We start from the raw sequence: 141,619 nt of genomic DNA, 5'->3' as shown, positions 1-141,619 counted from the left end.
CGCTCTACTCGGAGCACCGGCACGGCAAGAGAGCCCCAGGTGGGCAGAGGAAGCGCTTCAAGGATGCCCTCAAAGCCTCCTTGAAAGAGTGCAACATCCCATTCGACACCTGCGAATCCCTGGCCCATGACTGCTCAAAGTGGAGGAGTAGCATCCGGGAAGGTGCCGAACTCCGCGAGTCTCTTCGCCAGGAGCAAGTTGAAGCCAAGCACAAACAGCAGAACGAGCGCACGTCAACACAAGCACCGCACCCACCCGCCCATTCAACTACCATGTGATCCAGCCACCCGCCCCTTCAATCATCGTCTGCCCCTCCTGTGACAGAGACTGTAGGTCCCACCTTGGACTCATCAGTCACCTGAGAACTCACCTTTAGTGTGGAAGCAAGTCATCCACGGTTCTAAAGGACTGCCGAAGTAGAGAGGAGGCCTGCTGAGTTATTCCAGCGTTTTCTGTTGTTATTTCGGATTTCCAGCATCCGCAGTATTTTGCTATCATCTAATGTCTGCCTCTGTCTGGCTCTGTCAGTCTGGGTCTATTTATTTTGCTGCCTCTCTATCTCTGTCTGTCTCTGTCTTTCTATATATTTGTCTCTCTGTCCATGTCCGTCTGACTATCTCAGTCTGTCTGTCACTGCCTACCTGTTTCTGTCACTTTTTTGTCTCTGTCACTTTGTTTGCCTCTGTCTTTATCTAACTCTCTGCCTGCCTGTCTAAATCTGTCTCGCTGTCTGTTTCTGTCTGTGCCTCACCATCTATCGCTTTATATTTCTGTCTGTCTCTGTTTATCTGTCTCTGCCTGATTGTCTGTCTCATTCTACCTCAGTCTACGTCAGTCTCAGTCAGTCACTTCAACAGTCTTCTGCTTTCTGTCTCTGCTGTCTGTCTCAGTCTGCCTCAATCTGCCTCCGTCTGGCAGAGTCTGTCTGTTTCTCTTTGGCGGTCTCTTTCTGCGTGTGTGTTTCTATCTGTATGTCATCTGCACAGTCTATCTTTTTAAATGTCTTTCTCTGTCTGCCTGCCTCTGTCTGCCTGACTCAGTCTTTATTTCTGTCTCTCCATCTGTTACTGTGTTTCTGCGTGTGTGCATGTGTGCGTGTGTGTGTATGTAGGTGAGACAGACAGAGGCACGCAGACGGAGAAAGATGTGGAAACGGACAGCCTGTGCCAGTTAGACAGACAGAGACAGACACGCAGAAAGAGACCGACAGCTTTAAAAAGACAGCATGTGCCTGACAGAGGCAGACTGAGAGATTAAGTATTAAGGGGCTTAGCGGCTTTGACAGTGGATGAATCCCCAGAACCGGATGAAATATATCCCAGGCTATGAAGAGCAGCAAAAGGGGAAAGAGCAAAGGTTCTGACCATCATTTTCCCATCCTTTCTTGCTACATGTGTGGTGCCAGAGAATTGGAGGACTGCTAAAATTGTACATTTGTTTAAAAATGGAGAAAGGGATAGACTGAGAAATGGCTTCCTTCTGTGTTTAAATTTCTGATTCTATTTCTATGATTCTCTATATGTGTCTCCCTGTGTGTGTGTCTCTCTCGGAATTTATTGTTCAGTCTCTGTCTGTCTCTGTCAGTCTTTCACTATCTGCCTTTGCTCTGCCTGCCTGAGTCTCTCCATCTCAGGATATATGTCTGTCTCTGAATGTTTTTTTCCATCTGTCTACCTCTGTCTGTCTCTTCTCTCTCTCTCTCTCTCTCTGGCTCTGTTTGTCTATCTGTCTCCCTGTGTCTGTCCTTGTTGCTGTCACTGTCTCAGTCTGAATTTATCCCTGTCTGGCTGTGTCGCTGTCTGTCTGTTTGTCTGATCATATATTTAGGTCTGGCTGTGTGACGCTCTCTGTCCATCTGTGTCTCTTTCTCTGTCTAACTCTCTCATCCTGTCCATGTATCTGTGTCTCTGTCTGTCCCCCTCTCTGTCAGTTTCTGTTGCAAAATGTGTTGTGGTCCATCTGTGTCCCTCTCTCTCTTATTCAATCCGTCTGTATCTCTGTGTCTAGCTCTGTCTGGCTCTCTCTTTCGGAGTCTATTTCTCTTTTCACTCCTCTTTCTCTTACTTTCTGTGCCTCTGTCTGCGGGTCTCTCTGTATGTATCTGTCACTCTGTCTATATAGATCTGACTATGTCAGTCTGTCTGTCACTACCTGTCTGTCTCTGTCTCTTTGTTTGGCTCTGTCTGTCTCTAACCCTCTGCCTGTCTTATTTTAATTCGTTTATGGGATGTGAGCGTCGCTGGCAAGGCCAGCATTTAATGCCCATCCCTAATTACACTTGCGAATTTGGTGGTGAGCTGCATTTTTGAACCGCTTCAGTCCGTGTGGTGAAAGTACTCCCACAGTGCTGTTAGTTAGGCAGTTTCAGGATTTTGTGACTTGCAGGGGAGATTGGAGGTGGTGGTGTTCCAATGAGCCTGCTGCGCTTGACCTTCTAGGTGGAAGGGGTCGCAGGTTTGGGAGGTGCTGCCAAAGATGCTTTGGCGAGTTGCTGCAGTGCATCCTGTAGATGGTACCCACTGTAGCCACGGTACGCCAATGGTGGAGGGAGCAAATGTATGAAGTGGTGGATGGGGTGCCATTCAAGTGGGCTGCTTTGTCCTGGATGGGGTCGAGCTTCTTCAGTGTTGTTGCAGCTGCACTCATCCAGGCAAGTGGAGGCGATTCCAACACACTCCATACCTTTGCCTTGTCGATGGTGGAAATGCTTTGAGGAGTAAGGAGTTGAGACACTCGCTGCAGAATACCCAGCCTCTGACCTGCTCTTGTTGCCATAGCATTTATGTGGCTGGTCCAGTTAAATTTCTGGTCAATGGTGACACTCAGGATTTTGATGCTGGGGGATTCAGCGATGGTAATGCCATTGAATTTCAAGGGGCAGTGGGTATTGATGCAGAAGCTGAAAACGTTTGGCCCCTGGACACTGCTCTGAGGAAATCTTGAGGCGATGCCTTGTGCCTGAGATGACTGATGTCCATCAAGCGCAACCATCTTCCTTTTTGCTAGTTATGGCTACAGCCAGTGAAGTGTTTTCCCCCTGATTCCCATGAACTTCAGTTTTGCTGGGCTCCCTTGATACCACACTCGGTCAAATTATGTCAATCTCGCATCACCTCTGGCATTCAGCTCTTTCGTCTCTGTTTGGACCAAGGCTGTAATGAGCTCTGGAGCCAAATGGTCCTGCCATTACCTGAATTGATCTTTGGTGAGCAGCTTTTTGCTGAGTAAGTGCTGCTTGATAGCACTGTCGATGACAGCTACCATCACTTTGCTGATGATTGCGAGTAGACTGATGGACAGGTAGTTGGACGGATTGGATTTGTCCTGCTTTTAGTTGACGTGACATATCTGGGCTGGATTCCACATTGTCGGGTTGATGCAAGTTTTTTGTAGCTGTACTGGTGCAGCTAGGCTAGAGTCGTGGCTAGTTGTGGAGTACAAGCCTTCAGCACGACATTCGGAATGTTTTCAGGGCCCATAACCTTTGCTGTATCCAATGTGCTCAGCCGTTTCTTGAGATCACCTGGAGTAATTCGAATTGGCTGAAGACTGGCACTTGGCACTTCCGACTGGAAATCGTTGCAAACGCTTCAGACTTGTCCTTTGCACTCATTGAGGATGGGGATTTTACTGGACCCTTCACCTCCTGTTAGTTGTTTAATGGTCCACCAGCATTCAGGACTGGATGAGGCAGGACTGCAGAACTTTGTTCTGATCGGTTGATGGTGGGAGCGCTTTGCCCTGTCTATAGCATGCTGCTTCCGCTGTTTATCATGTTTGCTCCTCTCGATCTTTCGCACTAGTTAGTGGTCTATGAAATACAGCTATTCGTGTAATGTTACCTCTATTTTTTCTTAACTCTAACCAAATTGATTCTGTCCTTAACCCCTCCAGGACATCCTTTCTCTCCAGCACTGTAAAATTCCCCTTATTCTATACTGCCATCCCAACTCACTTATTTCCTTCCCTTTCCTTCCTGAGCACCTTATGCCCAGGAATATTTAGTACCCAATCCTGCCCTTTCTTGAGCCATGTCAACGTAATCACCACAACATCTTGTTTCCCTGTGGTTATTTGCGTCTGCAGCTCACAAAAATTATTTACCACACTTCATGCATTTATCCATATTGGAGTGTGAACCTGTCTTGTATTCTTTTAGTCTGACCCCACATAATACCTCATTATTTATTACTCTTGGCTATTCATCTCTCCAATCCTTTTTGCACCTTGTTTCATCTTTCTAGTGCTACAGCCTGGTGCCCAGCGCCTACCAATTTAGTATAAAACCTCCCCAACACTGCGAGCAACCCACCCCCTCCCCATCGAGGCCATTGGTTGCGGCCCTGTTGAGGTTTTTATAGGCCCCACCTCCCTGATAACCGGTCCCAATGTCCCAGGAATATAAAGCCCTCCCTCTTGCACCATCTCTCCAGCCAGGCATTCATCTGCTCTATCCTCCTATTTCTGTACTCAAAAGCACAGGCACCTGGAGTAATTCGAGTATTACTACCTTTGAAGTCCTGATTTTAAACTCTTTCCTAGCTCCCTAAAATCTGCCTGCAGGTCCTCATTCTTCTTCCTACATATGTCATTGCTATCGATATGGAACATGATCTCAGTTTGTTCACCCTACCCTCCGAAATTTCTTCTGCCGCGCAGACACATCCCTGACCCTGGCATCAGGGAGGCAAAGTACCATCCTGGATTGATGTCTGCGGCCGCAGATACGCTTGTCTATTCCACAAACTATTAAATCCCCTTCACTGTTGCTTTCCTGATCTATCTCCACTCATCTCCATCCCCCACTGTAAAGCTGAGCCACCCGAGGTGCGCCGGACTTGGCTCTGACTGTCCTCGCCAGATGAACAACAGCCCTCTCCAGTAATTAGAACTGAATACCGGTTAGAGAGTGAGATGCACTCAGGGGACTCCTAAACTACCGGCCATATCCTCATTTTATGTCTGGCGGTCATGCATTCCCTCTCTTCCTGCTCACTCTTAAGTTGAGGGGTGAACAACTCCTGAAACGTGCTATCCAAGTAGCGCTCAGCCTCACGGATCCACCGCAGTGAATCCAGTTGCTGCTCAATCTCTGTAACCCAGAATTCGAGCTCCTACAGCTGACGACACGTCCTGCACATTTGGTTGTCCAGGACAAGGGAAGTGTACTGGAGTTCCCACATAGCACAAGATGTTGATTACTCGGGAATGAGGTGCCCTGCCATGCCTGTATTTAATAAACCATTACTAACTTAACATAAATAAACTTAAGAATTTTAAATATATATTTAGAATTCGCATGTTTAAACTTTTCAAATAATCTGTACGATCAGTTCTTGTTAGCCTGGTAACGCCCTCATGTTGTCTGATAAGTGAGATCCCATGCACTGTGAGTTTGTGGGAACACGAGATTACTGGATTTTGGACCAGAGAGGTTGTGGGCGGGTCTGGCTACTAGTTTGAGGAGCTGTATTAGTTTGAGGTACTGTTCTAGTTTGAGGTACTGCATTAGTTTGAGGTACTCTATTAATTTGAGGGGCTGTACCTGTTTGAGGATCCATCGAGACAAATATGCCAATTTAATTGTTTAACTAAATGGCCACACTTAAGGCGGTCAGCCCCATCCGAGAGTGCAGTAGAGCAGCCCTGAGAGGACGCTCTAACATTTGGAATTTAATAAGTGAATGGCCACAGCAGAGTGAAGGACATCACCAAAACAATATGAGATCTAGAGATGGGCCTGGTGGTGTTTGAAACAACAACCGCATTGGTGGGAGAATACAGCTGGCAATTTCCATAAGTTATACCATGTGATCAGAAATGTCCGGTCTTTGAGGTGTTCAATTTCAATCTCAGCAGTAAATATATTCCATCACAACAAGGAATTAACTCCACTGTCGTCATCTGTTTGTTCAAATGTTTTTTGAAAAGAGTACTTTCAGCGCTGCTGCAAAATCAACGTCCCCGTGGGAATCCCAGAGGGTATAAATGAAAGGCTCTGGTACTGTACCACCCCAGAGTTTAATTCAGAGAGATTGCCTGCAGCACGAAGGGACACAGCGCTTCACACAGAAAATGAAAGACACATATCACTGTGTGGAGAAAATTATCTTCGTGATCATTCCCGTCATTGGAGTTCCTGGTCAGTAATTATAACTTTTGAAGTTGTGTAAATCTGTGTGTGTGAGCTGGTCTCTGGTTTTGATGTGTGACTGATAATGTTGCATCCTGATCTAGTCGTCACTGTTATTCAGACACCTGATCAATCATAACATTTCGGTTAATCAAATGTCCTGAATTACCTCTGATATTTTATTCCAACGCGTCAACTGAAATTAAAATTCTGTTTGTAACTCACGGGCTCGCTGTGTTATGAAGTTATTGCATTTAGCGTAATATTGTGTATTGTTCTCTCAATCATCAGTGTAAGCAACTCTCTGAGAGAAGGTATTCGTGTAATGGACTGTCACTGTAGAAATGTACTGAGTGTGGGTCACCAACTGGAGTGGAACACCTGAACACAGTGGTCATGTACTACTGGGAGTATCTGTCACTGTAGAACTGTACTGAGTGTGGGTCACTAACTGGAGTGGAACACCTGACTCCAGTGGCCATGCATTACTGGGAGTATCTGTCACTGTAGAACTGTACTGAGTGTGGGTCACTAACTGGAGTGGAACACCTGACTCCAGTGGCCATGCATTACTGGGAGTATCTGTCACTGTAAATTTGTACTGAGTGTGGGTCACTAACTGGAATGGAACAAGTCGGTTCCAATTTGAAATTATTGTTATAGATGACTGATCTCTCCCCTTCATGGTGCTGTATTCGTGTTTTCCGAATGTAATCAGTGGCAGAGGGGAAGATTATTGCTGTTGGTTGCAGAAGGTTGGTTATAAGCATATGCGGTGCAGCACAAAGGTTCACGAGATTGATTCCTGGAATGAGAGGGCAGTCATATGATGAGAGATTGTGTAGAATGTGCCTAAACCCTCTGCAATTCAGAAGAATGAGAGGTGATCTCATTGAAACCTATAAGATTCTGAAGGTTACTGGGATACTTGCCTTCATTAGCTGAGGAATAGAATATAAGAGCAGAGTGGTTATGATGGAGCTGTACAAAGCGCTAGTTCGGCCACAGCTGGAATACTGTGTGCAGTTCTGGTCGCCACACTACAGGAAGGATGTGATTGCTTTGGAGAGGGTGCAGAGGAGATTCACCAGGGTGTTACCTGGGCTGGAGCACTTCAGCTATGAAGAGACACTGGACAGGCTGGTGTTGTTTTCCTTAGAGTAGTGAAGTCTGAATGGGGACCCGATTGAGGTATACACAATTATGAGTGGCACAGATAGGGTAGATAGAAAGGAACCTTTCCCCTTACTGGAGGGGTCAATAACCAGGGGGCATAGTTTCAGGGTAAGGGGCAGGAGGTTAAGAGGGGATTTTAGGGAAAACTTTTTCATCCAGAGGCTGCTTGTAATCTGGAAATCACGGCCTGAAAGGCTGGTAGAGGCAGGAACAATCACAACATTCAAGAAGCATTTAGATGAGCACTTGGAACAGCATAGCATACAAGGCTACGGAAGAAGTACTGAAAAATGGAATTCGAATAGACAGGGCTTGATGGCCGGCGGGGACTCGATGGGCCGAATCACCTCTTTCTGTGCTGTATAACTCTACGACTGTATGAGTCTATTGCCAGGGTTAGATGCTGAGAGGTTGCTTCCCCTGGCTGGAGTGTCTGGAACTAGTGGACATAGTCTCAGGATAAGGGGCAGGCAATTTGAGACTGGGCTGAGAATGATATTCTTTACTCATAGGGTGGAGAATCTTTGGTATTCTGTGCCCCAGAGGCTTGTGAATGCTGAGTCTTTGAGTGTATTCAGGACTGAGGTAGATGGATTTTTGGACTCATGGAGGATCAAGGGATATGGAGATCGGGCAGGAAAGGGCTTTTGAGGTCGATGATCAGCCATGAACTTATTGAATGACGCAGCAGGCTCGAGGGGCTGTATGGCCTACTCCTGCTTTTACTTCTTATGTTCTTATGTTCATATATAAGGTGAAAGGTATTGATAATGCTTTGTTTCCTATTGGACTGCACCAAAAGCAACAGAGGTTATCTAATTACAGACAGGTGAACAGCTGGAGAGTAGTTTTACAGTATTCAAATTCTCTATATAATTATTTATTCTTTTTTTATGTATATGTATTGTAAACACTTTATTTGCTTTGGTTAATCCCGGGGATGAGGGGATGGACATATGAGGAGAGGTTGAGTAGATTGGGACTCTACTCATTGGAGTTCAGAAGAATGAGAGGCGATCTTATTGAAACAGATAAGATTGTGAAGGGGTTGGATCGGGTGGATGCAGTGAAGATGTTCCCGATGATGGGTGAAACTAGAACTAGGGGGCATAGTCTTAGAATAAGGGGCTGCTCTTTCAAAACTGAGATGAAGAGGAACGACTTCACTCAGAGGGTGTTAGGTCCATGGAATATGCTTCCCCAAAAAGCTGTAGAAGCTACATCATTACACAAATTTTAAACAGAAATAGACAGTTTCCTAGAAGTAAAGGGAATTAAGGGTTACGGGGAGCGGGCAGGAATTTGGACATGAGTCTAGGTTCGGATCGGTCATGGCCCTTTCTGTAGCGGAGCGGGCCCAGGGGCCGTGTAGCCTGATCCTGCTCCTATTTCGTGTGTCTAATTCTGTTAGATTCAGGAGATGGCTCTGTGATAGTGGATTGGCGGTTAGGATCAGATCAGCTATGATCTTATTGAATGGCGGAGCAGGCTCGAGGGGCAGATTGGCCTACTCCTGCTCCTATTTCTTATGTTCTTATGTTCTTATGTTCTGATTAGTCCCCTTCCCCTAACACAGTCCTTAGAATCTTTGGGTCATGACTGCTGAAATTCATTATGTTACCATCAAACGGGATGAATATTTGGCTGTGCTTACTGATTATTGCACTTCTGTAGCTGATTGTGGTTCGATGGACCAGTTCCTATCTCTGATTCAGAGACTTTACACAGGTAACCTGCACCGATCTGTGGCCTTAGCTCAGTGAGGTGAGTCCCTGCGAGGAGGGAGTGTAAGGAATAGCTGTTAGATTCATAGATGGGTTTTAATTCTTAGAACAGAGACTGACAACAGGCAAGCGGAAAAAGATAGCATGAATGCCAGCAAGGTCGATTATCAAGCATCAAAAGACAAGTAGAAGTGATAAGGGAATTGTAAAATGTAACGAAACAGTGAGAATAGCACCTGCTAGATATAAAGGAGCCACGAAGCCATAAAATGCCCTTGAAGAAACTTGACAAAACATTCCTCAGAAAGATAAGAGGGAGGCCTTGTCAGTCATACAGAAAGGGACGGCGAAGGTTGCCTTCCCGCTTCACAATTGGACAATAGGATGGGGATCAAATGATTGACACCAGGTGATTACCAGCCCACAAAAATAACTATAAATATAGATGACCGAGAGTGGAAATCAGGCAGTCAGGGTCGAAGGCTTCCCCAAAGTGGCTACGGCCTAACACCTTGGTCAAGTTTAAACTCTGAGGTGGCTGATGGCCTAACACCTCCAGCAGCTTGAGAGATGACACAACGGAAGTGACCACTGCAGCAGACTGCAGGAATCCACCCAATCCGAGACCACCCTACTGCCTTCCCGTCCGTCCGGTCGTGTCAGTCTGCTTCGGGGAGTCGTAGATCGCTTTCTACTGTCACGGGTTGTATGTCTATTATACTCAGCTTAAGGCATATGTCCTATCTGATTGTGCCTTAAAACTGTAGCTCTTTTGTAGTGTCCGTGTGTAGATAAAGACACTGAAGACAGGAGTTGGTTCATAGGTATTTACTAATCAAGTCTGGGGGGGGGTTCTAAAGGATATACACAATACACAGGCTTATATAGCCCAAGTGGCAATTACTGGCATTGTGCACACCTGGGGCTCTTAAAGGCATATACACCACAATTGCTCTTAAAGGCACCTACACCACAATTCCTCCCCTTCTATCTAACTAGTACATCATATTTTAAGTAATTATTGATTACATGTTATATGCAAAATAATATACATTGCTGTATTAATTAATTATAAGTTAGTCTCTCAGGAGGCTTCCTGACTCGGTCCGGATAAGGCATCGGGGGTGTAGTCGTTTCTGGTGGTGCAGTAGGTTCTTCTGGCACGGCTGATTCGGCTTGAAGGCCAGTGTCGAGTTCATTGGGTTCCAGTATCACCGGATCAGAGGTAGATATGGGTATCTCTACTTCATCGTTAGATGTATAGCGTGGTGGTGTAGGTTGTCCCTTTTCGGATGACTTAATGATTTGGTCAGCATGGCGCCTTATTATGCTTTCTCCGATGTCCACGGTATACATCAGTGGTCCTAGTCGAGTGCAGATAGTTCCAGGCTGCCATTTCTCGGTATGGTAGTCCCGGGCCAAAACCGATTGGCCTATCTGGAAGGCCCTAGTTGGCCTTTCATTCATGCCCTGAAACTGCCGGTTCTCCACGTCCCTTTGGATGTTGGGCTTGACCAAATCCAGCCGGCATCTTAGGTTTCTGTTGTAGAACATCATGGCGGGAGTCTGGTTTGTAACCATATGTGTTGCATTCCTATATGCAAATAAGAAGATATCCACCTTGTGCTGAAGTTTTATGTCTTCATTACCCATGGCCTTTATGGCCTTCTTAAAGGTCTGGACAAACCTTTCAGCCAATCCATTGGTGGCGGGATGGTATGGGGCGGACGTGTAGTGCTTTACCCCATTGTTCTTTAACAACTTTCTGAATTCTTCGGACACAAATTGCGGTCCATTATCAGAACATATCTGTTCCGGCAGCCCATTCCTGGCAAATATGGTCCTTAATGCTGTGATGGTTTTTTCCGTGGTGGTGGAGGACATCTTTATTACCTCCAGCCACTTGGAGTGTGAATCAACTGCGATTAAGAACATTGAGTCCATAAATTGACCAGCAAAGTCGATGTGCACCCTTTGCCAAGGAGATGAGGGCCACTCCCATGGATGTAGAGGGGCCTGTGGCGGAGCATTTTGGACCTTCTGGAATCCTAGGCAGCTCTTGGTCATGTCTTCGATGTCTCCATCGATACCTGGCCGCCATACAAACGCCCTAGCTAGGTTCTTCATTTTCACTCCACCCAGATGCCCCTCGTGTAGCTCCTTTAGCACTTTATCCTGGAGTTTGGGTGGAATCACCACTCTGGATCCGCACATCAAGGTTCCTCGGCACACTGACAGCTGTTCTCTTCTTTGCGAGAATGCTGGCAACAGTGGTTCGCCATGTGCTGGCCATCCCTTCATTGTTAAATCGTAGACCCGTGAGAGAGTAGGGTCATTTCTGGTCTCCCTTTCAATGGCAGAATTTGTCACCGGTAGACATTCCACTATGGTAGAGTGGAATATCTCTATTGGGTCTACTGTAGGTGCCTCTTCTACCGTTGGCAACGGCAGGTGCGATAAACCGTCAGCATTCCCATGCTGTTTTGACCCTTTGTATTCAATGTTGTATTGGTGTGCCCCTAGAAAAAGGGACCACCTCTGTAGTCTTTGTGCCGTCATAATGGGGACACCTTTCTTAGGGTTGAATATGGAGATGAGGGGTTGATGGTCAGTCAGCAAGGTAAATTTTGTCCGTGTAGGTAATGGTTGAATTTCTTCACTCCCCATACCAGGCTGAGTGCTTCCCTGTCTATCTGGGAATAGTTACGCTCAGCTGAGTTCAATGAGCATGACGCAAAAGCTATCGGCCGTTCCGAGCCATCAGGGAATCTATGGGACAATACTGCTCCTATGCCGTAAGGGGATGCATCGCACGCCAGTCTGATTGGTAGTGATGGGTTGTAATGAGCCAAAACTTTCTCGGATGTGATTAAGCCTTTTCATTTATGGAAGGCACGTTTACAGTCTTCGTTCCATTTCCAAATCACTCCTGTGTGTAGAAGATCATTAAGAGGGTGTAGAATAGTTGATAAGTTCGGTAAAAATTTATGATAGTAATTTATTAATCCCAGGAATGACCTTAATTGTGAAACATTTTCAGGTGCTGGGGCTTTTATAGCTGCTTCAATTTTTTCAGGTGACTTATGCAACCCTTCCTTATTAATTATGTGGCCACAATATGATATCTGATTTTGGAAAAATTCGCACTTGGGGCGAGTTGCTCGTAGGCCTCGTTCTTTCAGCCTAGTGAGCACCTGCTCCAAATTGGCAAGGTGCTCATTGTCGTTTTCTCCTGTTATAAGGATGTCGCCTAGGTAGCATTGAGTCCCCGGAATCCCTTGCAGGACTTGCTCCATAGCTCTTTGCCAGATAGCTGGAGCTGATGCTATTCCAAAATCCAGTCGATTGTACTGGTACAGGCCTTTGTGTGTGTTTATTGTGAGATATTTTTTAGAGGTCTCCTCAACCTCCATCTGTAGATATGCCTGTGCCAAGTCAATTTTTGTGAAACGTTTCCCTCCGGATAGTGAGGCGAAAATATCTTCTATCCTCGGAAGAGGATACTGTACCGTGTGAAGGACCGGGTTTACAGTCACCTTAAAGTCCCCACAGATGCGAATTTTTTTCTGTTCCTCAGAGTTATTTTTCAATGTTATTTTCATGACTGGAACGATGGGTGTTGCCCATTCGCTCCAATCTATTTTGGATAATACGCCTGCCTTTTCCAAATTCTTCAGATCTGCCTCGACTGCCGGTCGTATTGCGTATGGCACCGTCTTGCCTTAAAATTTTTTGGAATTGCTGCATCTTCCACTTTTATTGAGGCAGTGATGCCTTTCAAGGTTCCTAGTTTCTCTTGAAACACTTCTTTGGCGTTGGCCAAGATGTCTTTTAATCGTTCAGGTATGATGTCATCATTGTTTTTTTCCTTACTGGTTACCGGCAGTGCCTGAATGGAGTGCCAGTCTAAACGTATCTTCCTTATCCATTCACGTCCCAACAACGGTGGACCACCATCTTGTAGAATGTATAAATACAACTTTTGTATTTCTTTGCCGTTGTATACCACAGGCACCCTTATTTTTCCTTTGGGGTAGACTTTCTGCCCCGTATATGTTTTTAAGATAATGAATGTGTCTTTTAGAGGTATATGCGAAAATAGCCTCTTGTAATCACGTCGATTTATTACGGTTAGAGCGGATCCTGTATCTAGCTCCATTTTAACTGGGGACCCTGCTATTGTGAGGGTAACCCAAATGGTTTGGTAATCCTCTTTGGCAAGTACATTATGTAATTTGAGACAGCTTAGTCTCTTGTTTCCGGAGTTGCTATCGCTATTCTGGTCTTCGGAGCTATTGTGCGTCATCATTTGTACCTTCCTGTACTTTTCTTTATTGATTTTTTGTTTTCTGTCAGTGGATTTATTTTGTCCAGATTGGCATACCCGTGCAATGTGTCCAATCTTACCACATTGCCTGCAAGCTTTGCCCTTGAACCAGCAGTCCCTCTGGTTATGGGTGGATCTGCCGCAGCAATAACATCTTCCGAACACCTGTGTCATTTTATGGGTGCCGAAGTCCTGTGTCTCTTGTTGTATCTCTGCAGCTCCTTTTGCTGCTGCTTCGTATGATACAGCCATACTGAAAGCTTTGTCCAATGTTAAATCTTTTTCAGAAAGCACTCTTTTTTGTGTTCCTTCACTTAAGAGACCGCAAACAAATTTGTCTCGAAGATAATCCGATAGTCCTGCTCCGAATTGGCAGTACTTTGATAGCTTTCTTAATTCGGTTAGGTAATCAGCGTTACTTTCATTCTTGTGTTGATTTCTCTTGAAGAACTTGAATCGTTCCGCTATCAGCAGCGGTGTTGGGTTTAAATGCTCCTGCAGGGTATCAACAATTTCTTTAAAAGTCTTGTCCTTTGGTTTGGCTGGAGTGATTAAATTTCGTAACAGCCCGTATGCCTTCGCGCCCATTAAGTTCAGAAGTACTGAAGCTCTTTTTTCATCTGTTATTCCATTTGCAGTGCAATAAACCTCTACTCTTTCCACGTATGTGGTCCAATCTTCTATTTCGCCATCAAAAGCCTCAATATTACCAGATTTAGGCATTTCAGAAAAGATATGGCGCTTCCCGCGCTTATTTTCTTTTTTTTTCTTTTTTTTTCTCTCTCTGTAGCAACGATATGGTGCTTCCCGTGCTTTCCCGCCGCTGCTATCGATAACAACGCTGTTTTGCTGTGGTTTCCGTTTATTCACTGCTGGAGCCTCGTTCCCGACGGAGGTCTAAATGCTGACCTGCTTGCCGCGCCGGCCGTCTCTCGAGTGCACCCTCCCAGTCCGTTATTGCTTGCCTCCAATTTCGCTGCCTGTCTCAGCTGTAGAGCCCGCCGCTGGAGCTCCAGCCTGACGCCCAGGAAGGATTAGCGCAGTACCTGTCACCAGCTTGGCCAGCTGGTGAAATCACAGTTTCTCTTACTTCCTTGAATCTTCTGGACGCTGGAGGAATGGATGTCCTTGAGGTGCTGCCGAATTGCAGGTAAGTCCGTTTCCACTTCGTCACCACTGTAGTGGCCGTGTATAGATAAAGACACTGAAGACAGGAGTTGGTTCATAAGTATTTACTAAGCAAGTCTTGGGGGAGGGTGGGTTTCTAAAGGATATACACAATACACAGGCTTATATGGCCCAAGTGGCAATTACCGGCATTACGCACACCTGGGGCTCTTAAAGGCACATACACCATAATTGCTCTTAAAGGCACATACACCACAACACCCAATATAAAACAATACCTCACACTAATACAGCCCCTCAAACTAATACGTATCCTCAAACTAATGCAGTCCATCAAACTAATACAATCACTCAAACTAAAAAAGAACCGCAAACTAATACAGACCCTCAACATAATACAGTCCCGTAAACTAATGCAGCCCCTCAAAGTAATACAGCCTTTCAAACTAATAGCGACCCCCAATCTAATACAGCACCTCACAATAATACTGCCCCTAAAAGTAATACAGCCTGAAAACTAATACAGACACTCAAACTAATACAGCCGTGCAAACTAATACATCCCCTCAAACTAATAGATTCTCAAACTAATACAGTCCCTCAAACAAATACAGAGCTTTAATCTAAGACGTACTTCAAACTAATACAGACCGGCAAACTAATACAGTCCCTCAAACAAATACAGACCCTAAAACTAATACAGTCCCTCAAACTAATACAGCCCCTCAAACTAATACAGACCCACAAACAAATATACCCCTCAAACTAATACAGACCCTCAAACTAATACAGACCCCCAAAATAATACAGTCCCACAAACTACTACAGTCCCTCAAACCAATACAGACCCTCAAACTAATAAGAGTACCTCAAAATAATACAGCCCCTCAAACGATTACAGACCTACAAACTACTGAACCCTCTCAAACTAATACATTCCCTCAAACTAACTCATCAGCTCCAACTAATACAGACCCTCAAACTATTACAGTACCTCAAACTAATACAGCCACTCGAACTAATAGAACCACTCATAATAATACAGCTCCTCAAACTAATACGACCCCTCAAAGTAATACACCTCCTCAAACTAATGCAGTCCCTCAATCTAATGCACCAACTCAAAATAATACAGGCGCTCAAACTAATACAAACCCACAGATTAATACAGCCGATCAATCTAATAAAGCCCTTCAAAGTAATACATCCCCTCAAAATAATACAGCCCCTCAAACTCAAACAGTTTCTCAAACTAACAATGCTACTCAAACTGATACTGTCCCTCAGACAAATAAAGCCACACAATCTAATACAGTCTCTCAAACTAATACAACCCCTGAAACTAACAAAGCACCTCAAAATTCTACAGCCCCTCAATCTCATACAGTCCCTCAAATTAATACATCACCTAAATCTAATACAGTCCCTCAAACTAACACAGCTTCTATAATTAATGCAGTCAAAGCAAACTAATACAGCTCCTCAAAATAATAAAGCTCCTCAAATTAATACATGCCCTCAATCTAATACAGTTCCTCAAACTTTTATAGCCACTGAAATTAATACAGTATCTCAAGCAAATACCACCCATGAAACTGACACAGCACCACAAAATAATACAGGCCCTCAAACTCATACTGCGCCTCAAACTAATACACTACCTCAAACTAATAAAACACCTCAATCTAATACAGTGCCTCAAACTGATACAGCTCCACAAACTAATACAGCCCCTCAAACCAACACAACCCCTCAAACTAATTCAGACCCACAAACTAATACAGCCCCTCAAACTAATACAGCCCCTCAAACTATTACTCCACCTCAAACTAATACAGTACCTCAAAGCAATAAAGCACTTCAATCTAATATGGTCCATTATAATAATAGAGCACCTCAATATAATACAGTGCCTCAAACTAATACTGCCCCTCAAAATAAGACAGCCCTTCAAACTAACACATCCCATCAATATAATGCAGCCACTCAAACGAATACAGCCCCTCAAACTAATACAGCAACTCACAATAATAGAGCCGCTCAAACTAATGCAGACACTCAAACTAATACAGCCCCTCAAACTAATACAACGCCTAAAACTAATATAGCCCCCAAAGTTAATACAGCGCCTCAAACTAATGGGGCACCTCAATCTAACACAGTCCCGCACCTAAACAGCTCCTCAAACTAATACATATCATCACAATAAAACAACCTCTGAAACTAACACAGCCTCTCAAACTAATACAACATTAACACTAATACAGCCCGTTAAACTGATACAACCCCTCAAACTAAGACACCTTCTCAAACTAATACAGCCCCTCTTATTAATGCAGCCTCTCAAACTAATACATCCCATCAAACTAATAAAGCACCTCAATCTAATACAGTCCCTGAAACTAATGGAGCACCTCAAATAATACAGCGCCTCGAACTAATACAGCCCCTCAAAAGATACAGACCATCAAATTAATACAGCACCTCAATATAATGCCGTGCCTCAAACTAACACAGTCTCTGAAATTAATACAGGCAATCAAACTAATATATGCCCTCAATCTAATTCAGACCCTCAAACTATTACAGCCACTGAAGTTAATACATTATCTTAAACTAATATAGCTCATTAAATTCATACTACTCCTCAAATTAATACAGCCCCCAAACTAAGAGAGCCGCTCAAAGTCATACAGTACCTCAAACTAATCCAGCCCCTCATACTTAAAATGCACCTCAATGTAATGTATTTCCTCAAATTCATACAGCTCGTCAAACTAATACAGCCCCTCAAAGTAACACAGCCCCTCAAACTAATAGAGCCACCCAAACTCATTCTGCCCCTCAAACTAATAAAGCACATCAAACTAATAAATTATCTCAAACTTATAAAGCACCTCAATCTAATACAGTCCCTTAAACTAATGGAGCACCTCAATATTAGAGCGCCTCCAACTAAACTAGCCCCTGAAACGAACATAGCCCCTGAAATTAATACAGCCACTCAAATTAATACAGCACCTCAAATTAGTAGAGCGCTTCAATCTAACACAGTCCCTCACCTAATAAAGCCCCTCATACTAATAGAGACCGTCAAAATAATACAGCCTCTGGAACTGACACAGCCTCTCTAACTAAAACAACATTCAAACTATTACAGAACCTCAGATACATACAGCACCTCAAATTGATAGAGCCCCTCAATCTAATACAACTTCTCAAACTAACAAAGCCCTTCAAAAAAATACGGCCCTTCAACCGAAAATAACACCTCAAACTAATACACCTCCTCAAACTAATAGAGACCCCCTTAGTAATGCAGCCTCTCAAACTAATATCGCCACTCAAACTAATACAGCCCATCAATCTAATGCAGCGACTCAAACTAAAACAGCACCTCAAATAATACAGCCACTCAAACTAATACGGCCCCTCAAACTTATATAGCCCCACAAACTATTACAGCACATCAAACTAAAAGGTCACCTAAAATAACAGTCCCTCAGCTAATAAAGCCCAACATAATAATACAGACGGTCAAAATAATACAGCCTCTGAAACTAACACAGCCTCTAAAACTAATACAGTAATCAAATTTATACAGATGCTCAAACTGAAACAGCCTTTCAAACTAATACAGCACCTCAGCTTAATACAGCACCTCAAACGAATACAACCCCTCAATCTAATACAGTCCATCAAACTAATAGAGCTTCTAAAGTAATACAGCACATCAAACTAATACAGCTCCTCAAAATAATATAGTCCCTCAACTAGTACATGCCCTCAATCTAATACAGTCCTTCAAGATATTACAGCCACTGAAATTAACAAAGTATTTCAAACTAATACAGCTCCTCAAACTGATTCAGCTCCTAAAACTAATACAGCCCCTCAACCCAACACAACCCCTCAACCTAATATGGCTTCTAAAAGTAATGCAGATCATCAAACTAATACCGCTCCTCAAAGAAATAAAGCCCCTCAAATTAATACATGCCCTCAATCTAATACAGTCCCTCAAACTTTTACAGCCACTGAAATTAATACAGTATGTCAAACTAATACAACCCCTCAAACTGAAACAGCGCCACAAAATAATACAGACCCTCAAACTCATACTGCGCCTCAAACTAATTCAGTACCTCAAAATAATAAAACACCTCAATCTAATACAGCCCCTCAAACTGCTACAGCTCTTCAAAATAATACAGCCCCTCAACCAACACAACCCCTCAAACTAATACAGCCACACAAACTAATACAACCCCTCAAAATAAGACAGCCCTTCAAACTAACACATCCATTAAAAATAATACAGCCATTCAAACCAATACAGCCCCTCAAACTAATACAGCCCCTCAAACTAATACAATGCCTAAAACTAATAACGCCCCTCAAACTAATATAGCCCCCAAAGGCAACACAGCAACTCAAACTAATGGAGCACCTCAATCTAACACAGTCCCGTGCCTAATAGATCCCATCAAACGAATACAGCTCGTCGCAATAAAACAGCCTCTGAAACTAACAGGGGCTCTCAAACTAATACAACATTCAAGCTAATAAAGCCCGTTAAACTGATACAACCCCTCAAACTAAGACACCTACTCAAACTAATACAGCCACTCTTATTAATGCAGCCCCTCAAACTAATAGAGACCCCCTTAGTAATGCAGCCCCTCAAACTAATACTGCCCCTCGAACTAATACAGCCCATCATTCTAATACAGCACCTCAACTAAAACAGCACCTCAAATAATACAGACACTCAAAGTAATACGGCACCTCAAACTTATATAGCCCCTTAAACTAATACAGCACCTCAAACTAATAGATCACCTCAATCTAACACATTCCCTCACCTAATACAGCCCAACATGCCAATATAGACTGTCAAAATAATACAGCCTCTGAAATTAACACAGCCTCTCAAACTAATACAGTATTCAAACTTATACAGACCCTCAAACTGAAACAGTCTTTCAAACTAATACAGCACCTCAGATTAATACAGCACCTCAAACGAATACAGCCCCTCAATCTAATACAGTCCCTCAAACTAATACAGCATCTAAAATTACTACAGCCCATCAAACTAGTACAGCTCCTCAAAATAATATAGTCCCTCTAACTATTACATGCCCTCAATCTAATACAGTCCTTCAAACTATTAAAGCCACTGAAATTAACACAGCACCTCAAACTAATACAGCTCCTCAACTAATACAGCACCTCAAACTAATGCAGCCCCTCAAACCTATACAGCTGCTGAACTAATACAGCACCTCAAACTAATGCAGCCCCTCAAACTAATACAGCCCCTCAAACTAATACAGCCCCTCAAACTTTACAGACTCTCAATCTGATACATCACCTGAAACGAATACATCCCCTCAATCTAAAACAGCCCCTCAAATTAATACAGCACATCAAACTAATACAGCCCCTGAAACTGATACAGCCTCTCAAACTAATACAGAACCTGTAACTAATACAGCCTCTGAAAGTAACAGAGCCCCTCAAATTATAGAGTCCCTCAAACAAATACAGCCCCTAAATTTAATACAGCCACTCAAAGTAAGGCAGGCCCTGAAATTAATACAGCCCCTGAAACTATTACAGCCGAGGGAGCCCAGCGTGTGAGCGAGCGTGTGAATGTCCCCGACCACCGGCCCTGCGGGCGACCTGGAGAGAGCAGCTCACACAATATCAAGCCCAGGGAGGCCAGTGTAGGCAATGTGTGATTGTGTATGTTAATGTCGCTGATCACCGGATCCGCAGGCGGCATGGGGGAGAGCGGCTTACCTCAATATCAGGCCCAGAGAGCCCAGTGTAGAAAGTGTGTGAGCGAATGTTCCCGAGAGAATCATAGAATCATAGATCATAGAAAGTTACAGCATGGAAGGCGGTCATTTCGGCACATCGTCTCTGCGCTCGCCATCAAAGAGCTCTCCAGCCTAATCCCATTTCTCAGCTCTTGGTCCGTAGCCCTGCAGCTTACAGCATCCAAAGTGCATATCCAAGTACTTTTTAAATGTGGTTAGGTATTCTGCCTCTATCGCCCTGTCAGGCAGTGAGTTCCAGACCCCCACAATCCTCTGCGTGAAGAAATCTCCCCTCAAATCAGCTCTAAACCTTCCACAAATTACTTTAAATCTTTGCCCCTGGTTTTTCACCCATCCGCTAAGGGAAATAGGTCCTTTCAATCCACTTTATCTAGGCCCCTCATAATTTAATACACCTCAATAAGGTCTCGCCTCAGCCTCCTCTGTTCCAAGGAAAACAAACCCAGCCTATCCAGTCTCTCCTCGTAGCTAAGATTCTCTACTCCCGGCAACAGCCTTTTACGTATCCTCTGTACACTCTGTAGTGCAATCACAGCTTTTCTGTAATGTGGTGACCAGAACTGCAAGCAGTACAATAGCTGAGGCCTAACTAGTGTTTTATACAGTTGAAGCATAGCCTCCCTGCTCTTGTATTCTATGCCACGTCTAATAATGGCAAGCAGCCCGTTTACATTCTAAACCAGCTTATCTACCTGGCCTGCTACCTTCAGGGATCTGTGGACATGCACTCCAAGGCCCCTTTGTACCTCTACACTACTCAGTGTACTACCATTTAATGTGTATTCCATTTCCTTGTTAGCCCTGCACAAAAGCAATACACCACACTTCTCCGGATTGAATTCTATTTGCCAATGTTCTGACCACCTGACCAATTTATAGATATCTTCCTGCAGTATACAGCTTCCTTCTTCCGTTTCAACCACACAGCCGATTTTAGTATAATCTGAAAACTTCTTAGGCATACCCATTATATTCAAGTCAAGATCATTGACATATACCACAAAGAGCAAGTGAGCTGCAGAACCCCACTGGGTACAGCCTTCCAATCACAGAAATAACAATCGACCATTACCCTCTGCTTCCTGTCTCCGAGCCAGTATTGAATCCAACTTCACACTTTGCCGTGGATGCCATGGTCTTTTAACTTCGTGGTCGGTCTGCCATGTGGAACCTCATCAAGAGCCTTCCAAAATGCATGTAGACTACAACAAATGAACTATCCTCATCGACCCTCCTTGTTACCGCCCAAAATTATTCAATGAAGTTTGTCAGACACGACTTCCCCTTAACAAATAGGCGCTGACGATCCTTGATCAATCAGCATCTTTCTAAATGAACATAAGAACTTAAGAACATAAGAAATAGGAGCAGGAGTAGGCCAATCGGCCCCTCGAGCCTGCTCTGCCATTCTATAAGATCATGGCTGATCTGACCCTAACCGCCAATCCACTATCACAGAACAATCTATGGAATCTAACAGAATTAGACACACGAAATAGGAGCAGGATCAGGCTAGACGGCCGCTGGGCCCGCTCCGCTACCCACAGGGCCATGACCGATCCGAACCTAGACTCATGTCCACATTCCTGCCCGCTCCCCGTAACCCTTAATTCCCTTTAATTCAAGGAAACTGTCTATTTCTGTTTTAAATTTATGTAATGATGTAGCTTCTACAGCTTTTTGGGGCAGCATATTCCATGGACCTACCACCCTCTGAGTGAAGTAGTTCATCCTCATCTCAGTTTTGAAAGAGCAGCCCCTTATTCTAAGACTATGCCCCCTAGTTCTAGTTTCACCCATCATCAGGAACATCTTCCCCGCATCCACCCGATCCAACCCCTTCACAATCTTATATGTTTCAATAAGATCGCCTCTCATTTTTCTGAACTCCAATGAGTAGAGTCCCAATCTACTCAACCTCTCCTCATATGTCCACCCCCTCATCCCCGGGATTAACCGAGTGAACCTTCTTTGTACTAACTCGAGAGAAAGTATGTCCTTTCTTAAGTATGGACACCAAAACTGTACGCAGTATTCCAGGTGCGGTCTCACCAATACCTTGTACAACAGAAGCAATGCCTCCCTATTTTTATATTCTATCCCCCTAGCAATGAAAGCCAATATTCCATTGGCCTTCCTAATCACTTGCTGCACCTGCATACTAACCTTTGAGTTTCGTGCACCAGGACCCCCAGATCCCTTTGTACTTCAGTACTTTCCAGTTTCTTGCATTAAGATAATAACTTGACCTACGATTTTTCCTGCCAAAGTGCATAACCTCACACTTTCCAGTATTGTATTCCATCTGCCAAATGTCTGCCCACTTCTGGTCTATGTCCCCTTGCAGGTTTTTTATGTCCTCCTCACTCACTACTTTCCCTCCCATCTTAGTAGCATCTGCAAACTTTGATATGTTACACTCATTCCCCTCCTCCAAATCGTTAATATAGATTGTAAAGAGTTGGGGACCCAGCACTGACCCCTGCTGAACACCACTAGTTACTGATTGCCAGTCTGAGAATGAACCATTTATCCCAACTCTCTGCCTTCTGTTAGATAGCCAATACTCTCTCCATGCCAGAATATTACCCCCAACCCGTGATTTTTTATCTTAAGCAATAATCTTTTGTGTGGCACCTTGACATATGCCTTTTGGAAGTGTAAATACACTACCTCCACTGGTTGCCCTTTACCCACTCTATACGTTACTTCCTCAAAGAACTCCAGCAAATTTGTCAAACATGACTTCCCCTTCATAAAACCATGCTGACTTTGTCCTATTAAATTATGATTATCCAAATGTCCTGTTACTGTCTCCTTAATAATGGACTCCAAAATTTTACCTACCACAGATGTTAGGCTAACCGGTTTATAGTTTCCAGCCTTCTGTCTACTGCCCTTTTTAAATAAGGGTGTTACATTAGCAGTTTTCCAGTCTGACGGGACCTTTGCCGAGTCCAGGGAGTTTTGGAAAATTATTACCAATGCATCCACAATCCCTACCGCCACTTCCCTCAAGACCCTAGGATGTAAGCCAACAGGTCCAGGTGATTTATCCGCCTTGAGTCCCATTATTTTACCGAGTACCACTTCCTTAGTGATTTTGATCGTGTTTAACTCCTCCCCCCTTTAGCCCCCTGTTTGTCCAGTGTTGGGGTATTCTTAGTGTCTTCTACTGTAAAGACTGATGTAAAATATTCATTCAGTGTTTTTGCCATCTCCATATTTCCCACCATTAATTTCCCGGTCTCATCATCTAATGGACCAACATTTACTTTAGCCACCCTTTTTCTTTTTATATAACTATAAAAACTCTTATATCTGTTTTTATATTTTTTGCTAATTTACTTTCATAATCTATCTTCCCTTTCTTAATCAATCTTTTTGTTATTTTTTGCTGTCTTTTAAAGTTTTCCCAATCCTCTATCATCCCACTAGATTTGGCGACCTTATATGCCCTTGTTTTTAGTCGAATACAATCCTTAATTTATTTACTTAGCCACGGATGGCTGTCTTTTCTTTTACACCCTTTACTTTTCAGCGGAATATTTTTTTTTTTGGAAGTTGTAAAATAACTCCTTAAATGTACACCACTGATCATGTATCGTCTTACCCTTTAATCTATTTTCCCAATCCACTCTACTCAATTCCGCTCTCATAACTTCATAGTCTCCTTTATTCAAGCTTAGCACGCTTGTTTGAGATCCCACCTTCTCACCCTCTAATTGAATATGGAATTCAACCATGTTATGGTCACTCATTCCAAGGGGATCCTTTACTAGGACATTTTTAATTAATCCTGTCTCGTTACACAGGACCAGATCTAAGGTTGCTTGCCCCCTGGTCGGTTCAGTTACATACTGCTCAAGAAACCCATCCCTAATGCACTCAATGAACTTATCCTCAAGGCAGCCCTGCCCAATTTGATTTGTCCAATTAATATGATTGTTAAAATCCCCCATAATTATAGATGTTCCCTTATTACAAGCCTCAACTATTTCCTGATTGATACTCCATCCAACAGTGTTGCCATTGTTTGGAGGCCTATAGACTACGCCCACTAGTGTTTTTTCCCCTTATTATTCCTTACCTCCACCCAAACTGTTTCATTATCCTGATGTTTTGACACAATATCATTTCTCTGTATTACAGTGATTCCTTCCTTTATTAACATAGCCACCCCACCTCCCCTTCCTTCCTGCCTGTCCTTCCTGATCGTTAAATGACCTGGTATGTTTAATTCCCGGGCATTGTCACCCTGCAGCCATGTTTCTGTAATGGCCACAAGATCATACCCATATGTAGTTATTTGTGTCATTAACTCGTCTATTTTGTTGTGAATGCTACGTGCATTCAGAGCGAATGCTACGTGCATTCAGATAGAGAACTTTCAAATATGTTTTGTGACACTTAGTTCCTGCTTTTGCACTTTTTATTACTTTACCTTTTACTCCATACCTTCTGCCCCTTCCTGACACGCTCTGGTTTTTAATTTACCCACTGCTACCTAAGTCTATCACCTTCTTTGTTGTCATTTTTATTATTTGCTCTCTTGGAACCTCCCCCCCACTAGTTAGTTTAAAGCCCTCTCTACAGCCCTAGTTATATGATCCGCCAGGACTCTAGCCCCAACACTGGCCAAGTGAAGCCCGTCCGAACGGAACAGCTACCTCCTGCCCCAGTACTGGTGCCAGTGTCCCAGGAAGCAAAACCCATTTCTCCCACACCAGTCTTTGAGCCACGCATTTAACTCTCTAATTTTATTTGTCCTAGCCAAATTCGCTCGTGGCTCAGGTAATAATCCAGAGATTATTACCCTTGTGGTTCTGCTTTTTAATTTGGCCCCTAGCTGCTCAAACTCCCTCAGCAGAACCTCCTTCCTTGTCCTATCTATGTCGTTGGTACCAACATGGACCACGACAACTGGATCCTCCCCCTCCCACTCAAAGTTCCTCTCCAGTCCAGAGAAGATGTCCTTAACCCTGGCACCGGGCAGGCAACACAGCCTTCGGGACTCTCGCTCTCGGCTGAAAAGAACTCTATCTATCCCCTTAACGATACTATCCCCTACCACTACAAGATTTCTTTTAAGTCCCCCACTTGAATGGCCCCCTGCTCCACGGTGCTGTGGCCAGGTTGCTCATCCTCCCCTCAGTCCCTGTTCCCATCCTCACAGGGAGTAAGAGCCTCAAACCTGTTGGACAAGAGCAAGCGCTGCGGCTCCTCCAACACTACCTCCTGGATCCCCGTACCTGCCTCACTTCTAGTCACACCTTCCTGACCCTGGCCACGGACTACATCTGAATTAATTAATCTAATTGGTGTGAATACCTCGTGATACACAGAGTCCAGGTAACTCTCCCCCTCCCTGATGTGTCTCAGTGTTTGAAGCTCAGACTCCAGCTCTTCAACACGGAGCCGGTGTTTTCTCGAGCAGCCAACAATTACTGCAAATGTGATCACCGTGAGCATCAATGGTGGTCACCAGCTCCCACATATTGCAGCAGCAACACATCACCTGATCTCCCATTCTATGTAATTAATTAAATTTATTAATATTATTCTTAAATACCCTCTGCCCCGATTCTGGATGTTGAATATCACACCTTAGAAATTATAAACCAAAGAGATTTAAGCTTAAAAAGGGAGAAACACTTACCAACCAATCATTAACCGCTTTCTGGTGACGTCACACTTGGATTACTTTTTACCTCTCTCCTTCCCTCCGAGTTTCCAGACTGGAGATTGGTAAACCTTACCTGGTCTGTGGGACTTTTATAGCCCCGCTCTGCCGCTCAGGATTCCCGCCGATGCTGTGAGGCCTTACCTGGTCTCTGGGACTTTTATAGCCCCGCTCTGCCGCTCGAGAATCCCGCCGACGCTTTCCTTCAGAATTCTATCCAATATTTTTCCCACCACCATGGTTAGGTTGACTGGCCTGTAATTACTCTGTCTAACCTTAGCTCACTTTTTAAACCAGGGTACCACATTAGCAGTCCTCCATTACTCCGGCACCACACCTGAAGCCAGAGAAGATTGGAAGGTGATGGTCAGGGACTTTGCTATTTCCTCTTTCGCTTTGCTTAACAGCCTGGGATACATTTCATCCGAGCCTGGGGATTTAACCACTTTTAGAGCTGCGAATCCCCTTAGTACTTCCTCTCTCACTATGTTTATTTCATCTAAAACTTCACACTCATTCCCACTGATAGCAATGTCTGCATTGCCTGCTCCTTTGTGAAGACGGACGCAAAATATTCATTAAGAACGCTACTGATGTCTCCCGCCTCCACACACAGATAACCCTCATGATCTCTAATAGGCCCTACACTTTCTTTAGTTATACTCTTAAACTTAAAATATTCATTAATATCTTTCGTGTTTCCGGGATTTTACTTGCCAAGAATTGTTCATGTACTCACTTTGCTTTCTTAATTTCGTTTTTAATTGCAGTCCTGTACTTTCCGTACTCCTCTAAACATTCTGCAGTATTTAGCACTCGGTATCTCTCATCCACCTCCCTTTTATTCTTTCTACTAGCCTGTATGTCCACAGAAATCCAGGGGAATGTACATTTGTTAGTCCCAACGTTTATCTTTAAGGGCACCAGCCCCACGGGCATTCGGCCCGGGGGAGAGTGCCTCGACACAATATCAGTCCCAGTGAGCCCATTGCAGAAAGTGTGAGAGTGAGTGTGTGAATGACCCCGATCACCGGCCCCGCAGCCCGGGTGGGAGCAGCTCACCACAATTTCAGGCCCAGGGAGGCCAGTGTCGACAGTGCGTGAGTGAGTTTGTGAATGTCCCCGAACACCGGACCCTCGGGCGGCCTGGAAGAAAGCGACTCGCCACAATATCAGGCCCAAGGAGCCCAGTGTAGACAGTGTGTAACAGAAAGCAGAGAGTTGGGATAAATGGTTCATTCTCAGACTGGCAACCAGTAACTAGTGGCGTTCCGCAGGGGTCAGTGCTGGGTCCCCAACTCTTTACAATCTATATTAACGATTTGGAGGAGGGGACCGAGTGTAAAATAACAAAGTTTGCAGATGATGCAAAGATTGGAAGGAAAATAGTGAATGAGGGGGACATAAAAAACCTGCAATGGGACATAGACAGGCTAAGTAAGTGGGCAGAGATTCGGCAGATGGAATACAATACTGGAAAGTGTGAGGGTATGCACTTTGATGGGAAAAATCATAGAGCATGTTATTATCTGAATGACAAGAAACTGGAAAGTACTGTAGTAGAAAGGGATTGGGGGTCCTGGTGCACGAAACTCAAAAAGTAAGTATGCAGGTGCAGCAAGTGATCAAGATGGCCAAGGGAATGTTGGCTTTTATTGCTAGGGGGAGAGAATATAAAAACAGGGAGGTATTGTTGCAATTGTACAAGGTATTGGTGAGACCGTACCTGGAATACTGCATACAGTTTTGGTGTCCTTACTTAAGAAAAGACATACTTGCTCTCGAGTCAGTACAAAGAAGGTGCACTCGGTTAATCCCGGGGATGAGGGGGTGGACATATGAGGAAATGTTGAGTAGATTGGGACTCTACTCATTGGAGGTCAGAAGAATGAGAGGCGATCTTATTGAAATATATAAGATATCAGATCGCTTTCACGCCAGGCAAACTTTTCGTACAAGATGACATCTTTTAGACGAGAACACAAAGGACATGTTCACTAAGCCACAGCATCAAGTGCGGGAAGGCGTCCATTTGCCATATATTTCCTTCTATGCTTTTCTCAGAGACAGAGGCATAAAGTCAGAGAAAAGCCGTCGGGGAAGTGAAAACTGAACATCATAATATCCACGACATTGTCGAGGAAATGGTTATGCAGTGCTTGAGACAAAGCAGCAAACACAAACAAAATACCCGTATGTGCTCTCTTTGTGTGGGTATGTCTCAGATATCCATCTCAGTGTCATGCATTCATGGAGGCTGGCAGCACGGTGGGAGGCCATTCGGCCAATCGTGCCTGTGCTGTCTCTTTGAAAGAGCAGTCGTGCTTCCTCCCGCTGTTATCTCATTTTCCCTCTCCCTCCTCAGTGCCCCACACAACAGGCAAACAGAAGGAGAACACTCTACTAACGAGGAACTGGTGCAGGGAGTTGTTATAAATTTCGTCATGTACATATTTTAAAATTATTTTCGTTCATTTTGTTCTATTCAACTTTTCCCAGGGTCTTTTTAAGGAGCTGCCCAAAGGTTTAAAATTGGGGATGTTAAAAATACTCCCCGTCGGGGAATTGAACCCCGGTCTCCCGCGCGACAGGCGGGGATACTCACCACTATACTAACGAGGAACTGAAAGGTGCCGAATCTGTCAGAGCAAAAATCGACCTGTGAACAGAGGGACAGAGGCAGAAGGGACAGAAATAAGAATAAGAACAGAAGGAATAGGAGCAGGAGTGGGCCATTCGGCCCCTCGAGCCTGCCCCGCCATTCAATAAGATCATGGCTGATCAGATCTTCTACTCAACGCCACTTTCCTGCCCGCTCCCCATAACCCTTGACTCCACTGCAGCTCAAATATATGTCTATCTCCACCTTGAATATATTTAGTGACTCCGCCTCCACAGCTCTCTGGGGTAGAGGATTCCAAAGATTCACGACATTCTGAGAGAAGAAATTCCTCCTCATCTCCGTTTTAAATGGGCGACCGGATATCCTGGAGCTTTGCCCCCTAGTTGTAGATTCCCCCAGGAGGGGAAACATCCTCCCTGCATCTATCCTGTCAAGCACCCTCAGAATCCTATACAGAGAGAGACAGGGACAAAGAGGGAGACAAAGATAGACAAACAGAGCGAGACACTCAGTTTGACGTCTTGCAGAGTGGTCCGAGGGATAAGGAACTTCAGTTATGTTGAGAGTTTGTGATTGTTTTCCTCAGACGGTTAAGAGGAAATTTAATAAGAGGCTTTCAAAATTACAAGGGGATTTGATTGAGGTAATAAGGAGAAACGCTTGCCAGTGGCAGGTATGACGGTAACCAGAGGAGACCAATTGAAGATAACAGAATCAGTATGGGGAGAATTGTATTACGCAGCAAGGGCTCAGGCCTACTGAATATCTTACTGCTTAGAAATGTTATCACGGCCCAACTCTCTCTCACTAAAGTCTTGCACACGTTGCTAACTTTCAAATGTTGCATTCTTCACACTGGCGTTGAGTTGATTGATAGCCGTGCTGTGATAAGCTAAGTTTGTTAGGGGGGTGCAGCCTGCAAGAAAATACATGGAAGTTTGATAATAACCGTGACTGTTCTGACACTGTCAGCTGCAGTTAAATGTGGGCATGTACACGTTTAAATTGTCTCGTTCCAAATGTAATTTCCTGCTGACTTTGAAACAGCAGGCATTTTACAGAAGGCAAGGAAGTGCATTGTGTACCTGTTGAGGCAGCAGCAGTGTTGAAATTGCAAAGGTTGATCAGGAGCAGGCATTGCTTCGCGCGGGTGCATTGATTGGAGGCATTTTTAACAGCCTCAAAACGCACTGTTCCCTAACCGGGAATCGAACCCGGGCCGCGACGGTGAAAGCGCCGAATCTTCACCACTAGACCACCAGGGAAGCTACAAGAAACTGCCTGCCAGCAAGCAGAGCAACGCAGGCTTTCCTCCTTGCTGCTTTGAAATTCAGATCACTTTCACGCCAGGCAAACTTTTCGTACAAGATGACATCTTTTAGACGAGAACACAAAGGACATGTTCACTAAGCCACAGCATCAAGTGCGGGAAGGCGTCCATTTGCCATATATTTCCTTCTATGCTTTTCTCAGAGGCATAAAGTCAGAGAGAAGCCGTCGGGGAAGTGAAAACTGAACATCATATTATCCACGACATTGTAGAGGAAATGGTTATGCAGTGCTTGAGACAAAGCAGCAAAAACACACAAAATACCCGTATGTGCTCTCTTTGTGTGGGTATCTCTCAGATATCCATCTCAGTGTCATGCATTCATGGAGGCTGGCAGCACGGTGGGAGGCCATTCGGCCAATCGTGCCTGTGCTGTCTCTTTGAAAGAGCAGTCGTGCTTTCTCCCGCTGTTATCTCATTTTCTCTCTCCCTCCTCAGTGCCCCACACAACAGGCAAACAGAAGGAGAACACTCTACTAACGAGGAACTGGTGCAGGGAGTTGTTATAAATTTCGTCATGTACATATTTTAAAATTATTTTCGTTCATTTGGTTCTATTCAACTTTTCCCAGGGTCTTTTTAAGGAGCTGCCCAAAGGTTTAAAATTGGGGATGTTAAAAATCCTCCCCGTCGGGGAATTGAACCCCGGTCTCCTGCGTGACAGGCAGGGATACTCACCACTATACTACCGAGGAACTGAAAGGTGCCGAATCTGTCAGAGCAAAAATCGACCTGTGAACAGAGGGACAGAGGCAGAAGGGACAGAAATAAGAATAAGAACAGAAGGAATAGGAGCAGGAGTGGGCCATTCGGCCCCTCGAGTCTGCCCCGCCATTCAATAAGATCATGGCTGATCAGATCTTCTACTCAACGCCACTTTCCTGCCCGCTCCCCATAACCCTTGACTCCACTGCAGCTCAAATATATGTCTATCTCCACCTTGAATATATTCAGTGACTCCGCCTCCACAGCTCTCTGGGGTAGAGGATTCCAAAGATTCACGACATTCTGAGAGAAGAAATTCCTCCTCATCTCCGTTTTAAATGGGCGACCGGATATCCTGGAGCTTTGCCCCCTAGTTGTAGATTCCCCAAGGAGGGGAAACATCCTCCCTGCATCTATCCTGTCAAGCACCCTCAGAATCCTATACAGAGAGAGACAGGGACAAAGAGGGAGACAAAGATAGACATACAGAGCGAGACACTCAGTTTGACGTCTTGCTGAGTGGTCCGAGGGATAAGGAACTTCAGTTATGTTGAGAGTTTGTGATAGTTTTCCTCAGACGGTTAAGAGGAAATTTAATAAGAGGCTTTCAAAATTACAAGGGGATTTGATTGAGGTAATAAGGAGAAACGCTTGCCAGTGGCAGGTATGACGGTAACCAGAGGAGATCAATTGAAGATAACAGAATCAGTATTGGGAGAATTGTATTACGCAGCAAGGGCTCAGGCCTACTGAATATCTTACTGCTTAGAAATGTTATCACGGCCCAACTCTCTCTCACTAAAGTCTTGCACACGTTGCTAACTTTCAAATGTTGCATTCTTCACACTGGCGTTGAGTTGATTGATAGCCGTGCTGTGATATGCTAAGTTTGTTAGGGGGGTGCAGCCTGCAAGAAAATACATGGAAGTTTGATAATAACCGTGACTGTTCTGACACTGTCAGCTGCAGTTAAATGTGGGCATGTACACGTTTAAATTGTCTCGTTCCAAATGTAATTTCCTGCTGACTTTGAAACAGCAGGCATGGAAGTGCATTGTGTACCTGTTGAGGCAGCAGCAGTGTTGAAATTGCAAAGGTTGATCAGGAGCAGGCATTGCTTCGCGCGGGTGCATTGATTGGAGGCATTTCTAACAGCCCAAAACGCACTGTTCCCTAACCGGGAATCGAACCCGGGCCGCGGCGGTGAAAGCGCCGAATCTTAACCACTAGACCACCAGGGAAGCTACAAGAAGCTGCCTGCCAGCAAGCAGAGCAACGCAGACTTTCCTCCTTGCTGCTTTGAAATTCAGATCACTTTCACGCCAGGCAAACTTTTCGTACAAGATGACATATTTTAGACGAGAACACAAAGGACATGTTCACTAAGCCACAGCATCAAGTGCGGGAAGGCGTCCATTTGCCATATATTTCCTTCTATGCTTTTCTCAGAGTCAGAGGCATAAAGTCAGAGAGAAGCCGTCGGGGAAGTGAAAACTGAACATCATATTATCCACGACATTGTAGAGGAAATGGTTATGCAGTGCTTGAGACTAAGCAGCAAAAACACACAAAATACCCGTATGTGCTCTCTTTGTGTGGGTATCTCTCAGATATCCATCTCAGTGTCATGCATTCATGGAGGCTGGCAGCACGGTGGGAGGCCATTCGGCCAATCGTGCCTGTGCTGTCTCTTTGAAAGAGCAGTCGTGCTTTCTCCCGCTGTTATCTCATTTTCTCTCTCCCTCCTCAGTGCCCCACACAACAGGCAAACAGAAGGAGAACACTCTACTAACGAGGAACTGGTGCAGGGAGTTGTTATAAATTTCGTCATGTACATATTTTAAAATTATTTTCGTTCATTTGGTTCTATTCAACTTTTCCCAGGGTCTTTTTAAGGAGCTGCCCAAAGGATTAAAATTGGGGATGTTAAAAATCCTCCCCGTCGGGAAATTGAACCCCGGTCTCCCGCGTGACAGGCGGGGATACTCACCACTATACTAACGAGGAACTGAAAGGTGCAGAATCTGTCAGAGCAAAAATCGACCTGTGAACAGAGGGACAGAAATAAGAATAAGAACAGAAGGAATAGGAGCAGGAGTGGGCCATTCGGCCCCTCGAGCCTGCCCCGCCATTCAATAAGATCATGGCTGATCTGATCTTCTACTCAACGCCACTTTCCTGCCCGCTCCCCATAACCCTTGACTCCACTGCAGCTCAAATATATGTCTATCTCCACCTTGAATATATTCAGTGACTCCGCCTCCACAGCTCTCTGGGGTAGAGGATTCCAAAGATTCACGACATTCTGAGAGAAGAAATTCCTCCTCATCTCCGTTTTAAATGGGCGACCGGATATCCTGGAGCTTTGTCCCCTAGTTGTAGATTTCCCCAGGAGGGGAAACATCCTCCCTGCATCTATCCTGTCAAGCACCCTCAGAATCCTATACAGAGAGAGACAGGGACAAAGAGGGAGACAAAGATAGACATACAGAGCGAGACACTCAGTTTGACGTCTTGCAGAGTGGTCCGAGGGATAAGGAACTTCAGTTATGTTGAGAGTTTGTGATAGTTTTCCTCAGACGGTTAAGAGGAAATTTAATAAGAGGCTTTCAAAATTACAAGGGGATTTGATTGAGGTAATAAGGAGAAACGCTTGCCAGTGGCAGGTATGACGGTAACCAGAGGAGACCAATTGAAGATAACAGAATCAGTATGGGGAGAATTGTATTACGCAGCAAGGGCTCAGGCCTACTGAATATCTTACTGCTTAGAAATGTTATCACGGCCCAACTCTCTCTCACTAAAGTCTTGCACACGTTGCTAACTTTCAAATGTTGCATTCTTCACACTGGCGTTGAGTTGATTGATAGCCGTGCTGTGATAAGCTAAGTTTGTTAGGGGGGTGCAGCCTGCAAGAAAATACATGGAAGTTTGATAATAACCGTGACTGTTCTGACACTGTCAGCTGCAGTTAAATGTGGGCATGTACACGTTTAAATTGTCTCGTTCCAAATGTAATTTCCTGCTGACTTTGAAACAGCAGGCATTTTACAGAAGGCAAGGAAGTGCATTGTGTACCTGTTGAGGCAGCAGCAGTGTTGAAATTGCAAAGGTTGATCAGGAGCAGGCATTGCTTCGCGCGGGTGCATTGATTGGAGGCATTTCTAACAGCCTCAAAACGCACTGTTCCCTAACCGGGAATCGAACCCGGGCCGCGACGGTGAAAGCGCCGAATCTTAACCACTAGACCACCAGGGAAGCTACAAGAAGCTGCCTGCCAGCAAGCAGAGCAACGCAGACTTTCCTCCTTGCTGCTTTGAAATTCAGATCACTTTCACGCCAGGCAAACTTTTCGTACAAGATGACATCTTTTACATAGATACATAGAAGATAGGAGCAGGAGTAGGCCATTCGGCCCTTCGTGCCTGCTCCGCCATTTAATGAGATCATGGCTGATCCTTTAATTCAGTATCCCGTCCCCGCCTTCTCTCCGTAACCCTTAACCCCTTTTGCCCGTAGAAATATATCTAATTCCCTCTTAAATATATTTAATGAGCTGGCATACACTGCCCTCTGTGGCAATGAGTTCCACAGGTTCACCACTCTCTGAGTGAAGAAATTCCCCCTCATCTCTGTCCTAAATGGTTTAGCCCTTATCCTTAAATTATGTCCTCTAGTTCTGTTCTCACCCGCCAAGGGAAACATTCCTTCTGCATCCAGTCTGTCTAGACCTGTCAGAATTTTATACACTTCTATGAGGTCCCCTCTCAATCTTCTAAACTCCAGTGTGTACATCCCTAAACTACATAGTCTCTCCTCATAGGTCATTCCCGCCATTCCTGGTATCAGCCTGGTGAATCGCCGCTGCACCCCCTCCATGGCAAGAACATCCTTCCTCAGATGAGGCGACCAAAACTGTACACAGTACTCGAGGTGTGGTCTCACCAGTGCCCTGTACAGCTGCAGCAAGGTATCCCTGTTCCTGTATTCTAACCCTTTTGCTATGAAGGCCAGCATACCGTTTGCCTTCTTGACCGCCTGTTGCACCTGCATGCTCGCCTTCAGTGACTGGTGTACAAGAACACCCAGGTCTCTCTGTACTTCCCCCTCTCCCAATCTATTGCCATTTAAATAATAATTTGCCCTCCCGTTCCTGCACCCAAGGTGGATAACTTCGCACTTGTCCACATTATAGTGCATCTGCCATTTATCCGCCCAATCGCCCAGTCTGTCCAAATCGCTCTGGAGCTTCCTGGTCTCTTCCTCTGAGCCCACCCCCCCTCCTAGTTTAGTGTCGTCTGCAAATTTGGAAATGCTGCATCCGACTCCCTGATCCAGGTCATTAATGTAAATTGTGAACAGCTGGGGGCCCAGGACAGATCCCTGTGGTACCCCACTTGTTACTGCCTGCCATTCAGAAAATGAGCCGTTTATTCCAACTCTCTGTTTTCTATCTGACAGCCAGTTCCCTATCCACGCCAAAACTTTCCCCTTTATCCCATGAGCCTCAATTTTCCATGCTAATCTTTTATGTGGGACCTTATCGAAGGCCTTTTGGAAGTCCAGGTACACCACATCTACTGGCTCTCCCCCATCTATTCTACCAGTTACTCCCTCAAAAAATTCCAATAGATTAGTCAAGCACGATTTACCCTTTGTAAATCCATGTTGACTCTGTCCTATCCTGTCCCCATTTGCTAAGTGCTCCGCTATTTCATCCTTAATGATGGACTCCAGCATTTTGCCCACAACTGATGTAAGGCTTACAGGTCTGTAATTACCTGCTTTTTCCCTACCCCCCTTTTTGAATAGTGGGGTAACGTTAGCTACCCTCCAATCCATCGGCACTGTTCCCGAGTCTAATGAATTCTGAAAAATCATCCTTAGTGCATCCGCTATCTCTAGGGCCACCTCCTTCAGTACCCTAGGATGCATGTTATCAGGCCCTGGGGATTTGTCCACCTTCAATCCCTTTAGCTTCCTTAACACCATATCCTTAGAGATATTGATTTGCGTCAGTTCCTCCTTTGCCAATGTCCCTATTTTTCCCGATATCCCAGGGAGGTTTTTTGTGTCTTCCTTCGTAAAGACTGACCCAAAGTATGCATTTAGTTGATCTGCCATTTCCTTATTTCCCATTATATATTCCCCCGTATCTGACTGCAATGGACCAACTTTGGTTTTCACCAGTCTTTTCCTTTTGATATACTTATAAAAGCTTTTGGAGTTAGTTTTTATATTTTCCGCCAGCTTGTTTTCGTAAGCTATTTTGCCCCTCTTGATTATGCCCTTTGCCCTCCTTTGCTCTATCTTAAACTGTTCCCAATCTTCCGCTCTGGCGCTTTTTTTGGCTATTTTATACGCCCTATCTTTGGATTTTATGCTGTCTCTTATTTCCCCTGTTATCCACGGTTGAGTCACCTTTTTAGATTTCCTTTTATGCCAGATTGGTATAAACAATTTTTGCAATTTTGTCATTCTATCTTTAAATGTTTGCCATTGTTTATCTACCTCCAGTCCTCCCAGGAACGTTGTCCAATCAGACCTACTCAGTTCCCGTCTCATGGCATCATAATTCCCCTTGTTTAAATTCAGGACCTTAGTCTCTGAGTCAATTTCTTCGCTCTCCATTTCGAGTGAGAAATCGATCATGTTATGATCGCTCTGACCCAAGGGTCCCCGTACAACAAGATTACTGATTAGTCCCTTCTCATTGCACAGTACCCAGTCCAATATAGCCTGTTCCCGAGTTGGTTCCTCGACATATTGATCCAGATAACCATCCCTCAAACACTCAAGGAATTCCTCCTCCTCATTATTTTTACTGATTAGGCTAGTCCAATCTATATGTAAGTTAAAGTCACCTATGATGACAGCTGTGCTCTTATTGCACGCTTCTCTAATTTCCCTCGTGATGCCCTCCCTAACCTCTATTTTACTATTTGGAGGCCTATATACCACTCCTATTAATGTTTTTCGCCCCTCGCTATTTCTTAGCTCCACCCATATAGATTCTGTATTAACTGAGTTAATATCCTTCCTTTCAATTGCATTTATCCCCTCTTTTACTAGCAATGCTACCCCTCCTCCCTTTCTTTTTTGTCGATCCTTCCTAAATACTGAATACCCCTGTATGTTAAGCTCCCAGCCCTGCTCAACCTGCAACCATGTTTCCGTAATCCCAATTAGATCATACATAGATACATAGATACATAGAAGATAGGAGCAGGAGTAGGCCATTCGGCCCTTCGTGCCTGCTCCGCCATTCGATGAGATCATGGCTGATCCTTTAATTCAGTATCCCGTCCCCGCCTTCTCTCCGTAACCCTTAACCCCTTTTGCCCGTAGAAATATATCTAATTCCCTCTTAAATATATTTAATGAGCTGGCGTACACTGCCCTCTGTGGCAATGAGTTCCACAGGTTCACCACTCTCTGAGTGAAGAAATTCCCCCTCATCTCTGTCCTAAATGGTTTAGCCCTTATCCTTAAATTATGTCCTCTAGTTCTGTTCTCACCCGCCAAGGGAAACATTCCTTCTGCATCCAGTCTGTCTAGACCTGTCAGAATTTTATACACTTCTATGAGGTCCCCTCTCAATCTTCTAAACTCCAGTGTGTACATCCCTAAACTACATAGTCTCTCCTCATAGGTCATTCCCGCCATTCCTGGTATCAGCCTGGTGAATCGCCGCTGCACCCCCTCCATGGCAAGAACATCCTTCCTCAGATGAGGCGACCAAAACTGTACACAGTACTCGAGGTGTGGTCTCACCAGTGCCCTGTACAGCTGCAGCAAGGTATCCCTGTTCCTGTATTCTAACCCTTTTGCTATGAAGGCCAGCATACCGTTTGCCTTCTTGACCGCCTGTTGCACCTGCATGCTCGCCTTCAGTGACTGGTGTACAAGAACACCCAGGTCTCTCTGTACTTCCCCCTCTCCCAATCTATTGCCATTTAAATAATAATTTGCCCTCCCGTTCCTGCACCCAAGGTGGATAACTTCGCACTTGTCCACATTATAGTGCATCTGCCATTTATCCGCCCAATCGCCCAGTCTGTCCAAATCGCTCTGGAGCTTCCTGGTCTCTTCCTCTGAGCCCACCCCCCCTCCTAGTTTAGTGTCGTCTGCAAATTTGGAAATGCTGCATCCGACTCCCTGATCCAGGTCATTAATGTAAATTGTGAACAGCTGGGGGCCCAGGACAGATCCCTGTGGTACCCCACTTGTTACTGCCTGCCATTCAGAAAATGAGCCGTTTATTCCAACTCTCTGTTTTCTATCTGACAGCCAGTTCCCTATCCACGCCAAAACTTTCCCCTTTATCCCATGAGCCTCAATTTTCCATGCTAATCTTTTATGTGGGACCTTATCGAAGGCCTTTTGGAAGTCCAGGTACACCACATCTACTGGCTCTCCCCCATCTATTCTACCAGTTACTCCCTCAAAAAATTCCAATAGATTAGTCAAGCACGATTTACCCTTTGTAAATCCATGTTGACTCTGTCCTATCCTGTCCCCATTTGCTAAGTGCTCCGCTATTTCATCCTTAATGATGGACTCCAGCATTTTGCCCACAACTGATGTAAGGCTTACAGGTCTGTAATTACCTGCTTTTTCCCTACCCCCCTTTTTGAATAGTGGGGTAACGTTAGCTACCCTCCAATCCATCGGCACTGTTCCCGAGTCTAATGAATTCTGAAAAATCATCCTTAGTGCATCCGCTATCTCTAGGGCCACCTCCTTCAGTACCCTAGGATGCATGTTATCGGGCCCTGGGGATTTGTCCACCTTCAATCCCTTTAGCTTCCTTAACACCATATCCTTAGAGATATTGATTTGCGTCAGTTCCTCCTTTGCCAATGTCCCTATTTTTCCCGATATCCCAGGGAGGTTTTTTGTGTCTTCCTTCGTAAAGACTGACCCAAAGTATGCATTTAGTTGATCTGCCATTTCCTTATTTCCCATTATATATTCCCCCGTATCTGACTGCAATGGACCAACTTTGGTTTTCACCAGTCTTTTCCTTTTGATATATTTATAAAAGCTTTTGGAGTTAGTTTTTATATTTTCCGCCAGCTTGTTTTCGTAAGCTATTTTGCCCCTCTTGATCATGCCCTTTGCCCTCCTTTGCTCTATCTTAAACTGTTCCCAATCTTCCGCTCTGGCGCTTTTTTTGGCTATTTTATACGCCCTATCTTTGGATTTTATGCTGTCTCTAATTTCCCCTGTTATCCACGGTTGAGTCACCTTTTTAGATTTCCTTTTATGCCAGATTGGTATAAACAATTTTTGCAATTTTGTCATTCTATCTTTAAATGTTTGCCATTGTTTATCTACCTCCAGTCCTCCCAGGAACGTTGTCCAATCAGACCTACTCAGTTCCCGTCTCATGGCATCATAATTCCCCTTGTTTAAATTCAGGACCTTAGTCTCTGAGTCAATTTCTTCGCTCTCCATTTCGAGTGAGAAATCGATCATGTTATGATCGCTCTGACCCAAGGGTCCCCGTACAACAAGATTACTGATTAGTCCCTTCTCATTGCACAGTACCCAGTCCAATATAGCCTGTTCCCGAGTTGGTTCCTCGACATATTGATCCAGATAACCATCCCTTAAACACTCAAGGAATTCCTCCTCCTCATTATTTTTACTGATTAGGCTAGTCCAATCTATATGTAAGTTAAAGTCACCTATGATGACAGCTGTGCTCTTATTGCACGCTTCTCTAATTATTAACCTCTATTTCCACAGCTAATTCATCTACCTTGTTCCTGATGCTTCTCGCATTAAGGTATAAAACCCTCAGGCTTTTTTTATGCTCACAATTTTTATGAATTAGTTTGGCCCTTCGTTTTTTGTTCCTCACCCTTTTACCATTTATTTCTGTCTGCCTTTCACTTTCCTCTATTTTAGACGAGAACACAAAGGACATGTTCACTAAGCCACAGCATCAAGTGCGGGAAGGCGTCCATTTGCCATATATTTCCTTCTATGCTTTTTTCAGAGGCATAAAGTCAGAGAGAAGCCGTCGGGGAAGTGAAAACTGAACATCATATTATCCACGACATTGTAGAGGAAATGGTTATGCAGTGCTTGAGACAAAGCAGCAAAAACACACAAAATACCCGTATGTGCTCTCTTTGTGTGGGTATGTCTCGGATATCCATCTCAGTGTCATGCATTCATGGAGGCTGGCAGCACGGTGGGAGGCCATTCGGCCAATCGTGCCTGTGCTGTCTCTTTGAAAGAGCAGTCGTGCTTTCTCCCGCTGTTATCTCATTTTCTCTCTCCCTCCTCAGTGCCCCACACAACAGGCAAACAGAAGGAGAACACTCTACTAACGAGGAACTGGTGCAGGGAGTTGTTATAAATTTCGTCATGTACATATTTTAAAATTATTTTCGTTCATTTGGTTCTATTCAACTTTTCCCAGGGTCTTTTAAGGAGCTGCCCAAAGGATTAAAATTGGGGATGTTAAAAATCCTCCCCGTCGGGGAATTGAACCCCGGTCTCCCGCGTGACAGGCGGGGATACTCACCACTATACTAACGAGGAACTGAAAGGTGCCGAATCTGTCAAAGCAAAAATCGACCTGTGAACAGAGGGACAGAGGCAGAAGGGACAGAAATAAGAATAAGAACAGAAGGAATAGGAGCAGGAGTGGGCCATTCGGCCCCTCGAGCCTGCCCCGCCATTCAATAAGATCATGGCTGATCAGATCTTCTACTCAACGCCACTTTCCTGCCCGCTCCCCATAACCCTTGACTCCACTGCAGCTCAAATATATGTCTACCTCCACCTTGAATATATTCAGTGACTCCGCCTCCACAGCTCTCTGGGGTAGAGGATTCCAAAGATTCACGACATTCTGAGAGAAGAAATTCCTCCTCATCTCCGTTTTAAATGGGCGACCGGATATCCTGGAGCTTTGCCCCCTAGTTGTAGATTCCCCCAGGAGGGGAAACATCCTCCCTGCATCTATCCTGTCAAGCACCCTCAGAATCCTATACAGAGAGAGACAGGGACAAAGAGGGAGACAAAGATAGACATACAGAGCGAGACACTCAGTTTGACGTCTTGCAGAGTGGTCCGAGGGATAAGGAACTTCAGTTATGTTGAGAGTTTGTGATAGTTTTCCTCAGACGGTTAAGAGGAAATTTAATAAGAGGCTTTCAAAATTACAAGGGGATTTGATTGAGGTAATAAGGAGAAACGCTTGCCAGTGGCAGGTATGACGGTAACCAGAGGAGACCAATTGAAGATAACAGAATCAGTATGGGGAGAATTGTATTACGCAGCAAGGGCTCAGGCCTACTGAATATCTTACTGCTTAGAAATGTTATCACGGCCCAATTCTCTCTCACTAAAGTCTTGCACACGTTGCTAACTTTCAAATGTTGCATTCTTCACACTGGCGTTGAGTTGATTGATAGCCGTGCTGTGATAAGCTAAGTTTGTTAGGGGGGTGCAGCCTGCAAGAAAATACATGGAAGTTTGATAATAACCGTGACTGTTCTGACACTGTCAGCTGCAGTTAAATGTGGGCATGTACACGTTTAAATTGTCTCGTTCCAAATGTAATTTCCTGCTGACTTTGAAACAGCAGGCATTTTACAGAAGGCAAGGAAGTGCATTGTGTACCTGTTGAGGCAGCAGCAGTGTTGAAATTGCAAAGGTTGATCAGGAGCAGGCATTGCTTCGCGCGGGTGCATTGATTGGAGGCATTTCAAACAGCCTCAAAACGCACTGTTCCCTAACCGGGAATCGAACCCGGGCCGCGGCGGTGAAAGCGCCGAATCTTAACCACTAGACCACCAGGGAAGCTACAAGAAGCTGCCTGCCAGCAAGCAGAGCAACGCAGACTTTCCTCCTTGCTGCTTTGAAATTCAGATCACTTTCACGCCAGGCAAACTTTTCGTACAAGATGACATCTTTTAGACGAGAACACAAAGGACATGTTCACTAAGCCACAGCATCAAGTGCGGGAAGGCGTCCATTTGCCATATATTTCCTTCTATGCTTTTCTCAGAGTCAGAGGCATAAAGTCAGAGAGAAGCCGTCGGGGAAGTGAAAACTGAACATCATATTATCCACGACATTGTAGAGGAAATGGTTATGCAGTGCTTGAGACAAAGCAGCAAAAACACACAAAATACCCGTATGTGCTCTCTTTTTATGGGTATGTCTCAGATATCCATCTCAGCGTCATGCATTCATGGAGGCTGGCAGCACGGTGGGAGGCCATTCGGCCAATCGTGCCTGTGCTGTCTCTTTGAAAGAGCAGTCGTGCTTTCTCCCGCTTTTATCTCATTTTCTCTCTCCCTCCTCAGTGCCCCACACAACAGGCAAACAGAAGGAGAACACTCTACTAACGAGGAACTGGTGCAGGGAGTTGTTATAAATTTCGTCATGTACATATTTTAAAATTATTTTCGTTCATTTGGTTCTATTCAACTTTTCCCAGGGTCTTTTTAAGGAGCTGCCCAAAGGATTAAAATTGGGGATGTTAAAAATTCTCCCCGTCGGGGAATTGAACCCCGGTCTCCCGCGTGACAGGCGGGGATACTCACCACTATACTAACGAGGAACTGAAAGGTGCCGAATCTGTCAGAGCAAGAATCGACCTGTGAACAGAGGGACAGAAATAAGAATAAGAACAGAAGGAATAGGAGCAGGAGTGGGCCATTCGGCCCCTCGAGCCTGCCCCGCCATTCAATAAGATCATGGCTGATCAGATCTTCTACTCAACGCCACTTTCCTGCCCGCTCCCCATAACCCTTGACTCCACTGCAGCTCAAATATATGTCTATCTCCACCTTGAATATATTCAGTGACTCCGCCTCCACAGCTCTCTGGGGTAGAGGATTCCAAAGATTCACGACATTCTGAGAGAAGAAATTCCTCCTCATCTCCGTTTTAAATGGGCGACCGGATATCCTGGAGCTTTGCCCCCTAGTTGTAGATTCCCCCAGGAGGGGAAACATCCTCCCTGCATCTATCCTGTCAAGCACCCTCAGAATCCTATACAGAGAGAGACAGGGACAAAGAGGGAGACAAAGATAGATATACAGAGCGAGACACTCAGTTTGACGTCTTGCAGAGTGGTCCGAGGGATAAGGAACTTCAGTTATGTTGAGAGTTTGTGAAAGTTTTCCTCAGACGGTTAAGAGGAAATTTAATAAGAGGCTTTCAAAATTACAAGGGGATTTGATTGAGGTAATAAGGAGAAACGCTTGCCAGTGGCAGGTATGACGGTAACCAGAGGAGACCAATTGAAGATAACAGAATCAGTATGGGGAGAATTGTATTACGCAGCAAGGGCTCAGGCCTACTGAATATCTTACTGCTTAGAAATGTTATCACGGCCCAACTCTCTCTCACTAAAGTCTTGCACACGTTGCTAACTTTCAAATGTTGCATTCTTCACACTGGCGTTGAGTTGATTGATAGCCGTGCTGTGATAAGCTAAGTTTGTTAGGGGGGTGCAGCCTGCAAGAAAATACATGGAAGTTTGATAATAACCGTGACTGTTCTGACACTGTCAGCTGCAGTTAAATGTGGGCATGTACACGTTTAAATTGTCTCGTTCCAAATGTAATTTCCTGCTGACTTTGAAACAGCAGGCATTTTACAAAAGGCAAGGAAGTGCATTGTGTACCTGTTGAGGCAGCAGCAGTGTTGAAATTGCAAAGATTGATCAGGAGCAGGCATTGCTTCGCGCGGGTGCATTGACTGGAGGCATTTCAAACAGCCTCAAAACGCACTGTTCCCTAACCGGGAATCGAACCCGGACCGCGGCGGTGAAAGCGCCGAATCTTATCCACTAGACCACCAGGGAAGCTACAAGAAGCTGCCTGCCAGCAAGCAGAGCAACGCAGACTTTCCTCCTTGCTGCTTTGAAATTCAGATCACTTTCACGCCAGGCAAACTTTTCGTACAGGATGACATCTTTTAGACGAGAACACAAAGGACATGTTCACTAAGCCACAGCATCAAGTGCGGGAAGGCGTCCATTTGCCATATATTTCCTTCTATGCTTTTCTCAGAGTCAGAGGCATAAAGTCAGAGAGAAGCCGTCGGGGAAGTGAAAACTGAACATCATATTATCCACGACATTGTAGAGGAAATGGTTATGCAGTGCTTGAGACAAAGCAGCAAAAACACACAAAATACCCATATGTGCTCTCTTTGTGTGGGTATGTCTCGGATATCCATCTCAGTGTCATGCATTCATTGAGGCTGGCAGCACGGTGGGAGGCCATTCGGCCAATCGTGCCTGTGCTGTCTCTTTGAAAGAGCAGTCGTGCTTTCTCCCGCTGTTATCTCATTTTCTCTCTCCCTCCTCAGTGCCCCACACAACAGGCAAACAGAAGGAGAACACTCTACTAACGAGGAACTGGTGCAGGGAGTTGTTATAAATTTCGTCATGTACATATTTTAAAATTATTTTCGTTCATTTGGTTCTATTCAACTTTTCCCAGGGTCTTTTTAAGGAGCTGCCCAAAGGATTAAAATTGGGGATGTTAAAAATCCTCCCCGTCGGGGAATTGAACCCCGGTCACCGGCGTGACAGGCGGGGATACTCACCACTATACTAACGAGGAACTGAAAGGTGCCGAATCTGTCAGAGCAAAAATCGACCTGTGAAAAGAGGGACAGAGGCAGAAGGGACAGAAATAAGAATAAGAACAGAAGGAATAGGAGCAGGAGTGGGCCATTCGGCCCCTCGAGCCTGCCCCGCCATTCAATAAGATCATGGCTGATCAGATCTTCTACTCAACGCCACTTTCCTGCCCGCTCCCCATAACCCTTGACTCCACTGCAGCTCAAATATATGTCTATCTCCACCTTGAATATATTCAGTGACTCCGCCTCCACAGCTCTTTGGGGTAGAGGATTCCAAAGATTCACGACATTCTGAGAGAAGAAATTCCTCCTCATCTCCGTTTTAAATGGGCGACCGGATATCCTGGAGCTTTGCCCCCTAGTTGTAGATTCCCCCAGGAGGGGAAACATCCTCCCTGCATCTATCCTGTCAAGCACCCTCAGAATCCTATACAGAGAGAGACAGGGACAAAGAGGGAGACAAAGATAGACATACAGAGCGAGACACTCAGTTTGACGTCTTGCAGAGTGGTCCGAGGGATAAGGAACTTCAGTTATGTTGAGAGTTTGTGATAGTTTTCCTCAGACGGTTAAGAAGAAATTTAATAAGAGGCTTTCAAAATTACAAGGGGATTTGATTGAGGTAATAAGGAGAAACGCTTGCCAGTGGCAGGTATGACGGTAACCAGAGGAGACCAATTGAAGATAACAGAATCATTATGGGGAGAATTGTATTACGCAGCAAGGGCTCAGGCCTACTGAATATCTTACTGCTTAGAAATGTTATCACGGCCCAACTCTCTCTCACTAAAGTCTTGCACACGTTGCTAACTTTCAAATGTTGCATTCTTCACACTGGCGTTGAGTTGATTGATAGCCGTGCTGTGATAAGCTAAGTTTGTTAGGGGGGTGCAGCCTGCAAGAAAATACATGGAAGTTTGATAATAACCGTGACTGTTCTGACACTGTCAGCTGCAGTTAAATGTAGGCATGTACACGTTTAAATTGTCTCGTTCCAAATGTAATTTCCTACTGACTTTGAAACAGCAGGCATTTTACAGAATGCAAGGAAGTGCATTGTGTACCTGTTGAGGCAGCAGCAGTGTTGAAATTGCAAAGGTTGATCAGGAGCAGGCATTGCTTCGCGCGGGTGCATTGATTGGAGGCATTTCAAACAGCCTCAAAGCGCACTGTTCCCTAACCGGGAATCGAACCCGGGCCGCGGCGGTGAAAGCGCCGAATCTTATCCACTAGACCACCAGGGAAGCTACAATAAGCTGCCTGCCAGCAAGCAGAGCAACGCAGACTTTCCTCCTTGCTGCTTTGAAATTCAGATCACTTTCACGCCAGGCAAACTTTTCGTACAAGATGACATCTTTTAGACGAGAACACAAAGGACATGTTCACTAAGCCACAGCATCAAGTACGGGAAGGCGTCCATTTGCCATATATTTCCTTCTATGCTTTTCTCAGAGTCAGAGGCATAAAGTCAGAGAGAAGCCGTCGGGGAAGTGAAAACTGAACATCATATTATCCACGACATTGTAGAGGAAATGGTTATGCAGTGCTTGAGACAAAGCAGCAAAAACACACAAAATACCCGTATGTGCTCTCTTTGTGTGGGTATGTCTCAGATATCCATCTCAGTGTCATGCATTCATGGAGGCTGGCAGCACGGTGGGAGGCCATTCGGCCAATCGTGCCTGTGCTGTCTCTTTGAAAGAGCAGTCGTGCTTTCTCCCGCTGTTATCTCATTTTCTCTCTCCCTCCTCAGTGCCCCACACAACAGGCAAACAGAAGGAGAACACTCTACTAACGAGGAACTGGTGCAGGGAGTTGTTATAAATTTCGTCATGTGCATATTTTAAAATTATTTTCGTTCATTTGGTTCTATTCAACTTTTCCCAGGGTCTTTTTAAGGAGCTGCCCCAAGGATTAAAATTGGGGATGTTAAAAATCCTCCCCGTCGGGAAATTGAACCCCGGTCTCCTGCGTGACAGGCGGGGATACTGACCACTATACTAACGAGGAACTGAAAGGTGCCGAATCTGTCAGAGCAAAAATCGACCTGTGAACAGAGGGACAGAGGCAGAAGGGACAGAAATAAGAACAGAAGGAATAGGAGCAGGAGTGGGCCATTCGGCCCCTCGAACCTGCCCCGCCATTCAATAAGATCATGGCTGATCAGATCTTCTACTCAACGCCACTTTCCTGCCCGCTCCCCATAACCCTTGACTCCACTGCAGCTCTAATATATGTCTATCTCCACCTTGAATATATTCAGTGACTCCGCCTCCACAGCTCTTTGGGGTAGAGGATTCCAAAGATTCACGACATTCTGAGAGAAGAAATTCCTCCTCATCTCCGTTTTAAATGGGCGACCGGATATCCTGGAGCTTTGCCCCCTAGTTGTAGATTCCCCCAGGAGGGGAAACATCCTCCCTGCATCTATCCTGTCAAGCACCCTCAGAATCCTATACAGAGAGAGACAGGGACAAAGAGGGAGACAAAGATAGACATACAGAGCGAGACACTCAGTTTGACGTCTTGCAGAGTGGTCCGAGGGATAAGGAACTTCAGTTATGTTGAGAGTTTGTGATAGTTTTCCTCAGACGGTTAAGAGGAAATTTAATAAGAGGCTTTCAAAATTACAAGGGGATTTGATTGAGGTAATAAGGAGAAACGCTTGCCAGTGGCAGGTATGACGGTAACCAGAGGAGACCAATTGAAGATAACAGAATCATTATGGGGAGAATTGTATTACGCAGCAAGGGCTCAGGCCTACTGAATATCTTACTGCTTAGAAATGTTATCACGGCCCAACTCTCTCTCACTAAAGTCTTGCACACGTTGCTAACTTTCAAATGTTGCATTCTTCACACTGGCGTTGAGTTGATTGATAGCCGTGCTGTGATAAGCTAAGTTTGTTAGGGGGGTGCAGCCTGCAAGAAAATACATGGAAGTTTGATAATAACCGTGACTGTTCTGACACTGTCAGCTGCAGTTAAATGTAGGCATGTACACGTTTAAATTGTCTCGTTCCAAATGTAATTTCCTGCTGACTTTGAAACAGCAGGCATTTTACAGAATGCAAGGAAGTGCATTGTGTACCTGTTGAGGCAGCAGCAGTGTTGAAATTGCAAAGGTTGATCAGGAGCAGGCATTGCTTCGCGCGGGTGCATTGATTGGAGGCATTTCAAACAGCCTCAAAACGCACTGTTCCCTAACCGGGAATCGAACCCGGGCCGCGGCGGTGAAAGCGCCGAATCTTATCCACTAGACCACCAGGGAAGTTACAAGAAGCTGCCTGCCAGCAAGCAGAGCAACGCAGACTTTCCTCCTTGCTGCTTTGAAATTCAGATCACTTTCACGCCAGGCAAACTTTTCGTACAAGATGACATCTTTTAGACGAGAACACAAAGGACATGTTCACTAAGCCACAGCATCAAGTGCGGGAAGGCGTCCATTTGCCATATATTTCCTTCTATGCTTTTCTCAGAGTCAGAGGCATAAAGTCAGAGAGAAGCCGTCGGGGAAGTGAAAACTGAACATCATATTATCCACGACATTGTAGAGGAAATGGTTATGCAGTGCTTGAGACAAAGCAGCAAAAACACACAAAATACCCGTATGTGCTCTCTTTGTATGGGTATGTCTCAGATATCCATCTCAGTGTCATGCATTCATGGAGGCTGGCAGCACGGTGGGAGGCCATTCGGCCAATCGTGCCTGTGCTGTCTCTTTGAAAGAGCAGTCGTGCTTTCTCCCGCTGTTATCTCATTTTCTCTCTCCCTCCTCAGTGCCCCACACAAGAGGCAAACAGAAGGAGAACACTCTACTAACGAGGAACTGGTGCAGGGAGTTGTTATAAATTTCGTCATGTTCATATTTTAAAATTATTTTCGTTCATTTGGTTCTATTCAACTTTTCCCAGGGTCTTTTTAAGGAGCTGCGCAAAGGATTAAAATTGGGGATGTTAAAAATCCTCCCCGTCGGGGAATTGAACCCCGGTCTCCCGCGTGACAGGCGGGGATACTCACCACTATACTAACGAGGAACTGAAAGGTGCCGAATCTGTCAGAGCAAAAATCGACCTGTGAACAGAGGGACAGAAATAAGAATAAGAACAGAAGGAATAGGAGCAGGAGTGGGCCATTCGGCCCCTCGAGCCTGCCCCGCCATTCAATAAGATCATGGCTGATCAGATCTTCTACTCAACGCCACTTTCCTGCCCGCTCCCCATAACCCTTGACTCCACTGCAGCTCAAATATATGTCTATCTCCACCTTGAATATATTCAGTGACTCCGCCTCCACAGCTCTCTGGGGTAGAGGATTCCAAAGATTCACGACATTCTGAGAGAAGAAATTCCTCCTCATCTCCGTTTTAAATGGGCGACCGGATATCCTGGAGCTTTGCCCCCTAGTTGTAGATTCCCCCAGGAGGGGAAACATCCTCCCTGCATCTATCCTGTCAAGCACCCTCAGAATCCTATACAGAGAGAGACAGGGACAAAGAGGGAGACAAAGATAGACATACAGAGCGAGACACTCAGTTTGACGTCTTGCAGAGTGGTCCGAGGGATAAGGAACTTCAGTTATGTTGAGAGTTTGTGATAGTTTTCCTCAGACGGTTAAGAGGAAATTTAATAAGAGGCTTTCAAAATTACAAGGGGATTTGATTGAGGTAATAAGGAGAAACGCTTGCCAGTGGCAGGTATGACGGTAACCAGAGGAGACCAATTGAAGATAACAGAATCAGTATGGGGAGAATTGTATTACGCAGCAAGGGCTCAGGCCTACTGAATATCTTACTGCTTAGAAATGTTATCACGGCCCAACTCTCTCTCACTAAAGTCTTGCACACGTTGCTAACTTTCAAATGTTGCATTCTTCACACTGGCGTTGAGTTGATTGATAGCCGTGCTGTGATAAGCTAAGTTTGTTAGGGGGGTGCAGCCTGCAAGAAAATACATGGAAGTTTGATAATAACCGTGACTGTTCTGACACTGTCAGCTGCAGTTAAATGTGGGCATGTACACGTTTAAATTGTCTCGTTCCAAATGTAATTTCCTGCTGACATTGAAACAGCAGGCATGGAAGTGCATTGTGTACCTGTTGAGGCAGCAGCAGTGTTGAAATTGCAAAGGTTGATCAGGAGCAGGCATTGCTTCGCGCGGGTGCATTGATTGGAGGCATTTCTAACAGCCTCAAAACGCACTGTTCCCTAACCGGGAATCGAACCCGGGCCGCGGCGGTGAAAGCGCCGAATCTTAACCACTAGACCACCAGGGAAGCTACAAGCAGCTGCCTGCCAGCAAGCAGCGCAACGCAGACTTTCCTCCTTGCTGCTTTGAAATTCAGATCACTTTCACGCCAGGCAAACTTTTCGTACAAGATGACATCTTTTAGACGAGAACACAAAGGACATGTTCACTAAGCCACAGCATCAAGTGCGGCAAGGCGTCCATTTGCCATATATTTCCTTCTATGCTTTTCTCAGAGGCATAAAGTCAGAGAGAAGCCGTCGGGGAAGTGAAAACTGAACATCATATTATCCACGACATTGTAGAGGAAATGGTTATGCAGTGCTTGAGACAAAGCAGCAAAAACACACAAAATACCCGTATGTGCTCTCTTTGTGTGGGTATGTCTCGGATATCCATCTCAGTGTCATGCATTCATGGAGGCTGGCAGCACGGTGGGAGGCCATTCGGCCAATCGTGCCTGTGCTGTCTCTTTGAAAGAGCAGTCGTGCTTTCTCCCGCTGTTATCTCATTTTCTCTCTCCCTCCTCAGTGCCCCACACAACAGGCAAACAGAAGGAGAACACTCTACTAACGAGGAACTGGTGCAGGGAGTTGTTATAAATTTCGTCATGTACATATTTTAAAATTATTTTCGTTCATTTGGTTCTATTCAACTTTTCCCAGGGTCTTTTTAAGGAGCTGCGCAAAGGATTAAAATTGGGGATGTTAAAAATCCTCCCCGTCGGGGAATTGAACCCCGGTCTCCCGCGTGACAGGCGGGGATACTCACCACTATACTAACGAGGAACTGAAAGGTGCCGAATCTGTCAGAGCAAAAATCGACCTGTGAACAGAGGGACAGAGGCAGAAGGGACAGAAATAAGAATAAGAACAGAAGGAATAGGAGCAGGAGTGGGCCATTCGGCCCCTCGAGCCTGCCCCGCCATTCAATAAGATCATGGCTGATCAGATCTTCTACTCAACGCCACTTTCCTGCCCGCTCCCCATAACCCTTGACTCCACTGCAGCTCAAATATATGTCTATCTCCACCTTGAATATATTCAGTGACTCCGCCTCCACAGCTCTCTGGGGTAGAGGATTCCAAAGATTCACGACATTCTGAGAGAAGAAATTCCTCCTCATCTCCGTTTTAAATGGGCGACCGGATATCCTGGAGCTTTGCCCCCTAGTTGTAGATTCCCCCAGGAGGGGAAACATCCTCCCTGCATCTATCCTGTCAAGCACCCTCAGAATCCTATACAGAGAGAGACAGGGACAAAGAGGGAGACAAAGATAGACATACAGAGCGAGACACTCAGTTTGACGTCTTGCAGAGTGGTCCGAGGGATAAGGAACTTCAGTTATGTTGAGAGTTTGTGATAGTTTTCCTCAGACGGTTAAGAGGAAATTTAATAAGAGGCTTTCAAAATTACAAGGGGATTTGATTGAGGTAATAAGGAGAAACGCTTGCCAGTGGCAGGTATGACGGTAACCAGAGGAGACCAATTGAAGATAACAGAATCAGGATGGGGAGAATTGTATTACGCAGCAAGGGCTCAGGCCTACTGAATATCTTACTGCTTAGAAATGTTATCACGGCCCAACTCTCTCTCACTAAAGTCTTGCACACGTTGCTAACTTTCAAATGTTGCATTCTTCACACTGGCGTTGAGTTGATTGATAGCCGTGCTGTGATAAGCTAAGTTTGTTAGGGGGGTGCAGCCTGCAAGAAAATACATGGAAGTTTGATAATAACCGTGACTGTTCTGACACTGTCAGCTGCAGTTAAATGTGGGCATGTACACGTTTAAATTGTCTCGTTCCAAATGTAATTTCCTGCTGACATTGAAACAGCAGGCATGGAAGTGCATTGTGTACCTGTTGAGGCAGCAGCAGTGTTGAAATTGCAAAGGTTGATCAGGAGCAGGCATTGCTTCGCGCGGGTGCATTGATTGGAGGCATTTCTAACAGCCTCAAAACGCACTGTTCCCTAACCGGGAATCGAACCCGGGCCGCGGCGGTGAAAGCGCCGAATCTTAACCACTAGACCACCAGGGAAGCTACAAGAAACTACCTGCCAGCAAGCAGAGCAACGCAGACTTTCCTCCTTGCTGCTTTGAAATTCAGATCACTTTCACGCCAGGCAAACTTTTCGTACAAGATGACATCTTTTAGACGAGAACACAAAGGACATGTTCACTAAGCCACAGCATCAAGTGCGGCAAGGCGTCCATTTGCCATATATTTCCTTCTATGCTTTTCTCAGAGGCATAAAGTCAGAGAGAAGCCGTCGGGGAAGTGAAAACTGAACATCATATTATCCACGACATTGTAGAGGAAATGGTTATGCAGTGCTTGAGACAAAGCAGCAAAAACACACAAAATACCCGTATGTGCTCTCTTTGTGTGGGTATGTCTCGGATATCCATCTCAGTGTCATGCATTCATGGAGGCTGGCAGCACGGTGGGAGGCCATTCGGCCAATCGTGCCTGTGCTGTCTCTTTGAAAGAGCAGTCGTGCTTTCTCCCGCTGTTATCTCATTTTCTCTCTCCCTCCTCAGTGCCCCACACAACAGGCAAACAGAAGGAGAACACTCTACTAACGAGGAACTGGTGCAGGGAGTTGTTATAAATTTCGTCATGTACATATTTTAAAATTATTTTCGTTCATTTGGTTCTATTCAACTTTTCCCAGGGTCTTTTTAAGGAGCTGCGCAAAGGATTAAAATTGGGGATGTTAAAAATCCTCCCCGTCGGGGAATTGAACCCCGGTCTCCCGCGTGACAGGCGGGGATACTCACCACTATACTAACGAGGAACTGAAAGGTGCCGAATCTGTCAGAGCAAAAATCGACCTGTGAACAGAGGGACAGAGGCAGAAGGGACAGAAATAAGAATAAGAACAGAAGGAATAGGAGCAGGAGTGGGCCATTCGGCCCCTCGAGCCTGCCCCGCCATTCAATAAGATCATGGCTGATCAGATCTTCTACTCAACGCCACTTTCCTGCCCGCTCCCCATAACCCTTGACTCCACTGCAGCTCAAATATATGTCTATCTCCACCTTGAATATATTCAGTGACTCCGCCTCCACAGCTCTCTGGGGTAGAGGATTCCAAAGATTCACGACATTCTGAGAGAAGAAATTCCTCCTCATCTCCGTTTTAAATGGGCGACCGGATATCCTGGAGCTTTGCCCCCTAGTTGTAGATTCCCCCAGGAGGGGAAACATCCTCCCTGCATCTATCCTGTCAAGCACCCTCAGAATCCTATACAGAGAGAGACAGGGACAAAGAGGGAGACAAAGATAGACATACAGAGCGAGACACTCAGTTTGACGTCTTGCAGAGTGGTCCGAGGGATAAGGAACTTCAGTTATGTTGAGAGTTTGTGATAGTTTTCCTCAGACGGTTAAGAGGAAATTTAATAAGAGGCTTTCAAAATTACAAGGGGATTTGATTGAGGTAATAAGGAGAAACGCTTGCCAGTGGCAGGTATGACGGTAACCAGAGGAGACCAATTGAAGATAACAGAATCAGTATGGGGAGAATTGTATTACGCAGCAAGGGCTCAGGCCTACTGAATATCTTACTGCTTAGAAATGTTATCACGGCCCAACTCTCTCTCACTAAAGTCTTGCACACGTTGCTAACTTTCAAATGTTGCATTCTTCACACTGGCGTTGAGTTGATTGATAGCCGTGCTGTGATAAGCTAAGTTTGTTAGGGGGGTGCAGCCTGCAAGAAAATACATGGAAGTTTGATAATAACCGTGACTGTTCTGACACTGTCAGCTGCAGTTAAATGTGGGCATGTACACGTTTAAATTGTCTCGTTCCAAATGTAATTTCCTGCTGACATTGAAACAGCAGGCATGGAAGTGCATTGTGTACCTGTTGAGGCAGCAGCAGTGTTGAAATTGCAAAGGTTGATCAGGAGCAGGCATTGCTTCGCGCGGGTGCATTGATTGGAGGCATTTCTAACAGCCTCAAAACGCACTGTTCCCTAACCGGGAATCGAACCCGGGCCGCGGCGGTGAAAGCGCCGAATCTTAACCACTAGACCACCAGGGAAGCTACAAGCAGCTGCCTGCCAGCAAGCAGAGCAACGCAGACTTTCCTCCTTGCTGCTTTGAAATTCAGATCACTTTCACGCCAGGCAAACTTTTCGTACAAGATGACATCTTTTAGACGAGAACACAAAGGACATGTTCACTAAGCCACAGCATCAAGTGCGGCAAGGCGTCCATTTGCCATATATTTCCTTCTATGCTTTTCTCAGAGGCATAAAGTCAGAGAGAAGCCGTCGGGGAAGTGAAAACTGAACATCATATTATCCACGACATTGTAGAGGAAATGGTTATGCAGTGCTTGAGACAAAGCAGCAAAAACACACAAAATACCCGTATGTGCTCTCTTTGTGTGGGTATGTCTCGGATATCCATCTCAGTGTCATGCATTCATGGAGGCTGGCAGCACGGTGGGAGGCCATTCGGCCAATCGTGCCTGTGCTGTCTCTTTGAAAGAGCAGTCGTGCTTTCTCCCGCTGTTATCTCATTTTCTCTCTCCCTCCTCAGTGCCCCACACAACAGGCAAACAGAAGGAGAACACTCTACTAACGAGGAACTGGTGCAGGGAGTTGTTATAAATTTCGTCATGTACATATTTTAAAATTATTTTCGTTCATTTGGTTCTATTCAACTTTTCCCAGGGTCTTTTTAAGGAGCTGCCCAAAGGATTAAAATTGGGGATGTTAAAAATCCTCCCCGTCGGGGAATTGAACCCCGGTCTCCCGCGTGACAGGCGGTGATACTCACCACTATACTAACGAGGAACTGAAAGGTGCCGAATCTGTCAGAGCAAAAATCGACCTGTGAACAGAGGGACAGAGGCAGAAGGGACAGAAATAAGAATAGAAGGAATAGGAGCAGGAGTGGGCCATTCGGCCCCTCGAACCTGCCCCGCCATTCAATAAGATCATGGCTGATCAGATCTTCTACTCAACGCCACTTTCCTGCCCGCTCCCCATAACCCTTGACTCCACTGCAGCTCAAATATATGTCTACCTCCACCTTGAATATATTCAGTGGCTCCGCCTCCATAGCTCTCTGGGGTAGAGGATTCCAAAGATTCACGACATTCTGAGAGAACAAATTCCTCCTCATCTCCGTTTCAAATGGGCGACCGGATATCCTGGAGCTTTGCCCCCTAGTTGTAGATTCCCCCAGGAGGGGAAACATCCTCCCTGCATCTATCCTGTCAAGCACCCTCAGAATCCTATACAGAGAGAGACAGGGACAAAGAGGGAGACAAAGATAGACATACAGAGCGAGACAGTCAGTTTGACGTCTTGCAGAGTGGTCCGAGGGATAAGGAACTTCAGTTATGTTGAGAGTTTGTGATTGTTTTCCTCAGACGGTTAAGAGGAAATTTAATAAGAGGCTTTCAAAATTACAAGGGGATTTGATTGAGGTAATAAGGAGAAACGCTTGCCAGTGGCAGGTATGACGGTAACCAGAGGAGACCAATTGAAGATAGCAGAATCAGTATGGGGAGAATTGTATTACGCAGCAAGGGCTCAGGCCTACTGAATATCTTACTGCTTAGAAATGTTATCACGGCCCAACTCTCTCTCACTAAAGTCTTGCACACGTTGCTAACTTTCAAATGTTGCATTCTTCAAACTGGCGTTGAGTTGATTGATAGCCGTGCTGTGATAAGCTATGTTTGTTAGGGGGGTGCAGCCTGCAAGAAAATACATGGAAGTTTGATAATAACCGTGACTGTTCTGACACTGTCAGCTGCAGTTAAATGTGGGCATGTACACGTTTAAATTGTCTCGTCCCAAATGTAATTTCCTGCTGACTTTGAAACAGCAGGCATTTTACAAAAGGCAAGGAAGTGCATTGTGTACCTGTTGAGGCAGCAGCAGTGTTGAAATTGCAAAGGTTGATCAGGAGCAGACATTGCTTCGCGCCGGTGCATTGATTGGAGGCATTTCAAACAGCCTCAAAACGCACTGTTCCCTAATCGGGAATCGAACCCGGGCCGCGGCAGTAAAAGCGCCGAATCTTAACCACTAGACCACCAGGGAAGCTGCAAAAAGCTGCCTGCCAGCAAGCAGAGCAACGCAGACTTTCCTCCTTGCTGCTTTGAAATTCAGATCACTTTCACGCCAGGCAAACTTTTCGTACAAGATGACATCTTTTAGACGAGAACACAAAGGACATGTTCACTAAGCCACAGCATCAAGTGCGGGAAGGGGTCCATTTGCCATATATTACCTTCTATGCTTTTCTCAGAGACAGAGGCATAAAGTCAGAGAGAAGCCGTCGGGGAAGTGAAAACTGAACATCATAATATCCACGACATTGTCCAGGAAATGGTTATGCAGTGCTTGAGACAAAGCAGCAAACACACACAAAATACCCGTATGTGCTCTCTTTGTGTGGGTATGTCTCAGATATCCATCTCAGTGTCATGCATTCATGGAGGCTGGTAGCACGGTGGGAGGCCATTCGGCCAATCGTGCCTGTGCTGTCTCTTTGAAAGAGCAGTCGTGCTTTCATCCGCTGTTATCTCATTTTCTCTCTCCCTCCTCAGTGCCCCAAACAACAGGCAAACAGAAGGAGAACACTCTACTAACGAGGAACTGGTGCAGGGAGTTGTTATAAATTTCGTCATGTACATATTTTAAAATTATTTTCGTTCATTTTGTTCTATTCATCTTTTCCCAGGGTCTTTTTAAGGAGCTGCCCAAAGGTTTAAAATTGGGGATGTTAAAAATTCTCCCCGTCGGGGAATTGAACCCCGGTCACCCGCGTGACAGGCGGGGATACTCACCACTATACTAACGAGGAACTGAAAGGTGCCGAATCTGTCAGAGCAAAAATCGACCTGTGAACAGAGGGACAGAGGCAGAAGGGACAGAAATTAGAATAAGAACAGAAGGAACAGGAGCAGGAGTGGGCCATTCGGCCCCTCGAGCCTGCCCCGCCATTCAATAAGATCATGGCTGATCAGATCTTATACTCAACGCCACTTTCCTGCCCGCTCCCCATAACCCTTGACTCCACTGCAGCTCAAATATATGTCTATCTCCACCTTGAATATATTCAGTGGCTCCGCCTCCACAGCTCTCTGGGGTAGAGGATTCCAAAGATTCACGACATTCTGAGAGAACAAATTCCTCCTCATCTCCGTTTTAAATGGGCGACCGGATATCCTGGAGCTTTGCCCCCGAGTTGTAGATTCCCCCAGGAGGGGAAACATCCTCCCTGCATCTATCCTGTCAAGCACCCTCAGAATCCTATACAGAGAGAGACAGGGACAAAGAGGGAGACAAAGATAGACATACAGAGCGAGACAGTCAGTTTGACGTCTTGCAGAGTGGTCCGAGGGATAAGGAACTTCAGTTATGTTGAGAGTTTGTGATTGTTTTCCTCAGACGGTTAAGAGGAAATTTAATAAGAGGCTTTCAAAATTACAAGGGGATTTGATTGAGGTAATAAGGAGAAACGCTTGCCAGTGGCAGGTATGACGGTAACCAGAGGAGACCAATTGAAGATAGCAGAATGAGTATGGGGAGAATTGTATTACGCAGCAAGGGCTCAGGCCTACTGAATATCTTACTGCTTAGAAATGTTATCACGGCCCAACTCTCTCTCACTAAAGTCTTGCACACGTTGCTAACTTTCAAATGTTGCATTCTTCAAACTGGCGTTGAGTTGATTGATAGCCGTGCTGTGATAAGCTATGTTTGTTAGGGGGGTGCAGCCTGCAAGAAAATACATGGAAGTTTGATAATAACAGTGACTGTTCTGACACTGTCAGCTGCAGTTAAATGTGGGCATGTACACGTTTAAATTGTCTCGTCCCAAATGTAATTTCCTGCTGACTTTGAAACAGCAGGCATTTTACAAAAGGCAAGGAAGTGCATTGTGTACCTGTTGAGGCAGCAGCAGTGTTGAAATTGCAAAGGTTGATCAGGAGCAGACATTGCTTCGCGCCGGTGCATTGATTGGAGGCATTTCAAACAGCCTCAAAACGCACTGTTCTCTAATCGGGAATCGAACCCGGGCCGCGGCGGTGAAAGCGCCGAATCCTAACCACTAGACCACCAGGGAAGCTGCAAGAAGCTGCCTGCCAGCAAGCAGAGCAACGCAGACTTTCCTCCTTGCTGCTTTGAAATTCAGATCACTTTCACGCCAGGCAAACTTTTCGTACAAGATGACATCTTTTAGACGAGAACACAAAGGACATGTTCACTAAGCCACAGCATCAAGTGCGGGAAGGGGTCCATTTGCCATATATTACCTTCTATGCTTTTCTCAGAGACAGAGGCATAAAGTCAGAGAGAAGCCGTCGGGGAAGTGAAAACTGAACATCATAATATCCACGACATTGTCCAGGAAATGGTTATGCAGTGCTTGAGACAAAGCAGCAAACACACACAAAATACCCGTATGTGCTCTCTTTGTGTGGGTATGTCTCAGATATCCATCTCAATGTCATGCATTCATGGAGGCTGGCAGCACGGTGGGAGGCCATTCGGCCAATCGTGCCTGTGCTGTCTCTTTGAAAGAGCAGTCGTGCTTTCTCCCGCTGTTATCTCATTTTCTCTCTCCCTCCTCAGTGCCCCACACAACAGGCAAGGAGAACACTCTACTAACGAGGAACTGGTGCAGGGAGTTGTTATAAATTTCGTCATGTTCATATTTTAAAATTATTTTCGTTCATTTTGTTCTATTCAACTTTTCCCAGGGTCTTTTTAAGGAGCTGCCCAAAGGTTTAAAATTGGGGATGTTAAAAATTCTCCCCGTCGGGGAATTGAACCCCGGTCTCCCGCGTGACAGGCGGGGATACTCACCACTATACTAACGAGGAACTGAAAAGTGCCGAATCTGTCAGAGCAAAAATCGACCTGTGAACAGAGGGACAGAGGCAGAAGGGACAGAAATAAGAACAGAAGGAATAGGAGCAGGAGTGGGCCATTCGGCCCCTCGAACCTGCCCCGCCATTCAATAAGATCATGGCTGATCAGATCTTCTACTCAACGCCACTTTCCTGCCCGCTCCCCATAACCCTTGACTCCACTGCAGCTCAAATATATGTCTATCTCCACCTTGAATATATTCAGTGGCTCCGCCTCCACAGCTCTCTGGGGTAGAGGATTCCAAAGATTCACGACATTCTGAGAGAACAAATTCCTCCTCATCTCCGTTTTAAATGGGCGACCGGATATCCTGGAGCTTTGCCCCCTAGTTGTAGATTCCCCCAGGAGGGGAAACATCCTCCCTGCATCTATCCTGTCAAGCACCCTCAGAATCCTATACAGAGAGAGACAGGGACAAAGAGGGAGACAAAGATAGACATACAGAGCGAGACAGTCAGTTTGACGTCTTGCAGAGTGGTCCGAGGGATAAGGAACTTCAGTTATGTTGAGAGTTTGTGATTGTTTTCCTCAGACGATTAAGAGGAAATTTAATAAGAGGCTTTCAAAATTACAAGGGGATTTGATTGAGGTAATAAGGAGAAACGCTTGCCAGTGGCAGGTATGACGGTAACCAGAGGAGACCAATTGAAGATAGCAGAATCAGTATGGGGAGAATTGTATTACGCAGCAAGGGCTCAGGCCTACTGAATATCTTACTGCTTAGAAATGTTATCACGGCCCAACTCTCTCTCACTAAAGTCTTGCACACGTTGCTAACTTTCAAATGTTGCATTCTTCAAACTGGCGTTGAGTTGATTGATAGCCGTGCTGTGATAAGCTAAGTTTGTTAGGGCGGTGCAGCCTGCAAGAAAATACATGGAAGTTTGATAATAACCGTGACTGTTCTGACACTGTCAGCTGCAGTTAAATGTGGGCATGTACACGTTTAAATTGTCTCGTCCCAAATGTAATTTCCTGCTGACTTTGAAACAGCAGGCATTTTACAAAAGGCAAGGAAGTGCATTGTGTACCTGTTGAGGCAGCAGCAGTGTTGAAATTGCAAAGGTTGATCAGGAGCAGACATTGCTTCGCGCGGGTGCATTGATTGGAGGCATTTCAAACAGCCTCAAAACGCACTGTTCTCTAATCGGGAATCGAACCCGGGCCGCGGCAGTAAAAGCGCCGAATCTTAACCACTAGACCACCAGGGAAGCTGCAAAAAGCTGCCTGCCAGCAAGCAGAGCAACGCAGACTTTCCTCCTTGCTGCTTTGAAATTCAGATCACTTTCACGCCAGGCAAACTTTTCGTACAAGATGACATCTTTTAGACGAGAACACAAAGGACATGTTCACTAAGCCACTGCATCAAGTGCGGGAAGGGGTCCATTTGCCAAATATTACCTTCTATGCTTTTCTCAGAGACAGAGGCATAAAGTCAGAGAGAAGCCGTCGGGGAAGTGCAAACTGAACATCATAATATCCACGACATTGTCCAGGAAATGGTTATGCAGTGCTTGATACAAAGCAGCAAACACACACAAAATACCCGTATGTGCTCTCTTTGTGTGGGTATGTCTCAGATATCCATCTCAGTGTCATGCATTCATGGAGGCTGGCAGCACGGTGGGAGGCCATTCGGCCAATCGTGCCTGTGCTGTCTCTTTGAAAGAGCAGTCGTGCTTTCTCCCGCTGTTATCTCATTTTCTCTCTCCCTCCTCAGAGCCCCACACAACAGGCAAACAGAAGGAGAACACTCTACTAACGAGGAACTGGTGCAGGGAGTTGTTATAAATTTCGTCATGTACATATTTTAAAATTATTTTCGTTCATTTTGTTCTATTCAACTTTTCCCAGGGTCTTTTTAAGGAGCTGCCCAAAGGTTTAAAATTGGGGATGTTAAAAATTCTCCCCATCGGGTATTGAACCCCGGTCTCCCGCGTGACAGGCGGGGATACTCACCACTATACCAACGAGGAACTGAAAGGTGCCGAATCTGTCAGAGCAAAAATCGACCTGTGAACAGAGGGACAGAGGCAGAAGGGACAGAAATTAGAATAAGAACAGAAGGAACAGGAGCAGGAGTGGGCCATTCGGCCCCTCGAGCCTGCCCCGCCATTCAATAAGATCATGGCTGATCAGATCTTATACTCAACGCCACTTTCCTGCCCGCTCCCCATAACCCTTGACTCCACTGCAGCTCAAATATATGTCTATCTCCACCTTGAATATATTCAGTGGCTCCGCCTCCACAGCTCTCTGGGGTAGAGGATTCCAAAGATTCACGACATTCTGAGAGAACAAATTCCTCCTCATCTCCGTTTTAAATGGGCGACCGGATATCCTGGAGCTTTTCCCCCGAGTTGTAGATTCCCCCAGGAGGGGAAACATCCTCCCTGCATCTATCCTGTCAAGCACCCTCAGAATCCTATACAGAGAGAGACAGGGACAAAGAGGGAGACAAAGATAGACATACAGAGCGAGACAGTCAGTTTGACGTCTTGCAGAGTGGTCCGAGGGATAAGGAACTTCAGTTATGTTGAGAGTTTGTGATTGTTTTCCTCAGACGGTTAAGAGGAAATTTAATAAGAGGCTTTCAAAATTACAAGGGGATTTGATTGAGGTAATAAGGAGAAACGCTTGCCAGTGGCAGGTATGACGGTAACCAGAGGAGACCAATTGAAGATAGCAGAATCAGTATGGGGAGAATTGTATTACGCAGCAAGGGCTCAGGCCTACTGAATATCTTACTGCTTAGAAATGTTATCACGGCCCAACTCTCTCTCACTAAAGTCTTGCACACGTTGCTAACTTTCAAATGTTGCATTCTTCAGACTGGCGTTGAGTTGATTGATAGCCGTGCTGTGATAAGCTATGTTTGTTAGGGGGGTGCAGCCTGCAAGAAAATACATGGAAGTTTGATAATAACAGTGACTGTTCTGACACTGTCAGCTGCAGTTAAATGTGGGCATGTACACGTTTAAATTGTCTCGTCCCAAATGTAATTTCCTGCTGACTTTGAAACAGCAGGCATTTTACAAAAGGCAAGGAAGTGCATTGTGTACCTGTTGAGACATCAGCAGTGTTGAAATTGCAAAGGTTGATCAGGAGCAGACATTGCTTCGCGCGGGTGCATTGATTGGAGGCATTTCAAACAGCCTCAAAACGCACTGTTCCCTAACCGGGAATCGAACCACGGGCCGCGGCGGTGAAAGCGCCGAATCCTAACCACTAGAGAAGCTGCAAGAAGCTGCAAGAAGCTGCCTGCCAGCAAGCAGAGTAACGCAGACTTTCCTCCTTGCTGCTTTGAAATTCAGATCACTTTCACGCCAGGCAAACTTTTCGGACAAGATGACATCTTTTAGACGAGAACACAAAGGACATGTTCACTAAGCCACAGCATCAAGTGCGGGAAGGGGTCCATTTGCCATATATTTCCTTCTATGCTTTTCTCAGAGACAGAGGCATAAAGTCAGAGAGAAGCCGTCGGGGAAGTGAAAACTGAACATCATAATATCCACGACATTGTCCAGGAAATGGTTATGCAGTGCTTGAGACAAAGCAGCAAACACACACAAAATACCCGTATGTGCTCTCTTTGTGTGGGTATGTCTCAGATATCCATCTCAGTGTCATGCATTCATGGAGGCTGGCAGCACGGTGGGAGGCCATTCGGCCAATCGTGCCTGTGCTGTCTCTTTGAAAGAGCAGTCGTGCTTTCTCCCGCTGTTATCTCATTTTCTCTCTCCCTCCTCAGTGCCCCACACAACAGGCAAACAGAAGGAGAACACTCAACTAACGAGGAACTGGTGCAGGGAGTTGTTATAAATTTCGTCATGTTCATATTTTAAAATTATTTTCGTTCATTTTGTTCTATTCAACTTTTCCCAGGGTCTTTTTAAGGAGCTGCCCAAAGGTTTAAAATTGGGGATGTTAAAAATTCTCCCCGTCGGGGAATTGAACCCCGGACTCCCGCGTGACAGGCGGGGATACTCACCACTATACTAACGAGGAACTGAAATGTGCCGAATCTGTCAGAGCAAAAATCGACCTGTGAACAGAGGGACAGAGGCAGAAGGGACAGAAATAAGAACAGAAGGAATCGGAGCAGGAGTGGGCCATTCGGCCCCTCGAGCCTGCCCCGCCATTCAATAAGATCATGGCTGATCAGATCTTGTACTCAGCGCCACTTTCCTGCCCGCTCCCCATAACCCTTGACTCCACTGCAGCTCAAATATATGTCTATCTCCACCTTGAATATATTCAGTGGCTCCGCCTCCACAGCTCTCTGGGGTAGAGGATTCCAAAGATTCACGACATTCTGAGAGAACAAATTCCTCCTCATCTCCGTTTTAAATGGGCGACCGGATATCCTGGAGCTTTGCCCCCTAGTTGTAGATTCCCCCAGGAGGGGAAACATCCTCCCTGCATCTATCCTGTCAAGCACCCTCAGAATCCTATACAGAGAGAGACAGGGACAAAGACGGAGACAAAGATAGACATACAGAGCGAGACAGTCAGTTTGACGTCTTGCAGAGTGGTCCGAGGGATAAGGAACTTCAGTTATGTTGAGAGTTTGTGATTGTTTTCCTCAGACGGTTAAGAGGAAATTTAATAAGAGGCTATCAAAATTACAAGGGGATTTGATTGAGGTAATAAGGAGAAACTATTGCCAGTGGCAGGTAGGACGGTAACCAGAGGAGACCAATTGAAGATAGCAGAATCAGTATGGGGAGAATTGTATTACGCAGCAAGGGCTCAGGCCTACTGAATATCTTACTGCTTAGAAATGTTATCACGGCCCAACTCTCTCTCACTAAAGTCTTGCACACGTTGCTAACTTTCAAATGTTGCATTCTTCAAACTGGCGTTGAGTTGATTGATAGCCGTGCTGTGATAAGCTAAGTTTGTTAGGGGTGCAGCCTGCAAGAAAATACATGGAAGTTTGATAATAACCGTGACTGTTCTGACACTGTCAGCTGCAGTTAAATGTGGGCATATACGCGTTTAAATTGTCTCGTCCCAAATGTAATTTCCTGCTGACTTTGAAACTGCAGGCATTTTACAAAAGGCAAGGAAGTGCATTGTGTACCTGTTGAGGCATCAGCAGCGTTGAAATTGCTAAAGGTTGATCAGGAGCAGACACTGCTTCGCGCGGGTGCATTGATTGGAGGCATTTCAAACAGCCTCAAAACGCACTGTTCCCTAACCGGGAAACGAACCCGGGCCGCGGCGGTGAAAGCGCCGAATCCTAACCACTAGACCACCAGGGAAAAAGCTGCAAGAAGCTGCCTGCCAGCAAGCAGAGCAACGCAGACTTTCCTCCTTGCTGCTTTGAAATTCAGATCACTTTCACGCCAGGCAAACTTTTCGTACAAAATGACATCTTTTAGACGAGAACACAAAGGACATGTTCACTAAGCCACAGCATCAAGTGCGGGAAGGGGTCCATTTGCCATATATTACCTTCTATGCTTTTCTCAGAGACAGAGGCATAAAGTCAGAGAGAAGCCGTCGGGGAAGTGAAAACTGAACATCATAATATGCACGACATTGTCCAGGAAATGGTTATGCAGTGCTTGAGACAAAGCAGCAAACACACACAAAATACCCGTATGTGCTCTCTTTGTGTGGGTATGTCTCAGATATCCATCTCAGTGTCATGCATTCATGGAGGCTGGCAGCACGGTGGGAGGCCATTCGGCCAATCGTGCCTGTGCTGTCTCTTTGAAAGAGCAGTCGTGCTTTCTCCCGCTGTTATCTCATTTTCTCTCTCCCTCCTCAGTGCCCGACACAACAGGCAAACAGAAGGAGAACACTCTACTAACGAGGAACTGGTGCAGGGAGTTGTTATAAATTTCGTCATGTTCATATTTTAAAATTATTTTCGTTCATTTTGTTCTATTCAACTTTTCCCAGGGTCTTTTTAAGGAGCTGCCCAAAGGTTTAAAATTGGGGATGTTAAAAATTCTCCCCGTCGGGGAATTGAACCCCGGTCTCCCGCGTGACAGGCGGGGATACTCACCACTATACTAACGAGGAACTGAAAGGTGCCGAATCTGTCAGAGCAAAAACCGACCTGTGAACAGAGGGACAGAGGCATAAGGGACAGAAATAAGAACAGAAGGAATAGGAGCAGGAGTGGGCCATTCGGCCCCTCGAGCCTGCCCCGCCATTCAATAAGATCATGGCTGATCAGATCTTGTACTCAACGCCACTTTCCTGCCCGCTCCCCATAACCCTTGACTCCACTGCAGCTCAAATATATGTCTATCTCCACCTTGAATATATTCAGTGGCTCCGCCTCCACAGCTCTCTGGGGTAGAGGATTCCAAAGATTCACGACATTCTGAGAGAAGAAATTCCTCCTCATCTCCGTTTTAAATGGGCGACCGGATATCCTGGAGCTTTGCCCCCTAGTTGTAGATTCCCCCAGGAGGGGAAACATCCTCCCTGCATCTATCCTGTCAAGCACCCTCAGAATCCTATACAGAGAGAGACAGGGACAAAGAGGGAGACAAAGATAGACATACAGAGCGAGACAGTCAGTTTGACGTCTTGCAGAGTGGTCCGAGGGATAAGGAACTTCAGTTATGTTGAGAGTTTGTGATTGTTTTCCTCAGACGGTTAAGAGGAAATTTAATAAGAGGCTTTCAAAATTACAAGGGGATTTGATTGAGGTAATAAGGAGAAACGCTTGCCAGTGGCAGGTATGACGGTAACCAGAGGAGACCAATTGAAGATAGCAGAATCAGTATGGGGAGAATTGTATTACGCAGCAAGGGCTCAGGCCTACTGAATATCTTACTGCTTAGAAATGTTATCACGGCCCAACTCTCTCTCACTAAAGTCTTGCACACGTTGCTAACTTTCAAATGTTGCATTCTTCAAACTGGCGTTGAGTTGATTGATAGCCGTGCTGTGATAAGCTAAGTTTGTTAGGGGGGTGCAGCCTGCAAGAAAATACATGGAAGTTTGATAATAACCGTGACTGTTCTGACACTGTCAGCTGCAGTTAAATGTGGGCATGTACACGTTTAAATTGTCTCGTCCCAAATGTAATTTCCTGCTGACTTTGAAACAGCAGGCATTTTACAAAAGGCAAGGAAGTGCATTGTGTACCTGTTGAGGCAGCAGCAGTGTTGAAATTGCAAAGGTTGATCAGGAGCAGACATTGCTTCGCGCGGGTGCATTGATTGGAGGCATTTCAAACAGCCTCACAAACGCACTGTTCCCTAATCGGGAATCGAACCCGGGCCGCGGCAGTAAAAGCGCCGAATCTTAACCACTAGACCACCAGGGAAACTGCAAAAAGCTGCAAGAAGCTGCCTGCCAGCAAGCAGAGCAACGCAGACTTTCCTCCTTGCTGCTTTGAAATTCAGATAACTTTCACGCCAGGCAAACTTTTCGTACAAGATGACATCTTTTAGACGAGAACACAAAGGACATGTTCACTAAGCCACAGCATCAAGTGCGGGAAGGGGTCCATTTGCCATATATTACCTTCTATGCTTTTCTCAGAGACAGAGGCATAAAGTCAGAGAGAAGCCGTCGGGGAAGTGAAAACTGAACATCATAATATCCACGACATTGTCCAGGAAATGGTTATGCAGTGCTTGAGACAAAGCAGCAAACACACACAAAATACCCGTATGTGCTCTCTTTGTGTGGGTATGTCTCAGATATCCATCTCAGTGTCATGCATTCATGGAGGCTGGCAGCACGGTGGGAGGCCATTCGGCCAATCGTGCCTGTGCTGTCTCTTTGAAAGAGCAGTCGTGCTTTCTCCCGCTGTTATCTCATTTTCTCTCTCCCTCCTCAGAGCCCCACACAACAGGCAAACAGAAGGAGAACACTCTACTAACGAGGAACTGGTGCAGGGAGTTGTTATAAATTTCGTCATGTACATATTTTAAAATTATTTTCGTTCATTTTGTTCTATTCAACTTTTCCCAGGGTCTTTTTAAGGAGCTGCCCAAAGGTTTAAAATTGGGGATGTTAAAAATTCTCCCCGTCGGGGAATTGAACCCCGGTCTCCCGCGTGACAGGCGGGGATACTCACCACTATACTAACGAGGAACTGAAATGTGCCGAATCTGTCAGAGCAAAAATCGACCTGTGAACAGAGGGACAGAGGCAGAAGGGACAGAAATTAGAATAAGAACAGAAGGAGGAGTGGGCCATTCGGCCCCTCGAGCCTGCCCCGCCATTCAATAAGATCATGGCTGATCAGATCTTATACTCAACGCCACTTTCCTGCCCGCTCCCCATAACCCTTGACTCCACTGCAGCTCAAATATATGTCTATCTCCACCTTGAATATATTCAGTGGCTCCGCCTCCACAGCTCTCTGGGGTAGAGGATTCCAAAGATTCACGACATTCTGAGAGAACAAATTCCTCCTCATCTCCGTTTTAAATGGGCGACCGGATATCCTGGAGCTTTGCCCCCGAGTTGTAGATTCCCCCAGGAGGGGAAACATCCTCCCTGCATCTATCCTGTCAAGCACCCTCAGAATCCTATACAGAGAGAGACAGGGACAAAGAGGGAGACAAAGATAGACATACAGAGCGAGACAGTCAGTTTGACGTCTTGCAGAGTGGTCCGAGGGATAAGGAACTTCAGTTATGTTGAGAGTTTGTGATTGTTTTCCTCAGACGGTTAAGAGGAAATTTAATAAGAGGCTTTCAAAATTACAAGGGGATTTGATTGAGGTAATAAGGAGAAACGCTTGCCAGTGGCAGGTATGACGGTAAACAGAGGAGACCAATTGAAGATAGCAGAATCAGTATGGGGAGAATTGTATTACGCAGCAAGGGCTCAGGCCTACTGAATATCTTACTGCTTAGAAATGTTATCACGGCCCAACTCTCTCTCACTAAAGTCTTGCACACGTTGCTAACTTTCAAATGTTGCATTCTTCAAACTGGCGTTGAGTTGATTGATAGCCGTGCTGTGATAAGCTAAGTTTGTTAGGGGGGTGCAGCCTGCAAGAAAATACATGGAAGTTTGATAATAACCGTGACTGTTCTGACACTGTCAGCTGCAGTTAAATGTGGGCATGTACACGTTTAAATTGTCTCGTCCCAAATGTAATTTCCTGCTGACTCTGAAACAGCAGGCATTTTACAAAAGGCAAGGAAGTGCATTGTGTACCTGTTGAGGCAGCAGCAGTGTTGAAATTGCAAAGGTTGATCAGGAGCAGGCATTGCTTCGCGCGGGTGCATTGATTGGAGGCATTTCAAACAGCCTCAAAACGCACTGTTTCCTAATCGGGAATCGAACCCGGGCCGCGGCAGTAAAAGCGCCGAATCTTAACCACTAGACCACCAGGGAAGCTGCAAAAAGCTGCCTGCCAGCAAGCAGAGCAACGCAGACTTTCCTCCTTGCTGCTTTGAAATTCAGATCACTTTCACGCCAGGCAAACTTTTCGTACAAGATGACATCTTTTAGACGAGAACACAAAGGACATGTTCACTAAGCCACAGCATCAAGTGCGGGAAGGGGTCCATTTGCCATATATTACCTTCTATGCTTTTCTCAGAGACAGAGGCATAAAGTCAGAGCGAAGCCGTCGGGGAAGTGAAAACTGAACATCATAATATCCACGACATTGTCCAGGAAATGGTTATGCAGTGCTTGAGACAAAGCAGCAAACACACACAAAATACCCGTATGTGCTCTCTTTGTGTGGGTATGTCTCAGATATCCATCTCAGTGTCATGCTTTCATGGAGGCTGGCAGCACGGTGGGAGGCCATTCGGCCAATCGTGCCTGTGCTGTCTCTTTGAAAGAGCAGTCGTGCTTTCTCCCGCTGTTATCTCATTTTCTCTCTCCCTCCTCAGTGCCCCACACAACAGGCAAACAGAAGGAGAACACTCTACTAACGAGGAACTGGTGCAGGGAGTTGTTATAAATTTCGTCATGTTCATATTTTAAAATTATTTTCGTTCATTTTGTTCTATTCAACTTTTCCCAGGGTCTTTTTGAGGAGCTGCCCAAAGGTTTAAAATTGGGGATGTTAAAAATTCTCCCCGTCGGGGAACTGAACCCCGGTCTCCCGCGTGACAGGCGGGGATACTCACCACTATACTAACGAGGAACTGAAAGGTGCCGAATCTGTCAGAGCAAAAATCGACCTGTGAACAGAGGGACAGAGGCAGAAGGGACAGAAATAAGAACAGAAGGAATAGGAGCAGGAGTGGGCCATTCGGCCCCTCGAGCCTGCCCCGCCATTCAATAAGATCATGGCTGATCAGATCTTGTACTCAACGCCACTTTCCTGCCCGCTCCCCATAACCCTTGACTCCACTGCAGCTCAAATATATGTCTATCTCCACCTTGAATATATTCAGTGGCTCCGCCTCCACAGCTCTCTGGGGTAGAGGATTCCAAAGATTCACGACATTCTGAGAGAACAAATTCCTCCTCATCTCCGTTTTAAATGGGCGACCGGATATCCTGGAGCTTTGCCCCCTAGTTGTAGATTCCACTAGGAGGGGAAACATCCTCCCTGCATCTATCCTGTCAAGCACCCTCAGAATCCTATACAGAGAGAGACAGGGACAAAGAGGGAGACAAAGATAGACATACAGAGCGAGACAGTCAGTTTGACGTCTTGCAGAGTGGTCCGAGGGATAAGGAACTTCAGTTATGTTGAGAGTTTGTGATTGTTTTCCTCAGACGGTTAAGAGGAAATTTAATAAGAGGCTTTCAAAATTACAAGGGGATTTGATTGAGGTAATAAGGAGAAACGCTTGCCAGTGGCAGGTATGACGGTAACCAGAGGAGACCAATTGAAGATAGCAGAATCAGTATGGGGAGAATTGTATTATGCAGCAAGGGCTCAGGCCTACTGAAAATCTTACTGCTTAGAAATGTTATCACGGCCCAACTCTCTCTCACTAAAGTCTTGCACACTTTGCTAACTTTCAAATGTTGCATTCTTCAAACTGGCGTTGAGTTGATTGATAGCCGTGCTGTGATAAGCTATGTTTGTTAGGGGGGTGCAGCCTGCAAGAAAATACATGGAAGTTTGATAATAACCGTGACTGTTCTGACACTGTCAGCTGCAGTTAAATGTGGGCATGCACACGTTTAAATTGTCTCGTCCCAAATGTAATTTCCTGCTGACTTTGAAACAGCAGGCATTTTACAAAAGGCAAGGAAGTGCATTGTGTACCTGTTGAGGCAGCAGCAGTGTTGAAATTGCAAAGGTTGATCAGGAGCAGACATTGCTTCGCGCGGGTGCATTGATTGGAGGCATTTCAAACAGCCTCAAAACGCACTGTTTTCTAATCGGGAATCGAACCCGGGCCGCGGCAATGAAAGCGCCGAATCTTAACCACTAGTCCACCAGGGAAGCTGCAAGAAGCTGCCTGCCAGCAAGCAGAGCAACGCAGACTTTCCTCCTTGCTGCTTTGAAATTCAGATCACTTTAACGCCAGGCAAACTTTTCGTACAAGATGACATCTTTTAGACGAGAACACAAAGGACATGTTCACTAAGCCACAGCATCAAGTGCGGGAAGGCGTCCATTTGCCATATATTTCCTTCTATGCTTTTCTCAGAGACAGAGGCATAAAGTCAGAGAGAAGCCGTCGGGGAAGTGAAAGCTGACATCATAATATCCACGACATTGTCGAGGAAATGGTTATGCAGTGCTTGAGACAAAGCAGCAAACACACACAAAATACCCGTATGTGCTCTCTTTGTGTGGGTATGTCTCAGATATCCATCTCAGTGTCATGCATTCATGGAGGCTGGCAGCACGGTGGGAGGCCTTTCGGCCAATCGTGCCTGTGCTGTCTCTTTGAAAGAGCAGTCGTGCTTTCTCCCGCTGTTATCTCATTTTCTCTCTCCCTCCTCAGAGCCCCACACAACAGGCAAACAGAAGGAGAACACTCTACTAACGAGGAACTGGTGCAGGGAGTTGTTATAAATTTCGTCATGCACATATTTTAAAATTATTTTCGTTCATTTTGTTCTATTCAACTTTTCCCAGGGTCTTTTTAAGGAGCTGCCCAAAGGTTTAAAATTGGGGATGTTAAAAATTCTCCCCGTCGGGGAATTGAACCCCGGTCTCCCGCGTGACAGGCGGGGATACTCACCACTATACGAAGGAGGAACTGAAAGGTGCCGAATCTGTCAGAGCAAAAATCGACCTGTGAACAGAGGGACAGAGGCAGAAGGGACAGAAATAAGAATAAGAACAGAAGGAATAGGAGCAGGAGTGGGCCATTCGGCCCCTCGAGCCTGCCCCGCCATTCAATAAGATCATGGCTGATCAGATATTATACTCAACGCCACTTTCCTGCCCGCTCCCCATAACCCTTGACTCCACTGCAGCTCAAATATATGTCTATCTCCACCTTGAATATATTCAGTGGCTCCGCCTCCACAGCTCTCTGAGGTAGAGGATTCCAAAGATTCACGACATTCTGAGAGAAGAAATTCCTCCTCATCTCCGTTTCAAATGGGCGACCGGATATCCTGGAGCTTTGCCCCCTAGTTGTAGATTCCCCTAGGAGGGGAAACATCCTCCCTGCATCTATCCTGTCAAGCACCCTCAGAATCCTATACAGAGAGAGACAGGGACAAAGAGGGAGACAAAGATAGACATACAGAGCGAGACAGTCAGTTTGACGTCTTGCAGAGTGGTCCGAGGGATAAGGAACTTCAGTTATGTTGAGAGTTTGTGATTGTTTTCCTCAGACGGTTAAGAGGAAATTTAATAAGAGGCTTTCAAAATTACAAGGGGATTTGATTGAGGTAATAAGGAGAAACGCTTGCCAGTGGCAGGTATGACGGTAACCAGAGGAGACCAATTGAAGATAGCAGAATCAGTATGGGGAGAATTGTATTATGCAGCAAGGGCTCAGGCCTACTGAATATCTTACTGCTTAGAAATGTTATCACGGCCCAACTCTCTCTCACTAAAGTCTTGCACACTTTGCTAACTTTCAAATGTTGCATTCTTCAAACTGGCGTTGAGTTGATTGATAGCCGTGCTGTGATAAGCTAAGTTTGTTAGGGGGGTGCAGCCTGCAAGAAAATACATGGAAGTTTGATAATAACCGTGACTGTTCTGACACTGTCAGCTGCAGTTAAATGTGGGCATGCACACGTTTAAATTGTCTCGTCCCAAATGTAATTTCCTGCTGACTTTGAAACAGCAGGCATTTTACAAAAGGCAAGGAAGTGCATTGTGTACCTGTTGAGACATCAGCAGTGTTGAAATTGCAAAGGTTGATCAGGAGCAGACATTTCTTCGCGCGGGTGCATTGATTGGAGGCATTTCAAACAGCCTCAAAACGCACTGTTCCCTAACCGGGAATCGAATCACGGGCCGCGGCGGTGAAAGCGCCGAATCCTAACCACTAGGAAAGCTGCAAGAAGCTGCCTGCCAGCAAGCAGAGCAACGCAGACTTTCCTCCTTGCTGCTTTGAAATTCAGATCACTTTCACGCCAGGCAAACTTTTCGTACAAGATGACATCTTTTAGACGAGAACACAAAGGACATGTTCACTAAGCCACAGCATCAAGTGCGGGAAGGGGTCCATTTGCCATATATTTCCTTCTATGCTTTTCTCAGAGACAGAGGCATAAAGTCAGAGAGAAGCCGTCGGGGAAGTGAAAACTGAACATCATAATATCCACGACATTGTCCAGGAAATGGTTATGCAGTGCTTGAGACAAAGCAGCAAACACACACAAAATATCCGTATGTGCTCTCTTTGTGTGGGTATGTCTCAGATATCCATCTCAGTGTCATGCATTCATGGAGGCTGGCAGCACGGTGGGAGGCCATTCGGCCAATCGTGCCTGTGCTGTCTCTTTGAAAGAGCAGTCGTGCTTTCTCCCGCTGTTATCTCATTTTCTCTCTCCCTCCTCAGTGCCCCACACAACAGGCAAACAGAAGGAGAACACTCTACTAACGAGGAACTGGTGCAGGGAGTTGTTATAAATTTCGTCATGTTCATATTTTAAAATTATTTTCGTTCATTTTGTTCTATTCAACTTTTCCCAGGGTCTTTTTAAGGAGCTGCCCAAAGGTTTAAAATTGGGGATGTTAAAAATTCTCCCCGTCGGGGAATTGAACCCCGGTCTCTCGCGTGACAGGCGGGGATACTCACCACTATACTAACGAGGAACTGAAAGGTGCCGAATCTGTCAGAGCAAAAATCGACCTGTGAACAGAGGGACAGAGGCATAAGGGACAGAAATAAGAACAGAAGGAATCGGAGCAGGAGTGGGCCATTCGGCCCCTCGAGCCTGCCCCGCCATTCAATAAGATCATGGCTGATCAGATCTTGTACTCAACGCCACTTTCCTGCCCGCTCCCCATAACCCTTGACTCCACTGCAGCTCAAATATATGTCTATCTCCACCTTGAATATATTCAGTGGCTCCGCCTCCACAGCTATCTGGGGTAGAGGATTCCAAAGATTCACGACATTCTCAGATAACAAATTCCTCCTCATCTCCGTTTTAAATGGGCGACCGGATATCCTGGAGCTTTGCCCCCTAGTTGTAGATTCCCCCAGGAGGGGAAACATCCTCCCAGCATCTATCCTGTCAAGCACCCTCAGAATCCTATACAGAGAGAGACAGGGACAAAGAGGGAGACAAAGATAGACATACAGAGCGAGACAGTCAGTTTGACGTCTTGCAGAGTGGTCCGAGGGATAAGGAACTTCAGTTATGTTGAGAGTTTGTGATTGTTTTCCTCAGACGGTTAAGAGGAAATTTAATAAGAGGCTTTCAAAATTACAAGGGGATTTGATTGAGGTAATAAGGAGAAACGCTTGCCAGTGGCAGGTATGACGGTAACCAGAGGAGACCAATTGAAGATAGCAGAATCAGTATGGGGAGAATTGTATTACGCAGCAAGGGCTCAGGCCTACTGAATATCTTACTGCTTAGAAATGTTATCACGGCCCAACTCTCTCTCACTAAAGTCTTGCACACGTTGCTAACTTTCAAATGTTGCATTCTTCAAACTGGCGTTGAGTTGATTGATAGCCGTGCTGTGATAAGCTAAGTTTGTTAGGGGGGTGCAGCCTGCAAGAAAATACATGGAAGTTTGATAATAACCGTGACTGTTCTGACACTGTCAGCTGCAGTTAAATGTGGGCATGCACACGTTTAAATTGTCTCGTCCCAAATGTAATTTCCTGCTGACTTTGAAACAGCAGGCATTTTACAAAAGGCAAGGAAGTGCATTGTGTACCTGTTGAGACATCAGCAGTGTTGAAATTGCAAAGGTTGATCAGGAGCGGACATTTCTTCGCGCGGGTGCATTGATTGGAGGCATTTCAAACAGCCTCAAAACGCACTGTTCCCTAACCGGGAATCGAATCACGGGCCGCGGCGGTGAAAGCGCCGAATCCTAACCACTAGGAAAGCTGCAAGAAGCTGCCTGCCAGCAAGCAGAGCAACGCAGACTTTCCTCCTTGCTGCTTTGAAATTCAGATCACTTTCACGCCAGGCAAACTTTTCGTACAAGATGACATCTTTTAGACGAGAACACAAAGGACATGTTCACTAAGCCACAGCATCAAGTGCGGGAAGGGGTCCATTTGCCATATATTTCCTTCTATGCTTTTCTCAGAGACAGAGGCATAAAGTCAGAGAGAAGCCGTCGGGGAAGTGAAAACTGAACATCATAATATCCACGACATTGTCCAGGAAATGGTTATGCAGTGCTTGAGACAAAGCAGCAAACACACACAAAATATCCGTATGTGCTCTCTTTGTGTGGGTATGTCTCAGATATCCATCTCAGTGTCATGCATTCATGGAGGCTGGCAGCACGGTGGGAGGCCATTCGGCCAATCGTGCCTGTGCTGTCTCTTTGAAAGAGCAGTCGTGCTTTCTCCCGCTGTTATCTCATTTTCTCTCTCCCTCCTCAGTGCCCCACACAACAGGCAAACAGAAGGAGAACACTCTACTAACGAGGAACTGGTGCAGGGAGTTGTTATAAATTTCGTCATGTTCATATTTTAAAATTATTTTCGTTCATTTTGTTCTATTCAACTTTTCCCAGGGTCTTTTTAAGGAGCTGCCCAAAGGTTTAAAATTGGGGATGTTAAAAATTCTCCCCGTCGGGGAATTGAACCCCGGTCTCTCGCGTGACAGGCGGGGATACTCACCACTATACTAACGAGGAACTGAAAGGTGCCGAATCTGTCAGAGCAAAAATCGACCTGTGAACAGAGGGACAGAGGCATAAGGGACAGAAATAAGAACAGAAGGAATCGGAGCAGGAGTGGGCCATTCGGCCCCTCGAACCTGCCCCGCCATTCAATAAGATCATGGCTGATCAGATCTTGTACTCAACGCCACTTTCCTGCCCGCTCCCCATAACCCTTGACTCCACTGCAGCTCAAATATATGTCTATCTCCACCTTGAATATATTCAGTGGCTCCGCCTCCACAGCTATCTGGGGTAGAGGATTCCAAAGATTCACGACATTCTCAGATAACAAATTCCTCCTCATCTCCGTTTTAAATGGGCGACCGGATATCCTGGAGCTTTGCCCCCTAGTTGTAGATTCCCCCAGGAGGGGAAACATCCTCCCAGCATCTATCCTGTCAAGCACCCTCAGAATCCTATACAGAGAGAGACAGGGAAAAAGAGGGAGACAAAGATAGACATACAGAGCGAGACAGTCAGTTTGACGTCTTGCAGAGTGGTCCGAGGGATAAGGAACTTCAGTTATGTTGAGAGTTTGTGATTGTTTTCCTCAGACGGTTAAGAGGAAATTTAATAAGAGGCTTTCAAAATTACAAGGGGATTTGATTGAGGTAATAAGGAGAAACGCTTGCCAGTGGCAGGTATGACGGTAACCAGAGGAGACCAATTGAAGATAGCAGAATCAGTATGGGGAGAATTGTATTACGCAGCAAGGGCTCAGGCCTACTGAATATCTTACTGCTTAGAAATGTTATCACGGCCCAACTCTCTCTCACTAAAGTCTTGCACACGTTGCTAACTTTCAAATGTTGCATTCTTCAAACTGGCGTTGAGTTGATTGATAGCCGTGCTGTGATAAGCTAAGTTTGTTAGGGGGGTGCAGCCTGCAAGAAAATACATGGAAGTTTGATAATAACCGTGACTGTTCTGAAACTGTCAGCTGCAGTTAAATGTGGGCATGTACACGTTTAAATTGTCTCGTCCCAAATGTAATTTCCTGCTGACTTTGAAACAGCAGGCATTTTACAAAAGGCAAGGAAGTGCATTGTGTACCTGTTGAGGCAGCAGCAGTGTTGAAATTGCAAAGGTTGATCAGGAGCAGGCATTGCTTCGCGCGGGTGCATTGATTGGAGGCATTTCAAACAGCCTCAAAACGCACTGTTTTCTAATCGGGAATCGAACCCGGGCCGCGGCAGTGAAAGCGCTGAATCTTAACCACTAGACCACCAGGGAAGCTGCAAAAAGCTCCAAGAAGCTGCCTGCCAGCAAGCAGAGCAACGCAGACTTTCCTCCTTGCTGCTTTGAAATTCAGATCACTTTCACGCCAGGCAAACTTTTCGTACAAAATGACATCTTTTAGACGGGAACACAAAGGACATGTTCACTAAGCCACAGCATCAAGTGCGGGAAGGGGTCCATTTGCCATAGATTACCTTCTATGCTTTTCTCAGAGACAGAGGCATAAAGTCAGAGAGAAGCCGTCGGGGAAGTGAAAACTGAACATCATAATATCCACGACATTGTCCAGGAAATGGTTATGCAGTGCTTGAGACAAAGCAGCAAACACACACAAAATACCCGTATGTGCTCTCTTTGTGTGGGTATGTCTCAGATATCCATCTCAGTGTCATGCATTCATGGAGGCTGGCAGCACGGTGGGAGGCCATTCGGCCAATCGTGCCTGTGCTGTCTCTTTGAAAGAGCAGTCGTGCTTTCTCCCGCTGTTATCTCATTTTCTCTCTCCCTCCTCAGTGCCCGACACAACAGGCAAACAGAAGGAGAACACTCTACTAACGAGGAACTGGTGCAGGGAGTTGTTATAAATTTCGTCATGTTCATATTTTAAAATTATTTTCGTTCATTTTGTTGTATTCAACTTTTCCCAGGGTCTTTTTAAGGAGCTGCCCAAAGGTTTAAAATTGGGGATGTTAAAAATTCTTCCCGTCGGGGAATTGAACCGCGGTCTCTCGCGTGACAGGCGGGGATACTCACCACTATACTAACGAGGAACTGAAAGGTGCCGAATCTGTCAGAGCAAAAATCGACCTGTGAACAGAGGGACAGAGGCATAAGGGACAGAAATAAGAACAGAAGGAATAGGAGCAGGAGTGGGCCATTCGGCCCCTCGAGCCTGCCCCGCCATTCAATAAGATCATGGCTGATCAGATCTTGTACTCAACGCCACTTTCCTGCCCGCTCCCCATAACCCTTGACTCCACTGCAGCTCAAATATATGTCTATCTCCACCTTGAATATATTCAGTGGCTCCGCCTCCACAGCTCTCTGGGGTAGAGGATTCCAAAGATTCACGACATTCTCAGATAAGAAATTCCTCCTCATCTCCGTTTTAAATGGGCGACCGGATATCCTGGAGCTTTGCCCCCTAGTTGTAGATTCCCCCAGGAGGGGAAACATCCTCCCTGCATCTATCCTGTCAAGTACCCTCAGAATCCTATACAGAGAGAGACAGGGACAAAGAGGGAGACAAAGATAGACATACAGAGCGAGACAGTCAGTTTGACGTCTTGCAGAGTGGTCCGAGGGATAAGGAACTTCAGTTATGTTGAGAGTTTGTGATTGTTTTCCTCAGACGGTTAAGAGGAAATTTAATAAGAGGCTTTCAAAATTACAAGGGGATTTGATTGAGGTAATAAGGAGAAACGCTTGCCAGTGGCAGGTATGACGGTAACCAGAGGAGACCAATTGAAGATAGCAGAATCAGTATGGGGAGAATTGTATTACGCAGCAAGGGCTCAGGCCTACTGAAAATCTTACTGCTTAGAAATGTTATCACGGCCCAACTCTCTCTCACTAAAATCTTGCACACGTTGCTAACTTTCAAATGTTGCATTCTTCAAACTGGCGTTGAGTTGATTGATAGCCGTGCTGTGATAAGCTAAGTTTGTTAGGGGGGTGCAGCCTGCAAGAAAATACATGGAAGTTTGATAATAACCGTGACTGTTCTGACACTGTCAGCTGCAGTTAAATGTGGGCATGTACACGTTTAAATTATCTCGTCCCAAATGTAATTTCCTGCTGACTTTGAAACAGCAGGCATTTTACAAAAGGCAAGGAAGTGCATTGTGTACCTGTTGAGGCAGCAGCAGTGTTGAAATTGCAAAGGTTGATCAGGAGCAGGCATTGCTTCGCGCGGGTGCATTGATTGGAGGCATTTCAAACAGCCTCAAAACGCACTGTTTTCTAATCGGGAATCGAACCCGGGCCGCGGCAGTGAAAGCGCCGAATCTTAACCACTAGACCACCAGAGAAAAAGCTGCAAGAAGCTGCCTGCCAGCAAGCAGAGCAACGCAGACTTTCCTCCTTGCTGCTTTGAAATTCAGATCACTTTCACGCCAGGCAAACTTTTCGTACAAAATGACATCTTTTAGACGAGAACACAAAGGACATGTTCACTAAGCCACAGCATCAAGTGCGGGAAGGGGTCCATTTGCCATATATTACCTTCTATGCTTTTCTCAGAGACAGAGGCATAAAGTCAGAGAGAAGCCGTCGGGGAAGTGAAAACTGAACATCATAATATGCACGACATTGTCCAGGAAATGGTTATGCAGTGCTTGAGACAAAGCAGCAAACACACACAAAATACCCGTATGTGCTATCTTTGTGTGGGTATGTCTCAGATATCCATCTCAGTGTCATGCATTCATGGAGGCTGGCAGCAAGGTGGGAGGCCATTCGGCCAATCGTGCCTGTGCTGTCTCTTTGAAAGAGCAGTCGTGCTTTCTCCCGCTGTTATCTCATTTTCTCTCTCCCTCCTCAGTGCCCGACACAACAGGCAAGGAGAACACTCTACTAACGAGGAACTGGTGCAGGGAGTTGTTATAAATTTCGTCATGTTCATATTTTAAAATTATTTTCGTTCATTTTGTTCTATTCAACTTTTCCCAGGGTCTTTTTAAGGAGCTGCCCAAAGGTTTAAAATTGGGGATGTTAAAAATTCTCCCCGTCGGGGAATTGAACCCCGGTCTCCCGCGTGACAGGCGGGGATACTCACCACTATACTAACGAGGAACTGAAAGGTGCCGAATCTGTCAGAGCAAAAACCGACCTGTGAACAGAGGGACAGAGGCATAAGGGACAGAAATAAGAACAGAAGGAATAGGAGCAGGAGTGGGCCATTCGGCCCCTCGAGCCTGCCCCGCCATTCAATAAGATCATGGCTGATCAGATCTTGTACTCAACGCCACTTTCCTGCCCGCTCCCCATAACCCTTGACTCCACTGCAGCTCAAATATATGTCTATCTCCACCTTGAATATATTCAGTGGCTCCGCCTCCACAGCTCTCTGGGGTAGAGGATTCCAAAGATTCACGACATTCTGAGAGAAGAAATTCCTCCTCATCTCCGTTTTAAATGGGCGACCGGATATCCTGGAGCTTTGCCCCCTAGTTGTAGATTCCCCCAGGAGGGGAAACATCCTCCCTGCATCTATCCTGTCAAGCACCCTCAGAATCCTATACAGAGAGAGACAGGGACAAAGAGGGAGACAAAGATAGACATACAGAGCGAGACAGTCAGTTTGACGTCTTGCAGAGTGGTCCGAGGGATAAGGAACTTCAGTTATGTTGAGAGTTTGTGATTGTTTTCCTCAGACGGTTAAGAGGAAATTTAATAAGAGGCTTTCAAAATTACAAGGGGATTTGATTGAGGTAATAAGGAGAAACGCTTGCCAGTGGCAGGTATGACGGTAACCAGAGGAGACCAATTGAAGATAGCAGAATCAGTATGGGGAGAATTGTATTACGCAGCAAGGGCTCAGGCCTACTGAATATCTTACTGCTTAGAAATGTTATCACGGCCCAACTCTCTCTCACTAAAGTCTTGCACACGTTGCTAACTTTCAAATGTTGCATTCTTCAAACTGGCGTTGAGTTGATTGATAGCCGTGCTGTGATAAGCTAAGTTTGTTAGGGGGGTGCAGCCTGCAAGAAAATACATGGAAGTTTGATAATAACCGTGACTGTTCTGACACTGTCAGCTGCAGTTAAATGTGGGCATGTACACGTTTAAATTGTCTCGTCCCAAATGTAATTTCCTGCTGACTTTGAAACAGCAGGCATTTTACAAAAGGCAAGGAAGTGCATTGTGTACCTGTTGAGGCAGCAGCAGTGTTGAAATTGCAAAGGTTGATCAGGAGCAGACATTGCTTCGCGCGGGTGCATTGATTGGAGGCATTTCAAACAGCCTCACAAACGCACTGTTCCCTAATCGGGAATCGAACCCGGGCCGCGGCAGTAAAAGCGCCGAATCTTAACCACTAGACCACCAGGGAAGCTGCAAAAAGCTGCAAGAAGCTGCCTGCCAGCAAGCAGAGCAACGCAGACTTTCCTCCTTGCTGCTTTGAAATTCAGATCACTTTCACGCCAGGCAAACTTTTCGTACAAGATGACATCTTTTAGACGAGAACACAAAGGACATGTTCACTAAGCCACAGCATCAAGTGCGGGAAGGGGTCCATTTGCCATATATTACCTTCTATGCTTTTCTCAGAGACAGAGGCATAAAGTCAGAGAGAAGCCGTCGGGGAAGTGAAAACTGAACATCATAATATCCACGACATTGTCCAGGAAATGGTTATGCAGTGCTTGAGACAAAGCAGCAAACACACACAAAATACCCGTATGTGCTCTCTTTGTGTGGGTATGTCTCAGATATCCATCTCAGTGTCATGCATTCATGGAGGCTGGCAGCACGGTGGGAGGCCATTCGGCCAATCGTGCCTGTGCTGTCTCTTTGAAAGAGCAGTCGTGCTTTCTCCCGCTGTTATCTCATTTTCTCTCTCCCTCCTCAGAGCCCCACACAACAGGCAAACAGAAGGAGAACACTCTACTAACGAGGAACTGGTGCAGGGAGTTGTTATAAATTTCGTCATGTACATATTTTAAAATTATTTTCGTTCATTTTGTTCTATTCAACTTTTCCCAGGGTCTTTTTAAGGAGCTGCCCAAAGGTTTAAAATTGGGGATGTTAAAAATTCTCCCGGTCGGGGAATTGAACCCCGGTCTCCCGCGTGACAGGCGGGGATACTCACCACTATACTAACGAGGAACTGAAAAGTGCCGAATCTGTCAGAGCAAAAATCGACCTGTGAACAGAGGGACAGAGGCAGAAGGGACAGAAATAAGAACAGAAGGAATAGGAGCAGGAGTGGGCCATTCGGCCCCTCGAACCTGCCCCGCCATTCAATAAGATCATGGCTGATCAGATCTTCTACTCAACGCCACTTTCCTGCTCGCTCCCCATAAACCTTGACTCCACTGCAGCTCAAATATATGTCTACCTCCACCTTGAATATATTCAGTGGCTCCGCCTCCACAGCTCTCTGGGGTAGAGGATTCCAAAGATTCAAGACATTCTGAGAGAACAAATTCCTCCTCATCTCCGTTTTAAATGGGCGACCGGATATCCTGGAGCTTTGCCCCCGAGTTGTAGATTCCCCCAGGAGGGGAAACATCCTCCCTGCATCTATCCTGTCAAGCACCCTCAGAATCCTATAGAGAGAGAGACAGGGACAAAGATAGACATACAGAGCGAGACAGTCAGTTTGACGTCTTGCAGAGTGGTCCGAGGGATAAGGAACTTCAGTTATGTTGAGAGTTTGTGATTGTTTTCCTCAGACGGTTAAGAGGAAATTTAATAAGAGGCTTTCAAAATTACAAGGGGATTTGATTGAGGTAATAAGGAGAAACGCTTGCCAGTGGCAGGTATGACGGTAACCAGAGGAGACCAATTGAAGATAGCAGAATCAGTATGGGGAGAATTGTATTACGCAGCAAGGGCTCAGGCCTACTGAATATCTTCCTGCTTAGAAATGTTATCACGGCCCAACTCTCTCTCACTAAAGTCTTGCACACGTTGCTAACTTTCAAATGTTGCATTCTTCAAACTGGCGTTGAGTTGATTGATAGCCGTGCTGTGATAAGCTAAGTTTGTTAGGGGGGTGCAGCCTGCAAGAAAATACATGGAAGTTTGATAATAACCGTGACTGTTCTGACACTGTCAGCTGCAGTTAAATGTGGGCATGTACACGTTTAAATTGTCTCGTCCCAAATGTAATTTCCTGCTGACTTTGAAACAGCAGGCATTTTACAAAAGGCAAGGAAGTGCATTGTGTACCTGTTGAGGCAGCAGCAGTGTTGAAATTGCAAAGGTTGATCAGGAGCAGGCATTGCTTCGCGCGGGTGCATTGATTGGAGGCATTTCAAACAGCCTCAAAACGCACTGTTCCCTAATCGGGAATCGAACCCGTGCCGCGGCAGTAAAAGCGCCGAATCTTAACCACTAGACCACCAGGGAAGCTGCAAAAAGCTGCCTGCCAGCAAGCAGAGCAACGCAGACTTTCCTCCTTGCTGCTTTGAAATTCAGATCACTTTCACGCCAAGCAAACTTTTCGTACAAGATGACATCTTTTAGACGAGAACACAAAGGACATGTTCACTAAGCCATAGCATCAAGTGCGGGAAGGGGTCCATTTGCCATATATTACCTTCTATGCTTTTCTCAGAGACAGAGGCATAAAGTCAGAGAGAAGCCGTCGGGGAAGTGAAAACTGAACATCATAATATCCACGACATTGTCCAGGAAATGGTTATGCAGTGCTTGAGACAAAGCAGCAAACACACACAAAATACCCGTATGTGCTCTCTTTGTGTGGGTATGTCTCAGATATCCATCTCAGTGTCATGCATTCATGGAGGCTGGCAGCACGGTGGGAGGCCATTCGGCCAATCGTGCCTGTGCTGTCTCTTTGAAAGAGCAGTCGTGCTTTCTCCCGCTGTTATCTCATTTTCTCTCTCCCTCCTCAGTGCCCCACACAACAGGCAAACAGAAGGAGAACACTCAACTAACGAGGAACTGGTGCAGGGAGCTGTTATAAATTTCGTCATGTACATATTTTAAAATTATTTTCGTTCATTTTGTTCTATTCAACTTTTCCCAGGGTCTTTTTAAGGAGCTGCCCAAAGGTTTAAAATTGGGGATGTTAAAAATTCTCCCCGTCGGGGAATTGAACCCCGGTCTCCCGCGTGACAGGCGGGGATACTCACCACTATACTAACGAGGAACTGAAATGTGCCGAATCTGTCAGAGCAAAAATCGACCTGTGAACAGAGGGACAGAGGCAGAAGGGACAGAAATTAGAACAGAAGGAATAGGAGCAGGAGTGGGCCATTCGGCCCCTCGAGCCTGCCCCGCCATTCAATAAGATCATGGCTGATCAGATCTTGTACTCAACGCCACTTTCCTGCCCGCTCCCCATAACCCTTGACTCCACTGCAGCTCAAATATATGTCTATCTCCACCTTGAATATATTCAGTGGCTCCGCCTCCACAGCTCTCTGGGGTAGAGGATTCCAAAGATTCACGACATTCTGAGAGAAGAAATTCCTCCTCATCTCCGTTTTAAATGGGCGACCGGATATCCTGGAGCTTTGCCCCCTAGTTGTAGATTCCCCCAGGAGGGGAAACATCCTCCCTGCATCTATCCTGTCAAGCACCCTCAGAATCCTATACAGAGAGAGACAGGGACAAAGAGGGAGACAAAGATAGACATACAGAGCGAGACAGTCAGTTTGACGTCTTGCAGAGTGGTCCGAGGGATAAGGAACTTCAGTTATGTTGAGAGTTTGTGATTGTTTTCCTCAGACGGTTAAGAGGAAATTTAATAAGAGGCTTTCAAAATTACAAGGGGATTTGATTGAGGTAATAAGGAGAAACGCTTGCCAGTGGCAGGTATGACGGTAACCAGAGGAGACCAATTGAAGATAGCAGAATCAGTATGGGGAGAATTGTATTACGCAGCAAGGGCTCAGGCCTACTGAATATCTTACTGCTTAGAAATGTTATCACGGCCCAACTCTCTCTCACTAAAGTCTTGCACACGTTGCTAACTTTCAAATGTTGCATTCTTCAAACTGGCGTTGAGTTGATTGATAGCCGTGCTGTGATAAGCTAAGTTTGTTAGGGGGGTGCAGCCTGCAAGAAAATACATGGAAGTTTGATAATAACCGTGACTGTTCTGACACTGTCAGCTGCAGTTAAATGTGGGCATGTACACGTTTAAATTGTCTCGTCCCAAATGTAATTTCCTGCTGACTTTGAAACAGCAGGCATTTTACAAAACGCAAGGAATTGCATTGTGTACCTGTTGAGGCAGCAGCAGTGTTGAAATTGCAAAGGTTGATCAGGAGCAGACATTGCTTCGCGCGGGTGCATTGATTGGAGGCATTTCAAACAGCCTCACAAACGCACTGTTCCCTAATCGGGAATCGAACCCGGGCCGCGGCAGTAAAAGCGCCGAATCTTAACCACTAGACCACCAGGGAAGCTGCAAAAAGCTGCAAGAAGCTGCCTGCCAGCAAGCAGAGCAACGCAGACTTTCCTCCTTGCTGCTTTGAAATTCAGATCACTTTCACGCCAGGCAAACTTTTCGTACAAGATGACATCTTTTAGACGAGAACACAAAGGACATGTTCACTAAGCCACAGCATCAAGTGCGGGAAGGGGTCCATTTGCCATATATTACCTTCTATGCTTTTCTCAGAGACAGAGGCATAAAGTCAGAGAGAAGCCGTCGGGGAAGTGAAAACTGAACATCATAATATCCACGACATTGTCCAGGAAATGGTTATGCAGTGCTTGAGACAAAGCAGCAAACACACACAAAATACCCGTATGTGCTCTCTTTGTGTGGGTATGTCTCAGATATCCATCTCAGTGTCATGCATTCATGGAGGCTGGCAGCACGGTGGGAGGCCATTCGGCCAATCGTGCCTGTGCTGTCTCTTTGAAAGAGCAGTCGTGCTTTCTCCCGCTGTTATCTCATTTTCTCTCTCCCTCCTCAGAGCCCCACACAACAGGCAAACAGAAGGAGAACACTCTACTAACGAGGAACTGGTGCAGGGAGTTGTTATAAATTTCGTCATGTACATATTTTAAAATTATTTTCGTTCATTTTGTTCTATTCAACTTTTCCCAGGGTCTTTTTAAGGAGCTGCCCAAAGGTTTAAAATTGGGGATGTTAAAAATTCTCCCCGTCGGGGAATTGAACCCCGGTCTCCCGCGTGACAGGCGGGGATACTCACCACTATACTAACGAGGAACTGAAATGTGCCGAATCTGTCAGAGCAAAAATCGACCTGTGAACAGAGGGACAGAGGCAGAAGGGACAGAAATTAGAATAAGAACAGAAGGAGGAGTGGGCCATTCGGCCCCTCGAGCCTGCCCCGCCATTCAATAAGATCATGGCTGATCAGATCTTATACTCAACGCCACTTTCCTGCCCGCTCCCCATAACCCTTGACTCCACTGCAGCTCAAATATATGTCTATCTCCACCTTGAATATATTCAGTGGCTCCGCCTCCACAGCTCTCTGGGGTAGAGGATTCCAAAGATTCACGACATTCTGAGAGAACAAATTCCTCCTCATCTCCGTTTTAAATGGGCGACCGGATATCCTGGAGCTTTGCCCCCGAGTTGTAGATTCCCCCAGGAGGGGAAACATCCTCCCTGCATCTATCCTGTCAAGCACCCTCAGAATCCTATACAGAGAGAGACAGGGACAAAGAGGGAGACAAAGATAGACATACAGAGCGAGACAGTCAGTTTGACGTCTTGCAGAGTGGTCCGAGGGATAAGGAACTTCAGTTATGTTGAGAGTTTGTGATTGTTTTCCTCAGACGGTTAAGAGGAAATTTAATAAGAGGCTTTCAAAATTACAAGGGGATTTGATTGAGGTAATAAGGAGAAACGCTTGCCAGTGGCAGGTATGACGGTAACCAGAGGAGACCAATTGAAGATAGCAGAATCAGTATGGGGAGAATTGTATTACGCAGCAAGGGCTCAGGCCTACTGAATATCTTCCTGCTTAGAAATGTTATCACGGCCCAACTCTCTCTCACTAAAGTCTTGCACACGTTGCTAACTTTCAAATGTTGCATTCTTCAAACTGGCGTTGAGTTGATTGATAGCCGTGCTGTGATAAGCTAAGTTTGTTAGGGGGGTGCAGCCTGCAAGAAAATACATGGAAGTTTGATAATAACCGTGACTGTTCTGACACTGTCAGCTGCAGTTAAATGTGGGCATGTACACGTTTAAATTGTCTCGTCCCAAATGTAATTTCCTGCTGACTTTGAAACAGCAGGCATTTTACAAAAGGCAAGGAAGTGCATTGTGTACCTGTTGAGGCAGCAGCAGTGTTGAAATTGCAAAGGTTGATCAGGAGCAGGCATTGCTTCGCGCGGGTGCATTGATTGGAGGCATTTCAAACAGCCTCAAAACGCACTGTTCCCTAATCGGGAATCGAACCCGGGCCGCGGCAGTAAAAGCGCCGCATCTTAACCACTAGACAACCAGGGAAGCTGCAAAAAGCTGCCTGCCAGCAAGCAGAGCAACGCAGACTTTCCTCCTTGCTGCTTTGAAATTCAGATCACTTTCACGCCAGGCAAACTTTTCGTACAAGATGACATCTTTTAGACGAGAACACAAAGGACATGTTCACTAAGCCACAGCATCAAGTGCGGGAAGGGGTCCATTTGCCATATATTACCTTCTATGCTTTTCTCAGAGACAGAGGCATAAAGTCAGAGAGAAGCCGTCGGGGAAGTGAAAACTGAACATCATAATATCCACGACATTGTCCAGGAAATGGTTATGCAGTGCTTGAGACAAAGCAGCAAACACACACAAAATACCCGTATGTGCTCTCTTTGTGTGGGTATGTCTCAGATATCCATCTCAGTGTCATGCATTCATGGAGGCTGGCAGCACGGTGGGAGGCCATTCGGCCAATCGTGCCTGTGCTGTCTCTTTGAAAGAGCAGTCGTGCTTTCTCCCGCTGTTATCTCATTTTCTCTCTCCCTCCTCAGTGCCCCACATAACAGGCAAACAGAAGGAGAACACTCAACTAACGAGGAACTGGTGCAGGGAGTTGTTATAAATTTCGTCATGTACATATTTTAAAATTATTTTCGTTCATTTGGTTCTGTTCAACTTTTCCCAGGGTCTTTTTAAGGAGCTGCCCAAAGGTTTAAAATTGGGGATGTTAAAAATTCTCCCCGTCGGGGAATTGAACCCCGGTCTCCCGCGTGACAGGCGGGGATACTCACCACTATACTAACGAGGAACTGAAAGATGCCGAATCTGTCAGAGCAAAAATCGACCTGTGAACAGAGGGACAGAGGCAGAAGGGACAGAAATTAGAATAAGAACAGAAGGAACAGGAGCAGGAGTGGGCCATTCGGCCCCTCGAGCCTGCCCTGCCATTCAATAATATCATGGCTGATCAGATCTTATAATCAACGCCACTTTCCTGCCCGCTCCCCATAACCCTTGACTCCACTGCAGCTCAAATATATGTCTATCTCCACCTTGAATATATTCAGTGGCTCCGCCTCCACAGCTCTCTGGGGTAGAGGATTCCAAAGATTCACGACATTCTGAGAGAACAAATTCCTCCTCATCTCCGTTTTAAATGGGCGACCGGATATCCTGGAGCTTTGCCCCCGAGTTGTAGATTCCCCCAGGAGGGGAAACATCCTCCCTGCCTCTATCCTGTCAAGCACCCTCAGAATCCTATACAGAGAGAGACAGGGACAAAGAGGGAGACAAAGATAGACATACAGAGCGAGACAGTCAGTTTGACGTCTTGCAGAGTGGTCCGAGGGATAAGGAACTTCAGTTATGTTGAGAGTTTGTGATTGTTTTCCTCAGACGGTTAAGAGGAAATTTAATAAGAGGCTTTCAAAATTACAAGGGGATTTGATTGAGGTAATAAGGAGAAACGCTTGCCAGTGGCAGGTATGACGGTAACCAGAGGAGACCAATTGAAGATAGCAGAATCAGTATGGGGAGAATTGTATTACGCAGCAAGGGCTCAGGCCTACTGAATACCTTCCTGCTTAGAAATGTTATCACGGCCCAACTCTCTCTCACTAAAGTCTTGCACACGTTGCTAACTTTCAAATGTTGCATTCTTCAAACTGGCGTTGAGTTGATTGATAGCCGTGCTGTGATAAGCTAAGTTTGTTAGGGGGGTGCAGCCTGCAAGAAAATACATGGAAGTTTGATAATAACCGTGACTGTTCTGACACTGTCAGCTGCAGTTAAATGTGGGCATGTACACGTTTAAATTGTCTCGTCCCAAATGTAATTTCCTGCTGACTTTGAAACAGCAGGCATTTTACAAAAGGCAAGGAAGTGCATTGTGTACCTGTTGAGGCAGCAGCAGTGTTGAAATTGCAAACGTTGATCAGGAGCAGGCATTGCTTCGCGCGGGTGCATTGATTGGAGGCATTTCAAACAGCCTCAAAACGCACTGTTCCCTAATCGGGAAACGAACCCGGGCCGCGGCAGTAAAAGCGCCGAATCTTAACCACTAGACCACCAGGGAAGCTGCAAAAAGCTGCCTGCCAGCAAGCAGAGCAACGCAGACTTTCCGCCTTGCTGCTTTGAAATTCAGATCACTTTCACGCCAGACAAACTTTTCGTACAAGATGACATCTTTTAGACGAGAACACAAAGGACATGTTCACTAAGCCACAGCATCAAGTGCGGGAAGGGGTCCATTTGCCATATATTTCCTTCTATGCTTTTCTCAGAGACAGAGGCATAAAGTCAGAGAGAAGCCGTCGGGGAAGTGAAAACTGAACATCATAATATCCACGACATTGTCCAGGAAATGGTTATGCAGTGCTTGAGACAAAGCAGCAAACACACACAAAATACCCGTATGTCCTCTCTTTGTGTGGGTATGTCTCAGATATCCATCTCAGTGACATGCATTCATGGAGGCTGGCAGCACGGTGGGAGGCCATTCGGCCAATCGTGCCTGTGCTGTCTCTTTGAAAGAGCAGTCGTGCTTTCTCCCGCTGTTATCTCATTTTCTCTCTCCCTCCTCAGTGCCCCACACAACAGGCAAACAGAAGGAGAACACTCTACTAACGAGGAACTGGTGCAGGGAGTTGTTATAAATTTCGTCATGTTCATATTTTAAAATTATTTTCGTTCATTTTGTTCTATTCAACTTTTCCCAGGGTCTTTTTGAGGAGCTGCCCAAAGGTTTAAAATTGGGGATGTTAAAAATTCTCCCCGTCGGGGAATTGAACCCCGGTCTCCCGCGTGACAGGCGGGTATACTCACCACTATACTAACGAGGAACTGAAAGGTGCCGAATCTGTCAGAGCAAAAATCGACCTGTGAACAGAGGGACAGAGGCAGAAGGGACAGAAATAAGAACAGAAGGAATAGGAGCAGGAGTGGGCCATTCGGCCCCTCGAGCCTGCCCCGCCATTCAATAAGATCATGGCTGATCAGATCTTGTACTCAACGCCACTTTCCTGCCCGCTCCCCATAACCCTTGACTCCACTGCAGCTCAAATATATGTCTATCTCCACCTTGAATATATTCAGTGGCTCCGCCTCCACAGCTCTCTGGGGTAGAGGATTCCAAAGATTCACGACATTCTGAGAGAACAAATTCCTCCTCATCTCCGTTTTAAATGGGCGACCGGATATCCTGGAGCTTTGCCCCCTAGTTGTAGATTCCCCCAGGAGGGGAAACATCCTCCCTGCATCTATCCTGTCAAGCACCCTCAGAATCCTATACAGAGAGAGACAGGGACAAAGATAGACATACAGAGCGAGACAGTCAGTTTGACGTCTTGCAGAGTGGTCCGAGGGATAAGGAACTTCAGTTATGTTGAGAGTTTGTGATTGTTTTCCTCAGACGGTTAAGAGGAAATTTAATAAGAGGCTTTCAAAATTACAAGGGGATTTGATTGAGGTAATAAGGAGAAACGCTTGCCAGTGGCAGGTATGACGGTAACCAGAGGAGACCAATTGAAGATAGCAGAATCAGTATGGGGAGAATTGTATTACGCAGCAAGGGCTCAGGCCTACTGAATATCTTCCTGCTTAGAAATGTTATCACGGCCCAACTCTCTCTCACTAAAGTCTTGCACACGTTGCTAACTTTCAAATGTTGCATTCTTCAAACTGGCGTTGAGTTGATTGATAGCCGTGCTGTGATAAGCTAAGTTTGTTAGGGGGGTGCAGCCTGCAAGAAAATACATGGAAGTTTGATAATAACCGTGACTGTTCTGACACTGTCAGCTGCAGTTAAATGTGGGCATGTACACGTTTAAATTGTCTCGTCCCAAATGTAATTTCCTGCTGACTTTGAAACAGCAGGCATTTTACAAAAGGCAAGGAAGTGCATTGTGTACCTGTTGAGGCAGCAGCAGTGTTGAAATTGCAAAGGTTGATCAGGAGCAGGCATTGCTTCGCGCGGGTGCATTGATTGGAGGCATTTCAAACAGCCTCAAAACGCACTGTTCCCTAATCGGGAATCGAACCCGTGCCGCGGCAGTAAAAGCGCCGAATCTTAACCACTAGACCACCAGGGAAGCTGCAAAAAGCTGCCTGCCAGCAAGCAGAGCAACGCAGACTTTCCTCCTTGCTGCTTTGAAATTCAGATCACTTTCACGCCAAGCAAACTTTTCGTACAAGATGACATCTTTTAGACGAGAACACAAAGGACATGTTCACTAAGCCATAGCATCAAGTGCGGGAAGGGGTCCATTTGCCATATATTACCTTCTATGCTTTTCTCAGAGACAGAGGCATAAAGTCAGAGAGAAGCCGTCGGGGAAGTGAAAACTGAACATCATAATATCCACGACATTGTCCAGGAAATGGTTATGCAGTGCTTGAGACAAAGCAGCAAACACACACAAAATACCCGTATGTGCTCTCTTTGTGTGGGTATGTCTCAGATATCCATCTCAGTGTCATGCATTCATGGAGGCTGGCAGCACGGTGGGAGGCCATTCGGCCAATCGTGCCTGTGCTGTCTCTTTGAAAGAGCAGTCGTGCTTTCTCCCGCTGTTATCTCATTTTCTCTCTCCCTCCTCAGTGCCCCACACAACAGGCAAACAGAAGGAGAACACTCAACTAACGAGGAACTGGTGCAGGGAGCTGTTATAAATTTCGTCATGTACATATTTTAAAATTATTTTCGTTCATTTTGTTCTATTCAACTTTTCCCAGGGTCTTTTTAAGGAGCTGCCCAAAGGTTTAAAATTGGGGATGTTAAAAATTCTCCCCGTCGGGGAATTGAACCCCGGTCTCCCGCGTGACAGGCGGGGATACTCACCACTATACTAACGAGGAACTGAAATGTGCCGAATCTGTCAGAGCAAAAATCGACCTGTGAACAGAGGGACAGAGGCAGAAGGGACAGAAATTAGAATAAGAACAGAAGGAACAGGAGCAGGAGTGGGCCATTCGGCCCCTCGAGCCAGCCCCGCCATTCAATAAGATCATGGCTGATCAGATCTTATACTCAACGCCACTTTCCTGCCCGCTCCCCATAACCCTTGACTCCACTGCAGCTCAAATATATGTCTATCTCCACCTTGAATATATTCAGTGGCTCCGCCTCCACAGCTCTCTGGGGTAGAGGATTCCAAAGATTCACGACATTCTGAGAGAACAAATTCCTCCTCATCTCCGTTTTAAATGGGCGACCGGATATCCTGGAGCTTTGCCCCCGAGTTGTAGATTCCCCCAGGAGGGGAAACATCCTCCCTGCATCTATCCTGTCAAGCACCCTCAGAATCCTATACAGAGAGAGACAGGGACAAAGAGGGAGACAAAGATAGACATACAGAGCGAGACAGTCAGTTTGACGTCTTGCAGAGTGGTCCGAGGGATAAGGAACTTCAGTTATGTTGAGAGTTTGTGATTGTTTTCCTCAGACGGTTAAGAGGAAATTTAATAAGAGGCTTTCAAAATTACAAGGGGATTTGATTGAGGTAATAAGGAGAAACGCTTGCCAGTGGCAGGTATGACGGTAACCAGAGGAGACCAATTGAAGATAGCAGAATCAGTATGGGGAGAATTGTATTACGCAGCAAGGGCTCAGGCCTACTGAATATCTTACTGCTTAGAAATGTTATCACGGCCCAACTCTCTCTCACTAAAGTCTTGCACACGTTGCTAACTTTCAAATGTTGCATTCTTCAAACTGGCGTTGAGTTGATTGATAGCCGTGCTGTGATAAGCTAAGTTTGTTAGGGGTGCAGCCTGCAAGAAAATACATGGAAGTTTGATAATAACCGTGACTGTTCTGACACTGTCAGCTGCAGTTAAATGTGGGCATATACGCGTTTAAATTGTCTCGTCCCAAATGTAATTTCCTGCTGACTTTGAAACAGCAGGCATTTTACAAAAGGCAAGGAAGTGCATTGTGTACCTGTTGAGGCATCAGCAGTGTTGAAATTGCTAAAGGTTGACCAGGAGCAGACATTGCTTCGCGCGGGTGCATTGATTGGAGGCATTTCAAACAGCCTCAAAACGCACTGTTCCCTAACCGGGAATCGAACCCGGGCCGCTGCGCTGAAAGCGCCGAATCCTAACCACTAGACCACCAGGGAAGCTGCAAGAAGCTGCAAGAAGCTGCCTGCCAGCAAGCAGAGCAACGCAGACTTTCCTCCTTGCTGCTTTGAAATTCAGATCACTTTAACGCCAGGCAAACCTTTCGTACAAGATGACATCTTTTAGACGAGAACACAAAGGACATGTTCACTAAGCCACAGCATCAAGTGCGGGAAGGCGTCCATTTGCCATATATTTCCTTCTATGCTTTTCTCAGAGACAGATGCATAAAGTCAGAGAGAAGCCGTCGGGGAAGTGAAAACTGACATCATAATATCCACGACATTGTCCAGGAAATGGTTATGCAGTGCTTGAGACAAAGCAGCAAACACACACAAAATACCCGTATGTGCTCTCTTTGTGTGGGTATGTCTCAGATATCCATCTCAGTGTCATGCATTCATGGAGGCTGGCAGCACGGTGGGAGGCCTTTCGGCCAATCGTGCCTGTGCTGTCTCTTTGAAAGAGCAGTCGTGCTTACTCCCGCTGTTATCTCATTTTCTCTCTCCCTCCTCAGAGCCCCACACAACAGGCAAACAGAAGGAGAACACTCTACTAATGAGGAACTGGTGCAGGGAGCTGTTATAAATTTCGTCATGTACATATTTTAAAATTATTTTCGTTCATTTTGTTCTATTCAACTTTTCCCAGGGTCTTTTTAAGGAGCTGCTCAAAGGTTTAAAATTGGGGATGTTAAAAATTCTCCCCGTCGGGGAATTGAACCCCGGTCTCCCGCGTGACAGGCGGGGATACTCACCACTATACTAACGAGGAACTGAAAGGTGCCGAATCTGTCAGAGCCAAAATCGACCTGTGAACAGAGGGACAGAGGCAGAAGGGACAGAAATAAGAATAAGAACAGAAGGAATAGGAGCAGGAGTGGGCCATTCGGCCCCTCGAGCCTGCCCCGCCATTCAATAAGATCATGGCTGATCAGATCTTGTACTCAGCGCCACTTTCCTGCCCGCTCCCCATAACCCTTGACTCCACTGCAGCTCAAATATATGTCTATCTCCACCTTGAATATATTCAGTGGCTCCGCCTCCACAGCTCTCTGGGGTAGAGGATTCCAAAGATTCACGACATTCTGAGAGAACAAATTCCTCCTCATCTCCGTTTTAAATGGGCGACCGGATATCCTGGAGCTTTGCCCCCTAGTTGTAGATTCCCCCAGGAGGGGAAACATCCTCCCTGCATCTATCCTGTCAAGCACCCTCAGAATCCTATACAGAGAGAGACAGGGACAAAGAGGGAGACAAAGATAGACATACAGAGCGAGACAGTCAGTTTGACGTCTTGCAGAGTGGTCCGAGGGATAAGGAACTTCAGTTATGTTGAGAGTTTGTGATTGTTTTCCTCAGACTGTTAAGAGGAAATTTAATAAGAGGCTTTCAAAATTACAAGGGGATTTGATTGAGGTAATAAGGAGAAACGCTTGCCAGTGGCAGGTAGGACGGTAACCAGAGGAGACCAATTGAAGATAGCAGAATCAGTATGGGGAGAATTGTATTACGCAGCAAGGGCTCAGGCCTACTGAATATCTTACTGCTTAGAAATGTTATCACGGCCCAACTCTCTCTCACTAAAGTCTTGCACACGTTGCTAACTTTCAAATGTTGCATTCTTCAAACTGGCGTTGAGTTGATTGATAGCCGTGCTGTGATAAGCTAAGTTTGTTAGGGGTGCAGCCTGCAAGAAAATACATGGAAGTTTGATAATAACTGTGACTGTTCTGACACTGTCAGCTGCAGTTAAATGTGGGCATATACGCGTTTAAATTGTCTCGTCCCAAATGTAATTTCCTGCTGACTTTGAAACAGCAGGCATTTTACAAAAGGCAAGGAAGTGCATTGTGTACCTGTTGAGGCATCAGCAGTGTTGAAATTGCTAAAGGTTGATCAGGAGCAGACATTGCTTCGCGCGGGTGCATTGATTGGAGGCATTTCAAACAGCCTCAAAACGCACTGTTCCCTAACCGGGAATCGAACCCGGGCCGCGGTGGTGAAAGCGCCGAATCCTAACCACTAGACCACCAGGGAAGCTGCAAGAAGCTGCAAGAAGCTGCCTGCCAGCAAGCAGAGCAACGCAGACTTTCCTCCTTGCTGCTTTGAAATTCAGATCACTTTAACGCCAGGCAAACCTTTCGTACAAGATGACATCTTTTAGACGAGAACACAAAGGACATGTTCACTAAGCCACAGCATCAAGTGCGGGAAGGCGTCCATTTGCCATATATTTCCTTCTATGCTTTTCTCAGAGACAGATGCATAAAGTCAGAGAGAAGCCGTCGGGGAAGTGAAAACTGACATCATAATATCCACGACATTGTCCAGGAAATGGTTATGCAGTGCTTGAGACAAAGCAGCAAACACACACAAAATACCCGTATGTGTGGGTATGTCTCAGATATCCATCTCAGTGTCATGCATTCATGGAGGCTGGCAGCACGGTGGGAGGCCTTTCGGCCAATCGTGCCTGTGCTGTCTCTTTGAAAGAGCAGTCGTGCTTTCTCCCGCTGTTATCTCATTTTCTCTCTCCCTCCTCAGAGCCCCACACAACAGGCAAACAAAAGGAGAACACTCTACTAACGAGGAACTGGTGCAGGGAGTTGTTATAAATTTCGTCATGCACATATTTTAAAATTATTTTCGTTCATTTTGTTCTATTCAACTTTTCCCAGGGTCTTTTTAAGGAGCTGCTCAAAGGTTTAAAATTGGGGATGTTAAAAATTCTCCCCGTCGGGGAATTGAACCCCGGTCTCCCGCGTGACAGGCGGGGATACTCACCACTATACTAACGAGGAACTGAAATGTGCCGAATCTGTCAGAGCAAAAATCGACCTGTGAACAGAGGGACAGAGGCAGAAGGGACAGAAATAAGAACAGAAGGAATAGGAGCAGGAGTGGGCCATTCGGCCCCTCGAGCCTGCCCCGCCATTCAATAAGATCATGGCTGATCAGATCTTATACTCAACGCCACTTTCCTGCCCGCTCCCCATAACCCTTGACTCCACTGCAGCTCAAATATATGTCTATCTCCACCTTGAATATATTCAGTGGCTCCGCCTCCACAGCTCTCTGGGGTAGAGGATTCCAAAGATTCACGACATTCTGAGAGAAGAAATTCCTCCTCATCTCCGTTTTAAATGGGCGACCGGATATCCTGGAGCATTGCCCCCTAGTTGTAGATTCCCCTAGGAGGGGAAACATCCTCCCTGCATCTATCCTGTCAAGCACCCTCAGAATCCTATACAGAGAGAGACAGGGACAAAGAGGGAGACAAAGATAGACATACAGAGCGAGACAGTCAGTTTGACGTCTTGCAGAGTGGTCCGAGGGATAAGGAACTTCAGTTATGTTGAGAGTTTGTGATTGTTTTCCTCAGACGGTTAAGAGGAAATTTAATAAGAGGCTTTCAAAATTACAAGGGGATTTGATTGAGGTAATAAGGAGAAACGCTTGCCAGTGGCAGGTATGACGGTAACCAGAGGAGACCAATTGAAGATAGCAGAATCAGTATGGGGAGAATTGTATTATGCAGCAAGGGCTCAGGCCTACTGAATATCTTACTGCTTAGAAATGTTATCACGGCCCAACTCTCTCTCACTAAAGTCTTGCACACTTTGCTAACTTTCAAATGTTGCATTCTTCAAACTGGCGTTGAGTTGATTGATAGCCGTGCTGTGATAAGCTATGTTTGTTAGGGGGGTGCAGCCTGCAAGAAAATACATGGAAGTTTGATAATAACCGTGACTGTTCTGACACTGTCAGCTGCAGTTAAATGTGGGCATGCACACGTTTAAATTGTCTCGTCCCAAATGTAATTTCCTGCTGACTTTGAAACAGCAGGCATTTTACGAAAGGCAAGGAAGTGCATTGTGTACCTGTTGAGGCAGCAGCAGTGTTGAAATTGCAAAGGTTGATCAGGAGCAGACATTGCTTCGCGCGGGTGCATTGATTGGAGGCATTTCAAACAGCTTCAAAACGCACTGTTTTCTAATCGGGAATCGAACCCGGGCCGCGGCAATGAAAGCGCCGAATCTTAACCACTAGTCCACCAGGGAAGCTGCAAGAAGCTGCCTGCCAGCAAGCAGAGCAACGCAGACTTTCCTCCTTGCTGCTTTGAAATTCAGATCACTTTAACGCCAGGCAAACTTTTCGTACAAGATGACATCTTTTAGACGAGAACACAAAGGACATGTTCACTAAGCCACAGCATCAAGTGCGGGAAGGCGTCCATTTGCCATATATTTCCTTCTATGCTTTTCTCAGAGACAGAGGCATAAAGTCAGAGAGAAGCCGTCGGGGAAGTGAAAGCTGACATCATAATATCCACGACATTGTCGAGGAAATGGTGATGCAGTGCTTGAGACAAAGCAGCAAATACACACAAAATACCCGTATGTGCTCTCTTTGTGTGGGTATGTCTCAGATATCCATCTCAGTGTCATGCATTCATGGAGGCTGGCAGCACGGTGGGAGGCCTTTCGGCCAATCGTGCCTGTGCTGTCTCTTTGAAAGAGCAGTCGTGCTTTCTCCCGCTGTTATCTCATTTTCTCTCTCCCTCCTCAGAGCCCCACACAACAGGCAAACAGAAGGAGAACACTCTACTAACGAGGAACTGGTGCAGGGAGTTGTTATAAATTTCGTCATGCACATATTTTAAAATTATTTTCGTTCATTTTGTTCTATTCAACTTTTCCCAGGGTCTTTTTAAGGAGCTGCTCAAAGGTTTAAAATTGGGGATGTTAAAAATTCTCCCCGTCGGGGAATTGAACCCCGGTCTCCCGCGTGACAGGCGGGGATACTCACCACTATACTAACGAGGAACTGAAAGGTGCCGAATCTGTCAGAGCAAAAATCGACCTGTGAACAGAGGGACAGAGGCAGAAGGGACAGAAATAAGAATAAGAACAGAAGGAATAGGAGCAGGAGTGGGCCATTCGGCCCCTCGAGCCTGCCCCGCCATTCAATAAGATCATGGCTGATCAGATTTTATACTCAACGCCACTTTCCTGCCCGCTCCCCATAACCCTTGACTCCACTGCAGCTCAAATATATGTCTATCTCCACCTTGAATATATTCAGTGGCTCCGCCTCCACAGCTCTCTGGGGTAGAGGATTCCAAAGATTCACGACATTCTGAGAGAAGAAATTCCTCCTCATCTCCGTTTCAAATGGGCGACCGGATATCCTGGAGCTTTGCCCCCTAGTTGTAGATTCCCCTAGGAGGGGAAACATCCTCCCTGCATCTATCCTGTCAAGCACCCTCAGAATCCTATACAGAGAGAGACAGGGACAAAGAGGGAGACAAAGATAGACATACAGAGCGAGACAGTCAGTTTGACGTCTTGCAGAGTGGTCCGAGGGATAAGGAACTTCAGTTATGTTGAGAGTTTGTGATTGTTTTCCTCAGACGGTTAAGAGGAAATTTAATAAGAGGCTTTCAAAATTACAAGGGGATTTGATTGAGGTAATAAGGAGAAACGCTTGCCAGTGGCAGGTATGACGGTAACCAGAGGAGACCAATTGAAGATAGCAGAATCAGTATGGGGAGAATTGTATTATGCAGCAAGGGCTCAGGCCTACTGAATATCTTACTGCTTAGAAATGTTATCACGGCCCAACTCTCTCTCACTAAAGTCTTGCACACTTTGCTAACTTTCAAATGTTGCATTCTTCAAACTGGCGTTGAGTTGATTGATAGCCGTGCTGTGATAAGCTAAGTTTGTTAGGGGGGTGCAGCCTGCAAGAAAATACATGGAAGTTTGATAATAACCGTGACTGTTCTGACACTGTCAGCTGCAGTTAAATGTAGGCATGCACACGTTTAAATTGTCTCGTCCCAAATGTAATTTCCTGCTGACTTTGAAACAGCAGGCATTTTACAAAAGGCAAGGAAGTGCATTGTGTACCTGTTGAGACATCAGCAGTATTGAAATTGCAAAGGTTGATCAGGAGCAGACATTGCTTCGCGCGGGTGCATTGATTGGAGGCATTTCAAACAGCCTCAAAACGCACTGTTCCCTAACCGGGAATCGAATCACGGGCCGCGGCGGTGAAAGCGCCGAATCCTAACCACTAGGAAAGCTGCAAGAAGCTGCCTGCCAGCAAGCAGAGCAACGCAGACTTTCCTCCTTGCTGCTTTGAAATTCAGATCACTTTCACGCCAGGCAAACTTTTCGTACAAGATGACATCTTTTAGACGAGAACACAAAGGACATGTTCACTAAGCCATAGCATCAAGTGCGGGAAGGGGTCCATTTGCCATATATTTCCTTCTATGCTTTTCTCAGAGACAGAGGCATAAAGTCAGAGAGAAGCCGTCGGGGAAGTGAAAACTGAACATCATAATATCCACGACATTGTCCAGGAAATGGTTATGCAGTGCTTGAGACAAAGCAGCAAACACACACAAAATACCCGTATGTGCTCTCTTTGTGTGGGTATGTCTCAGATATCCATCTCAGTGTCATGCATTCATGGAGGCTGGCAGCACGGTGGGAGGCCATTCGGCCAATCGTGCCTGTGCTGTCTCTTTGAAAGAGCAGTCGTGCTTTCTCCCGCTGTTATCTCATTTTCTCTCTCCCTCCTCAGTGCCCCACACAACAGGCAAACAGAAGGAGAACACTCTACTAACGAGGAACTGGTGCAGGGAGTTGTTATAAATTTCGTCATGTTCATATTTTAAAATTATTTTCGTTCATTTTGTTCGATTCAACTTTTCCCAGGGTCTTTTTAAGGAGCTGCCCAAAGGTTTAAAATTGGGGATGTTAAAAATTCTCCCCGTCGGGGAATTGAACCCCGGTCTCCCGCGTGACAGGCGGGGATACTCACCACTATACTAACGAGGAACTGAAAGGTGCCGAATCTGTCAGAGCAAAAATCGACCTGTGAACAGAGGGACAGAGGCATAAGGGACAGAAATAAGAACAGAAGGAATAGGAGCAGGAGTGGGCCATTCGGCCCCTCGAGCCTGCCCCGCCATTCAATAAGATCATGGCTGATCAGATCTTATAATCAACGCCACTTTCCAGCCCGCTCCCCATAACCCTTGACTCCACTGCAGCTCAAATATATGTCTATCTCCACCTTGAATATATTCAGTGGCTCCGCCTCCACAGCTCTCTGGGGTAGAGGATTCCAAAGATTCACGACATTCTGAGAGAACAAATTCCTCCTCATCTCCGTTTTAAATGGGCGACCGGATATCCTGGAGCTTTGCCCCCGAGTTGTAGATTCCCCCAGGAGGGGAAACATCCTCCCTGCATCTATCCTGTCAAGCACCCTCAGAATCCTATACAGAGAGAGACAGGGACAAAGAGGGAGACAAAGATAGACATACAGAGCGAGACAGTCAGTTTGACGTCTTGCAGAGTGGTCCGAGGGATAAGGAACTTCAGTTATGTTGAGAGTTTGTGATTGTTTTCCTCAGACGGTTAAGAGGAAATTTAATAAGAGGCTTTCAAAATTACAAGGGGATTTGATTGAGGTAATAAGGAGAAACGCTTGCCAGTGGCAGGTATGACGGTAACCAGAGGAGACCAATTGAAGATAGCAGAATCAGTATGGGGAGAATTGTATTACGCAGCAAGGGCTCAGGCCTACTGAATATCTTCCTGCTTAGAAATGTTATCACGGCCCAACTCTCTCTCACTAAAGTCTTGCACACGTTGCTAACTTTCAAATGTTGCATTCTTCAAACTGGCGTTGAGTTGATTGATAGCCGTGCTGTGATAAGCTAAGTTTGTTAGGGGGGTGCAGCCTGCAAGAAAATACATGGAAGTTTGATAATAACAGTGACTGTTCTGACACTGTCAGCTGCAGTTAAATGTGGGCATGTACACGTTTAAATTGTCTCGTCCCAAATGTAATTTCCTGCTGACTTTGAAACAGCAGGCATTTTACAAAAGGCAAGGAAGTGCATTGTGTACCTGTTGAGGCAGCAGCAGTGTTGAAATTGCAAAGGTTGATCAGGAGCAGACATTGCTTCGCGCCGGTGCATTGATTGGAGGCATTTCAAACAGCCTCAAAACGCACTGTTCCCTAACCGGGAATCGAACCCGGGCCGCGGCGGTGAAAGCGCCGAATCTTAACCACTAGACCACCAGGGAAGCTGCAAGAAGCTGCCTGCCAGCAAGCAGAGCAACGCAGACTTTCCGCCTTGCTGCTTTGAAATTCAGATCACTTTCACGCCAGACAAACTTTTCGTACAAGATGACATCTTTTAGACGAGAACACAAAGGACATGTTCACTAAGCCACAGCATCAAGTGCGGGAAGGGGTCCATTTGCCATATATTTCCTTCTATGCTTTTCTCAGAGACAGAGGCATAAAGTCAGAGCGAAGCCGTCGGGGAAGTGAAAACTGAACATCATAATATCCACGACATTGTCCAGGAAATGGTTATGCAGTGCTTGAGACAAAGCAGCAAACACACACAAAATACCCGTATGTGCTCTCTTTGTGTGGGTATGTCTCAGATATCCATCTCAGTGTCATGCATTCATGGAGGCTGGCAGCACGGTGGGAGGCCATTCGGCCAATCGTGCCTGTGCTGTCTCTTTGAAAGAGCAGTCGTGCTTTCTCCCGCTGTTATCTCATTTTCTCTCTCCCTCCTCAGTGCCCAACACAACAGGCAAACAGAAGGAGAACACTCTACTAACGAGGAACTGGTGCAGGGAGTTGTTATAAATTTCGTCATGTTCATATTTTAAAATTATTTTCGTTCATTTTGTTCTATTCAACTTTTCCCAGGGTCTTTTTAAGGAGCTGCCCAAAGGTTTAAAATTGGGGATGTTAAAAATTCTCCCCGTCGGGGAATTGAACCCCGGTCTCCCGCGTGACAGGCGGGGATACTCACCACTATACTAATGAGGAACTGAAAGGTGCCGAATCTGTCAGAGCAAAAATCGACCTGTGAACAGAGGGACAGAGGCAGAAGGGACAGAAATAAGAACAGAAGGAATAGGAGCAGGAGTGGGCCATTCGGCCCCTCGAGCCTGCCCCGCCATTCAATAAGATCATGGCTGATCAGATCTTGTACTCAACGCCACTTTCCTGCCCGCTCCCCATAACCCTTGACTCCACTGCAGCTCAAATATATGTCTATCTCCACCTTGAATATATTCAGTGACTCCGCCTCCACAGCTCTCTGGGGTAGAGGTTTCCAAAGATTCACGACATTCTGAGAGAACAAATTCCTCCTCATCTCCGTTTTAAATGGGCGACCGGATATCCTGGAGCTTTGCCCCCTAGTTGTAGATTCCCCCAGGAGGGGAAACATCCTCCCTGCATCTATCCTGTCAAGCACCCTCAGAATCCTATACAGAGAGAGACAGGGACAAAGAGGGAGACAAAGATAGACATACAGAGCGAGACAGTCAGTTTGACGTCTTGCAGAGTGGTCCGAGGGATAAGGAACTTCAGTTATGTTGAGAGTTTGTGATTGTTTTCCTCAGACGGTTAAGAGGAAATTTAATAAGAGGCTTTCAAAATTACAAGGGGATTTGATTGAGGTAATAAGGAGAAACGCTTGCCAGTGGCAGGTATGACGGTAACCAGAGGAGACCAATTGAAGATAGCAGAATCAGTATGGGGAGAATTGTATTACGCAGCAAGGGCTCAGGCCTACTGAATATCTTACTGCTTAGAAATGTTATCACGGCCCAACTCTCTCTCACTAAAGTCTTGCACACGTTGCTAACTTTCAAATGTTGCATTCTTCAAACTGGCGTTGAGTTGATTGATAGCCGTGCTGTGATAAGCTAAGTTTGTTAGGGGGGTGCAGCCTGCAAGAAAATACATGGAAGTTTGATAATAACCGTGACTGTTCTGACACTGTCAGCTGCAGTTAAATGTGGGCATGTACACGTTTAAATTGTCTCGTCCCAAGTGTAATTTCCTGCTGACTTTGAAACAGCAGGCATTTTACAAAAGGCAAGGAAGTGCATTGTGTACCTGTTGAGGCAGCAGCAGTGTTGAAATTGCAAAGGTTGATCAGGAGCAGACATTGTTTCGCGCGGGTGCATTGATTGGAGGCATTTCAAACAGCCTCAAAACGCACTGTTCCCTAACCGGGAATCGAACCCGGGCCGCGGCAGTGAAAACGCCGAATCTTAACCACTAGACCACCAGGGAAACTGCAAAAAGCTGCCTGCCAGCAAGCAGAGCAACGCAGACTTTCCTCCTTGCTGCTTTGAAATTCAGATCACTTTCACGCCAGGCAAACTTTTCGTACAAGATGACATCTTTTAGACGAGAACACAAAGGACATGTTCACTAAGCCACAGCATCAAGTGCGGGAAGGGGTCCATTTGCCATATATTATCTTCTATGCTTTTCTCAGAGACAGAGGCATAAAGTCAGAGAGAAGCCGTCGGGGAAGTGAAAACTGAACATCATAATATCCACGACATTGTCCAGGAAATGGTTATGCAGTGCTTGAGACAAAGCAGCAAACACACACAAAATACCCGTATGTGCTCTCTTTGTGTGGGTATGTCTCAGATATCCATCTCAGTGTCATGCATTCATGGAGGCTGGCAGCACGGTGGGAGGCCATTCGGCCAATCGTGCCTGTGCTGTCTCTTTGAAAGAGCAGTCGTGCTTTCTCCCGCTGTTATCTCATTTTCTCTCTCCCTCCTCAGAGCCCCACACAACAGGCAAACAGAAGGAGAACACTCTACTAACGAGGAAATGGTGCAGGGAGTTGTTATAAATTTCGTCATGTACATATTTTAAAATTATTTTCGTTCATTATGTTCTATTCAACTTTTCCCAGGGTCTTTTTAAGGAGCTGCCCAAAGGTTTAAAATTGGGGATGTTAAAAATTCTCCCCGTCGGGGAATTGAACCCCGGCTTCCCACGTGACAGGCGGGGATACTCACCACTATACTAACGAGGAACTGAAAGGTGCCGAATCTGTCTGAGCAAAAATCGACCTGTGAACAGAGGGACAGAGGCAGAAGGGACAGAAATAAGAACAGAAGGAATAGGAGCAGGAGTGGGCCATTCGGCCCCTCGAGCCTGCCCCGCCATTCAATAAGATCATGGCTGATCAGATCTTGTACTCAACGCCACTTTCCTGCCCGCTCCCCATAACCCTTGACTCCACTGCAGCTCAAATATATGTATATCTCCACCTTGAATATATTCAGTGGCTCCGCCTCCACAGCTCTCTGGGGTAGAGGATTCCAAAGATTTACGACATTCTGAGAGAACAAATTCCTCCTCATCTCCGTTTTAAATGGGCGACCGGATATCCTGGAGCTTTGCCCCCTAGTTGTAGATTCCCCCAGGAGGGGAAACAGCCTCCCTGCATCTATCCTGTCAAGCACCCTCAGAATCCTATACAGAGAGAGACAGGGACAAAGAGGGAGACAAAGATAGACATACAGAGCGAGACAGTCAGTTTGACGTCTTGCAGAGTGGTCCGAGCGATAAGGAACTTCAGTTATGTTGAGAGTTTGTGATTGTTTTCCTCAGACGGTTAAGAGGAAATTTAATAAGAGGCTTTCAAAATTACAAGGGGATTTGATTGAGGTAATAAGGAGAAACGCTTGCCAGTGGCAGGTATGACGGTAACCAGAGGAGACCAATTGAAGATAGCAGAATCAGTATGTTGAGAATTGTATTACGCAGCAAGGGCTCAGGCCTACTGAATATCTTACTGCTTAGAAATGTTATCACGGCCCAACTCTCTCTCACTAAAGTCTTGCACACGTTGCTAACTTTCAAATGTTGCATTCTTCAAACTGGCGTTGAGTTGATTGATAGCCGTGCTGTGATAAGCTATGTTTGTTAGGGGGGTGCAGCCTGCAAGAAAATACATGGAAGTTTGATAATAACAGTGACTGTTCTGACACTGTCAGCTGCAGTTAAATGTGGGCATGTACACGTTTAAATTGTCTCGTCCCAAATGTAATTTCCTGCTGACTTTGAAACAGCAGGCATTTTACAAAAGGCAAGGAAGTGCATTGTGTACCTGTTGAGGCATCAGCAGTGTTGAAATTGCTAAAGGTTGATCAGGAGCAGACATTGCTTCGCGCGGGTGCATTGATTGGAGGCATTTCAAACAGCCTCAAAACGCACTGTTCCCTAACCGGGAATCCAACCAGGGCCGCGGCGGTAAAAGCGCCGAATCTTAACCACTAGACCACCAGGGAAGCTGCAAGAAGCTGCCTGCCAGCAAGCAGAGCAACGCAGACTTTCCTCCTTGCTGCTTTGAAATTCAGATCACTTTAACGCCAGGCAAACCTTTCGTACAAGATGACATCTTTTAGACGAGAACACAAAGGACATGTTCACTAAGCCACAGCATCAAGTGCGGGAAGGCGTCCATTTGCCATATATTTCCTTCTATGCTTTTCTCAGAGACAGAGGCATAAAGTCAGAGAGAAGCCGTCGGGGAAGTGAAAACTGACATCATAATATCCACGACATTGTCGAGGAAATGTTTATGCAGTGCTTGAGACAAAGCAGCAAACACACACAAAATACCCGTATGTGCTCTCTTTGTGTGGGTATGTCCCAGATATCCATCTCAGTGTCATGCATTCATGGAGGCTGGCAGCACGGTGGGAGGCCATTCGGCCAATCGTGCCTGTGCTGTCTCTTTGAAAGAGCAGTCGTGCTTTCTCCCGCTGTTATCTCATTTTCTCTCTCCCTCCTCAGAGCCCCACACAACAGGCAAACAGAAGGAGAACACTCTACTAACGAGGAACTGGTGCAGGGAGTTGTTATAAATTTCGTCATGTACATATTTTAAAATTATTTTCGTTCATTTTGTTCTATTCAACTTTTCCCAGGGTCTTTTTAAGGAGCTGCTCAAAGGTTTAAAATTGGGGATGTTAAAAATTCTCCCCGTCGGGGAATTGAACCCCGGTCTCCCGCGTGACAGGCGGGGATACTCACCACTATACTAACGAGGAACTGAAAGGTGCCGAATCTGTCAGAGCAAAAATCGACCTGTGAACAGAGGGACAGAAATAAGTTTCAGAACAGAAGGAATAGGAGCAGGAGTGGGCCATTCGGCCCCTCGAGCCTGCCCCGCCATTCAATAAGATCATGGCTGATCAGATCTTCTACGCAACGCCACTTTCCTGCCCGCTCCCCATAACCCTTGACTCCACTGCAGCTCAAATATATGTCTATCTCCACCTTGAATATATTCAGTGGCTCCGCCTCCACAGCTCTCTGGGGTAGAGGATTCCAAAGATTCACGACATTCTGAGAGAACAAATTCCTCCTCATCTCCGTTTTAAATGGGCGACCGGATATCCTGGAGCTTTGCCCCCTAGTTGTAGATTGCCCCAGGAGGGGAAACATCCTCCCTGCATCTATCCTGTCAAGCACCCTCAGAACCCTACACAGAGAGAGACAGGGACAAAGAGGGAGACAAAGATAGACATACAGAGCGAGACACTCAGTTTGACGTCTTGCAGAGTGGTCCGAGGGATAAGGAACTTCAGTTATGTTGAGAGTTTGTGATTGTTTTCCTCAGACGGTTAAGAGGAAATTTAATAAGAGGCTTTCAAAATTACAAGGGGATTTGATTGAGGTAATAAGGAGAAACGCTTGCCAGTGGCAGGTATGACGGTAACCAGAGGAGACCAATTGAAGATAGCAGAATCAGTATGGGGAGAATTGTATTACGCAGCAAGGGCTCAGGCCTACTGAATATCTTACTGCTTAGAAATGTTATCACGGCCCAACTCTCTCTCACTAAAGTCTTGCACACGTTGCTAACTTTCAAATGTTGCATTCTTCAAACTGGCGTTGAGTTGATTGATAGCCGTGCTGTGATAAGCTATGTTTGTTAGGGGGGTGCAGCCTGCAAGAAAATACATGGAAGTTTGATAATAACAGTGACTGTTCTGACACTGTCAGCTGCAGTTAAATGTGGGCATGTACACGTTTAAATTGTCTCGTCCCAAATGTAATTTCCTGCTGACTTTGAAACAGCAGGCATTTTACATAAAGGCAAGGAAGTGCATTGCGCACCTGTTGAGGCATCAGCAGTGTTGAAATTGCAAAGGTTGATCAGGAGCAGACATTGCTTCGCGCGGGTGCATTGATTGGAGGCATTTCAAACAGCCTCAAAACGCACTGTTCCCTAACCGCGAATCGAACCCGGGCCGCGGCGGTGAAAGCGCCGAATCCTAACCACTAGACCACCAGGGAAGCTGCAAGAAGCTGCAAGAAGCTGCCTGCCAGCAAGCAGAGCAACGCAGACTTTCCTCCTTGCTGCTTTGAAATTCACATCACTTTCACGCCAGGCAAACTTTTCGTACAAGTTGACATCTTTTAGACGAGAACACAAAGGACATGTTCACTAAGCCACAGCATCAAGTGCGGGAAGGGATCCATTTGCCATATATTTCCTTCTATGCTTTTCACAGAGGCATAAAGTCATAGAGAAGCCGTCGGGGAAGTGAAAACTGAACATCATAATATCCACGACATTGTCCAGGAAATGGTTATGCAGTGCTTGAGACAAAGCAGCAAACACACACAAAATACCCGTATGTGCTCTCTTTGTGTGGGTATGTCTCAGATATCCATCTCAGTGTCATGCATTCATGGAGGCTGGCAGCACGGTGGGAGGCCATTCGGCCAATCGTGCCTGTGCTGTCTCTTTGAAAGAGCAGTCGTGCTTTCTCCCGCTGTTATCTCATTTTCTCTCTCCCTCCTCAGTGCCCCACACAACAGGCAAACAGAAGGAGAACACTCTACTAACGAGGAACTGGTGCAGGGAGTTGTTATAAATTTCGTCATGTTCATATTTTAAAATTATTTTCGTTCATTTTGTTCTATTCAACTTTTCCCAGGGTCTTTTTAAGGAGCTGCCCAAAGGTTTAAAATTGGGGATGTTAAAAATTCTCCCCGTCGGGGAATTGAACCCCGGTCTCCCGCGTGACAGGCGGGGATACTCACCACTATACTAACGAGGAACTGAAAGGTGCCGAATCTGTCAAAGCAAAAATCGACCTATGAACAGAGGGACAGAGGCAGAAGGGACAGAAATAAGAATAGAAGGAATAGGAGCAGGAGTGGGCCATTCGGCCCCTCGAACCTGCCCCGCCATTCAATAAGATCATGGCTGATCAGATCCTCTACTCAACGCCACTTTCCTGCCCGCTCCCCATAACCCTTGACTCCACTGCAGCTCAAATATATGTCTACCTCCACCTTGAATATATTCAGTGGCTCCGCCTCCACAGCTCTCTGGGGTAGTGGATTCCAAAGATTCACGACATTCTGAGAGAAGAAATTCCTCCTCATCTCCGTTTTAAATGGGCGACCGGATATCCTGGAGCTTTGCCCCCTAGTTGTAGATTCCCCCAGGAGGGGAAACATCCTCCCTGCATCTATCCTGTCAAGCAACCTCAGAATCCTATACAGAGAGAGACAGGGACAAAGAGGGAGACAAAGATAGACATACAGAGCGAGACACTCAGTTTGACGTCTTGCAGAGTGGTCCGAGGGATAAGGAACTTCAGTTATGTTGAGAGTTTGTGATTGTTTTCCTCAGACGGTTAAGAGGAAATTTAATAAGAGGCTTTCAAAATTACAAGGGGATTTGATTGAGGTAATAAGGAGAAACGCTTGCCAGTGGCAGGTATGACGGTAACCAGAGGAGACCAATTGAAGATAGCAGAATTAGTATGGGGAGAATTGTATTACGCAGCAAGGGCTCAGGCCTACTGAATATCTTACTGCTTAGAAATGTTATCACGGCCCAACTCTCTCTCACTAAAGTCTTGCACACGTTGCTAACTTTCAAATGTTGCATTCTTCAAACTGGCGTTGAGTTGATTGATAGCCGTGCTGTGATAAGCTAAGTTTGTTAGGGGGGTGCAGCCTGCAAGAAAATACATGGAAGTTTGATAATAACAGTGACTGTTCTGACACTGTCAGCTGCAGTTAAATGTGGGCATATACGCGTTTAAATTGTCTCGTCCCAAATGTAATTTCCTGCTGACTTTGAAACAGCAGGCATTTTACAAAAGGCAAGGAAGTGCATTGTGTACCTGTTGAGGCATCAGCAGTGTTGAAATTGCTAAAGGTTGATCAGGAGCAGACATTGCTTCGCGCGGGTGCATTGATTGGAGGCATTTCAAACAGCCTCAAAACGCACTGTTCCCTAACCGGGAATCCAACCAGGGCCGCGGCGGTAAAAGCGCCGAATCCTAACCACTAGACCACCAGGGAAGCTGCAAGAAGCTGCAAGAAGCTGCCTGCCAGCAAGCAGAGCAACGCAGACTTTCCTCCTTGCTGCTTTGAAATTCAGATCACTTTAACGCCAGGCAAACCTTTCGTACAAGATGACATCTTTTAGACGAGAACACAAAGGACATGTTCACTAAGCCACAGCATCAAGTGCGGGAAGGCGTCCATTTGCCATATATTTCCTTCTATGCTTTTCTCAGAGACAGAGGCATAAAGTCAGAGAGAAGCCGTCGGGGAAGTGAAAACTGACATCATAATATCCACGACATTGTCGAGGAAATGTTTATGCAGTGCTTGAGACAAAGCAGCAAACACACACAAAATACCCGTATGTGCTCTCTTTGTGTGGGTATGTCCCAGATATCCATCTCAGTGTCATGCATTCATGGAGGCTGGCAGCACGGTGGGAGGCCATTCGGCCAATCGTGCCTGTGCTGTCTCTTTGAAAGAGCAGTCGTGCTTTCTCCCGCTGTTATCTCATTTTCTCTCTCCCTCCTCAGAGCCCCACACAACAGGCAAACAGAAGGAGAACACTCTACTAACGAGGAACTGGTGCAGGGAGTTGTTATAAATTTCGTCATGTACATATTTTAAAATTATTTTCGTTCATTTTGTTCTATTCAACTTTTCCCAGGGTCTTTTTAAGGAGCTGCTCAAAGGTTTAAAATTGGGGATGTTAAAAATTCTCCCCGTCGGGGAATTGAACCCCGGTCTCCCGCGTGACAGGCGGGGATACTCACCACTATACTAACGAGGAACTGAAAGGTGCCGAATCTGTCAGAGCAAAAATCGACCTGTGAACAGAGGGACAGAAATAAGTTTCAGAACAGAAGGAATAGGAGCAGGAGTGGGCCATTCGGCCCCTCGAGCCTGCCCCGCCATTCAATAAGATCATGGCTGATCAGATCTTCTACTCAACGCCACTTTCCTGCCCGCTCCCCATAACCCTTGACTCCACTGCAGCTCAAATATATGTCTATCTCCACCTTGAATATATTCAGTGGCTCCGCCTCCACAGCTCTCTGGGGTAGAGGATTCCAAAGATTCACGACATTCTGAGAGAACAAATTCCTCCCCATCTCCGTTTTAAATGGGCGACCGGATATCCTGGAGCTTTGCCCCCTAGTTGTAGATTGCCCCAGGAGGGGAAACATCCTCCCTGCATCTATCCTGTCAAGCACCCTCAGAACCCTACACAGAGAGAGACAGGGACAAAGAGGGAGACAAAGATAGACATACAGAGCGAGACACTCAGTTTGACGTCTTGCAGAGTGGTCCGAGGGATAAGGAACTTCAGTTATGTTGAGAGTTTGTGATTGTTTTCCTCAGACGGTTAAGAGGAAATTTAATAAGAGGCTTTCAAAATTACAAGGGGATTTGATTGAGGTAATAAGGAGAAACGCTTGCCAGTGGCAGGTATGACGGTAACCAGAGGAGACCAATTGAAGATAGCAGAATCAGTATGGGGAGAATTGTATTACGCAGCAAGGGCTCAGGCCTACTGAATATCTTACTGCTTAGAAATGTTATCACGGCCCAACTCTCTCTCACTAAAGTCTTGCACACGTTGCTAACTTTCAAATGTTGCATTCTTCAAACTGGCGTTGAGTTGATTGATAGCCGTGCTGTGATAAGCTATGTTTGTTAGGGGGGTGCAGCCTGCAAGAAAATACATGGAAGTTTGATAATAACAGTGACTGTTCTGACACTGTCAGCTGCAGTTAAATGTGGGCATGTACACGTTTAAATTGTCTCGTCCCAAATGTAATTTCCTGCTGACTTTGAAACAGCAGGCATTTTACAAAAGGCAAGGAAGTGCATTGTGTACCTGTTGAGGCAGCAGCAGTGTTGAAATTGCAAAGGTTGATCAGGAGCAGACATTGTTTCGCGCGGGTGCATTGATTGGAGGCATTTCAAACAGCCTCAAAACGCACTGTTCCCTAATCGGGAATCGAACCCGGACCGCGGCGGTGAAAGCGCCGAATCTTAACCACTAGACCACCAGGGAAGCTGCAAGAAGCTGCAAGAAGCTGCCTGCCAGCAAGCAGAGCAACGCAGACTTTCCTCCTTGCCGCTTTGAAATTCAGATCACTTTCACGCCAGGCAAACTTTTCGGACAAGATGACATCTTTTAGACGAGAACACAAAGGACATGTTCACTAAGCCACAGCATCAAGTGCGGGAAGGCGTCCATTTGCCATATATTTCCTTCTATGCTATTCTCAGAGACAGAGGCATAAAGTCAGAGAGAAGCCGTCGGGGAAGTGAAAACTGACATCATAATATCCACGACATTGTCGAGGAAATGGTTATGCAGTGCTTGAGACAAAGCAGCAAACACACACAAAATACCCGTATGCGCTCTCTTTGTGTGGGTATGTCTCAGATATCCATCTCAGTGTCATGCATTCATGGAGGCTGGCAGCACGGTGGGAGGCCATTCGGCCAATCGTGCCTTTGCTGTCTCTTTGAAAGAGCAGTCGTGCTTTCTCCCGCTGTTATCTCATTTTCTCTCTCCCTCCTCAGTGCCCCACACAACAGGCAAACAGAAGGAGAACACTCTACTAACGAGGAACTGGTGCAGGGAGTTGTTATTAATTTCCTCATGTACATATTTTAAAATTATTTTCGTTCATTTTGTTCTATTCAACCTTTCCCAGGATCTTTTTAAGGAGCTGCTCAAAGGTTTAAAATTGGGGATGTTAAAAATTCTCCCCGTCGGGGAATTGAACCCCGGTCTCCCGCGTGACAGGCGGGGATACTCACCACTATACTAACGAGGAACTGAAAGGTGCCGAATCTGTCAGAGCAAAAATCGACCTGTTAACAGGGGCAGAAGGGACAGAAATCAGAACAGAAGGAATAGGAGCAGGAGTGGGCCATTCGGCCCCTCGAGCCTGCCCCGCCATTCAATAAGATCATGGCTGATCAGATCTTCTACTCAACGCCACTTTCCTGCCCGCTCCCCATAACCCTTGACTCCACTGCAGCTCAAATATATGTCTATCTCCACCTTGAATATATTCAGTGGCTCCGCCTCCACAGCTCTCTGGGGTAGAGGATTCCAAAGATTCACGACATTCTGAGAGAACAAATTCCTCCTCATCTCCGTTTTAAATGGGCGACCGGATATCCTGGAGCTTTGCCCCCTAGTTGTAGATTGCCCCAGGAGGGGAAACATCCTCCCTGCATCTATCCTGTCAAGCACCCTCAGAACCCTACACAGAGAGAGACAGGGACAAAGAGGGAGACAAAGATAGACATACAGAGCGAGACACTCAGTTTGACGTCTTGCAGAGTGGTCCGAGGGATAAGGAACTTCAGTTATGTTGAGAGTTTGTGATTGTTTTCCTCAGACGGTTAAGAGGAAATTTAATAAGAGGCTTTCAAAATTACAAGGGGATTTGATTGAGGTAATAAGGAGAAACGCTTGCCAGTGGCAGGTATGACGGTAACCAGAGGAGACCAATTGAAGATAGCAGAATCAGTATGGGGAGAATTGTATTACGCAGCAAGGGCTCAGGCCTACTGAATATCTTACTGCTTAGAAATGTTATCACGGCCCAACTCTCTCTCACTAAAGTCTTGCACACGTTGCTAACTTTCAAATGTTGCATTCTTCAAACTGGCGTTGAGTTGATTGATAGCCGTGCTGTGATAAGCTATGTTTGTTAGGGGGGTGCAGCCTGCAAGAAAATACATGGAAGTTTCATAATAACAGTGACTGTTCTGACACTGTCAGCTGCAGTTAAATGTGGGCATGTACACGTTTAAATTGTCTCGTCCCAAATGTAATTTCCTGCTGACTTTGAAACAGCAGGCATTTTACAAAAGGCAAGGAAGTGCATTGTGTACCTGTTGAGCATCAGCAGTGCTGAAATTGCAAAGGTTGATCAGGAGCAGACATTGCTTCGCGCGGGTGCATTGATTGGAGGCATTTCAAACAGCCTCAAAACGCACTGTTCCCTAACCGGGAATCCAACCAGGGCCGCGGCGGTAAAAGCGCCGAATCCTAACCACTAGACCACCAGGGAAGCTGCAAGAAGCTGCCTGCCAGCAAGCAGAGCAACGCAGACTTTCCTCCTTGCTGCTTTGAAATTCAGATCACTTTAACGCCAGGCAAACCTTTCGTACAAGATGACATCTTTTAGACGAGAACACAAAGGACATGTTCACTAAGCCACAGCATCAAGTGCGGGAAGGCGTCCATTTGCCATATATTTCCTTCTATGCTTTTCTCAGAGACAGAGGCATAAAGTCAGAGAGAAGCCGTCGGGGAAGTGAAAACTGACATCATAATATCCACGACATTGTCGAGGAAATGTTTATGCAGTGCTTGAGACAAAGCAGCAAACACACACAAAATACCCGTATGTGCTCTCTTTGTGTGGGTATGTCCCAGATATCCATCTCAGTGTCATGCATTCATGGAGGCTGGCAGCACGGTGGGAGGCCATTCGGCCAATCGTGCCTGTGCTGTCTCTTTGAAAGAGCAGTCGTGCTTTCTCCCGCTGTTATCTCATTTTCTCTCTCCCTCCTCAGAGCCCCACACAACAGGCAAACAGAAGGAGAACACTCTACTAACGAGGAACTGGTGCAGGGAGTTGTTATAAATTTCGTCATGTACATATTTTAAAATTATTTTCGTTCATTTTGTTCTATTCAACTTTTCCCAGGGTCTTTTTAAGGAGCTGCCCAAAGGATTAAAATTGGGAATGTTAAAAATTCTCCCCGTCGGGGAATTGAACCCCGGTCTCCCGCGTGACAGGCGGGGATACTCACCACTATACTAACGAGGAACTGAAAGGTGCCGAATCTGTCAGAGCAAAAATCGACCTGTGAACAGAGGGACAGAAATAAGTTTCAGAACAGAAGGAATAGGAGCAGGAGTGGGCCATTCGGCCCCTCGAGCCTGCCCCGCCATTCAATAAGATCATGGCTGATCAGATCTTCTACTCAACGCCACTTTCCTGCCCGCTCCCCATAACCCTTGACTCCACTGCAGCTCAAATATATGTCTATCTCCACCTTGAATATATTCAGTGGCTCCGCCTCCACAGCTCTCTGGGGTAGAGGATTCCAAAGATTCACGACATTCTGAGAGAACAAATTCCTCCCCATCTCCGTTTTAAATGGGCGACCGGATATCCTGGAGCTTTGCCCCCTAGTTGTAGATTGCCCCAGGAGGGGAAACATCCTCCCTGCATCTATCCTGTCAAGCACCCTCAGAACCCTACACAGAGAGAGACAGGGACAAAGAGGGAGACAAAGATAGACATACAGAGCGAGACACTCAGTTTGACGTCTTGCAGAGTGGTCCGAGGGATAAGGAACTTCAGTTATGTTGAGAGTTTGTGATTGTTTTCCTCAGACGGTTAAGAGGAAATTTAATAAGAGGCTTTCAAAATTACAAGGGGATTTGATTGAGGTAATAAGGAGAAACGCTTGCCAGTGGCAGGTATGACGGTAACCAGAGGAGACCAATTGAAGATAGCAGAATCAGTATGGGGAGAATTGTATTACGCAGCAAGGGCTCAGGCCTACTGAATATCTTACTGCTTAGAAATGTTATCACGGCCCAACTCTCTCTCACTAAAGTCTTGCACACGTTGCTAACTTTCAAATGTTGCATTCTTCAAACTGGCGTTGAGTTGATTGATAGCCGTGCTGTGATAAGCTATGTTTGTTAGGGGGGTGCAGCCTGCAAGAAAATACATGGAAGTTTGATAATAACAGTGACTGTTCTGACACTGTCAGCTGCAGTTAAATGTGGGCATGTACACGTTTAAATTGTCTCGTCCCAAATGTAATTTCCTGCTGACTTTGAAACAGCAGGCATTTTACAAAAGGCAAGGAAGTGCATTGTGTACCTGTTGAGGCAGCAGCAGTGTTGAAATTGCAAAGGTTGATCAGGAGCAGACATTGTTTCGCGCGGGTGCATTGATTGGAGGCATTTCAAACAGCCTCAAAACGCACTGTTCCCTAATCGGGAATCGAACCCGGACCGCGGCGGTGAAAGCGCCGAATCTTAACCACTAGACCACCAGGGAAGCTGCAAGAAGCTGCAAGAAGCTGCCTGCCAGCAAGCAGAGCAACGCAGACTTTCCTCCTTGCCGCTTTGAAATTCAGATCACTTTCACGCCAGGCAAACTTTTCGGACAAGATGACATCTTTTAGACGAGAACACAAAGGACATGTTCACTAAGCCACAGCATCAAGTGCGGGAAGGCGTCCATTTGCCATATATTTCCTTCTATGCTATTCTCAGAGACAGAGGCATAAAGTCAGAGAGAAGCCGTCGGGGAAGTGAAAACTGACATCATAATATCCACGACATTGTCGAGGAAATGGTTATGCAGTGCTTGAGACAAAGCAGCAAACACACACAAAATACCCGTATGCGCTCTCTTTGTGTGGGTATGTCTCAGATATCCATCTCAGTGTCATGCATTCATGGAGGCTGGCAGCACGGTGGGAGGCCATTCGGCCAATCGTGCCTTTGCTGTCTCTTTGAAAGAGCAGTCGTGCTTTCTCCCGCTGTTATCTCATTTTCTCTCTCCCTCCTCAGTGCCCCACACAACAGGCAAACAGAAGGAGAACACTCTACTAACGAGGAACTGGTGCAGGGAGTTGTTATTAATTTCCTCATGTACATATTTTAAAATTATTTTCGTTCATTTTGTTCTATTCAACCTTTCCCAGGATCTTTTTAAGGAGCTGCTCAAAGGTTTAAAATTGGGGATGTTAAAAATTCTCCCCGTCGGGGAATTGAACCCCGGTCTCCCGCGTGACAGGCGGGGATACTCACCACTATACTAACGAGGAACTGAAAGGTGCCGAATCTGTCAGAGCAAAAATCGACCTGTTAACAGGGGCAGAAGGGACAGAAATCAGAACAGAAGGAATAGGAGCAGGAGTGGGCCATTCGGCCCCTCGAGCCTGCCCCGCCATTCAATAAGATCATGGCTGATCAGATCTTCTACTCAACGCCACTTTCCTGCCCGCTCCCCATAACCCTTGACTCCACTGCAGCTCAAATATATGTCTATCTCCACCTTGAATATATTCAGTGGCTCCGCCTCCACAGCTCTCTGGGGTAGAGGATTCCAAAGATTCACGACATTCTGAGAGAACAAATTCCTCCTCATCTCCGTTTTAAATGGGCGACCGGATATCCTGGAGCTTTGCCCCCTAGTTGTAGATTGCCCCAGGAGGGGAAACATCCTCCCTGCATCTATCCTGTCAAGCACCCTCAGAACCCTACACAGAGAGAGACAGGGACAAAGAGGGAGACAAAGATAGACATACAGAGCGAGACACTCAGTTTGACGTCTTGCAGAGTGGTCCGAGGGATAAGGAACTTCAGTTATGTTGAGAGTTTGTGATTGTTTTCCTCAGACGGTTAAGAGGAAATTTAATAAGAGGCTTTCAAAATTACAAGGGGATTTGATTGAGGTAATAAGGAGAAACGCTTGCCAGTGGCAGGTATGACGGTAACCAGAGGAGACCAATTGAAGATAGCAGAATCAGTATGGGGAGAATTGTATTACGCAGCAAGGGCTCAGGCCTACTGAATATCTTACTGCTTAGAAATGTTATCACGGCCCAACTCTCTCTCACTAAAGTCTTGCACACGTTGCTAACTTTCAAATGTTGCATTCTTCAAACTGGCGTTGAGTTGATTGATAGCCGCGCTGTGATAAGCTATGTTTGTTAGGGGGGTGCAGCCTGCAAGAAAATACATGGAAGTTTGATAATAACAGTGACTGTTCTGACACTGTCAGCTGCAGTTAAATGTGGGCATGTACACGTTTAAATTGTCTCGTCCCAAATGTAATTTCCTGCTGACTTTGAAACAGCAGGCATTTTACAAATGGCAAGGAAGTGCATTGTGTACCTGTTGAGCATCAGCAGTGCTGAAATTGCAAAGGTTGATCAGGAGCAGACATTGCTTCGCGCGGGTGCATTGATTGGAGGCATTTCAAACAGCCTCAAAACGCACTGTTCCCTAACCGGGAATCGAACCCGGGCCGCGGCGGTGAAAGCGCCGAATCCTAACCACTAGACCACCAGGGAAGCTGCAAGAAACTGCAAGAAGCTGCCTGCCAGCAAGCAGAGCAACGCAGACTTTCCTCCTTGCTGCTTTGAAATTCAGATCACTTTCACGCCAGGCAAACTGTTCGTACAAGATGACATCTTTTAGACGAGAACACAAAGGACATGTTCACTAAGCCACAGCATCAAGTGCGGGAAGGGGTGCATTTGCCATATATTTCCTTCTATGCTTTTCTCAGAGACAGAGGCATAAAGTCATAGAGAAGCCGTCGGGGAAGTGAAAACTGAACATCATAATATCCACGACATTGTCCAGGAAATGGTTATGCAGTGCTTGAGACAAAGCAGCAAACACACACAAAATACCCGTATGTGCTCTCCTTGTGTGGGTATGTCTCAGATATCCATCTCAGTGTCATGCATTCATGGAGGCTGGCAGCACGGTGGGAGGCCATTCGGCCAATCGTGCCTGTGCTGTCTCTTTGAAAGAGCAGTCGTGCTTTCTCCCGCTGTTATCTCATTTTCTCTCTCCCTCCTCAGTGCCCCACACAACAGGCAAACAGAAGGAGAACACTCTACTAACGAGGAACTGGTGCAGGGAGTTGTTATAAATTTCGTCATGTACATATTTTAAAATTATTTTCGTTCATTTTGTTCTATTCAACTTTTCCCAGGGTCTTTTTAAGGAGCTGCCCAAAGGTTTAAAATTGGGGATGTTAAAAATTCTCCCCGTCGGGGAATTGAACCCCGGTCTCCCGCGTGACAGGCGGGGATACTCACCACTATACTAACGAGGAACTGAAAGGTGCCGAATCTGTCTGAGCAAAAATCGACCTGTGAACAGAGGGACAGAGGCAGAAGGGACAGAAATAAGAACAGAAGGAATAGGAGCAGGAGTGGGCCATTCGGCCCCTCGAGCCTGCCCCGCCATTCAATAAGATCATGGCTGATCAGATCTTCTACTCAACGCCACTTTCCTGCCCGCTCCCCATAACCCTTGACTCCACTGCAGCTCAAATATATGTCTATCTCCACCTTGAATATATTCAGTGGCTCCGCCTCCACAGCTCTCTGGGGTAGAGGATTCCAAAGATTCACGACATTCTGAGAGAAGAAATTCCTCCTCATCTCCGTTTTAAATGGGCGACCGGATATCCTGGAGCTTTGCCCCCTAGTTGTAGATTCCCCCAGGAGGGGAAACATCCTCCCTGCATCTATCCTGTCAAGCACCCTCAGAATCCTATACAGAGAGAGACAGGGACAAAGAGGGAGACAAAGATAGACATACAGAGCGAGACAGTCAGTTTGACGTCTTGCAGAGTGGTCCGAGGGATAAGGAACTTCAGTTATGTTGAGAGTTTGTGATTGTTTTCCTCAGACGGTTAAGAGGAAATTTAATAAGAGGCTTTCAAAATTACAAGGGGATTTGATTGAGGTAATAAGGAGAAACGCTTGCCAGTGGCAGGTATGACGGTAACCAGAGGAGACCAATTGAAGATAGCAGAATCAGTATGGTGGGAATTGTATTACGCAGCAAGGGCTCAGGCCTACTGAATATCTTACTGCTTAGAAATGTTATCACGGCCCAACTCTCTCTCACTAAAGTCTTGCACACGTTGCTAACTTTCAAATGTTGCATTCTTCAAACTGGCGTTGAGTTGATTGATAGCCGTGCTGTGATAAGCTATGTTTGTTAGGGGGGTGCAGCCTGCAAGAAAATACATGGAAGTTTGATAATAACAGTGACTGTTCTGACACTGTCAGCTGCAGTTAAATGTGGGCATGTACACGTTTAAATTGTCTCGTCCCAAATGTAATTTCCTGCTGACTTTGAAACAGCAGGAGTTTTACAAAAGGCAAGGAAGTGCATTGCGCACCTGTTGAGGCATCAGCAGTGTTGAAATTGCAAAGGTTGATCAGGAGCAGACATTGCTTCGCGCGGGTGCATTGATTGGAGGCATTTCAAACAGCCTCAAAACGCACTGTTCCCTAACCGGGAATCGAACCCGGGCCGCGGCGGTGAAAGCGCCGAATCCTAACCACTAGACCACCAGTGAAGCTGCAAGAAGCTGCAAGAAGCTGCCTGCCAGCAAGCAGAGCAACGCAGACTTTCCTCCTTGCCGCTTTGAAATTCAGATCACTTTCACGCCAGGCAAACTTTTCGGACAAGATGACATCTTTTAGACGAGAACACAAAGGACATGTTCACTAAGCCACAGCATCAAGTGCGGGAAGGGGTCCATTTGCCATATATTTCCTTCTATGCTTTTCTCAGAGACAGAGGCATAAAGTCAAAGAGAAGCCGTCGGGGAAGTGAAAACTGAACATCATAATATCCACGACATTGTCCAGGAAATGGTTATGCAGTGCTTGAGATAAAGCAGCAAACACACACAAAATACCCGTATGTGCTCTCTTTGTGTGGGTATGTCTCAGATGTCCATCTCAGTGTCATGCATTCATGGAGGCTGGCAGCACGGTGGGAGGCCATTCGGCCAATCGTGCCTGTGCTGTCTCTTTGAAAGAGCAGTCGTGCTTTCTCCCGCTGTTATCTCATTTTCTCTCTCCCTCCTCAGTGCCCCACACAACAGGCAAACAGAAGGAGAACACTCTACTAACGAGGAACTGGTGCAGGGAGTTGTTATAAATTTCGTCATGTTCATATTTTAAAATTATTTTCGTTCATTTTGTTCTATTCAACTTTTCCCAGGGTCTTTTTAAGGAGCTGCCCAAAGGTTTAAAATTCTCCCCGTCGGGGAATTGAACCCCGGTCGCCCGCGTGACAGGCGGGGATACTCACCACTATACTAACGAGGAACTGAAAGGTGCCGAATCTGTCAAAGCAAAAATCGACCTATGAACAGAGCGACAGAAGGGACAGAAATAAGAATAGAAGGAATAGGAGCAGGAGTGGGCCATTCGGCCCCTCGAACCTGCCCCGCCATTCAATAAGATCATGGCTGATCAGATCCTCTACTCAACGCCACTTTCCTGCCCGCTCCCCATAACCCTTGACTCCACTGCAGCTCAAATATATGTCTACCTCCACCTTGAATATATTCAGTGGCTCCGCCTCCACAGCTCTCTGGGGTAGAGGATTCCAAAGATTCACGACATTCTGAGAGAACAAATTCCTCCTCATCTCCGTTTTAAATGGGCGACCGGATATCCTGGAGCTTTGCCCCCTAGTTGTAGATTCCCCCAGGAGGGGAAACATCCTCCCTGCATCTATCCTGTCAAGCAACCTCAGAATCCTATACAGAGAGAGACAGGGACAAAGAGGGAGACAAAGATAGACATACAGAGCGAGACACTCAGTTTGACGTCTTGCAGAGTGGTCCGAGGGATAAGGAACTTCAGTTATGTTGAGAGTTTGTGATTGTTTTCCTCAGACGGTTAAGAGGAAATTTAATAAGAGGCTTTCAAAATTACAAGGGGATTTGATTGAGGTAATAAGGAGAAACGCTTGCCAGTGGCAGGTATGACGGTAACCAGAGGAGACCAATTGAAGATAGCAGAATCAGTATGGGGAGAATTGTATTACGCAGCAAGGGCTCAGGCCTACTGAATATCTTACTGCTTAGAAATGTTATCACGGCCCAACTCTCTCTCACTAAAGTCTTGCACACGTTGCTACCTTTCAAATGTTGCATTCTTCAAACTGGCGTTGAGTTGATTGATAGCCGTGCTGTGATAAGCTAAGTTTGTTAGGGGGGTGCAGCCTGCAAGAAAATACATGGAAGTTTGATAATAACAGTGACTGTTCTGACACTGTCAGCTGCAGTTAAATGTGGGCATATACGCGTTTAAATTGTCTCGTCCCAAATGTAATTTCCTGCTGACTTTGAAACAGCAGGCATTTTACAAAAGGCAAGGAAGTGCATTGTGTACCTGTTGAGGCATCAGCAGTGTTGAAATTGCTAAAGGTTGATCAGGAGCAGACATTGCTTCGCGCGGGTGCATTGATTGGAGGCATTTCAAACAGCCTCAAAATGCACTGTTCCCTAACCGGGAATCGAACCCGGGCCGCGGCGGTGAAAGCGCCGAATCCTAACCACTAGACCACCAGGAAAGCTGCAAGAAGCTGCAAGAAGCTGCCTGCCAGCAAGCAGAGCAACGCAGACTTTCCTCCTTGCTGCTTTGAAATTCAGATCACTTTAACGCCAGGCAAACCTTTCGTACAAGTTGACATCTTTTAGACGAGAACACAAAGGACATGTTCACTAAGCCACAGCATCAAGTGCGGGAAGGCGTCCATTTGCCATATATTTCCTTCTATGCTTTTCTCAGAGACAGAGGCATAAAGTCAGAGAGAAGCCGTCGGGGAAGTGAAAACTGAACATCATAATATCCACGACATTGTCGAGGAAATGGTTATGCAGTGCTTGAGACAAAGCAGCAAACACACACAAAATACCCGTATGAGCTCTCTTTGTGTGGGTATGTCTCAGATATCCATCTCAGTGTCATGCATTCATGGAGGCTGGCAGCACGGTGGGAGGCCTTTCGGCCAATCGTGCCTGTGCTGTCTCTTTGAAAGAGCAGTCGTGCTTTCTCCCGCTGTTATCTCATTTTCTCTCTCCCTCCTCAGAGCCCCACACAACAGGCAAACAGAAGGAGAACACTCTACTAACGAGGAACTGGTGCAGGGAGTTGTTATAAATTTCGTCATGTACATATTTTAAAATTATTTTCGTTCATTTTGTTCTATTCAACTTTTCCCAGGGTCTTTTTAAGGAGCTGCTCAAAGGTTTAAAATTGGGGATGTTAAAAATTCTCCCCGTCGGGGAATTGAACCCCGGTCTCCCGCGTGACAGGCGGGGATACTCACCACTATACTAACGAGGAACTGAAAGGTGCCGAATCTGTCAGAGCAAAAATCGACCTGTGAACAGAGGGACAGAGGCAGAAGGGACAGAAATAAGTTTCAGAACAGAAGGAATAGGAGCAGGAGTGGGCCATTCGGCCCCTCGAACCTGCCCCGCCATTCAATAAGATCATGGCTGATCAGATCTTCTACTCAACGCCACTTTCCTGCCCGCTCCCCATAATCCTTGACTCCACTGCAGCTCAAATATATGTCTACCTCCACCTTGAATATATTCAGTGGCTCCGCCTCCACAGCTCTCTGGAGTAGAGGATTCCAAAGATTCACGACATTCTGAGAGAAGAAATTCCTCCTCATCTCCGTTTTAAATGGGCGACCGGATATCCTGGAGCTTTGCCCCCTAGTTGTAGATTCCCCCAGGAGGGGAAACATCCTCCCTGCATCTATCCTGTCAAGCAACCTCAGAATCCTATACAGAGAGAGACAGGGACAAAGAGGGAGACAAAGAAAGACATACAGAGCGAGACACTCAGTTTGACGTCTTGCAGAGTGGTCCGAGGGATAAGGAACTTCAGTTATGTTGAGAGTTTGTGATTGTTTTCCTCAGACGGTTAAGAGGAAATTTAATAAGAGGCTTTCAAAATTACAAGGGGATTTGATTGAGGTAATAAGGAGAAACGCTTGCCAGTGGCAGGTATGACGGTAACCAGAGGAGACCAATTGAAGATTGCAGAATCAGTATGGGGAGAATTGTATTATGCAGCAAGGGCTCAGGCCTACTGAATATCTTACTGCTTAGAAATGTTATCACGGCCCAACTCTCTCTCACTAAAGTCTTGCACACGTTGCTAACTTTCAAATGTTGCATTCTTCAAACTGGCGTTGAGTTGATTGATAGCCGTGCTGTGATAAGCTAAGTTTGTTAGGGGTGCAGCCTGCAAGAAAATACATGGAAGTTTGATAATAACCGTGACTGTTCTGACACTGTCAGCTGCAGTTAAATGTGGGCATATCCGCGTTTAAATTGTCTCGTCCCAAATGTAATTTCCTGCTGACTTTGAAACAGCAGGCATTTTACAAAAGGCAAGGAAGTGCATTGTGTACCTGTTGAGGCATCAGCAGTGTTGAAATTGCTAAAGGTTGATCAGGAGCAGACATTGCTTCGCGCGGGTGCATTTATTGGAGGCATTTCAAACGGCCGCAAAACGCACTGTTCCCTAACCGGGAATCGAACCCGGGCCGCGGCGGTGAAAGCGCCGAATCCAAACCACTAGACCACCAGGGAAGCTGCAAGAAGCTGCAAGAAGCTGCCTGCCAGCAAGCAGAGCAACGCAGACTTTCCTCCTTGCTGCTTTGAAATTCAGATCACTTTAACGCCAGGCAAACCTTTCGTACAAGATGACATCTTTTAGACGAGAACACAAAGGACATGTTCACTAAGCCACAACATCAAGTGCGGGAAGGCGTCCATTTGCCATATATTTCCTTCTATGCTTTTCTCAGAGACAGAGGCATAAAGTCAGAGAGAAGCCGTCGGGGAAGTGAAAACTGACATCATAATATCCACGACATTGTCGAGGAAATGGTTATGCAGTGCTTGAGACAAAGCAGCAAACACACACAAAATACCCGTATGTGTTCGCTTTGTGTGGGTATGTCTCAGATATCCATCTCAGTGTCATGCATTCATGGAGGCTGGCAGCACGGTGGGAGGCCTTTCGGCCAATCGTGCCTGTGCTGTCTCTTTGAAAGAGCAGTCGTGCTTTCTCCCGCTGTTATCTCATTTTCTCTCTCCCTCCTCAGAGCCCCACACAATAGGCAAACAGAAGGAGAACACTCTACTAACGAGGAACTGGTGCAGGGAGTTGTTATAAATTTCGTCATGTACATATTTTAAAATTATGTTCGTTCATTTTGTTCTATTCAACTTTTCCCAGGGTCTTTTTAAGGAGCTGCTCAAAGGTTTAAAATTGGGGATGTTAAAAATTCTCCCCGTCGGGGAATTGAACCCCGGTCTCCCGCGTGACAGGCGGGGATACTCACCACAATACTAACGAGGAACTGAAATGTGCCGAATCTGTCAGAGCAAAAATCGACCTGTGAACAGAGGGACAGAGGCAGAAGGGACAGAAATAAGAACAGAAGGAATAGGAGCAGGAGTGGGCCATTCGGCCCCTCGAGCCTGCCGCGCCATTCAATAAGATCATGGCTGATCAGATCTTCTACTCAACGCCACTTTCCTGCCCGCTCCCCATAACCCTTGACTCCACTGCAGCTCAAATATATGTCTATCTCCACCTTGAATATATTCAGTGGCTCCGCCTCCACAGCTCTCTGGGGTAGAGGATTCCAAAGATTCACGACATTCTGAGAGAAGAAATTCCTCCTCATCTCCGTTTTTAATGGGCGACCGGATATCCTGGAGCTTTGCCCCCTAGTTGTAGATTCCCCCAGGAGGGGAAACATCCTCCCTGCATCTATCCTGTCAAGCACCCTCAGAATCCTATACAGAGAGAGACAGGGACAAAGAGGGAGACAAAGATAGACATACAGAGCGAGACACTCAGTTTGACGTCTTGCAGAGTGGTCCGAGGGATAAGGAACTTCAGTTATGTTGAGAGTTTGTGATTGTTTTCCTCAGACGGTTAAGAGGAAATTTAATAAGAGGCTTTCAAAATTACAAGGGGATTTGATTGAGGTAATAAGGAGAAACGCTTGCCAGTGGCAGGTATGACGGTAACCAGAGGAGACCAATTGAAGATAGCAGAATCAGTATGGGGAGAATTGTATTACGCAGCAAGGGCTCAGGCCTACTGAATATCTTACTGCTTAGAAATGTTATCACGGCCCAACTCTCTCTCACTAAAGTCTTGCACACGTTGCTAACTTTCAAATGTTGCATTCTTCAAACTGGCGTTGAGTTGATTGATAGCCGTGCTGTGATAAGCTAAGTTTGTTAGGGGGGTGCAGCCTGCAAGAAAATACATGGAAGTTTGATAATAACCGTGACTGTTCTGACACTGTCAGCTGCAGTTAAATGTGGGCATGTACACGTTTAAATTGTCTCGTCCCAAATGTAATTTCCTGCTGACTTTGAAACAGCAGGCATTTTACAAAAGGCAAGGAAGTGCATTGTGTACCTGTTGAGGCAGCAGCAGTGTTGAAATTGCAAAGGTTGATCAGGAGCAGGCATTGCTTCGCGCGGGTGCATTGATTGGAGACATTTCAAACAGTATCAAAACGCACTGTTCTCTAATCGGGAATCGACCCCGGGCCGTGGTGGTGAAAGCGCCGAATCTTAACCACTAGACCACCAGGGAAGCTGCAAAAAGCTGCAAGAAGCTGCCTGCCAGCAAGCAGAGCAACGCAGACTTTCCTCCTTGCTGCTTTGAAATTCAGATCACTTTCACGCCAGGCAAACTTTTCGGACAAGATGACATCTTTTAGACGAGAACACAAAGGACATGTTCACTAAGCCACAGCATCAACTGCGGGAAGGCGCCCATTTGCCATATATTTCCTTCTATCCTTTTCTCAGAGACAGAGGCATAAAGTCAGAGAGAAGCCGTCGGGGAAGTGAAAACTGACATCATAATATCCACGACATTGTCGAGGAAATGGTTATGCAGTGCTTGAGACAAAGCAGCAAACACACACAAAATACCCGTATGTGCTCTCTTTGTGTGGGTATGTCTCAGATATCCATCTCAGTGTCATGCATTCATGGAGGCTGGCAGCACGGTGGGAGGCCATTCGGCCAATCGTGCCTGTGCTGTCTCTTTGAAAGAGCAGTCGTGCTTTCTCCCGCTGTTATCTCATTTTCTCTCTCCCTCCTCAGAGCCCCACACAACAGGCAAACAGAAGGAGAACACTCTACTAACGAGGAACTGGTGCAGGGAGTTGTTATAAATTTCGTCATGTACATATTTTAAAATTATTTTCGTTCAATTTGTTCTATTCAACTTTTCCCAGGGTCTTTTTAAGGAGCTGCCCAAATGTTTAAAATTGGGGATGTTAAAAATTCTCCCCGTCGGGGAATAGAACCCCGGTCTCCCGCGTGACAGGCGGGAATACTCACCACTATACTAACGAGGAACTGAAAGGTGCCGAATCTGTCAGAGCAAAAATCGACCTGTGAACAGAGGGACAGAGGCAGAAGGGACAGAAATAAGAACAGAAGGAATAGGAGCAGGAGTGGGCCATTCGGCCCCTCGAGCCTGCCCCGCCATTCAATAAGATCATGGCTGATCAGATCTTGTACTCAACGCCACTTTCCTGCCCGCTCCCCATAACCCTTGACTCCACTGCAGCTCAAATATATGTCTATCTCCACCTTGAATATATTCAGTGGCTCCGCCTCCACAGCTCTCTGGGGTAGAGGATTCCAAAGATTCACGACATGCTGAGAGAACAAATTCCTCCTCATCACCGTTTTAAATGGGCGACCGGATATCCTGGAGCTTTGCCCCCTAGTTGTAGATTCCCCCAGGAGGGGAAACATCCTCCCTGCATCTATCCTGTCAAGCACCCTCAGAATCCTATACAGAGAGAGACAGGGACAAAGAGGGAGACAAAGATAGACATACAGAGCGAGACAGTCAGTTTGACGTCTTGCAGAGTGGTCCGAGGGATAAGGAACTTCAGTTATGTTGAGAGTTTGTGATTGTTTTCCTCAGACGGTTAAGAGGAAATTTAATAAGAGGCTTTCAAAATTACAAGGGGATTTGATTAAGGTAATAAGGAGAAACGCTTGCCAGTGGCAGGTATGACGGTAACCAGAGGAGACCAATTGAAGATTGCAGAATCAGTATGGGGAGAATTGTATTATGCAGCAAGGGCTCAGGCCTACTGAATATCTTACTGCTTAGAAATGTTATCACGGCCCAACTCTCTCTCACTAAAGTCTTGCACACGTTGCTAACTTTCAAATGTTGCATTCTTCAAACTGGCGTTGAGTTGATTGATAGCCGTGCTGTGATAAGCTATGTTTGTTAGGGGGGTGCAGCCTGCAAGAAAATACATGGAAGTTTGATAATAACAGTGACTGTTCTGACACTGTCAGCTGCAGTTAAATGTGGGCATGTACACGTTTAAATTGTCTCGTCCCAAATGTAATTTCCTGCTGACTTTGAAACAGCAGGCATTTTACAAAAGGCAAGGAAGTGCATTGCGCACCTGTTGAGGCATCAGCAGTGTTGAAATTGCAAAGGTTGATCAGGAGCAGACATTGCTTCGCGCGGGTGCATTGATTGGAGGCATTTCAAACAGCCTCAAAACGCACTGTTCCCTAACCGGGAATCGAACCCGGACCGCGGCAGTGAAAGCGCCGAATTTTAACCACTAGACCACCAGGGAAGCTGCAAAAAGCTGCAAGAAGCTGCCTGCCAGCAAGCAGAGCAACGGAGACTTTCCTCCTTGCTGCTTTGAAATTCAGATCACTTTCACGCCAGGCAAACTTTTCGGACAAGATGACATCTTTTAGACGAGAACACAAAGGACATGTTCACTAAGCCACAGCATCAAGTGCGGGAAGGCGCCCATTTGCCATATATTTCCTTCTATCCTTTTCTCAGAGACAGAGGCATAAAGTCAGAGAGATGCCGTCGGGGAAGTGAAAACTGACATCATAATATCCACGACATTGTCGAGAAAATGGTTATGCAGTGCTTGAGACAAAGCAGCAAACACACACAAAATACCCGTATGTGCTCTCTTTGTGTGGGTATGTCTCAGATATCCATCTCAGTGTCATGCATTCATGGAGGCTGGCAGCACGGTGGGAGGCCATTCGGCCAATCGTGCCTGTGCTGTCTCTTTGAAAGAGCAGTCGTGCTTTCTCCCGCTGTTATCTCATTTTCTCTCTCCCTCCTCAGAGCCCCACACAACAGGCAAACAGAAGGAGAACACTCTACTAACGAGGAACTGGTGCAGGGAGTTGTTATAAATTTCGTCATGTACATATTTTAAAATTATTTTCGTTCATTTTGTTCTATTCAACTTTTCCCAGGGTCTTTTTAAGGAGCTGCCCAAATGTTTAAAATTGGGGATGTTAAAAATTCTCCCCGTCGGGGAATTGAACCCCGGTCTCCCGCGTGACAGGCGGGAATACTCACCACTATACTAACGAGGAACTGAAAGGTGCCGAATCTGTCAGAGCAAAAATCGACCTGTGAACAGAGGGACAGAGGCAGAAGGGACAGAAATAAGAACAGAAGGAATAGGAGCAGGAGTGGGCCATTCGGCCCCTCGAGCCTGCCCCGCCATTCAATAAGATCATGGCTGATCAGATCTTCTACTCAACGCCACTTTCCTGCCCGCTCCCCATAACCCTTGACTCCACTGCAGCTCAAATATATGTCTATCTCCACCTTGAATATATTCAGTGGCTCCGCCTCCACAGCTCTCTGGGGTAGAGGATTCCAAAGATTCACGACATTCTGAGAGAACAAATTCCTCCTCATCTCCGTTTTAAATGGGCGACCGGATATCCTGGAGCTTTGCCCCCTAGTTGTAGATTCCCCCAGGAGGGAAAACATCCTCCCTGCATCTATCCTGTCAAGCACCCTCAGAATCCTATACAGAGAGAGACAGGGACAAAGAGAGAGACAAAGATAGACATACAGAGCGAGACAGTCAGTTTGACGTCTTGCAGAGTGGTCCGAGGGATAAGGAACTTCAGTTATGTTGAGAGTTTGTGATTGTTTTCCTCAGACGGTTAAGAGGAAATTTAATAAGAGGCTTTCAAAATTACAAGGGGATTTGATTGAGGTAATAAGGAGAAACGCTTGCCAGTTGCAGGTATGACGGTAACCAGAGCAGACCAATTGAAGATAGCAGAATCAGTATGGGGAGAATTGTATTACGCAGCAAGGGCTCAGGCCTACTGAATATCTTACTGCTTAGAAATGTTATCACGGCCCAACTCTCTCTCACTAAAGTCTTGCACACGTTGCTAACTTTCAAATGTTGCATTCTTCAAACTGGCGTTGAGTTGATTGATAGCCGTGCTGTGATAAGCTATGTTTGTTAGGGGGGTGCAGCCTGCAAGAAAATACATGGAAGTTTGATAATAACAGTGACTGTTCTGACACTGTCAGCTGCAGTTAAATGTGGGCATGTACACGTTTAAATTGTCTCGTCCCAAATGTAATTTCCTGCTGACTTTGAAACAGCAGGCATTTTACAAAAGGCAAGGAAGTGCATTGCGCACCTGTTGAGGCATCAGCAGTGTTGAAATTGCAAAGGTTGATCAGGAGCAGACATTGCTTCGCGCGGGTGCATTGATTTGAGGCATTTCAAACAGCCTCAAAACGCATTGTTCCCTAACCGGGAATCGAACCCGGGCCGCGGCGGTGAAAGCGCCGAATCCTAACCACTAGACCACCAGGGAAGCTGCAAGAAGCTGCCTGCCAGCAAGCAGAGCAACGCAGACTTTCCTCCTTGCTGCTTTGAAATTCAGATCACTTTCACGCCAGGCAAACTTTTCGGACAAGATGACATCTTTTAGACGAGAACACAAAGGACATGTTCACTAAGCCACAGCATCAAGTGCGGGAAGGGGTCCATTTGCCATATATTTCCTTCTATGCTTTTCTCAGAGACAGAGGCATAAAGTCATAGAGAAGCCGTCGGGGAAGTGAAAACTGAACATCATAATATCCACGACATTGTCCAGGAAATGGTTATGCAGTGCTTGAGACAAAGCAGCAAACACACACAAAATACCCGTATGTGCTCTCTTTGTGTGGGTATGTCCCAGATATCCATCTCAGTGTCATGCATTCATGGAGGCTGGCAGCACGGTGGGAGGCCATTCGGCCAATCGTGCCTGTGCTGTCTCTTTGAAAGAGCAGTCGTGCTTTCTCCCGCTGTTATCTCATTTTCTCTCTCCATCCTCAGTGCCCCACACAACAGGCAAACAGAAGGAGAACACTCTACTAACGAGGAACTGGTGCAGGGAGTTGTTATAAATTTCGTCATGTACATATTTTAAAATTATTTTCGTTCAATTCAACTTTTCCCAGGGTCTTTTTAAGGAGCTGCTCAAAGGTTTAAAATTGGGGATGTTAAAAATTCTCCCCGTCGGGGAATTGAACCCCGGTCTCCCGCGTGACAGGCGGGGATACTCACCACTATACTAACGAGGAACTGAAAGGTGCCGAATCTGTCAGAGCAAAAATCGACCTGTGAACAGAGGGACAGAGGCAGAAGGGACAGAAATAAGAACAGAAGGAATAGGAGCAGGAGTGGGCCATTCGGCCCCTCGAGCCTGCCCCGCCATTCAATAAGATCATGGCTGATCAGATCTTCTACTCAACGCCACTTTCCTGCCCGCTCCCCATAACCCTTGACTCCACTGCAGCTCAAATATATGTCTATCTCCACCTTGAATATATTCAGTGGCTCCGCCTCCACAGCTCTCTGGGGTAGAGGATTCCAAAGATTCACGACATTCTGAGAGAAGAAATTCCTCCTCATCTCCGTTTTTAATGGGCGACCGGATATCCTGGAGCTTTGCCCCCTAGTTGTAGATTCCCCCAGGAGGGGAAACATCCTCCCTGCATCTATCCTGTCAAGCACCCTCAGAATCCTATACAGAGAGAGACAGGGACAAAGAGGGAGACAAAGATAGACATACAGAGCGAGACACTCAGTTTGACGTCTTGCAGAGTGGTCCGAGGGATAAGGAACTTCAGTTATGTTGAGAGTTTGTGATTGTTTTCCTCAGACGGTTAAGAGGAAATTTAATAAGAGGCTTTCAAAATTACAAGGGGATTTGATTGAGGTAATAAGGAGAAACGCTTGCCAGTGGCAGGTATGACGGTAACCAGAGGAGACCAATTGAAGATAGCAGAATCAGTATGGGGAGAATTGTATTACGCAGCAAGGGCTCAGGCCTACTGAATATCTTACTGCTTAGAAATGTTATCACGGCCCAACTCTCTCTCACTAAAGTCTTGCACACGTTGCTAACTTTCAAATGTTGCATTCTTCAAACTGGCGTTGAGTTGATTGATAGCCGTGCTGTGATAAGCTAAGTTTGTTAGGGGGGTGCAGCCTGCAAGAAAATACATGGAAGTTTGATAATAACAGTGACTGTTCTGACACTGTCAGCTGCAGTTAAATGTGGGCATGTACACGTTTAAATTGTCTCGTCCCAAATGTAATTTCCTGCTGACTTTGAAACAGCAGGCATTTTACAAAAGGCAAGGAAGTGCATTGTGTACCTGTTGAGGCAGCAGCAGTGTTGAAATTGCAAAGGTTGATCAGGAGCAGGCATTGCTTCGCGCGGGTGCATTGATTGGAGGCATTTCAAACAGCATCAAAACGCACTGTTCCACTAATCGGGAATCGAACCCGGGCCGCGGCAGTGAAAGCGCCGAATCTTAACCACTAGACCACCAGGGAAGCTGCAAAAAGCTGCAAGAAGCTGCCTGCCAGCAAGCAGAGCAACGCAGACTTTCCTCCTTGCTGCTTTGAAATTCAGATCACTTTCACGCCAGGCAAACTTTTCGTACAAGATGACATCTTTTAGACGAGAACACAAAGGACATGTTCACTAAGCCACAGCATCAAGTGCGGGAAGGCGTCCATTTGCCATATATTTCCTTCTATGCTTTTCTCAGAGACAGAGGCATAAAGTCATAGAGAAGCCGTCGGGGAAGTGAAAACTGAACATCATAATATCCACGACATTGTCCAGGAAATGGTTATGCAGTGCTTGAGACAAAGCAGCAAACACACACAAAATACCCGTATGTGCTCTCTTTGTGTGGGTATGTCTCAGATATCCATCTCAGTGTCATGCATTCATGGAGGCTGGCAGCACGGTGGGAGGCCATTCGGCCAATCGTGCCTGTGCTGTCTCTTTGAAAGAGCAGTCGTGCTTTCTCCCGCTGTTATCTCATTTTCTCTCTCCCTCCTCAGTGCCCCACACAACAGGCAAACAGAAGGAGAACACTCTACTAACGAGGAACTGGTGCAGGGAGTTGTTATAAATTTCGTCATGTTCATATTTTAAAATTATTTTCGTTCATTTTGTTCTATTCAACTTTTCCCAGGGTCTTTTTAAGGAGCTGCCCAAAGGTTTAAAATTGGGGATGTTAAAAATCCTCCCTGTCGGGGAATTGAACCCCGGTCTCCCGCGTGACAGGCGGGGATACTCACCACTATACTAACGAGGAACTGAAAAATACCGAATCTGTCAGAGCAAAAATCGACCTCTGAACAGAGGGACAGAGGCAGAAGGGACAGAAATAAGAATAGAAGGAATAGGAGCAGGAGTGGGCCATTCGGCCCTTCGAGCCTGCCCCGCCATTCAATAAGATCATGGCTGAACAGATCTTCTACTCAACGCCACTTTCCTGCCCGCTCCCCATAACCCTTGACTCCACTGCAGCTCAAATATATGTCTACCTCCACCTTGAATATATTCAGTGGCTCCGTCTCCACAGCTCTCTGGGGTAGAGGATTCCAAAGATTCACGACATTCTGAGAGAAGAAATTCCTCCTCATCTCCGTTTTAAATGGGCGACCGGATATCCTGGAGCTTTGCCCCCTAGTTGTAGATTCCCCCAGGAGGGGAAACATCCTCCCTGCATCTATCCTGTCAAGCACCCTCAGAATCCTATACAGAGAGAGACAGGGACAAAGAGGGAGACAAAGATAGACATACAGAGCGAGACAGTCAGTTTGACGTCTTGCAGAGTGGTCCGAGGGATAAGGAACTTCAGTTAAGTTGAGAGTTGTGATTGTTTTCCTCAGACGGTTAAGAGGAAATTTAATAAGAGGCTTTCAAAATTACAAGGGAATTTGATTGAGGTAATAAGGAGAAACGCTTGCCAGTGGCAGGTATGACGGTAGCCAGAGGAGACCAATTGAAGATAGCAGAATCAGTATGGGGAGAATTGTATTACGCAGCAAGGGCTCAAGCCTACTGAATATCTTACTGCTTAGAAATGTTATCACGGCCCAACTCTCTCTCACTAAAGTCTTGCACACGTTGCTAACTTTCAAATGTTGCATTCTTCAAACTGGCGTTGAGTTGATTGATAGCCGTGCTGTGATAAGCTATGTTTGTTAGGGGGGTGCAGCCTGCAAGAAAATACATGGAAGTTTGATAATAACAGTGACTATTCTGACACTGTCAGCTGCAGTTAAATGTGGGCATGTACACGTTTAAATTGTCTCGTCCCAAATGTAATTTCCTGCTGACTTTGAAACAGCAGGCATTTTACAAAAGGCAAGGAAGTGCATTGTGTACCTGTTGAGGCATCAGCAGTGTTGAAATTGCAAAGGTTGATCAGGAGCAGACATTGCTTCGCGCGGGTGCATTGATTGGAGGCATTTCAAACAGCCTCAAAACGCACTGTTCCCTAACCGGGAATTGAACTCGGGCCGCGACGGTGAAAGCGCCGAATCCTAACCACTAGACCACCAGTGAAGCTGCAAGAAGCTGCCTGCCAGCAAGCAGAGCAACGCAGACTTTCCTCCTTGCTGCTTTGAAATTCAGATCACTTTCACGCCAGGCAAACTTTTCGTACAAGAGGACATCTTTTAGACGAGAACACAAAGGACATGTTCACTAAGCCACAGGCTTCCATTTGCCATATATTTCCTTCTATGCTTATCTCAGAGTCAGAGGCATAAAGTCAGAGAGAAGCCGTCGGGGAATTGAAAACTGAACATGATAATATCCACGACATTGTAGAGGAAATGGTTATGCACTGCTTGAAACAAAGCAGCAAATACACACAAAATACCCGTATGTGCTCTCTTTGTGTGGGTATGTCTCAGATATCCATCTCAGTGTCATGCATTCATGGAGGCTGGCAGCACGGTGGGAGGCCATTCGGCCAATCGTGCCTGTGCTGTCTCTTTGAAAGAGCAGTCGTGCTTTCTCCCGCTGTTATCTCATTTTCAGTCTCCCTCCTCAGTGCCCCACACAAAAGGCAATCAGAAGGAGAACACGCTACTAGCGAGGAACTGGTGCTGGGAGTTGTTATACAGTTCTTCATATGCCAGTTTCTATTTTAAAATTATTGTAGTTCACTTTGTTCTATTCAACTTTTCCCAGGGTCATTTTAAGCAGCTGCCTGAAGGTTTAAAATTGGGAATGTTAAAAATCCTCCCCGTCGGGGAATTGAACCCCGTTCCCCCGCGTGACAGACTCAGTTTGACGTCTTGCAGAGTGGTCCGAGGAACAACGGACTTCAGTTATGTTGAGAGTCTGGGATTGTTTTCCTGCGACGGTTAGGAGGAAATTTAATATGGGGGAATTGTTATACAGTTCTTCTTATGCCAGTACATATTTTAAATTATTTTAGTTCATTTTGTCCTGTTCAACTTCTCCCAGGAGCATTTTAAGGAGCTGCCCAAAGGATTAAATTTGGGGGATGAACCCCTATCTCCACATTACAGGCAGGGATACTCACCGCTATACTAATGAGGAACTAAAACATACCGAATCTGTCAGAGCAAAAATCGACCTGTGAACAGAGGGACAAGAGGCAGAAGGGACAGAGATAAGAATAAGAACAGAAGAAATTGTAGCAGGGGTGTGCCATTCGCCTCGTCGCGCCTGCCACGCCATTCAATAATGTCATGGCTGATCAGATCTTCGAATCAACGCCACTTTTCCGCCCACTCCACAAAACCCGTGACTCCACTGTATCTCAAGCATATGTCTGTCTCCGCCTTGATTATATTCAATGACTCCGCCTGCACAGCTCTCTGGGGTAGAGGATTCCAAAGTTTCACTACACTCTGAGAGAAGATATTCCTCCTCATCTCTGTTTTAATTGGGCGACCACTGATTCTGAGCTCTGCCCCCAAGTTATCGATTCCCCCAGGAGGAGAAATATCCTCCCTGCATCTATCCTGTCAAGCATCCTCAGAATCCTATACAGAGAGAGACAGGGGCAAAGAGGTAGACAAAAATAGACATACAGAGCGAGACCCTCAGTTTGACGTCTTGCTGATTGGCCCGAGATTTAAGGGACTTTAGTTATGTTGCGAGTCTGGGATTGTTTTCCTCAGAAGTTAAGAGGAAATTTAATAAGTGGCCTTCAAAATTATAAGGGGATCAGATAGAGGCAATAAGGAGAAACGCTTGCCAGTGGCAGGAGTGACGGTAACCAGAGGACACCGATTGAAGATAACCAGCAAAATAATCAGTATGGGGAGAATTGGCTTACGCAGCAAGGGCTCAGGCGTAATGTTTTTCTTACTGCTCAGGTTAAGTTATCATGACAGGCGGGGATACTCACCACTATGCTAACGAGGAACTGAAAGATGCAGAATCTGTCAGAGCAATAATCGACCTGGGAACAGAGGGACAAAGTGGCAGAAGGGACAGAAATAAAAACAAGTACAGAAGAAATTGGAGCAGGAGTATGCCATTCGGACACTCCAGCATGCCCCGCCATTCAATAAGATCATGGCTGATCAGATCTTCGGCTCAACGTCCGCACCCCATAACCCTTGACTCCCTCAACATTGGCTAACAAGGGAAATTAATGATAGCATAAGTTCCAAGGAGAGGACATATCAATTGGACAGATAAAGCAGCAAACAAAAGAACATGAGAAATAGGAGCAGGAGTAGGCTAATCGGCCCCTCGAGCCTGCTCCAGCATTCAATAGATCATGGCTGATCTGATCCTAACCTCAAATCTACTATTACTCTACATCCCTCCCGAACCCATGTGATCTCCTGGGAGAGGCGAAAAACCTGATAAAAAACCCAATGGCCAATTTGGGAGATAAAAATCTGGGAAATTCTTCTCCGACCCATCTGGGCGATCGCAACTCGTCCAGGAGATCACTGTCCCTATATTTTCTACAGTACTTACATTCTGTAAAAGTTGATTTCCACCCCAGCCAGGAACAGGAATAGAACCATCTCCTGCAATCTAACACATAATTAGAACATAAGAAGTAGGAGCAGAACCAGGCTACATGGCCACTGAGCCCGCTCCTTTACCCACAGGGCCATGACCGTTCCGAACATAGACTCATGTTCAATTTCCTGCCGGCTCCCCGTAACACCTAATTCCCGTTAATTCTAAGAAACTGTCAATTTCTGTTTTAAATTTATTTAAATATGTAGCTTCCACAGCTTTCTGGGGCAGGAGATTCCACAGACCTACTACCCTCTGATTGAAGAAGTTTCTCCTCATCTCAGTTTGAAAGAGCAGCCCCTTAGTCTAAGATTATGCCCCCTAGTTCTAGTTTCAGCCATCATTGGGAACATCCTCACCACATCCACCTGATCAAGCCCCTTCACAATCTTATATAGTTCAATAAGATCGCCTCTCATTCTTCTGAACTCCATTGAGTAGTGTCCCAATCTACTCAACCTCTCTCATATGACCAGCCCCTGATCCCTGGGATTAACCGAGTGAACCTTCTTTGTACTGACTCGAGAGCAAGTATGTATTTTCTTAAGTATGGACAACAAAACAGTATGCAGTATTCCAGGTGCGGGCTCACCAATACCTTGTACAACTGCAACAATACCTCCCTGTTTTTATATTCTGTCCCCCAAGCAATAAAAGCCAACATTCCATTGGCCTTCTTGATCACTTGCTACACCTGCATACTAACTTTTTGTGTTTCGTGCACCAGGACCCCCAGATCCCTTTGTATTACAGTACTTTCCAGTTTCTTGCCATTAAGATAATAACTTGCTCTATGATTTTTTTCTGCCAAAGTGCATAACCTCACACTTTCCAGGATTGTATTCCATCTGGCAAATCGCTGCCCACTAACGTAGCCTGTCTATCTCCCTTTGCAGGTTTTTTATGTCCTCCTCATTCACTACTTTCCTTCCCATCTTTGTATCATCTGCAAACTTTGATATGTTACACTCGGTCCCCTCCTCCAAATCATTAATATAGATTGCAAAGTGTTGGGGACCCAGCACTGGCCCCTGCGGGACACCAATAGTTACTGATTGCCAGTCTGAGAACGAACCATTTATCCTAACTCTCTACTTTCTGTTAGATAGCCAATCCTGCACCCATGCCAGAATATTACCCCTAATCCCATGATTTTTTATCTTGAGTAATAATCTTTTGTGTGGCACCTTGTCAAATGCCTTTTGGAAGTCTAAATACAATACATCCACTGGTCCCCCTTTATCCACCCTGTATGTTAGTTCCTCAAAGTACACAAGCAAATTTGTCAAACATGACTTCCCCTTCATAAAACCATGCTGACTTTGTCCTATTAAATTATGTTTATCCAAATGTCCCGTTACTGTCTCCTTAATAATGGACTCTAAAATTTTACAAACCACAGATATTAGGCTAACAGGTCTGTAGTTTTCAGCCTTCTGCCTACTACCTTTTTTAAATAAGGGTGTTGCATTAGCAGTTTTCCAATCTGCTGGGACCTTTGCTGAGTCCAGGGAGTTTTGGAAAATTATTACCAATGCATCCACAATCCCTACCGCCACTTCCCTCAAGACCCTAGGATGTAAACCATCAGGTCCAGGGGATTTATCCGCCTTGAGTCCCATTATTTTACCAAGTACCACTTCCTTAGTGATTTTAATCGTATTTAGCTTCTCCTCCCCCCCCCCTAGAGCCCACTGTTTGTCCAGTGTTGGGATATTCTTAGTGTCCTCCGCCGTAAAGACTGATACAAAATAATTGTTCAGCTTTTTTGCCATATCCATGTTTCCCAGCATTAATTTCCCAGTCTCATTCTCTAAGGGACCAACATTTACTTTAGCCACCCTTTTTCTTTTTATATAACTATAGAAAATTTTGCTATCTGACGATTGGGAGCAGTTTCCCAGACTGATACCTGGGATGGCAGGAATGATGTATGAGGAGAGGTTGTGTCGACTGGGCTTTTACTCGCTGGAGTTTAGAAGAATGAGAGGGGGTCTCATTGAAACTTATAATATTCTAACAGGACTAGACAGACTAGATGCAGGAAGGATGTTCCAGATGGCCAGCGAGTCCAGACCCAGGTGTCAGAGTTTAAGGATAAGGGGTAAGCCACAGTATGGTGAACCTGTGGAATTCTCTACACCAGAAGGCAGTGGAGGCAAATTCATTAAATATGTTCAAGTAGGAGTTAGATCTATTTCTTCAGGCCAATGGGATCAAGGGATATGGGGAGAAGGCAGGGACAGGGTACTGAATTTGGATGATCAGCCATGATTTCATTGAATGGTGGAGCAGGCTCGAGGGGCTGAATGGCCGACTCCTGCTCCTATCTTCTATGTTTCTATCTTTCTATGTTTAGTATCCAGCAAAGGAGGACAAAGGTATTAATTAAGAGGGGGAATATAGAGTATGAGAGTAAGCTATCAGGGAACATAAAAACTGACAGTAAAAGCATCTATAGATATGTGAATAGAAAGAGATTGTTAAAGTGAAGCGCAGGTCCCTTGCATTCAGAAACAGGGGAATTTATAATGGGGAACAAAGACATGGCAGACAAATTAAATCCATACTTTGGATCTGTCTTCACAAAGGAGGACACGAATAAACTCCCAGAGATGTCGGGGAACATAAGGTTTAATGAAAGGGAGGAACTGAATGAAATCAGTATTTGTAGGGAAATGGTGTTAGGGAAATTGACGGGATTGAGGGCCGATAAATCCTCAGCGCCTGATAATCTACATCCTAGGGTACTTAAGGAAGTGGCCCTAGAAAGAATAGATGCAATGCTGGTCATCTTCCAAAATTCTATAAATTCTGGAACAATTCCCATGGATTGGAGGGAAGGTAATGTAACACCACTATTTAAAAAAGGTGGTAGAGCAAAAACGGGGCATTATAGGCCGGTAAGCATGACATCGGTAGTGGGGAAAATGCTATTGTCCATTATAAAAGATGTAATAGCACAGCACTTGGAAAACAATGACAGGATCGGACAAAGTCAAAAGCAAAATGCTGCAGATGCTGGAAATCCGAAATAACAACAGGAAATGCTGGAAAAGCTCAGCAGGCCAGGCAACATCCGTGGAGAGAAAATAGTGTCAACGTTTCGGGTCTATTTTCAACGTAGACTCTATTTTCTCTCCAAGGATGTTGCCTGGCCTGCTGATTTTTCCAGCATTTTCTGTTGTTATGTTGGACAAAGTCAAAATGGATTTACACAAGGTAAATCGTGCTTGACTAATCTACTGGAATTATTTGAAGATGTAACTGGTAGAATAGAAAAGGGAGAACAAGTGGATGTGGTGTATTTGGAATTTCAGAAGGCCTTCGAAAAGGTCCTGCATAAGAGACTAGCATGCAAAGTTAAAGCACATGGGATTGGGGGTAATGTACTGACTTGGATAGAAAACTGGTTGGCAGACAGGAAGCAAAGATTTAGAATAAATGGGTCTTTTTCCGAGTTGACGGCACTGACTAGTGGGGTAGCAGAGGGATCGGGGCTAGGACCCCAGTTATTCACAATATATACTAATGATCTAGACGGGGGAACTAGATGTAATATCAGCAAGTTTGCAGACGACACAAAGCTGGGTGGGCGTGTACGATTTGGATAGGTTGGGCGATTGGGCAGATGCATGGGAGATGCAGTATAATGTAAATAAATGCGAGGTTATCCACTTTGGTGGCAAAAACAGGAAGGCAGATTATTAACTGAACGGCAATAGATTGGGAAAAGGGGAAGTGCAACGAGACGTGGGTGTCCTTGTGCACCAGTCGCTGAAGGCAAGCATGCAGGTGCAGCGGGCGGTTAAGAAGGCAAATGTTATGCTGTCCTTCACAGCGAGAACATTCGTGTACAGGAACAATAATGTGTTGATGGAATTCTACAGGGCCTTGGTGAAACCATACCTTGAGTATTGTGTGCAGCTTTGGTCGCCTTATCTGACGAAGGATGATCTTGCCCTGGAGGGAGTGCAGCGAAGATTCACCAGATTGATACCTGGAATGGCAGGAATGACGTATGAAGAGAGATTGGATTGATTAGTCTTATATTCGCTAGAGTTTATAAGAATGAGAGGGGATCTCATTGAAACTTATAAAATTCTAACAGGACTAGACATATTAGATGCAGGAAGGCTGTTCCCGATGGTGCGGGAGTCCAGAACCAGGGGTCACTGTCTAAGGATAAGGGGTAAGCCATTTAGGGCTGAGATTAGGAGGAATTGCTTCACCCAGAGTGGTGAACCTGTGGAATTCTCTACCACAGAAGACAGTTGAGGCCAATTCATTAAATACATTCAAGAAGGCGTTAGAAATATTTCTTAAGGATAAGGGGATCAAGGGATATGGGGAGAAAGCAGGGACAGAATGCTGAATCTGGATGATCAGCCATGACCGCATTGATCGGAGGAGCAGGCTCGAGGGGCCGAATGGACTTCTCCTGATCCTATCTTCTACGTTTCTATGCAGCTCAAATATTTGTCAATCTCCGACTTGATTATATCCAATGACTCCGCCTCCACAGCTCTCTGGGTTAGAGATTACCAAAGATTCACGACCCTCTGAGAGAAGAAATTCCTCCGTTTTAAATGGACGACCCCTTAGCCTGAATCTTTGCCCCCTAGTTCTAGATTCCCCCAAGAGGGGAAGCATCCTTCCTGCATCTACCCTGTCAATCCCCCTCAGAAATGTATACAGAGACAAAGAGAGAGACAGAGACAAAGATAGAGAGAGACACACAGAGAGCGAGAGCCTCGGTTTCACGTCTCACAGAGTGGTCCGAGGGGTGAAGGACTTCAGTTATGTTGAGAGACTGGAGAAGCTGAGATTGCTTTCCTCAGAAGTTTAAGAAGAAATTTAATAGAGTTTTTCATAATTGCAAGGTGCATTGAAAGAATAAATAAGGAGAAACCGTTTGCAGTGGCAGGAGGGTCGGTAACCGAAGGACATAACTGGCAAAAGGCCCAGAGGGGAGATGAGGAGAATTTTCTTACGCAGCAAGGGCTCAGGCCTAATGAATATCTTGATGCTCAGGATAAGCTATCACTGACCACGGCCCAGGCACTCTCTCATTCCAGTCTTGCACATGTTGCTAAGTATCAAGAGTTGCATTTTTCACACTGGCAATGAATTGATTGATAGCCATGCTGTGATCAGCTAAATTTGTTAGGGAGATGCCGTTCAACAAGCATCAAAATCCAGCAATTTTCTGATGGCAAAGCACTTTACTCCTTGTCAATATTTCTTGTCGATTTCCTGGTGTTTCCCAACTCTGTCTGCCTCTCTGGTTGTTTATTTGTGCGTGGTCATCTGCGGGTTCATTTTGATCAAATACCTGTGTTTTTGTCTGCTTATTACTTTAAACAAATGAGGGCATGAGTCGCTTCCTACATAAGCACAGTATTTTCCTTCAATACATTCCTCCCACACACGCCCCCTCCCCCGTCCATGCACCTGCTTAATATCTGTTACATCTCCAGCTTTCTCCAGTTCTGATGAAGGGTCCAAGACCTGAAACATTAACTCTGTTCGGCTCTCCACATATTCTGCCTGGCCTGCTGAGTATTTCCAGCGTTTTTTGTTGTTATGTAAGATGTCCAATATCCGAAGTATTTTTCTATTATATTCACTATAAGCCCACGGACTCCCACAGATGTTTGGACTGCACTTCCTCCCACCCTGCTTCCTGTAAGGATTTTATTCCATTCTCCCAGTTGCTCCATCTCCGCCGCTTCTGGCCTGACGATGCCTCATTCCATTCCAGTGCTTCAGACATGTCTTCCTCTTTCCTCAACCTAGGATTCCCCTCTACCGTGGCTGACACGGCTCTTGACTGTGTCCATTCTATTTCCCGCACTTCTGCTCTCACCTTTTCCCCTCCCTCGCGGAACCACAATAGGGTTCCCCTTGTCATCAGCTTTCACCCCACCAGTCTCCACATTCAAAGAAATAATGGGGCAGTCTGTGCTAGGATTGAAGGCAGGAGAGATGAAATGTTGCAAATGGGGATTGCAGAAGGATCAACAGCTGCCACCTGCAAAAATCTTCCGCCATTTCTGCCACTTCCAGCGTGATACCACCGCCAAGCACATCTTGCCCTCACCTCCACTTTCAGCATTCTGAAGGGGCCGCTCCCTCCACAACACCCTGGTCCAATCCTCTATCACCCCAACACTCCTTCCCGTTCGCCCGGCACCTTCCCGTGTAAGTGCAGGAGTAGCAATACATGCCCTTTTACTTCCTACCTTCCCACTGTCCAGGGCTTCAAGCAACCCTTCCAGGTGAAACAGCGATTTACTTGTACTTCTTCCAATTTAGTATACTGTATTCACTGCTCATGATGCGGTCTCCTCTTCATTGGGGAGACCAAAGCCAGATTGGGAATACCACTTTGCAGAACACGTCCATTTCGTCCGTAATGGTGACCTCGAGCATCTGGTCGCCTGTCACTTTAATTCGCCGCTCCACTCCAACACAGGCCAGTCTGTC

General features: G+C 45.9%; 38 non-coding genes across 38 annotated transcripts; all 38 read right to left on the bottom strand.

The window, feature by feature from the left end:
* Window positions 1–31,847: 31,847 nt before the first annotated feature.
* trnae-uuc (transfer RNA glutamic acid (anticodon UUC)) lies at window positions 31,848–31,919 on the bottom strand. The gene has a single exon. It is a non-coding gene; the product is annotated as a tRNA-Glu (tRNA).
* Window positions 31,920–40,164: 8,245 nt separating this feature from the next.
* Window positions 40,165–40,236, bottom strand: trnad-guc (transfer RNA aspartic acid (anticodon GUC)). The gene has a single exon. It is a non-coding gene; the product is annotated as a tRNA-Asp (tRNA).
* Window positions 40,237–41,430: 1,194 nt separating this feature from the next.
* trnae-uuc (transfer RNA glutamic acid (anticodon UUC)) lies at window positions 41,431–41,502 on the bottom strand. The gene has a single exon. It is a non-coding gene; the product is annotated as a tRNA-Glu (tRNA).
* A 694-nt stretch (window positions 41,503–42,196) lies between these two features.
* On the bottom strand, window positions 42,197–42,268 carry trnad-guc (transfer RNA aspartic acid (anticodon GUC)). The gene has a single exon. It is a non-coding gene; the product is annotated as a tRNA-Asp (tRNA).
* A 3,211-nt stretch (window positions 42,269–45,479) lies between these two features.
* On the bottom strand, window positions 45,480–45,551 carry trnae-uuc (transfer RNA glutamic acid (anticodon UUC)). Its single transcript has one exon. It is a non-coding gene; the product is annotated as a tRNA-Glu (tRNA).
* A 1,954-nt stretch (window positions 45,552–47,505) lies between these two features.
* On the bottom strand, window positions 47,506–47,577 carry trnae-uuc (transfer RNA glutamic acid (anticodon UUC)). The gene has a single exon. It is a non-coding gene; the product is annotated as a tRNA-Glu (tRNA).
* Window positions 47,578–48,271: 694 nt separating this feature from the next.
* On the bottom strand, window positions 48,272–48,343 carry trnad-guc (transfer RNA aspartic acid (anticodon GUC)). The gene has a single exon. It is a non-coding gene; the product is annotated as a tRNA-Asp (tRNA).
* Window positions 48,344–49,508: 1,165 nt separating this feature from the next.
* On the bottom strand, window positions 49,509–49,580 carry trnae-uuc (transfer RNA glutamic acid (anticodon UUC)). Its single transcript has one exon. It is a non-coding gene; the product is annotated as a tRNA-Glu (tRNA).
* A 688-nt stretch (window positions 49,581–50,268) lies between these two features.
* On the bottom strand, window positions 50,269–50,340 carry trnad-guc (transfer RNA aspartic acid (anticodon GUC)). Its single transcript has one exon. It is a non-coding gene; the product is annotated as a tRNA-Asp (tRNA).
* Window positions 50,341–51,520: 1,180 nt separating this feature from the next.
* trnae-uuc (transfer RNA glutamic acid (anticodon UUC)) lies at window positions 51,521–51,592 on the bottom strand. The gene has a single exon. It is a non-coding gene; the product is annotated as a tRNA-Glu (tRNA).
* Window positions 51,593–52,280: 688 nt separating this feature from the next.
* Window positions 52,281–52,352, bottom strand: trnad-guc (transfer RNA aspartic acid (anticodon GUC)). Its single transcript has one exon. It is a non-coding gene; the product is annotated as a tRNA-Asp (tRNA).
* Window positions 52,353–53,532: 1,180 nt separating this feature from the next.
* Window positions 53,533–53,604, bottom strand: trnae-uuc (transfer RNA glutamic acid (anticodon UUC)). The gene has a single exon. It is a non-coding gene; the product is annotated as a tRNA-Glu (tRNA).
* Window positions 53,605–58,344: 4,740 nt separating this feature from the next.
* On the bottom strand, window positions 58,345–58,416 carry trnad-guc (transfer RNA aspartic acid (anticodon GUC)). The gene has a single exon. It is a non-coding gene; the product is annotated as a tRNA-Asp (tRNA).
* A 6,016-nt stretch (window positions 58,417–64,432) lies between these two features.
* On the bottom strand, window positions 64,433–64,504 carry trnad-guc (transfer RNA aspartic acid (anticodon GUC)). The gene has a single exon. It is a non-coding gene; the product is annotated as a tRNA-Asp (tRNA).
* Window positions 64,505–66,469: 1,965 nt separating this feature from the next.
* trnad-guc (transfer RNA aspartic acid (anticodon GUC)) lies at window positions 66,470–66,541 on the bottom strand. Its single transcript has one exon. It is a non-coding gene; the product is annotated as a tRNA-Asp (tRNA).
* A 12,079-nt stretch (window positions 66,542–78,620) lies between these two features.
* On the bottom strand, window positions 78,621–78,692 carry trnad-guc (transfer RNA aspartic acid (anticodon GUC)). Its single transcript has one exon. It is a non-coding gene; the product is annotated as a tRNA-Asp (tRNA).
* Window positions 78,693–82,671: 3,979 nt separating this feature from the next.
* On the bottom strand, window positions 82,672–82,743 carry trnad-guc (transfer RNA aspartic acid (anticodon GUC)). Its single transcript has one exon. It is a non-coding gene; the product is annotated as a tRNA-Asp (tRNA).
* A 1,965-nt stretch (window positions 82,744–84,708) lies between these two features.
* trnad-guc (transfer RNA aspartic acid (anticodon GUC)) lies at window positions 84,709–84,780 on the bottom strand. The gene has a single exon. It is a non-coding gene; the product is annotated as a tRNA-Asp (tRNA).
* Window positions 84,781–86,731: 1,951 nt separating this feature from the next.
* trnad-guc (transfer RNA aspartic acid (anticodon GUC)) lies at window positions 86,732–86,803 on the bottom strand. Its single transcript has one exon. It is a non-coding gene; the product is annotated as a tRNA-Asp (tRNA).
* Window positions 86,804–88,763: 1,960 nt separating this feature from the next.
* On the bottom strand, window positions 88,764–88,835 carry trnad-guc (transfer RNA aspartic acid (anticodon GUC)). Its single transcript has one exon. It is a non-coding gene; the product is annotated as a tRNA-Asp (tRNA).
* A 1,942-nt stretch (window positions 88,836–90,777) lies between these two features.
* trnad-guc (transfer RNA aspartic acid (anticodon GUC)) lies at window positions 90,778–90,849 on the bottom strand. Its single transcript has one exon. It is a non-coding gene; the product is annotated as a tRNA-Asp (tRNA).
* Window positions 90,850–92,817: 1,968 nt separating this feature from the next.
* trnad-guc (transfer RNA aspartic acid (anticodon GUC)) lies at window positions 92,818–92,889 on the bottom strand. Its single transcript has one exon. It is a non-coding gene; the product is annotated as a tRNA-Asp (tRNA).
* A 1,957-nt stretch (window positions 92,890–94,846) lies between these two features.
* On the bottom strand, window positions 94,847–94,918 carry trnad-guc (transfer RNA aspartic acid (anticodon GUC)). Its single transcript has one exon. It is a non-coding gene; the product is annotated as a tRNA-Asp (tRNA).
* Window positions 94,919–96,871: 1,953 nt separating this feature from the next.
* Window positions 96,872–96,943, bottom strand: trnad-guc (transfer RNA aspartic acid (anticodon GUC)). The gene has a single exon. It is a non-coding gene; the product is annotated as a tRNA-Asp (tRNA).
* A 1,953-nt stretch (window positions 96,944–98,896) lies between these two features.
* On the bottom strand, window positions 98,897–98,968 carry trnad-guc (transfer RNA aspartic acid (anticodon GUC)). The gene has a single exon. It is a non-coding gene; the product is annotated as a tRNA-Asp (tRNA).
* Window positions 98,969–100,156: 1,188 nt separating this feature from the next.
* trnae-uuc (transfer RNA glutamic acid (anticodon UUC)) lies at window positions 100,157–100,228 on the bottom strand. The gene has a single exon. It is a non-coding gene; the product is annotated as a tRNA-Glu (tRNA).
* Window positions 100,229–104,974: 4,746 nt separating this feature from the next.
* On the bottom strand, window positions 104,975–105,046 carry trnad-guc (transfer RNA aspartic acid (anticodon GUC)). The gene has a single exon. It is a non-coding gene; the product is annotated as a tRNA-Asp (tRNA).
* Window positions 105,047–106,996: 1,950 nt separating this feature from the next.
* trnad-guc (transfer RNA aspartic acid (anticodon GUC)) lies at window positions 106,997–107,068 on the bottom strand. Its single transcript has one exon. It is a non-coding gene; the product is annotated as a tRNA-Asp (tRNA).
* Window positions 107,069–109,032: 1,964 nt separating this feature from the next.
* trnad-guc (transfer RNA aspartic acid (anticodon GUC)) lies at window positions 109,033–109,104 on the bottom strand. The gene has a single exon. It is a non-coding gene; the product is annotated as a tRNA-Asp (tRNA).
* Window positions 109,105–111,058: 1,954 nt separating this feature from the next.
* On the bottom strand, window positions 111,059–111,130 carry trnad-guc (transfer RNA aspartic acid (anticodon GUC)). Its single transcript has one exon. It is a non-coding gene; the product is annotated as a tRNA-Asp (tRNA).
* A 1,944-nt stretch (window positions 111,131–113,074) lies between these two features.
* trnad-guc (transfer RNA aspartic acid (anticodon GUC)) lies at window positions 113,075–113,146 on the bottom strand. The gene has a single exon. It is a non-coding gene; the product is annotated as a tRNA-Asp (tRNA).
* A 1,954-nt stretch (window positions 113,147–115,100) lies between these two features.
* trnad-guc (transfer RNA aspartic acid (anticodon GUC)) lies at window positions 115,101–115,172 on the bottom strand. The gene has a single exon. It is a non-coding gene; the product is annotated as a tRNA-Asp (tRNA).
* A 1,179-nt stretch (window positions 115,173–116,351) lies between these two features.
* trnae-uuc (transfer RNA glutamic acid (anticodon UUC)) lies at window positions 116,352–116,423 on the bottom strand. Its single transcript has one exon. It is a non-coding gene; the product is annotated as a tRNA-Glu (tRNA).
* Window positions 116,424–117,127: 704 nt separating this feature from the next.
* On the bottom strand, window positions 117,128–117,199 carry trnad-guc (transfer RNA aspartic acid (anticodon GUC)). Its single transcript has one exon. It is a non-coding gene; the product is annotated as a tRNA-Asp (tRNA).
* Window positions 117,200–121,178: 3,979 nt separating this feature from the next.
* Window positions 121,179–121,250, bottom strand: trnad-guc (transfer RNA aspartic acid (anticodon GUC)). The gene has a single exon. It is a non-coding gene; the product is annotated as a tRNA-Asp (tRNA).
* A 1,193-nt stretch (window positions 121,251–122,443) lies between these two features.
* On the bottom strand, window positions 122,444–122,515 carry trnae-uuc (transfer RNA glutamic acid (anticodon UUC)). The gene has a single exon. It is a non-coding gene; the product is annotated as a tRNA-Glu (tRNA).
* A 4,773-nt stretch (window positions 122,516–127,288) lies between these two features.
* Window positions 127,289–127,360, bottom strand: trnad-guc (transfer RNA aspartic acid (anticodon GUC)). The gene has a single exon. It is a non-coding gene; the product is annotated as a tRNA-Asp (tRNA).
* Window positions 127,361–128,548: 1,188 nt separating this feature from the next.
* On the bottom strand, window positions 128,549–128,620 carry trnae-uuc (transfer RNA glutamic acid (anticodon UUC)). The gene has a single exon. It is a non-coding gene; the product is annotated as a tRNA-Glu (tRNA).
* Between the last annotated feature and the right edge of the window lie 12,999 nt (window positions 128,621–141,619).

This window comes from Somniosus microcephalus, unplaced genomic scaffold, assembly GCF_052327205.1.
Source record: "Somniosus microcephalus isolate GS21.2 unplaced genomic scaffold, FLI_Smic_1.0 unresolved_chr5, whole genome shotgun sequence".
Lineage (NCBI taxonomy): Eukaryota > Metazoa > Chordata > Chondrichthyes > Squaliformes > Somniosidae > Somniosus > Somniosus microcephalus.
Note: the sequence above shows the minus strand (reverse complement) of the source record. Positions and strands in the feature narration are given on the sequence as shown.